General features: G+C 45.3%; 7 protein-coding genes, 1 long non-coding RNA gene and 1 pseudogene across 10 annotated transcripts; 4 read left to right on the top strand and 5 right to left on the bottom strand.

Moving 5' to 3' along the window:
- Positions 1-5473: 5473 nt before the first annotated feature.
- On the bottom strand, positions 5474-6103 carry LOC127769370 (agamous-like MADS-box protein AGL80). Its single transcript, XM_052294920.1, has one exon. It carries the CDS (start codon positions 6101-6103, stop codon positions 5474-5476), a length of 630 nt encoding a protein of 209 aa, XP_052150880.1.
- Positions 6104-9471: 3368 nt separating this feature from the next.
- LOC127769369 (agamous-like MADS-box protein AGL80) lies at positions 9472-10101 on the bottom strand. Its single transcript, XM_052294919.1, has one exon. The coding sequence runs from the start codon at positions 10099-10101 to the stop codon at positions 9472-9474; it is 630 nt and encodes a 209-aa protein (XP_052150879.1).
- A 25582-nt stretch (positions 10102-35683) lies between these two features.
- LOC127770059 (aspartic proteinase nepenthesin-1-like) lies at positions 35684-37422 on the bottom strand. Its single transcript, XM_052295724.1, has one exon. It carries the CDS (start codon positions 37409-37411, stop codon positions 35972-35974), a length of 1440 nt encoding a protein of 479 aa, XP_052151684.1. The 5' UTR covers positions 37412-37422; the 3' UTR covers positions 35684-35971.
- A 23191-nt stretch (positions 37423-60613) lies between these two features.
- Positions 60614-65879, top strand: LOC127769943 (uncharacterized). The gene is made up of 3 exons (XR_008016863.1): positions 60614-62955; positions 63046-63991; positions 64070-65879. It is a non-coding gene; the product is annotated as an uncharacterized LOC127769943 (long non-coding RNA).
- Positions 65880-67079: 1200 nt separating this feature from the next.
- LOC127770703 (protein WHAT'S THIS FACTOR 1, chloroplastic) lies at positions 67080-70160 on the top strand. 2 transcript variants are annotated; one of them, XR_008017043.1, is made up of 2 exons: positions 67080-69312; positions 70144-70160. XR_008017043.1 is itself a non-coding variant. In XM_052296515.1 (1 exon), the coding sequence occupies exon 1, from the start codon at positions 67489-67491 to the stop codon at positions 69133-69135; it is 1647 nt and encodes a 548-aa protein (XP_052152475.1). In that variant the 5' UTR covers positions 67080-67488; the 3' UTR covers positions 69136-69325. The 2 variants fall into 2 exon arrangements, 1 of the variants encoding a protein (XP_052152475.1); XM_052296515.1 differs by lacking the exon at positions 70144-70160 and having other exon boundaries at positions 67080-69325.
- Positions 70161-71074: 914 nt separating this feature from the next.
- LOC127770702 (putative disease resistance protein RGA3) lies at positions 71075-76978 on the bottom strand. The gene is made up of 2 exons (XM_052296514.1): positions 76695-76978; positions 71075-74810 (listed from the first exon to the last, which is right to left on the bottom strand). The coding sequence occupies exon 2, from the start codon at positions 74703-74705 to the stop codon at positions 71454-71456; it is 3252 nt and encodes a 1083-aa protein (XP_052152474.1). The 5' UTR covers positions 74706-74810; positions 76695-76978; the 3' UTR covers positions 71075-71453.
- A 22397-nt stretch (positions 76979-99375) lies between these two features.
- On the top strand, positions 99376-99916 carry LOC127770145 (uncharacterized; annotated as a pseudogene).
- Positions 99917-108807: 8891 nt separating this feature from the next.
- LOC127770678 (uncharacterized) lies at positions 108808-113048 on the top strand. Of its 2 annotated transcripts, none has more exons than XM_052296487.1 (3): positions 108808-110250; positions 110527-110798; positions 112686-113048. In XM_052296487.1, the coding sequence occupies exons 1-2, from the start codon at positions 109026-109028 to the stop codon at positions 110796-110798; spliced, it is 1497 nt and encodes a 498-aa protein (XP_052152447.1). In that variant the 5' UTR covers positions 108808-109025; the 3' UTR covers positions 112686-113048. The 2 variants fall into 2 exon arrangements, with proteins under 2 accessions (XP_052152447.1, XP_052152446.1); XM_052296486.1 differs by having other exon boundaries at positions 108812-110250; positions 112681-113048.
- Positions 113049-113076: 28 nt separating this feature from the next.
- On the bottom strand, positions 113077-115713 carry LOC127770679 (cysteine proteinase 1-like). Its single transcript, XM_052296488.1, has 4 exons — positions 115140-115713; positions 114916-115035; positions 113718-113961; positions 113077-113634 (listed from the first exon to the last, which is right to left on the bottom strand). Exons 1-4 carry the CDS (start codon positions 115629-115631, stop codon positions 113345-113347), a joined length of 1146 nt encoding a protein of 381 aa, XP_052152448.1. The 5' UTR covers positions 115632-115713; the 3' UTR covers positions 113077-113344.
- Positions 115714-116121: the final 408 nt, after the last annotated feature.

Here is a 116121-nt window from a genome sequence, read left to right as displayed (position 1 = left end):
GTGCAGGTTTCTTTTCTGAACATTTACATTTAGGCCGTACAAATTTGGGGTGAGTACAATATGGACAGCGTGGCAATTCGTTGTAAATTTATACATCAAGAAACTGTAGAAATTTGTCATAACTGCAAGTCGATTAGGCCCGGAGATCGAGGTAGTACAACAATTGTGGTATGTTTGATGTGATATGGCCATCATAGTTTGAATAAGACAATTTCTTCACCTGTAACTAATTTGATATTTCATAACAAAAAGCACATCGTTCAAATGTATGGCTATCATTATCATAATGTTGAACCAAGAAGCGATTGATATTACTATTTTAAATCAATAAGATTAAGCATGTAGACAAGTTTGTTCTTCAAAACTAGCGTTTTAAATTCGTGCACTATACTACACCCAAGTAGACTTTATTGGATTAATTGTGTGTCACCAACGCAATTTACACTTTAATCAACTTTATTTTTATTGGATTGTTTACCCAAGTAGACTTTATTGGATTAATTGTGTACCTATGGATATATGATGATGGTGGGTGCTGTGGGGCTTCCCCTACTAAGTTCTGGTAAAGAAATTGATATGAAGAGGACATTCCTCATACATGTTGAATTGAACATCTTCTCTAGGGCCAAATACACTAGGGATTTTCAAGATAACTCTAGGGAACAGGTTCCCCTAGATTAACCCCTAGGGAAGACACCCTAGGGGTCAATTCTACCGGAAAGGCAAACTTCCTTGGAGTTTTTCATGAATACCTTGGGGAAGATATTTGTTCCCTAGAGTTCCAAATTCTACGGATAGTTGTACATGTGGCATGTTCATCCTACGTGTAAAGTACATTCCCCTAGGTTTTCAGCTACAAAATGAAATCTTTCATTATTTTAATTTTTTATACATGTTGTATTATCCTCATTTACCTCAATGTTCAAGGAAAAAATTGATGAATTAACAACAATGTTACTTTTATTATGAACAGAAAAAACTTAACTTGAACTGAATCTTCAATTTGCATGCTTTTGTAGTACAGCAACAAAGCTGGAAATTAAACTGGGCTAACATTTCTTCTTACAAACACGCTCACACTTTCAAAATATGCTACCTAATTGAGGCTATCATTCCACAGAACGAAACAAAATTGAAAAAACAAATAGCCCAATTTCTTGAGGACTAAAACCACTGAATAGTACTAGCTTGCTGCAAAAATGGAGGAAGCGCAGCGAGTTGTTCTCGGATGCTTCCTGCCGATTTCCCTTCAAAATCAGACCCAAATAGCAATTATGAGTCAAGATAAATTCGTGAATGAGCACAAATGAAAGAATTTGAAATTAGCATGAAATTGTTTGGCTAAAAGAACAGTACGAGCTAAGTTCAAATATGTACAACCATGTGTTGTTCGGCATCAAAATTACCAGGCAACCTGCTGGCTGTGGCGCGTACATTGGAGGTGTAGGGGATGCGACCATTTGCTGTTCGCTAGCTGCCGGAGCTTGGCCTTGGGACACAAGCTTAGAAAAGAAAGAGAGTGGATCGGATGAACTAAAGAACAAAGTAACATGGATCTGGACAAATGATTGAGTGGAGAAAGGGGTGTTGCGGCACCGACGGCAGCTATAGCTGGATTTGCAGCACTTGGACGTGTTAATACTCAAATTTGGCTCTAGAATATAAAATTGAAAACTTTTGCTAAATTTAAAAAGAACATAGACTTGTCATACGAGGCCGGTCAGACCGATGGCAGGGGCCGATCTGTCCGGCAGCATGTGATTGGTTAGACTGGTAGAGTCCGGCTACAAGTTTGATTTATCAGTTCTTGGGTTTTCTTGCTAAGGCTTGATATTTTAGAGTTCTAATTGGTTTCTACAGCTAATTGAACGTGAGAAAGATCCTGGGAAGCAATGTCAACCCTCCTATAGATATAAGTGAGCTAAGGCCGATTGAAACAAAACCAATCAATCGTTAAAATCAATTTAATAACCAAACCATCTATATTTTCTATCTCCCTTCTTCTTGCTACCTATCCCAAGTATATTCTCCTTAAACCGGACATCCTAGCTGGCCCTGTTGAGTCTAGGACAAACCGGCGTGTATTCACCCCGACGGGGTCTCTCCGAGTGCTCGTTCGGCGACATCTATCCGCGCCCTATAGCGGCGCGTCTCTGGGTGCCGTGCCATGGGTTGCACATAACGTGTGTGGCGGCAGCACGATTCTACGTCAACAGAACGCTCACTTGTAGCTGGTGTACAGAGCTCGAGCCTGGTTGATGCTTGGTAGTTAGGAGAGGGCAAGCACTGGCCAACCATGGAAGAAGAAGGGGAAGATGTAGATTAGATGGGCCCAAAAACTACTGAGCAGTGAATTTGATTTTCAAGGCGCGTTGTTCTTGGCGGGGAGAGAAAAAAAGGGAATGCTAATCTGGGCATCCTAGTGCTGATGTGGCACAACTTAGTGTCCTTCTCGTCAGAAGTTCCCTAGGAACATGGACAAACTCTTGTACCAAAATAAAAACTTTTATTGGATTAATTATGTAGCCATGGATATATGATGATGCTAAGGGCTGTGGGGCCTCTCTTACCAACTCCTGGTAAAAAATGATATCACGAGGACATTACTCATAGAGAAAATTTCCTATGTACTCATGAAAGTTCACCTAATCCCTTATTTGCTCTTGAATTTTGCTTATTCTCTTACATACCCCTGAATTTTAGTTTGGATTGCTTCCACGCCCTTTTCCCTAGTTGACTTCTAAATTATTATGAAAAAGTCCATTTTTCCCTTTGCTATGAAGAAACATAATAAATTAATGGAGTACATTGTTGGAGGTAGAAATTTGTTGGATGAGACTATTATATTTATGAGTTTGTTATGCACCATATTAACTGCGACAAATTTAGTTTTAGATTTGATAGAAAATTTTAATATTTATTTATTAGTTATTAAAAGTTTTTTTTATGTAGCATATTGTTGACGAAAAATCCGCGCTCGGCCTGTGGTGCCGGGTCTGTGCTGGCGCGAACTAAGTCGACGAACATAACGGTCTGGGAGATCTGCTTAGCTCCAGTGCAGGTCCAAAGGATGGTGAAATGCAGGCGTGTCAGTCAGGTTTATCCTGAAACTAACAAGATATACAAATAGCAGGTCAATGAGCCTATCGGCTGACGAGCTGATGGAGTAGTTCCAGTCGATGCCGATACCAGCCAATAATGATAGGGTTTGGAGCTATCGGTTATATATCCAATTTAGATTCTGATACTTGAGACAATCGGCTGATAATAATAAATAACAATAATATAATCCAGTAGAAACCAATCGGCTAACAATGATATGATAGAATAAGCACTGATCCGAAGGTTGAAGAATACATCGGTTGGAGATCCGATGTCATAAAATCTAGAAGATTAGATTAAACAGTGAAATCTTTGTTATCATCGTCTAAATCCAACTTATATGCAATCCTTGTAAATCGATGCAACATCCAGATACCTCATCGGCTGAAACCCCGATGAAACCCTTATTGGCAGTCCAAAAGCAGGCTAGAGATTATGGTTCTAAACATGACTTAGTAGATCAAACTTAACTGATGCAGCACTAAGTTTGAAAAGAAACACAATTTCTAGACAATCAAGCCGTTGACTGATTTTTCGGGTGGTAGAAGCCTTAGCTAATCTAATCTAGTAAAATAATTTAGTCGATACCGGCAGAACTAAAGCGAGAGACAACCGATAGAGCTAAATTGAGAAACTAAGACTAGATTAACTAAGACATATGATAAATAGCCAGGCAAATATATCAACATCCCATAGCAATCCAAGAAGTCGAATGTACTGATGCAGCCTTGAACGACGCCAATGTAGCCAATACAATTGACTAGGCTAGTAGAACATTGGACTTACCCCTTCGCTGGAGATCGAAAAGCGATGTAGCCCCGCGTCAGGTGTCAAGTTCCACCGTGATAAATAAAATAAAGTAGAAAAGGTAAAAGGTGGCGATCCAACGAATTGTATTGATCGTGGAGATATTACAATGACCCCGGGTGTACATATTTATACCCATGGGTAGATACTAGTCCTTGTAGGATAAGAAAGAGACTTTCCTAAAGATGAAAGGAAAACATAAAGTCCTTATAGGACACTAAACATACTTTCCTAAAGATAAAAGGAAACTGACAAACTATTCCAAATTAATAGATAACTTGCCATGGCGTATCCTCCTTAAACACGGTCACTAGTGGATAAGCTTCCTTTAATCGATTAATTTCCTTAACCGAATATAGCTGGAATCCAACTATATGTGTTTTGATAGTAATACAATAGATTGTTGTATAAGACAAATATATTTATATGCAACATAAACAACTTTCAATAAGTAATAATTAAGTATTATTTTTTATGTCATCTCTAAATGTATATTTATCGCAAATAATATGGTGCATAACTAACTCATAAATATAATAGTCCCATCTAACAAATTTTTACGCTCCGATAATACACTCTATTAATTTATATGCTTCTTCATAGCAAAGGGCAAAATGGGCTTTTCTCATAAGAATTTAACGGTCAACTAATGGAAAATTCATAGCCTAAACTCCCAAGTAGGCAAAAGGTGGTGCGGACCCATTCTCATCCTCTTCCTTCCTCAAGCTCCCGCCTCCTCCCTACAGGTGTTCAAGGTTGAGCTCTCTCCTTATCTCCCATGGAGGGAGCAGTTGCCATGTTCGCTGAGATAATATTTTGTCCCAACAAACTGTATGTTCTTTCATTAAAAACACAAAAATGTATCGGCAATATGAAGCACTTGCACCACATAAATGCTTTAATCAGGTCTGTTATGGGTGGTTGCATTCCAAATATAGCTTACATGTGGTTGGTCACCTAAAACCAGCACGATGAAAAAAAGATAGGAAAAACGTGTCTGCCTCGTTAGGACAACAAATATCACGGGAAAAGATTCATCTTCTGGCATAAGATCCTGTGGGAAAATTAAAGTTTTACTAAGTTTCATATTTCAACTATTTCATATGGTATTGTAGGCTGAATCGACAAAAAAATCATTTTCCTCGCACTTAAGATTTTTCCTGTGTTGAACATAGATCTTTTTTTAGTTTATCCACTCAGATCTTGTTTTTCTAGTAGCTCATTTTCTAGATAGGAATTTCATCGTTTATAAGCATTAAGCTAGTAATCAGATGCAACAAATACATGAACTAAGACTAGCTTGTAGGGATCTAAAAAAGGGAAAAGCGAAATTATTATTAAAAAGGGAAATGGGATGATGGGATACAAAATAGAAAGGAATGATATATTGGGATGTAAATAAAGGAGTGATTGACACCCTCCAAAATCGATAGTTGACCATGCTTTCTCTAGCAAAATATTATCTCAGAAAAAGTCCACCTTTGCCATGTTGTCCAGGCATTACTTGGGTGGCAAATGAAAATTCCTGATTGGCCAATGAGAATCCTGTAACACTGTTGAAAGGCTAAGCCATGTCACCATTGGATCCAGCAGTGCCGCTTCTGCTGCTACCTCCGAACCGATTGTACCCCATTGAGCCAATGCCCCTTGCAACATCCACCAGCCATCCCTCCCTCTGGATTGGTACCTCCGTGCTCGACAATGACACGGATGCAGGTATGAGGCCTTCCTCACGGAGCTTCTTGAGGCGGTCGTTGACAATCTTGAGGTGTGCATTTGCCATCCATCCGAGGCTGGTAATTTGCTCGATGGTGAGACCCTCGAGGCTCGGGCGGTGGCCATTGATGGCTTCAATTAGGAGTAGCTTGGTCTCGCTTTCATCAGCATCACGTCCCACCTTGTGCAACTGCTCTTTGAGCTTGTCGACCTGCTCGTTGAGGATGCCCTCTAGGTCTGTCATCTTCTTGTATCTGACCAGATGCGGCATGGCCTTGAAGTGCTCGAGAACTTTGGTCGCCTCCCACACCGACGGCCAAACCTTCGTTGCTTGCACCTCAACCTCACCGTACACCATGAGGAATAGTGTTGCGAACTCACTAACCTTCTTCGTCAAGCCCTTGAGACTCTTCATGAATGTCACCCGTTGCTTCACATCAATGACGATCCGCTGAAGCTTCACCTTCTTGCGAGCCATGGCCTGCGCAGTTCACTACTTTCTAGCAAGAATGCACCTGTAGATTGATGAGAGATGGTTAGATTGATGTGAAATCAAGGAAAGGGGAATATGGTGGATTTATAGTGGGAGATCAGATTGCATCAATCGCCATGTTGTGGAAAGAAATTATTTTGCAAATCCAAGAATATCAAATGAATCAATGCAAGTTAATGCTTTCCTGACAAAAATGCTCGGTTAATGTGTAGCTGGCAAGCATATCTGTCAACCTTTAATCGTGCCTGTCAATAGCCAATAGATATTACTCGCTAGATGATAATGAGTTCACACCAAATATACATTCATGCCCAGTTCATCATATATGTTTGAGTTAATCCTCTTTGATATGCGCAATTGGAATTCAATTTACAACTACAGAAACGATTTTTGCTACATTCAAAGAGTTCCAAGGATTAATCCTGTCACGATAGCTGCCATCGGATGGGCCATATCCACAGAATGGATGATTTCCCCCATCACTCATAACCTTGTGAACAAGGGAGCCGCCTTCATGCTCCGCTCGCCATCACAGCTTGCATCTGTTAAAAAGCACACATGGCTATCTTGTTAAGAAAGAGAACACTAGATTACTCGGAAACCATATTTTTATCAACTCTACATTTATTGGATTGTTTATCCATCTATGCAGTTGAGTGGAGAGAACAGTGAAGCTAGCAATGTAATTTTAGGCTCCTATTAAAGCCCCTTTGGTCCAAAATTATCTCCAGATATTTATTGCAGGTCATCAATTATATTATTAAAATTTAGTAAAGCCACAATGCTCAGCCAAAAGAACTAGAGAAACAGTACAATATTCCGAGGGAAAAAAGAATTTACATCTTTGATCGTGCAGAATTTAAATTGTGTCAATTTAGACTATTCTACCACCTCCACAACATCAATTGGAGAAAAACAAGAAAGATTAACACCGCTATGTTCGATGGGTACAGATTTTCTCACTATATTGATTGGTCTGCCCCAACCATAAAAGAAGTATACTAGTATAACTCTATTTTACAGCGAAGATTGCATGAAAACCTCGGCTAGTTCGTAAAATTTTATCTTGTATCTGTTCATGGATTTCAGGAAGCACATAAGCACATATAAAGTTGGCTTGCAAATTGCACAAGAATTACTTTTGGGAGTTTCCGTGCCGCGATCATTTCCTTCAGTTCTTGGACAGAAGGTGACTTTTATACCTAACCAGATCAACTTTGCATGCATTTGTAGGATGTTGTTCCAAGTATAATTAAGTCCAAAAATAGCTTGAAGAAACAGTTGGAGAAAATAGAAACTCCCAACGCTGAAGCACGGAAGATTGTTGACCTGCCAAACTTGATAAGCAATAAAAAAATGACAACCATAGACCCAATGCTTTTGCCCTATATACATCGATTCCATTGCAGATCCACCACGCTAGGTAATCCGATAAAGTATGAAACGTCGGCAGAGAAAAAATGTGATCAATGATGATGACAACCCAAGTCCCGCTGTTCATAAATGTTATTATGAATTGGCATGCATGGTATCCGTGGATCTGGAAAGATAACTCTCGCACAACATGTTTGTGTCGGATGCAGAAAAAGTCCGCTATTTCGAACTTGTTACGTGGGTTAATGTTTCCAAGAATTTTCATATAGATACCATTTTCACTTAGATGATTGAGCAAGCTACAGGGCAATCATGTGGTCGGTTGCCCTCAGTATACGAGACTGACTGCCCTAAAAAGGATATTGAAGAAAGCCCTGGATCATAACTTGCTAAATTCTACTTTCCAAATTAAATTAATACAACACTAAATTAAAAATTGACAATAATTACGGCATCATAGTATTAACTTTGAATTCTACAAATATTAATTTTTGGTAAATGACAATTAAAGGGTCCATGCTATTTTTATTTTGCATGTTTTATTTAACACAAACTTGCAATACAATTTACGATCATCATAATACGATTTTAGCAGCCATACTTTTTTTAGTTATTATAAGAACATCAAGATAATGTCCAGTTAATATTGGTATCGGTACTTAGCTGACACAAAATAAGTTGTGAATCAACATAATGTAAGCATCTCCAACCATTAATGTGTAGGATAGAACACAAGTAACAAAGGTATATTGACTATCCATGGTACATCCGGAAAATAAAAAACTTTGCCTGGTATATGAGATCTATTTTTTTAAAAATAAAAACAGAGAAGACAAAGGAGAATGCTAATTGGAAGTAATCAATATAATATGGCCCAAGCAGCATGGAATTCAAGGATTAAGTGTGTTGGGGATTATTTCATTCCTAGGTAATATTTTTAGAATTATATAAATTGTGTAACATGACACCAAATGTACATGTGCAATGACTAAAATTCCCCAAAACTATATGGCTGCAAAGCACCTTGAAAAAAGCCTAAACCCCCAAATGGGCAAAAGGTGGGGCAAACCCATTCTCAACCTCTCCACACTACCACATTTTCCTTCCTCAAGCTCCCGCCTCGTCCCTACAGGTCTTCGATCAAGGTTGAGCTCTCTCCTTGTCTCCCATGGAGGGAGCACTTGCCATGTTCGTTGAGATAATATTTTGTCCCAACAAATTGTATGTTCTTTCATTAAAAACACAAAAATGTATCGGCAATATGAAGCACTTGCACCACATAAATACTTTAATCAGGTCTGTTATGGGTGGTTGCATTCCAAATATAGCTTACATGTGGTTGGTCACCTAAAACCAGCACAATGCAAAAAAAGATAGGAAAAACGTGTCTGCCTCGTTAGGACAACAAATATCACGGGAAAAGATTCATCTTCTGGCATAAGATCCTGTGGGAAAATTAAAGTTTTACTAAGTTTCATGTTTCAACTATTTCATATGGTATTGTAGGCTGAATCGACAAAAAAATCATTTTCCTTGCACTTAAGATTTTTCTTGTGTTGAACATAAATCTTTTTTTAATTTATCCACTCAGATCTTTTGTTTTCTAGTAGCTCATTTTCTAGATAGGAATTTCATCGTTTATAAGCATTAAGCTGGTAATCAGATGCAACAAATACATGAACCAAGACAAGCTTGTAGGGATCTAAAAAAGGGAAAAGCGAATTTATTATTAAAAAGGGAAATGGGATGATGGGGTACAAAATAGAAAGGAATGATATATTGGGATGTAAATAAAGGAGTGATTGACACCCTCCAAAATCGATAGTTGACCATGTTTTCTCTGGCAAAATATTATCTCAGAAAAAGTCCACCTTTGCCATGTTGTCCAGGCAGGCAAGTGATAATGAGTCTCGCATTACTTGGGTGGCAAATGAAAATTCCTAATTGGCCTGTGAGAATCCTGCAACACTGTTGAAAGGCTAAGCCATGTCACCATTGGATCCAGCAGTGCCGCTTCCGCTGCTACCTCCGAACCGATTGTACCCCATTGAGCCAATGCCCCTTGCAACATCCACCAGCCATCCCTCCCTCTGGATTGGTACTTCCGTGCTCGACAATGACACGGATGCAGGTATGAGGCCTTCCTCACGGAGCTTCTTGAGGCGGTCGTTGACAATCTTGAGGTGTGCATTTGCCATCCATCCGAGGCTGGTAATTTGCTCGATGGTGAGACCCTCGAGGCTCGGGCGGTGGCCATTGATGGCTTCAATGAGGAGTAGCTTGGTCTCGCTTTCATCAGCATCACGTCCCACCTTGTGCAACTGCTCTTTGAGCTTGTCGACCTGCTCGTTGAGGATGCCCTCTAGGTCTGTCATCTTCTTGTATCTGACCAGATGCGGCATGGCCTTGAAGTGCTCGAGAACTCTGGTCGCCTCCCATACCGACGGCCAAACCTTCGTTGCTTGCACCTCAACCTCACCGTACACCATGAGGAATAGTGTTGCGAACTCACTAACCTTCTTCGTCAAGCCCTTGAGACTCTTCATGATTGTCACCCGCTGCTTCACATCAATGACGATCCGCTGAAGCTTCACCTTCTTGCGAGCCATGGCCTTCGCAGTTCACTACTTTCTAGCAAGAATGCACCTGTAGATTGATGAGAGATGGTTAGATTGATGTGAAATCAAGGAAAGGGGAATATGGTGGATTTATAGTGGGAGATCATATTGCAACAATCGCCATGATGTGGAAAGGAATTATTTTGCAAATCCAAAAATATCAAATGAATCAATGTAAGTTAATGCTTTCCTAAAAAAAATGCCTGGTTAATGTGTAGCTGGCGAGCATATCTTTAACCTTTAATCGTGTCCGTCTTTAGAAACTTCCTTGCAGGCATGAGCTAGCAATAGCTAATAGATATTACTCGCTAGATGATAATGAGTTCACACCAAAGATATGTTCATCCGCTGTTCATCATATATGTTTGAGTTAATCCTCTTTCATATGCGCAAAAGGAATTCAATTTACAGCTACAGAAATGATTTTCGCTACATTCAAAGAGTTCCAAGGATTGATTCTGTCACGATAGCTGCCATCGGATGGTCCATATCCGCCACAGAATGGATGATTTCCCCCATCACTAATAAACTTGTGAACAAGGGAGCCGCCTTCATTCCCACTCACCATCCCAGCTTGCATCTGTTAAAAAGCATACATAGTTATCTTGTTAAGAAAGAAAACACTAGATAACTCGCAAACCGTATTTTTATCAACTCTACTTTTATTGGAATGTTTATCCATTTATTGCAGTTGAGTGGAGAGAATAGTGAAGCTAGCTACGTAATTTGAGGCTCCTATTAAAGCCCCTTTGGTCCAAAATCTCCACATATTTATTGCAGGTCATCAATTATATTATTAAAATTTAGTAAAGCCACAATGCTCAGCTAAAAGAACTAGAGAAACAGTACAATATTCCGATGGAAAAAAGAATTTACATCATTGATCGTGCATAATTTAGATTGTGTCAATTTAGACTATTCTACCACCTCCACAACATCAATTGGAGAAAAACAAGAAAGATTAACACCGCTATGTTCAATGGGTTCATATTTTCTCACTATATTGCAGTAAATTGGTTTGCCTCAACCGTATAAGAAGAATACTAGTATAACTCTATTTTACAGCGAAGATTGCATGAAAACATCGACTAGTTCGTAAAATTTTATCTCAAATCTGTTAGTGGATTTCAGGAAGCACAGAAGCACATATAAAGTTGGCTTGCAATTTACACAAGAATTACATTTGGGAATTTCCGTGCCGCGATCATTTCCTTCAGTTCTTGGACAGAAGATGACTTTTATACCTAACCAGATCAACTTTGCTTGCATTTGTAGGATGTTGTTCCAAGTGTAATTAAGTCCAAAATAGCTTGAAGAAACCGTTGGAGAAAATAGAAACTCCCAACGATGAAGCAAAGAAGATTGTTGACCTGACAAACTTCATAAGCAATAAAAAAATGAAAACCATAAACCCAATGCTTTTGCCTAATATACATCGATTCCATTGCAGATCCACCATGCTAGGTAATCCGATGAAGTTTGATACGTCGGCAGAGAAAAAATGTGCTCAATGACGATGAAAACCCAAGTCCCGCTGTTCATAAATGATATAATGAATTGGCATGCATGGTATCCGTGGATCTGGAAAGATAACTCTCACACAACATGTTTGTGTCAGATGCTGGAAAAGTCTGCTATTTCGAACTTGTTACATGGGTTCATGTTTCCAAGAATTTTCATATAGATACCATTTTCACTTAGATGATTGAGCAAGCTACAGGGCAATCATGTCGTCAGTTGCCCTCAGTATACGAGACTAACTGCCCTAAAAAGGAGATTGAAGGAAGCCCTGGATCATAACTTGCTAAATTCTTCTTTCCAAATTAAATTAATACAACACTAAATTAAAAATTGACGATATTTACAGCATCATAGTATTAACTTTGAATTCAACAAATATTAATTTTTGGAAAATGACAAATAAAGTGTCCATGCTATTTTCATTTTGCATGTTTTATTTAACACAAACTTGCAATACAATTTACAATCATCATAATACGATTTTAGCAGCCATACTTTTTTTAGTTATTATAAGAACATCCAGATAATGTCCGGTTAATATTGGTATCGATGCTTAGCTGACACGAAATAAGTTGTGTATGAACATAATGTAAGCATCTCTAACCATTAATGTGTAGGAGAGAACACAAGTAACCAAGGCTACAAGAGGGGGATGAACGATTAAGTCAGTGGAAGTCAAATAATCGAATCTTGATAGATCTGGCGGTCTATCTGACCTGTTAGGGTCAGTCCAACCGAGGCATGGCCGGTCTCTTAATGTCAAATGTCAATTTCTCTTATGCCAACCGTTGGATCAAGTTGAAAAGTTGATAGAATAAACTAGACAAACCAAGAAACAACTCCACTGGAGGGATATGTAAACTAAAAAACGGTTTAAGAGAAAACACCCTCGAAAGTCAGCTGTCTCAGAATTTCAGCAAATCTGAACTAAACATAAAACTTAAGCAAATTCGAATCTAGCACGAACCAACGAATGAAACTTTCCAGATCTGATCTATGAAGTATTAGAAAGGTTTTCGATGGACTAAATTGAACAAAATCGTAGCAAAACGAACAATCACAAGTTAATGCCAAAATCAAACATAAACGCAAAACTTACGAGACTAGAATAGATCGTCGATGCCTTGATGATTAAATATGATCTTTATTGCTCAAGTATTGTTTATAAGGTGCAGCCACAGCACCCCTCGCAAGTTTTCACGAAACCCTATCTAATCTCTCAAACTTGGCTTACCCTCAAGGCATAGCCTTCCTCTCTATTTATACCGAAAACCTCCTACTCAAAGTAGAAATACAACTCATATTCCCAATAGGACTCTATTGCTGAATTTCCAAATCAATCTACAATTTCCAAATTGTAAATATCTCTTCCATGTACTGCAGCTGCAGATAATCCTCTATGCATATGCTGCATGATACAGTACCATCGCTACAGTACATCAAGCACTGTAGAAACCATATAATCCTCAACAGTTTTCCTTCCGTTTTCCTTCGCGAACACCAACGCTTAATGTAGAAACACCTCGTGAAGCCCGTTGCAAAGATCTCTTCCACACGGCGTCCATCCACAATGTGCCATCTCATATCCAACTTCGTCACCCATTATCACTGACCGTTTGCACCTCAACTGCTCCTTGGTCTAGTCCCGATCCCACCGTTGACCGAAGTTGACCTCCAAAAATCCTAACTCTAGTCGCTTTCTCACATGGTATCCCGACCGCACTAGACATCTGCTCCTCCCTGAGCATAGTCTCGATCCTCACCATTGACCAAGACTGACCATAAGTCACCTACACACTATCAGACAACACGAATTGACTCGCATTAGCCAACTTGCGCTTCTTGCTTTCCATCTTCCGGTGCTTGTCCTCCAAGCGGATCGCCTTGTCGACTAGTTTTTGGAAGTCTATGTAGTCACCACAGATGAGCTGGACTGACAATTCATCATTCAACCCTTCAAGAAATTTCTCTTGCTTCTCTTCATCGGTGCGAACGTCCTTGGGAGCATAGTGGGCCAACCTATTGAACTCGTGCAAAAATTCAGTGACGGTCCTGCCATCTTGCTTGAGTTCACGGAATTCTTTCTTCCTCAGGGCTAAAACTCCAGCAGGTACGTGAGCACTGCGAAAAGCAATAGAGAAACGAGCCCAAGTAATAACTTGTCCAGCTGGTTGGGTGGCCTGGAAGTGGTCCCACCACTCGGAAGCAGGGCCATGCAGTTGGTGAGCGGCAAAAGCGACTTTCTCCTCATCAGTACACTGGATGAGGTCCAACTTCTTGTTAACTGCGTGCAGCCAGTCATTTGCTTTGACGGGGTTGGTTGTGTTTGAAATAGTGGGAGGTCGGACTCGGAGAAATTCTGACAGCTTTGATTGTGGTGGAGCGTGTATGGGAGCTTGAGCAGCAGGTGCTTGCGGGTTTTGCATTTGGTGGAGCAAAGCTGCGATGAGATGGTTTTGATTGGCGAGCACTTGTGCTAAGTTGGGGTGATCATGGATTGGTGGAGGTGGCGGTGTTGGTGCGTGGCCTTGGTCCTGATTCTGGTTCTGGTTCTTGTTCTGATTCTGATTCTGAGCTGAGTTCCCAGCACGAGCATTGTTAGTAGCAATCCTCCTTGTGTTTACCATCTGTAGTAACCAAGATGAGAGGAAAAGAAAGAAGGGAGAGATTAGGACAAGAACACGAGCTATTAAACCAACTTATTTAAATTTTATTGATGTGATGTTGGTTACATAGAGTTCAAGTTGCTTAAGCACCACAAAGGTACAACTATATCACAACGGGCCGATATAGTCCATACCAAAAAGCACACAAGGCAACAAACTCAAGCAAAAGATAAACGATAAAAACAGACGCGCACTAAGACTACGCGTCTACTCGTCCTTTGTTGCGTTGTCGTCCACTGTCGGCTCTGACTCATCATCACCATCATAGGAGTTGTCGTTGGAGTCATCTTCATTGGCAAGAGCCACAGTTGATCCCCTTCGCTCCAAGTAGTTCTGGACAATCACCCTGGCTGACGCTTGAGCATCGTGCACCATCGGAGGAAGGCCATCTCGCTTGCGTGTCGTGATCTTCAAGGACGGTCCAACACGGCAGCGCTTAGACCCCACAACAGAGCTTCCTTCTCCAACCTGACCATGTCCAAGCTCGAGGTTACGCAATTCCCGCTTCAGGCTAGCCATCTCCATCTTCACACACAGGTTCTTCCTGCTTAGCCGTAGAATCCTACTAGAAGCTTGAATAAAACCTCTCTTCACCATCTTGTAGTAGTCGACACGAGCATCATCATACGCCTGCACCATCCTGGCCAGGTGATCGATCGTGGTGTCGTTCTCGTGCCCGGCATCCCTGAAGGTGGCATAGTCCTCCGCCAAACTGCGAGTAGGATGATAGCGGAATGGAGTGTGTTGCAGACGTGTCCAGTGTCGTTGAAGCAGCCTGCCAATGCAAAAGGCTGGTCATCTATTTTTCAAAAAAAGAGAACAAAGAATTAGTAAACAATTTTGCAAAGCAAGAGTGGGTGAAGATAGAATAAAAAATGTTTTCACAATTAAAGAACTATTTTCTAAAAAAAAAGTATCATCCTAAGGCTTAGACCACTTGCTCGTCCTACGGTCAAGGTGGCTCTGATACCAACTTGTCACGCCCAGAAATATACACCATTTCCAAATGCTCAGTACATTAATCCTCGTCCCAGGAGGCGAGGTACACATAGACATTGTTGATTATTACAAGCCACACTTGCGGAAATGTAAAGCAAGTACTTTATTACATGGGCGACTTAGGCCCTCACACTCAAAGATAAACAAATAAAACAGCGGAAGACTACAGAACATGCACTTGATGGCGGAGCGAACTAGAGATCCAAGCCTTCATCTTCCTCAGGTCCATCCTCTGGATTATTTTTGTGAGCAAGACTGAGTACCACCACCGTACTCAGCAAGTCACACCGGAAATGCAACAATAATGCATAGGGGAAACAAGGAAATGGCCTAATAGGGTTTATTTTGCATAAAGCCATAGTTTAAACATTTTAATCAGGTTAAAGCTCATTCTAAAACATGATCCTGTTCTAAGCCAATATTTTCATATCATCAAGGTCGCATGAGCCTGCGAACCTGTCTTAACCCAGGCTAATCTCCACATGACTACACCATCATGATTTCACCCTCCCAAGGTTTTATAAAACAAAACTAACTTTGGGTACATTGCTCAGCTTGCCCACAACCGAGGGCGCGGCTATTCGAATAATTTTTCACTCTGATCAGAGGTGTACAACTTTACCCACAAGACACAACCTCAACACACGTTACCACGCACCGGGTACTATCACAATACTCGAATAGAGGTCGTGACAAGACTATCCATCTAGGTCTACCCAAAACAGGAGAACCCGCTGAGGTTTCGCCGCCCGCCGGTCCCCGACAAGGTAAAGGATGCCGGATCCCCCGGGACGAGACAGGTCCCCCGTTGCGCCGGGTGAAAATTGGCCTTAATCCAGGCCCCACATGCTTCCAACCAGTGGTCTCTGTTTTGAGAAGATCTAAATTTCTAATCAGGCCTTACCCACTAGACTTGTGGTTGCACGAAGATGCCTTGCAACAGAGGCCCGAAGACCGGTCCTTATATTAGCCGGGGTGCGACTACCAAAATAACCAGCTTGCACCCCAAGCCTATCCCAAAAATATGTTTTAGTTGTACAAAGCATTTTATCACCCATCTATTGACAAACCAGTCAATAGTCCATAACTAATCCAGTTTTACTTGTTAACCACCATAGTCTAGTTTATCCAAAAGTTCTACTTCCTCCGTTTCACAATGTAAGACTTTCTAGCATTGCCCACAGTCATTTAGATGTTAATGAATCTAGACATATGTATGTGTGTAGATTCATTAACATCTATATGTATGTGGGCAATGCTAGAAAGACATACATTGTGAAACAGAGGGAGTAGGTTGGAACTAAGCATGACTAAGCATTTACCTAAAACAACTAGTTAGTCCATCATGTAGGATACTAGATTAGTCAAGTTATAAATTTACTAGGGTTCACAATGATCATGGATATCAAATCAACATCATGGCCATAACAAAGAGCATAGGAATAAATAATAAAACAATATTAATAATGAACGGTATAATCTATAAAGCAATGCAATATAAGTAAAACCACATAATTTTCACAATATGGGATTCAACATGTTCAAGGTAGATATGACTTGCCTTCGCTCACAAAGTCTTCGGCGTCAATGGCGATGAAGAGCTGATCTTCCGGAACAACGGGATCTATACGACCAACACGAAGAAATATAAAAAGGCTAACAAAAACCACATGAACAGAAGCGACAAAGCACATAAATGGGTTCTACTCATTTTTAAGGAGAAACTAGAGATTTGAACGGGTCGATTCTGAGTTCAAACGGTCAAGATATGGCCATTTGAAGTTTAGTTGTTGTTTAAATGGAAATTTACAATTTTGTGAATTATTTTTCTAAAGGAAAACTTGAATTATTGAGAGAGAGCGCACGCGGACCGGGTCCACAAGCGGGTCCCACTTGCTAGCCGCTCGATCCACCGTGAGCCGAGCACACCGAGGGCGGCTCACAGCACACCGACGCACAGGCACGACAGCAACCGAGCCAGGCGGCTCGCCGGCGACTGCCAACGGCGCGGCGGCGGTGCGACGGACTACGGAAAAGGGAAAAACAAAAAGAGGAGGAGGTGACGGTTCTCACCGAGCAGACACGGCGGCGAGAGGTCGACGGTGTTGCCGGCGGCGAGGGAGAAACGACGAGGAACTTCGGGTTGTTGGCGTCCTCGTTGTTCCCGCAGTCCTCATGCTCGACGGAGGGGTGGACGGGGAAGAGGAGGAAGTGAAGAAGCAGATGGTGGCGACGCCGGGCTCCGACGAGGTTCATACCACCGGCGAGGGGCGACCGGAGCTGCGACGGCGGCGGCACAAGAAGAAAGTGGCGCGGCGGCCGCGAAAAGAGGAGGGAGAGAGCGGCGGTGTGTGGGGAGGGAGGAGGGAGTCGAGGGTCCCTTTTATAGGCCAGAGGGGAGGGATAAGGGTGCCGGGGAGGGAGATCGACGCCGGCCATGGTGGAGCTCACCATTGATGAACACCATCAAAATCCACCGCAAATAATGCGGGATCGAGTGTGAAATTATGGGGGAATTAGACAGGATGAGGTGGAAATTAATTCCCCTCAATTAATTTGATGAAACGGCGAGTGGAGGAGGCGAATCGGAGGTTGCCGTCGGTAGGAATTCGGCCGGAGAGAGAGAGGATGGCTGGAGGTTAGGGATGACGGGTGGGACCCACCTGTCATCGAGAGGGAGCACACGTGTCTCTGACTCGGCGCGCGAAGGAGGAATGATGGACTTAGTCCAAGGGAGAAGGAATGAGCTGGGCTGGCCCAAGGAGAGGGAGGGGGAGGGGGGAATAAGTTCACCTTGGGTCCCTCTATTTGACGCCCAGTCCGATTTTCGTCCCTTCATCGCAAAACCAGGTACAACGGGTCCCCCAACTTACGAAACCATTTAAATAAGGTCCCTCGGCAGTATTGTGTCCGGTTTTGGCTGAGGTGGCGCCTATATGGCTCATTTTGACTAGGTCTTTGTCCAACGTGTCATTGACGTGGTGCTTACGTGGCAATTAGATCTGAAAAAAATAATAAAACCCGTGGGACCCACATGTCAGTTGCACACACAAATAATAAAAAATGGTGAGCCCATGTGGACCCATATGTCATCCTCACCACCTCTTCTCTCTATCCTCCTCTCTCTCTCTATCCTCTCTCTCTCCCTATTCTCTCTCTCCAGCCGGCTGAGCGGCGGCAAAGCAGAAGTGTGGAGGCAGAGCGGGACGGAGCCGAAGGGCGACGGCGGGGCGGAGCGGCATTGGACGGAGGGGTGGAGCGGAGCGGTCATACTGATGGGGACATCGTCGTCGTCGCTCGTGGCGGACAGCTCGGACGTGGCGAACAGGGCATCCTCGGCGACAATGTCGATGGCGAGTGGAAACACAGACGACGACGACAACTCCCACTGCTCGAGACATCGGCGGCGCTGCGGAGGGTGGCCGGGGATGGCACGGCGAGCAGCCAGGCGGAGTCGGCGAAGTTGAGGCACGCGGCGCGGCCACAGAGCGTGAGCATGGCGGCGTCGTGCCCACGCGCGGCAGTGTCGGCACCGTCGAATGTGCCGAGCCAGAGCCTGCAGCCACCGCTCGGCTCCGCCCCGCCATCGAAAATTGAATTCAACCCCAAATCAAATCAGCGTATCATCCTCATTGTTGAGCACAATCGCAGCTTCCCTTAGGTCTTGGCATTGCATCTCTTTGAGCTTATTCCACAATTAAATTAGTAATCACGTCAGTGACAGCCTGTCACGACCGGAAATAACCCAACGGGCGTTCCTTACGTGCGTGTATTATTCCTTGTCCCAGGAGGCAAGGTACACCAGAAGTTGATATAATTCAGAGTTTAATAAGCGGAAGCGTAAATAGTTAATTATTACATGGGCAGCGACGGCCCAGCACACTCAAAGACAACGAAAAACAGCGGAAGACTAAGGCGACGACCACAGGCGCTTGACGGCAGGCACGAGTTAGACACCAAAGCCTTCATCATCCAGGGGCTCCTCTTCTGGGTTTGCGAAAAATTGAGCAAGACTGAGTATAACCACCGTACTCAACAAGACACACCCACAAGTGCAGCATAAATGCAAAGGAGTACAATGGAGTTATAGTATAGGGGTTAGGTTTTGCAATAAACAGCATTTAAAAGACCCTTAGTTGCTCAAAGCTAAATTTAAAACACGGTCCTAGAACTATTTAATATTATTAAACAAGGCCGTGAACCCACACGAACCTGCCTTAACCCAAGGCCTACGATGATTCAGACTGAACTGGCAACCCGACCCTGGGTCCCAGCTCGTCCCAAGCCAACCCAGGCCAACCATTCCAAATTTTAGTTATTAAGCATGTTTTAAGAATTAAAAACACTAACTTGGGTACATTGCTAGGCTTGCCCATAACCGAGGGCGCGGCTATTCGAATAGGTTTTTACTCTGATCAGAGGTGTACATCTTTACCCACAAGACACGTCTTCCTCACGTGCAACCACGTGCCACATACCACCACGGCATATGGACGGAAGACATGACATAGTTTCCAACCCATCCTAGCCATAGACAAGAGTACCGACCCAACCCACCTACGGCCGGAACCCTCGGACAGGCAGGCAGAATTGAGCCCCTAGCAGCAGGACACCAGCCCTGTGCTATGACATCTCAACTACCGGGCCGCAGCCCGTGTAGCCTTCATTTGTCCTAGAGATGTCCATCGACCCCCGACTTCGTCCATCTCCATCCGTGTACTTTTGCTTATAACCAGACTGAGCCACAAACTAAGCCTTACCCACTAGACATGTGGAAGTACGGTAGTGCTTTGCAACAGAGGCCCGAAGACCGGTCCTTATGTGGCCGAGGTGCTACTATCAACACCATGCACCCCGAGCCCAGCCTAAAACCATTTTGGGGGTTTTGAATAGAGGGGGAGGTGTGCATCCAATTCCACAATAATCCAACCATTCCAATATGTCCAGGTGATATGAATATTCCCAAAGTCTAGAGTTATAAAACCACCTAATGTTGCCTAATTAATCAGCGAAGCATCTACCTAAATTCTTACTAGTGGAACCATGAATAGAGTGCCCACTAGTTGGGGTTTTGTTTATTCTAGGGTGAACAAGGTAATAATAACAATAACAACAATAATAAGGTCATAACAAAGGTAAATAGGCATGGCTAAATAAAACAGTGATAACGCGGGAATTTAAATAAAGCGATAATGCAATAATTTAAATCAAAGTAATTTCACAAAGTGGGATCCAATATGTTCAAAGAATGATGTGACTTGCCTTGCTCGCTTTCCCAAACGTCGGCTTCAACCTCCACGAAGAGCGGATCTTCCGAAGCTACAGCGTCTACACGACCAACGGAAAAGAAAAGGGCTTTTACTCTAATAAACTCCATATAACAAGCAGAAACAAAGCACAAAAATGGGTTCTTGACTTCTTAAGGAAAAATTAGAGACTTGAACGGTCCAATTCCGAGTTCAAATGGCCAAGTTATGGCCATTTGAAGTTTATATGCTCTTTAAATGAATATTTACGAATTTCTTCATTTAAATTTTAATTTAAAAATATATTTATTGCGTCAGCCGGGAGAGAGGGCGCGCGGACAGGGTCCATGGGAGTGGGACCCACGCTGCAGCCTCACGGTCCACGGTGGACCGGGTGCACCCGGCTCACACCGGCAGGCGCCGTGGGCCCCACGCGTCAGCCACACCCGAGGGCGCGGGCGGCTGACGGCCGGGCCCCACGCGGCAGCCGCTAGGCGCGCCCGGAGGCAGCCACGTCGGCGCGGCCGGCGGGAGGCGGCGCGCCCGCGCCCCTATGGTCGCCGGCGGCGGCCATAGGCACGGCGGGGCGGCGGCCGAGAGAGGGGAGGGAAAGGGGGAAACGAAGCGGCGGTCCATGGCTCACCTCGGGTCGACGGCGACGACGGAAACGGCGACCGGAGCGGAGGAAGGCGGCGGCGCGGCTCAGGTGGACGGGGTCGACGGCGCTCCGGCGGTCGGCGAGCGAAACGGAGGGGTGGACGAGGTCGGCGAGGATGCGGCGAAGCCGAAGGAGGCGGCGCCAAGGTGGGAGGTGGTCCGGGGCGACGACGGCGGCGGACCGGAGCTCGGCGGCGACGGCGGAGAGAGAGAGCGACGGCGCGAGCTCGATTCCGGCGAGGAGAGAGGGCGGTGAGTGGCGGAAACGGTGGTGGGGAGCTCAGGGAGGGTTTATATAGGGTTGGGAGTGAGAGAGGGCGGCCGGAGGAGGGGGAAATGGGCGCGGGAGACCCGGCCGCCATTAATGGCGCCGGCGAGGTTAGGGGAGAGGTTTCCAAACGAATCCGAGGGAGAGAGGGAGGGAAAAATGGGGGAAAAGGGGGAGGGGATCCCGGGGAATAATCCCCCCACTTTAATGCACGCGGGGACGGCGGGATACGGCGGAATCGGCGGCGGCGGCGGCGCTTGGCGCGGGCGGGGCGGCGGGAGCGGCGGGAGGAAGGGGATGACGGGTGGGCCCCACCCGTCGGCGAGGGTGGCGGGCGGGCCCGCCTGTCAGCGGCGCGCGCGCGGGGAGGGCCGAGTGGGCCGCGGGGGAGAGGAGAGAGGGGGAGGGAGATGGGCCGAATTCGGCCCATTAGAGGGGAAAGGGTGATTTTTAGGGTTTTCTTTTTATAAAACCTTTTTAACTTTGTTTATTTCTTAATAATTATTATTTGTGCTCTGAAAATTCCACTAAAATTTATTTACACATTTTAGGCTTTTAGGAAATATACAAAAATCCTCCAATCCCTATTTGACTTTTAACTTTGCACATTTTAATTTTTGAAGGCTTTCACAAGCATTTTAATTATTCTAGGCATAATTTAGAGGATGTATTTTAGGGTCGATTTGGGACGCGACACAGCCTTCTTTCAGGTTCCCACCTAAAATGAGCAGCAGCAACATCAAGTATTCCAATGGCAATGGCAATGAATCAGGACTTTTGCAGCAGCGCGGTGAGGTACACGTCATCATGCTTGGCTCCGGCCTCCGGGTGGCGCCGTCGCTGTCGCCGTCCACCACGAGCGACGAAAATGCTGTCACCAGCTGCACGACCGCGCTCCGCTCCGCCCCTCCGTCCGACGCCGCACCTCCCCTTTGCTCTGTCCGCCGCTGCTCCGCCCCGCCTGTCACCCGCTCTGGCCGGCGCCCGCCCCGCCGTCACCCTTTGGCTCCGCCCCGCTCTGCCTCCGCACTTCTACTCTCCTGCCGCTCCTCCCCCGCCGCTCGGCCGGCTGGAGAGAGAGAAGAGGGAGACCTCAAGCTATCGCCGCCGGATCTCGCTAGCTACCCCACCCCGCTCCGTCCCGCCCGTTGCCGACTTCTGCCTGGCCGCCGCTCGCCCCGCTCCATCGGTTGGAGAGAGAGATGGGAGAGAGAGAAGAGGGGAGAGAGTAGAGGGAGGAATGAGGATGACATGTGGGGCCCACGTGGGTCCCACCATTTTTAAATTATTTTATATGTGAAACTGACATGTGGGTCCCACAGATTTTATTATTTTCCATATCGAATTGCCACGTAAGCGCCACGTCAATGCCACGTCAAATGAAGACCGAGTCAAATTAACCACGTATGCGCCATGTTAGCCAAAACCGCTATCAAAACTGCCGAGGGACCTCGTTTGCCCGGTTTTCGTAAGTTGGGGGACGGGTTGTACTCGGTTTTGCGGTTTAGGGATAAAAATCAGACTGGGCGACAAATAGAGGGACCTAAAGTGAACTTATTCCCAAGAGGGGAGAGAGGGAAGGAGAGGGGGCCAGGCTGGGCCAAGAGAGGGAGAGATGGGCTGGAAGCAGCCCAAGAGGAGGAAGGGGTTTTCTTTTAGCTTTTCCTTTTTATAAAATTCCTTTAATTGTTTTTGTTGCCTTAAAATTATTTAGGATGCTCTGAAAATTCAAGTAAAAATTGGTTACACATTTTGAAGCATGGGGAACTTATTAAAAATACCCACTAGCCAACTTGACATAAATCTTGGTGAATTTTAATTGTTGGAGGCTCTTTTAGGCTTTTTAAATTTCTAGAAATGCATTAAAGCACAATTTAAACTTAGGGCGATTTTCAAGGCGTTACACAGGCCCAGGAAGCCAAGCCCGGCGCCCACGAGTCACCCTCGGCCTGGCCTCTCCTTTCATCTGCGTCGCTAGCCCACGCTGCCGTCGATGGGGACCGACTCAGCCCACGCCCTGCGCTGAGGCATAGCCGCCGCTGAACTTCCACAAGCCGCGCAATGAGAACCGGTGTCGTCCTTCCTTAAATTGGTGTTGTGCATCGCCCTAACACTAACCTCTCCCTCTATAGATACCGCCGGTCGTCTCCCCTTTTCCTCCCCTTTTTTCCTGCTATTTCCACTGTCGTCGTGCCACCGACTTCGCCTTTGCCTCCTCCTACCGACACCGCAGCTAGCCGGTGCCTCGGTGCACCGTCGCCATAGAACGATGCTGTCAATGCCGTTGTGCCCCATGGAGCCATGGCTGCTCTTCCTCCTCCGCTGTGTAGCTGATCTGTGGGTCCCGCGACAAAAAATCCCCAAATAATCACAGCCATCCAAACCCTTGATTCAATCTCAACCATTGGATCTATTTAACCCTAGATCCATCCCTGTCAGCGCCACATCATTGCCCTGTATCACCACATGTCCATACGCATTAGCTGAGTCCACATACACCGAGTCCACCATACTCCATAACACTGTCAGTGGGCCCCACACATATTTTCTTGTCAGAAAAAATTCAATCCCCAAAATTAAGTATCCAAAGAATATTCCCGGAATATTACTTTTTTCTTTTACCCTCAGATTTTCTCTGAATTCAAACTTCTGAAGGCTATAAATTTTCCATTCGAACTCTGATTCAATCCATTCTTCCACCTTAAGTCCTCTAAAATCGAGCTCTACGTCCTGGTTTAATTTGTTGTTTCATTTTATGTTCTTTAGTTAGATTTTTCTTTTGTTTATTTGTTTTTCGTTTGCGATCATGTAGCCATTGGAGCAGAAGAGCAGTTTGTTTTAGAAGATGTCGTGCAAGACTGGGATCAACGCAAGTGCACTCTTTGAACATATTGATCCCATTTTTATCAATTGTTTTGTTTTGAATACATGCATTATTTTATTTACGAACTAATGATGGGTAGCGTAACCTAATTTTCATTATATCCTACCTTGATAACTTTTGATTACCCATGATACCTTGTCACCCTAGTCTTTGTGAGTTGAACATTGGGCTCAACAGGATGCAATGTCGTACACCCCGTAAAATAGTGAATGCTGTACAATTGGAAACTTTTTTTTTTCTTGTTGTGCATTAGCTTAAATTGATTAACGTAAATTATTATTACTCCGTTATGCTCTATAGATAGTAGCAATATGAAATAACTGCATACATATATTTGTATTAACTACTCAATTATAGTTGTCTCATTTATTTCTTTCAGAGGATACCATGAAATGCAACCCTACAAAAGCATAGTGCTACCAATGATATATATGTTTGGGCTTCAAGGATAGAAACTATATCAAGGCGACAATATATTACTATTTATTCGCTCTTACAGTTTTATAACATCGGATTGGGAAAACCATTTCATGAAAAAAAGTTTCCTGCACATGGAGACCAAGGTGTTGCCCTCAAGTATATTAGGAACCCAACCGCCGCTTTATTGGATTTAGGAGTGCAACATGTGTGCTAGTAGGGGTGAAAACGGTATGGAAACCATCTTTATCGTTTTCGTTTCAATTTTTTTTCGGAATCGGAAACGCTGGATACAAAAACGGAATCGAATATTATCGAAACCAAAAACAGAGCGAAAACGAACCGGCGCAAATATGGTAACGAAAATTTATTGGAATACAAAAACCCATCAAACTGATAAATTCAATTCTCAAGTCTCAACGGTCAACAATTTATTATAAAACACAATCATATAAGTCCAATTGTTAAGACTCAATAGTACATCATAAAACACAAATCTATGGAATAAATTATCTATATTTAAGAGAGTAATGTTGTTGATAAATCCCAATGCAGAAAAAATATATTCTTATGTAACTTCAAATTTGCATAACAAATATTTTTAAAAAAAATAAAAGCCAAACACCGTGGTAGATTGGCATAACAAATATTGTTTTTTAAATAAAAAAGCCAAACACCATGGTATTCACTATTCAGTGCTAAAAAAAATCCAGGGTATTCCGAGAAAATTTCCGGAAAGTTTCCGACTGATTCCACGTTCCGACGAAACTGCCCTTATCATTTTCGATTCCGTTTCTGAGAAAATATTTCCGAATTCGTTTCTATTTCCGAAAAAATTCCAACCAACAGATTCCGTTTTGGAAATAAGTCCGGAATCCGGAAAGTTTCCGTGCTGTTTTCACCCCTATGTGCTAGTGGCGTCTTGTGCTTGCTTAGATTGATTTCTGACCTGGTCATATCTTATTTCATATTCTGTAAATTGCTAGCATGCAAATATATTTCGAGCATGGGGAGCAGCTCTCCAACCCCTGGGAAAACCGGTTGATGCAATTAAGTGAAGTTATATGCTTTTAGACTCAAGTCTCAAACAGTATGGTGATGTTATGAGGTTGTGTCTTTTTAATAAGAAATGTTATGTCAGTTTACAATATAATCGCATAAATTGATATGGATCTGCACTCCAAGACGCTGTTTGTGCTAAAATACTTAATTAATATAATAAAATCATAGTACTTTGTACATACAGAAACAGCAGAATAGAAGAAAATTTCTCATAAATATTAGCCATATAAATTTCAGCTCTTTCCAGTGGGAATATACAAGAGTGCAGTATATATATAACAAGAGAGTGTGAAGTTTTTATTGGATTAATCGCTTAACTTCCTATATGTATTGAAAGTTCGATAAATTCATGTTGATTCTGGTTTGAGTTTAGGCATGGAAAGTATGGGGAATTCTAGTGTCACATGCATTGATTAATTAGCTCCAGCTTTCCAAACATCATGATCAATGTATTGGGATCTCTTTTCTTTTGACGAAATGGACACATCGACATATACATAGACCAACGTATAGTCCTAAACACCTAACGAAGCATATGAATGCATTCATGCATAATTAGGCAGGGTCCCATGTAGCTAATTCAGAAGAGGTGAGAATGAGATGTTGATTTAGGAAGCTTACGGTGCTTCAGGACAAAACTGCCGATCGAGCTTTTTCTGGAGCAGTGATAGCCAGCAAAAGAAATATAGGTTAACAAAATGGGATTATATATGCCGGCCAAAAGATCAAGGTGGACTGGGTGTCCTAAATCTTGATATCATGAATACATGTTTGTTGAGCAAATGGCTATTCAAGCTTCTTAATGGTGATGGCCTATGGCAAAACCTTTTGCTCAACAAGTACTTAAAAGGTAAACCCCTCTCCCACATGTCACACAAACTAGGAACATCCCAATTTTGGGTTGGCCTAATGAAAGTAAAAGATCAATTTTTTCAGTATGGATATTTTAAACCTGGTAATGGGATGGAAATAAGATTTTGGGAAGACACATGGTTGGGCTTGCAACCACTCAAATATCAATATCCTTCTATGTACAATGTGGTTCGAAACAGACATTCTACTTTAGCAGAGGTTATGAGCACAACACCGTTGAATGTTTCATTCCGACGATCAATTGTAGGACCAAAGTTAGTTGAGTGGAATGATTTGATTTCTCGACTAGCTAACATAACCCTGTCAAATGAAAATGATTGCTTTATTTGGTCGCTACATAAAAATGGCAATTTTTTGGTCAAATCCATGTATAATGCGATCATCAATTCCAATGTAAGAATCCACAAGAGGATCTTATGGGAGATAAAGGTACCACTAAAAATCAAAGTATTTATGTGGTTTCTTCACAAAAAAGTAATCTTGACGAAAGATAACCTCATAAAGAGAAAATGGAGGGGAAACAAGCAATGTTGTTTTTTAATACACAAGAGACCATCCAACATCTTTTCTTTGACTGTCATGTTGCACGTTTTGCTTGGTGATGTGTCTTCTTTGCCTTCAATATTCCCCCTCCCCACAATACAAAAGATATTTTTGGTAACTAGCTAAGGGTAGTTCCTAGACCCACAAAAAAAATGATTTTATTTGGAGCTAGTGCTCTATGTTGGTCAATTTGGCGTTGCCCTAATGATATGTTTTTAACCATAAAAAAATGTCTAACATCATGCAGGTTATTTTCATGTGTTTCAATTGGCTCCACTCTTGATGTATGATGCTTTCACAGGAACAACAGGATATTATGCGCAATGGTGCTACACGCTTGGAATTGGTAGCCAAGGAACTTTTCCTCCAGTTTGGATGGCGTAGTACTTACAGAATTTCATGATAGAATCTACGTGATTTTAAAAAACATGATTTTAGTAGATCATATTATCGGCAGAAGTTGGGGGTTTGTCCCATCTCGCCTTTTTTAACCTCTTTTCTATTCACTTCTGGACTTTCTGGATGTGTGCCTATGGGCAGAGGCCGGAGATGTAGCCCATTTCCATTATCTAAAAAAATTAACTTCATGCAATTCTTCGACTTTGATAATCCAAGTATATGAGAAAGTCACTGATCATTGGAAAAACCCAAATGAGAAGCAATGTCCTTAGATTACAGAATGCTCTGTTCTGTAATAATTTCTCTTCGATTTGCTGAGAAATAGCCTCATTTCAAATGTAAATTTTCTCATGCACGGACACGATGGGTAGGTTCTGATCAACTTCCAGAGTTCCATGTAGGAAGAGGGGCTAACTTTTCTTTTTAATGCTGTTTCTCTCTCAATTTAAAATAATGGTAGCGTTGTTCCCTCTAGCAAATTATCAAGTTTTTAGAATATCCACGAGCCGTATCATATTTTTTAGATGTCTAGTAGTAAAGACAACAAACATTAAGTATCCTATGATAAAATTTGCCTATCTATTAACCCTCAAATCCCCCAAACTCCCTCGTCTCTCGTCTCTATGATATTTTAGGACGTCCCATATCGATCCTAGGATAAACCGGTTTCACACTAATGGGGTTCCTCCCGAGTGATCGCTCAACGGCGTCTGCCCCTATATGGCGATGAATCTCCGGGTGCCACCACAGGTTGAAAGAATGAAAGGTGCTCCAATGTGTATTGGCATGGAACCAATTTTTGGTGTCAATAGTATGTATATAGAATTTTGCACATGCACAATTTAACGTGCTCCATTGAAATTTACTTAGAAATTGCTTCTAGGTAGGTGCATGCATGCATATTTGTTTAATCCCTATCAAGAGGAGATGTTGCACGACATTTCATTGCTCCAACATTTGGTTTGGCTGGTCTTGAAATGCAACAAAATTGAGCTAGATCGATCAAGGAGAGCTGTAGCATCATTTGCACTACGACGAATTGAGCTCTACATTTTGGGATGGTTCTCGATGGCTCATTAAACTCATTTCTTTCCATGCTCTGCCTTCCCAAGATGCCAAAGTGACTTGGTGATCCTCCTAACACTATTGCATGCGTGGTCTGCTACTGTGGTTCCACGCAAAATGGATAGAATTTGACCTCACGTTGCTGTTCAGTTCCTAGAGCCTCCAATTCCCAAGACTCATCATCATGCATGGAGGCTTTTAGGATATGAATTTTCAGTGAGGTTGTGATAGTTGAGGTCCTTCACAGTTTCACTCTTTCTCTTCATATATGCTGCTTCAGAGTTCGGCCAAAAAAAATTAATAATAGGTACCAGTATTTATAGAGTTTTTTGCATCTTTGAAGTTGTACAATGTGACCATGTGCAGTAATTTGTGACAAGCGTATATCATCAGCGCATTGATTTGTCAGTCAACAAATGTGACCTAGGTGGCCCACTCGGCCACTCATGATGGTCATGTTGTATACTCTTAAAAAAAAGGAAAGTTATGTTTTACAACCCTACGGTACGTCATACCTTCTAGGGGACTGCACAACCAGAGCTATGACCATCATCGGCTCACTGCACTGCACTCTCGCATTCCTGAAATTCCAAACGCATCCATCGCATGTCTATGCTCACATTCTGCCTGCAGTCAAGTCATATTATGCATCATTACAGATACTGCATTTGTGTATAATTGGTAATACTGAGCAACGCTAAATACGTGTGTTTATGTTAACGGTTTTATCCGAAGTGAAAGACTGAATTTGTGGTAGCACTGATAAAATCTCTATTGCGGTAGCGCTGATAATATATTATTCTAGCTTCATTTTTCTTTGTTTTCCGGTTTTTATATCATGCATAACTGGACTAACTTCATCAAATTTGGTGACACACGGTTTTTGTTAGTTTTGTGATGAAAAAATTAAAGTAATTATGCCAAATACGGAAGTACAAAATAAAGGATCTTCGGTTCTTACATACATATCCTGTTAGGCTATAGATGGCCAAAAGGCCCGAGGCCCGATGGCCCGGTCCATGGCACGGCGTTTTGGTCCGGCCCAAGCACGGCACGGCCCGTTAGGGGACGGGCCCGTGCCGGCCCGGCCCGACCATCGGGCCATGCCTGGGCCTCTCCACCGGTACGTTGGGCCGACCCGGCCCGGCACGGCCGGGCTGGCACGGCACGATGGGCCACAGGCTAGGCCCAACACATAAACAATAGGGAGTAAAAATAGACATATTATATGCCATGGTCGAAAGAATAGGGACGTAAAATAGACTTATTTTAGCTATATATATATATATATGTCAACCTAAAGAGGAGGGACAGAAAATAGACTTATTTTTACTATATATATGCCACAGCCCAAAGAAAAGCGACGGAAAATAGACTTATTTTCGCTATATATATGTCAGCCCATAGAAGAGGGATGGAAAATATACTTATATAAAAAAGGCACGATGGGCCACCCGCGCCTTCGGGCCGGCCCGGCACGGCCCGACGGCTGGTGGGCCGTGTCTGGGCGGGAGGCGCAGCCCATGGGCCGGCACGGCCCGGCACGAAGCGCCGATCGGGCCATGCCGGCCCGATGGCTGGTGGGCCGTGCCTAGCCGTGCCTGGGCCGGGCCATGTCGGGCGGGCCAAAAGGCCATCTATACGTTGGGCCTTCAGGTTACATGTGTAAGTGAAACCATTTCGATGTGATGAATTATTGCAGGATCAAATTAATAATGTAAGAGGAAGCTAGCTAGTGTGATGGTTGAGCTATATGGGTACATGACTCAACCCCTACCAATTGTTAAAATCTGAATGCCAACACAAATCATGGTACTCGACTGCAGCATTTTCCATGCAATAAAAAATAATTTAGTCATTTTTCTAAAAAGAATAATAATAATTTAGTCCTTTACTGTAATTAATATCGCATATACGCTATAAGATTTTCTTACATGGGACAATGAGATATGGCATATATATTATATATATGGTCTTCCTTGAGCTATCAGTGGTCTAGAGCCCAAACCGGAATACATATAGCGCCTCTACCGCCAGCATTTTATTTTGTCCGGTCTCGGATTCATGCTTATGGTTAGCATCCCATATGTCTCGAGCAAGAGATATCTTGGGCCTGGCAAGCATCTGGAAATAGGCACGTCCCTAGAGACGCACAAGCTGTGCGATCGACCACGCAGCGTTCTTGAAAATTAGAGACCCCAATAGTAGTACAAATCCTCTCTCATCTGTGACGGCCCCTTACATGCTTGAGTTTTACGGGCCATCACAACGAAGTATCTCAAACGGGTCTAAAAAGAAGCCGACAAAGATATATGCATAAATATATACATTAGTGTTACAAAAAAAATATCCTACTGATTCACAAAAAATTCTAACCGGCGGAGGAGGAGGTCGAGGAAGCGGGCGTGCTCGGGGAAGGTGGTCGGCGGTGGGTGTGCTCGAGGCGTGCTCCGGGACGGCGGGGGATGGCGTGGAGGAGGTCGGTGGAGGACGGTGTCCTGCTCGGGGACTGCGGGGAGGAGGTCGGTGGAGGACGGCGGGCTCAGGGACGGCAGGTGACGTCAATGCGGCGGTGCAAGGACGGCGGGGCATGATGCGGAGGAGGTCAACGGCGGCTAATGCGGGCTCGAGGATGCAGCCGGGCTCGGTGGACGACGGCGTCGCACTCCCAAATGGAGGCGTAGTGGCGGCGGGCTCCCATAGGGCGGCAGTGCTAGGGTTCAGAGAGTGGCGGGACTTAGAAAAATTTTCGATCTAGATCCGAGCGAGAGTGAACCCTAATCTAAATATGGTCAAGCATTATCTCAATCGGGCTTAGTCTAGAGCCCGTCACGGTGACTCATCGGTGACGAGTCTAATAGTTATCTCAATTGGGCCTCAAGATGGAGCCTGTCACGGATGATGGACATCGGTGACAGACCTAATAGTTATCTCAATCGCGCCTCAAGTTGGAGCTCGTCACGAATGATGGACATCGGTGATGGGCATCTGTTAGGGCCCACAAAGATATCATTGGTTCTCTATGTCAGGCCTCAAGTTGGGTCCCGTCACTGATAGGTATCATCCGTGACGGGCTCTATGCACATGTAACATGTTTGTACGAGTAGGCATCTTTTTGCCTTGTTTGAGATGACTTCGTTGTGACGTCCCACAAAACCCAAGCATGTATGGGGTTTGTACTAGTGTAGGGGTCTGTACAAGTAAGAGGATCTGTACTAGTGTTGGGGTCTCTAATTTTCAAGAGAATCTATTCTATACCACTGAGTTTATTCGAGTTCAACAATTTACCATAAACATTATCTCTTTCTATAATATACTGGCGACTTTATCAATTGTTCTACAATATGCCATTGGGTCAGACCTTCTTTTCAAAAATACCCAAAATACCCTTAGAGACATATAAGATTAACAATTGATTTATCCCGTTAGAAGTTTCAAAAAAATAAGAAAATTTTATGGTGGCCTCCTTACACACCATGGAAGTTTTATGGAATTTGTTTTTGGTATATTTAGATTTGTAAATATACCAAAAAAATGTACAAAATTTTCAAGGTTAACAATTGGTTTATCCCAAATCAAAAGGTCTAAAAAGGTCTATTTAGTTTTATGAAAATTTAGTTTTGTAAAGATATTAAATATACTAAATTTTCATGTTGTGTAAAGAAGGCCACATAAAAGTTTTCATATTATTTGAAAGTTCTAATATGATAAATCAATTGTTAACCTTGTATGTCCATGAGGGTATTTTGGGTATTTTTGAAAAGAATGCCCAACCCAATGACGTATTTTCGATAAAGTCGCCGGTAAATTATAGAAAGAGACAATGTCGATGTAAAATCGTTGAACTTGTACAAAATAGAATAGATTATCTCAAAAGATATTCATGTGATCATTTCCAAAGTCTGGTAAATAAGAGCGGCCAGTTCACATGGAAATCGATCGTGTCGGTTTGCCGATGAGCTTGGGGTCGCCGTAGAGGACGACTTGCTCGGAGGAAAAAGATGGAGAAGAAGAAGGAAGATTTTTTTTCCATTGCTGCCTTCTACCTTCTTCTCCATTATCCTCTGCTTCATACGCTGGTCCTAGGCATGACAAAATTATTGACTCTAGAGATATGGTAATATGGAGCAAACAAAATTGTTAGAAGCTTGCACGGAACCGGAAGCGCCCCTTGTTTCAAAGAGAGAGAAGGACAGGTTATTCACATTTAATTTGATGCTCATAGCCGAATTAAAAGCTAAGTAGTGGTAATTAAGACTCCGAGGGAAAATAGAATGTCTCCTACACTACCCATAATATGTGGAATTATCGACGTAATTTCATATAGTCATTCGATCTGAATGATACATGAAGAACATAAGCCAGATGATGGAACGCCGTCATATATCAGTACGTAACAGTGTCCCTAGCTAGCATCACAGTTTAAATTGAAGCGTATGGGGGTTTTTGTTTAAGCTCGACCAAACAGGACCAGCGTCCAGGAAAATCTTTTGTGTACTAGTGTACTTATATGGACAATGATTGTTTTTTCGTCCCATTTTCTTCGTTTTCTAGAATGAATATATTATAGCTTTTACACTATAACTATTGTTTAGTCCCACAATGATAATTGAGAGTGGAAAAAATAAACTTAAAAGATGAAAACAGTTCACACCAATAGGACTAGTTTTTTGAATTGTGTTAGCTTAGTATCCAAGTTGTGGATCTGGTTAGGAATATGGTGAAGTAGACTCAATATGATTTTACTGGCTTACGGTTGATAGCACTAGTACAAAAACTCTTATAGGTGCCGGTTGGAAACCGGTAATAGGTGCCGGTTTCCTGGCCGACACCTTTTGGTCGGCACCAATGACCCTATGTCATTGGTGCCGGTTTGGTGCCGGTTGTAGAACCGGCACCTTTGTGCTCTCCCAGATAAAAAAAATGAAGAAGCCGGCTCCAAGCCGAGCCGAGCCGATGCTTTTGAGCCACACCATTCAAGCAGATGCATTCCATCACAAATCACAGATGCAATTCCCCGGTTAACAACAACAATCACATATACAATTCAATCCGGTCAACAACAACAACAACAAAATCCTTCACAGATCAACAACAACAATCACAAGTCCCGAGTGAACAACAATCCAATCGATCACAAATCACAGATCAACAAAACAAGCAAATACACGAACTCACTTCGTCATCGTCAATGCACCACTGCCAATCGCAGCCGGGGTCCCTTGGCCACCGCCGCTGCCACCTCCATTTCCGCTGCCACCTACGTATTCAAACAAGTGATGTCAGAGCTAATGTTCAATAATATAGAATAATTTTCATGGATCACACCCGATAACAAGTCTCTAGGATCGTTGCGTAAGACTCTGGGAGTTATATGGGTTGATGTGGCGGAGAATAATATTGAGCCCGATGTGTGACGGGTTGACCTGGATAGGTCATGATAGCCTAAGCCACGTCACTGACAGTAATGACTGCCACATGTGTATTCATATGATGGACTGCACACTGCTCGTGGCCAAAATGTGTGCTGTACATAGTTGGCAAGGTGTACACTAGCAGATCGGCCACCAGCAAAAATCGATTTTCGGTCGCTGGCGATTGTGTTATACCGGCCGCCAGCGAAAAACGATTTTCGTTGGCAGTTGCGTTATACCAGCCGCGAGCGAAAATAGTGACCAGATTAAAAAAAATGACGGAGCAACACCGCTCCGTTAGCCTCCGTCAACACCGATTCAAATTATTCCCAAATCCACTCCTCGATTCAAAAATTCACAAAAAATTACATCAACAATTTACAATAAAGGCAATCAAAATTTTTCATTCACATTCCACACAAATCCACACAAATCAATAGATATTTTCCATTCACAATCCACATAAATCCACACAAATACACACAAATCCACAGAAATCCGAGCACCACTGCCTGCGGCCCGGCGGCGTCGGTCGTGACGAGGTCGAGGCCGACGGTCGCGCCCCACCGCCCGAGGCCCCGTGGCCGTGCTCCCCACGCCGCTGCCGGGGTGGATCCGTGCTCCCCGCGCGCGCCGCCAGGGCGGATCCTTCCTCCCTGCGCCCGTCCTCCCCGGCGTCGGCCTCCTCCCCTCGGACGGATATGGGGGAGGGGAGAGGAGAGGATGGGAGGGCGCGGTGCCGCCGCTTCCTTCGTGGTCGCCGTCGTTGCTGCTTCCGTCGTGGTCACCGTCGTCGCCGTCGCCAGTCGCCGTGCACATCCGTGCCGCGTCCCTCCCGCCCGTCGTGGTCGCCGTCGTCAGTGCCGCGCCCCTCCCAGGAGGAGGAGGCTGGGGGCACAGGAAAGGAGGAGGGGAGAGAGGTGGGGAGGAGGAGGAGAGGGAGGTGGGTGGGTGGGTGGGTGGAGAGGAGGAGAGGAGAGAGAGGCAGTGGGTGGGTGGGTGAGGGAAAATATCTCAGCACGCGCGTGATTTTAAATGACGTCAATTTTTTTAGCGGGCTCTGTTTTTTCACTGGTGGAACTGTTTAGTAACCGCCAGTGAAAATGTTGGTTTTTGTTGGCGGACACTTAAGAGGTCCGCATCGAAAAATAGAGTATTTTTTATGGTGGACGTCTTAACGTGGCCGCCAGAGAAAATCAGTTTTCACTGGTGGTCCTATACCCCCAACCTCTCCTTATGTTTTTGCTAGTAGTTTTAGCATATAACCGCCAGTGAAAATTATAGTGTGATGTCATGAAAAATTGTTTTTCTAGTAGTGAAAAAGTTTAAGTTTTTTTTAAAGGACTAGTTTATGCATTGATTATTATCGACAGTGAATATTTAGCCTCCTTTGCTACGGTTAGGTCTTACGACTTATCCCCTAACACTCTCTCAACCTCAAATCCTGGCTTCACCACTGGGCATAGCTGATTCCCAGAATATTCTTCGCAAAGGAAAATTTGCAGCCTCCGCGGCAATGAATTTGATACAGATAGCAGCACGATACGTGCATATATAGATTGAACTGCTAATTGCCTCGTGTTATATGACCTTGGGTCCTGACCGTCCTCAAGGTAAAAGAGAAGGATTTTACACGGTGTAAGCTAAGTATGGCACCAAATTATTCAGCTATATATAACAAGTTAACACGTAGATTAGTAAGTGAAACAAAACATAGATGGCAAACACATCGTGCAGGCCACACTAGGGGGTGATGACTGACGCGACTATAAAGTTTATCGCATTGAGCACGGACGACGACGTACGGATGTCGTGGGCTCGATCGTGGCTAGGGCGATGATGCGAGTCTAAAGTTGGTCGCACTGAGCAGGGACGAAGGACAGCTTGCTGTTCTGCAGATCGTAGAGTACGTGCATGTTCTGCTGCTGGAAGTTGCCTAATATGATCTCGCCGCCTTCAATAACAGCAAGGCAGATGATGCGGCTACTATTACCCGCGTCGTCGTCGTCGACGACCTCGAACACGTAGTTCTCCTGGGGCAGGCGCATCGTCGCGCCCTCAAAGTGCAGCGCCATCGTCGGCACGTCCGGCTTCGGCCCCCGCAGCGGCGCGGAGAAGCAGGTGAAGGGATCCGTGGCGTTGCCGGGCACCACGGGAAGCTTCACCTGCGCAGCGAACTCGTCGCGGACCACCCGGTAGGTCCGCGGCGGCAGCGATGTGATGGACGTGCCGGAGTCGATGAGCGCCGCGGACTCCGGCACCGGTAGCTGCCTCTTCGACCCAACGGTGATACCCTTGAGCGACAGGTAGTATAAGGTTGGATTGCGAGAGTTGTGGGTTAGAGGGGTGGTCTGGACGACGGCGCCGCCACGGCCGTTGCTGTAGAGATTGGCAGGCAAGCCGAGCAGGACAGCGCTCGTTTTCGATCCGGTTATGGTGGTGAAGCAGTGGGAGAAGTTCCCCACCTTGAGCTGCGACGGCAGGGACAAGCTCCCGCGGCCGAAGCCAGCGATGCCGGTCTCGTTTGAGGTGAAGACCCCTCTGTTCGCGTGCCCACAGCCGAATACCAGGCCAGGCACTGCAGCTGATGATCCCTCGCCGGTGCCGGACGCGAACGTGAAGACCTCGCGGCCGAGCTCACCTCGTGTCACCGAGCCGTCGCTGTAGGATATGCTGTAGTTGCAGGCCCGGCTAGTAGCGTTGTTGCCGCCGCCGCAGGGAGGAGTAGTCTGGCACGCCGGTGAGCTGCAAGGGAGCGAGGCGAAGGACGATGAAGCGGAGGGGTCGAAGAGAGGAAGGGTCTGGTTGAAGCAAGTGGAGGCCGGGCAGCGCTTGCACTGGGTCCAGGTGATGTCGCTGCCCGTGTCGAGCTCCAGCTGCACCTCCTGCGGCGGCGTGCCGGCAGCCAAGTGCACCAGGTATTCCGTGATGGGAAAGCCATCGTCGTAGGCTCCCGGGTTCACGGGGGCGCTCGCCGAGCGGCCACGGCCGGATTGAGCTTGAGCAGAGAGTAGATGAGTGGCCCGGGCCTTGCTGCGCTGCGCCATGCGGCGCAGAAGCTCCCAGTCGGTGAGTCCACGACCGGCGTCCACATGCGAGAGCTGCAGCCTCAGATTTGCCGAGTCACAGCTGTAGATAGTCACTGCAAGTAGCATCAGGACACTCGCAGCAGCATGTTGCATCGTGGGTGTGGGAGTCATCTTAATTTCTTCGGGGGTCTTGTGTTTGTCAATGCAAATATTTCCTTCTTGTTTGGACATAAAACTCATGTTTTTGAGCATATACATATATAGATGTCCCGTGGCCCTGCCCTGTGCTGCGAGTAACTAACAGTCACTACTACAAAAACACCTTTAGGGACCGGCCTTACATGTGCCGGTTCATTTAAAACCGGCACCTATGGTCATTTTCCCACCTTCGTACCATGAAAAAATATAGAACCGGCACCTTTAAATACTATAGGTGTCAGTTCTGTTAAAAAACCAGAAATTATTTTATAGGTCTCAGTTTTTTAATAGAACCGACACCTATATTTATATTATAGGTATCGGTTCTACAGAAAAAACCGACACCTATACTAGTTCTATTAAGAAACCGACACCTATTTAAAAAAACTAGGCTGGTTTTTTGCTTTTTTTTTATCACCCACAGTGCCGAGCCGCTGACCTTATCTATCCATCCACCCCACACAGCGCTCCCCATCCATCTCTCTCCCTCTCTCTCGCCCCTCCTTTTCCTTTGCACGGCAGCGGCGGCGGCGACAGATGGCGTGGCGGTCCTCTCCCGGCCCGGGGGTCCTCCCCCTTCTCTCCTCCTCCAGGGTGGCGCGGCGGTGGAGAAGGCTGGCCGGCGCGGGCGTGGTCGTGGCAGCTGATAGCGGGCGCGGCGCGGCGGCCGGCGTGGGTGCGGCGGCTAACAGCGGGCGCAGCAGTACCCCCACCCCCACCCCTACCTTCCCTTCTCCTCCTCTAGCATGCGTGTGGTGACTGTGGTGGTGGAGGAGGGCTGGATCTCGCCATCCCCCTCTCTCCCGGGGTACCTCCCCCCTCCAGCGCGGAGTTGGGTGGCGGCCGCCAGCGCAGAGGCTGGCGTGGCAAGGCGACGGCGCGGAGGCGGGCACAGCTAGGCAGCGGCATGGAGGCCGGGCGAGGCGGTGGTGGCGGCGGTGGAGAAGACCGGCTGTAGTGGAGATGCCATTTTTTTTATTTTTTTAATAGTAACCGACACCAATAATATTAAGATAAAGGTGCCGACCAATAGGTTCCGGCTGTGAAACCGGCACCTATAGCCAGTTCCCAACCGGCATCTATAGTGGTTTCTGTACTAGTAAGTATTGCCATATTGCCGCTAGCTAGCTAGCGCTGATCTGCAACCAGTGATCGATCGCTAACTAACTCTACGTCAACGTTGAGTTAGCATACATAAACGTTGCCTCAGGTGTCCGCAAACGAGATTAGGATAGAAATTAATTAAGGGAATGATGAGAGAGAGGATGTACTTAATTATATGATGATTTACACTATCATTTATGTGGCACTGCTTGTGCTATCTACGAAGCCTGTCATCGAGGTTAGGCAATGTAGTGTGTGGTGCGAAATAGAGAACCAGATAGGCCGGGGCATGCTGAATGGACCTTTAGTCCTCTAGTACATCTTTAATAATACAAGACGAGGTATGCAGGACAATTGACATCTATTTATCATATTATTAAAAATTGCTTTGAAAGGAACCACATCACGTTTACTACGAAGGCTAGAAATTCTCATATTTACCATAAAAAATTTTTTACCATCAGATTATGATGGGTCCGGATTATAACGGTATAAATTGATTGATATAGTTGTATATAACATACAATTGTATCTACAAAAATAGTACTTAACACTTAAATATGAAATCCAGACCATACATAAATATAAATTTTATTCTCCTGGGTGCACATCCACCCGTTTCTTACATGTGAAGTAAATAGTTAACATTTCAAAAAATTGACAAGATAAATTAATATGTAATATATTACTCCACAAATATGAAAGTTCAAAATCGATTTCTACAAATTGTAACAAAAATAAAAAAAATAAATTTGTTATTTTTGTTAAAACTTGTAGAAGTTGAATTTGAACTTGCATGTTTGTGGGGTGATGAATTACATATTAATATATTTTCTCAATTTTTTGAAATTTTTTATAACCATTTCATTGACATGTAATAAATGGATGGATGTTCACCCGAGTGCTTAAAAGAGTTTTCCGTATATAAAACCCAAATATACTTTTATAAATAATTGTGCCTATAGAAATAAAGATTTAGAGTTGTATATTCAATCTAACTCTACGTGAATTATATAGCTCCACGCAAAATTGCGCGAGGCAATCCCCTAGTTCCTAGAATAGGAAGAAAATTCTAATTATTTGTGTGATTCCATATTTCCATTGTGAAGAGTCTAACTTTAATGTCCTTGTCTCTACTATTATAAAAATTGAAGATATTTTTGCAGGTACTTTGGTACGTCATCCGTGTATGAGTCGGTTTTTAATTTTATTCTTTTTGGAAATACAGATCTGTATTTGAGTCGGGTTTTAAATTTCTTTGTTTCTGGAAACACAGAAGGAGTCGTATAAGAAATCCTTTTAAGAACACTCGCATGCTAACTTGAGATGATCAGACTCCTCATTGTAGCTCATGATTTTCTAGAAAAATATATATCCAAGTTAATTCTCACAGTGAATTTCACATTAACTAAACCGCATAACAATAATAAGATTAAAATAACTTTCACCCGTTGCAACGCATGGGTATTTTTTCTAGTCTAAGAAAAAATCTGATTTGTTTTGTTAATATGTACTACTACCTAAAGTGACCATTAATTGGATATAAAATGAACCTCGTCACTCTATTAGTCCATATAAAACTCTCCTCCCGTTCCCAAACCTTAGACACCGACCACACCCCATCACTAGTACCGCAACGTTATGCAATTGCATATTGCCTTTGGTAAGCCGCCAACAATTCCTCTCCCAAGCCTTTCTCATCCACTCCCATGATGCATCATTTTTCCAAATTGTTTTTCATTCTTATCTAGGACGAGATTCTCTCACGATGTCACCATTTCCTCCCTACGATGGTTACATAGGCCGAATACTACCATATTCTCCTTTTTTTAAAAAAAATAAATAAAATATAGCCCGCACACATGTGTAACATCTTATTTAATGTTTCTTGAAATTTTATTATCAATATTTATTTGTGGGTGATTTTTTAAAATATATATATTTAGGGGTGGACGTTCGGTCAGACAAAAAATTCGGTCTCGGTCTTTCGGTTTTCGGTCATTTCGGTGTTTGAGTTGTCTTTAAAAACTCAAGACCGAATTTCATCCAAGAGCAATTGAGACACAAGCTAGTGAATTAACAGGAACTTGGCAAAGCTTTACACTTCACATAAACCAGAGAGACAGAGTTCATATAATCGCAGGGACATAGCATTGTCACAGAGAAAATCTCGTTGGATAAGAAGGTTCAGAAAATATTAATTCTTTCAAACGAGATTTTTCAGAATAAAATCAAGCAACTGTTTATCCCCTTCTTTCATAGCAACACATCCCTGGTGTAATCCATCGAGCCGGCGCACTGCTTACATGGAGATGATGGGTACAAGAGGATGAAGCAGCAGAGGCTAACCACTGGAGGGCAAGACATGGCACGGCACAAGGGCGTGATGGAGGCGGCGCAGTCGTTGCCTGTTCTTTTCAATAATTTTTTTTTGGGATTTTTAAACGTCGATTATGACTCTCTTCTAATTACGGTTGCAACGTATAAGTTATAAATCTTTAAGTAATACTTTTTGCTTAGGTTAGGCCCGGCGGGACCCACTATATATTAAGTTTTATTAGGAATCATGTCTAACATACGGAAGGTGTTCCGGATAAGGAAGGAGAAGTAGAGTTTTAGTTAGATATTAGGGGTCTACTAGTATCGTATTCATATATATTTGTTTCTTAAGTTCTACTTGAACAAGAGGACATCTGAGGGTATAAATACAAGACTCTCTATCCATATTTGTTTCCCAAGTTCTACTTGGACAAGAGCACATCCGAGGGTATAAATACAAGATCCTCTAAGAGGAGAGGGGAGAGGAAAACATACAAGAACATAAGCCTAACATACTTAATCTGGCGCCACAAAGGTCGACATGAGAGATATAGCGCTATCTCCAATCTCGCTGAGTTCATATTCGAGAATGAAGACTACACCAGCTATCAATGTCGATGTTTGGCAGCATATATTGGTGTGTATGTTCTTGGCTTGGTCTGTGTATGCCCTCTCCTCCTAGGGGGTCTTGTATTTATATCCATAGATGTTCTCTTATCCAAGTAGAACTAGAGAGACAAGTATAGATATGATCCAGGTAGTTCTTATAGTTTCCATGTAGAACTCCTTATATATACAAGGTATGGTTTCGTATAATACTTGGTATATGGTGGTTGTCGACGGGCGATACCCGTAGACCGGATATAGAGGGTGTTGGGGTACGTTGGTATGAGGATCTACGTAGTACGACATCAAGCAAACAGAAGATAGGGATTATACTGGTTCAGGCCCCTTGATAGGTAATAGCCCTAATCCAGTTGATATGGGATTATATGATGGAAACCACAGATTACAAACGGAATAACAGAACTCGATGATACCGACGAGACCGTAGTCGAGTTGGTCCGACTAGATCTCCCGGCGACTTGGCTCCTGTAGGCTCCGGCTTCGTAGGCTGTGGTGGATGTGTTGGCGGTGAGATTCGATGCCTTAGGTCCTGCCCAGGGGGTCCCTTTTATACCGCGGGTCAATGGATCTCCAAGTAGGACTCGAAGACATCATACCTCGCACGGTATGGTAAAGACCGAGTCTTGTCCGAGTAGGACTCCTTCCATCTGTGGATTCTGTTCCTGTCACGTGATAGATTACCTTATCGTATACAGGAACCACCCGTAGACGCGCGGATATACTATATCAGTACTCATCGCACGTCCAAGGATAGAGGGTATACCTTATCCGTAACCCTGACAGTAGCCCCCGACTTCTGCTTAAATGAACTCATGTAATCGATCGCGACTTCTGATGTCGGAATCATTGTCGTTCTCATCTGGTCGATCTCGGCATGAGAACCGTAGAGACAAAGAGTTATCGACAACGTCACATGAAGTTCAACGGTCATGAGTGAATTTAAATTAAAGTCTTGTAAACTACTGCGTGCAACGGACCCAGAATTTTCCGGCAGCAATCTCTTTCCTTTCCTTGGAATAAGCACCGTCGGTAGTGCGCCTATTTAAAGGGATTTTGGGAACCCATTTGAAGTCCGTCTGCCAGAAAACTTCTGCTACCTTCTAGCGCTCTTCGTCTCCTCCACTTCATCTCCTCCGCTCTCCGCGCAGAAAACCCTAGCCCACTTCTCTCGCTTTGTTCTCTGGCGATCTTCCGGCGGCGATGGATCTCGCACTACTACGAAAACCATTTTTCGTGGCGGCCATTTTAAATTTTTGCTGGCGGAATTTGCAGTCGCCACAAAGCAAAGGCCAGTGAAGATCAAAATCTTCGCTAGCGGTTATTGACCACCAGCAAAAATCCATTTTCGCTGGCGTTGGCTTAAGACGGCCGCTAGCGAAAATGGATTTTCGCTGGCGGCTGAGTTATATCGGCCGCCAGCGAAAAAGGATTTGTGGAACAAAAAAAAAATGGTACGCAGCAGCCTAGCCGCCAGCGAAAATACCCATGCAGCCACCCATTGATTCATTAATTTCAAATCCACCTCTAGATTCGCTGCTCATTTCCAAATTCAAACATGAAATACAAAATCATCATCACCATAGATCAAACATCATTTACACATATCAAACATGATTTACACATCATCTGGAACAACATGCAAAAAGAAAAAGAAAAAAAAAATCAAATCTAGCACTAGCCGTGGGAGCACGGTCGGCGGCGGCGGATCCGGCCACCCCGCGGCCCGGCGGCGACGGACCCGGCCACCCCGCGGCCCGGTGTCGGTGGATCCGGCCTCCCCGCGAGCCGCCGCCCGCTCCTGAGCACCGCCGCGCCCGCACACGAGAGCCGCCGCCGCCGCCGCGCCCGAGCTCACCGCGCCGCCTCTTGCTGCCGTCGCCCACCCGCCTACCGTCGCCGCCGCGCGCCTGCCTCACGTCGTCTTCGTCGCCACGCCGAAAACGCCACCGCCAACTGTGGGGTGGGAGGAGGAGAGAGTAGAGGAGAGCAGCCGGCGGCGGTGGAGAAGAGAGGGAGGAGAGACGCGAGGGAGAGAATGGAGGGAGGGGAGCTGGAGAGAGGGGGCGGGTAGGTGGTGGACTGGTGGTGGGGCGCGTGGTCATATTAATAGATCGATGGTGGTTCATCTACCGCCAGCAAAAATCTATTTTCGTTGGCGGTTGCTTAAGTGGGCCGCCAGAAAAAATAATTGTATTTTCCCTATCGGTCTGTATAACACAACCGCCAGCGAAGATGGATAATTTTCGCTGGCGGCGCACCTAAGTGACCGCCAGCGAAAATAGACATATCTTCGCTGGCGGCTGGTATAACGCGGCCGCCAGCGAAGATCTATTTTCGCTGGCGGTCGTTGCCCCTTACCCCCTCGTTACAATTTTGCTGGCGGTTTTGACATTTTTCCGTCAGCGAAAATCATAGACCAACGCCATGAAAAATCATTTTTCTAGTAGTGTCGACGAGTCCACCTCAACCACCGCGTCCTTGAAGAAATTACAGGACGACGGTGCCCTCCCTGGTCGCGGGACCATGCAGAGGGAGACAGGAGGTATTGAACCCGAACCCATCTTGGGCCGTATGGTTGCGGTCGAAGATTATATTTCTTGCGGTTTTCTTCCTCCGTCTTCAGAATTTCTTCTTCTCGTCTTGAATTTCTATGGCCTTTCTTTGCTCCATCTAAACCCCAATTCCATTGCATTCCTTAGCATTTTTTTCTTATCTTTGCGAGGCCTACATTGGGGTAGAGCCGTCCTTGATCTCTTCCGCTTTTACTATGAGTTGCGCTGGATGGAACCCAACAGGGTATCTGGATGTGTTGGATTCCGACTTCGGGATGGCCTGAAGTCACGTTACATCCCCTTCCAGTGTCCCTCTTCTCGCAGCAAATGGCGGGCGAGATGGTTCTACCTTCAGATAGAAAACTCGGATCCCGTCCTTGTTGTCCCTGAAGAACAGCTAGACAAAATCCCAGAGTGGACCGCCAAACCCATCCTGACTCCCTCCCTTCAGTCTTTCATCGACGTCATCGATGACATCCGAATACGGGGCTTGTCGGGGTACGAAGTCGCTGCCGACTTCGTAGGTAGGCGGATCCAACCGCTCCAGGCCCGCGCCAATCCGGCCTTTGACTACTCTAGGCCAGAGGACGCGACCCGGGTTTCTCCTCGGGGTATTTTTTCTTGCATTTCGAATCTTACTTCGAGCGTGTCTATTTCTCCTGACTTATCGAGTTCTGGTTCTCAATTTACAGGTCTGGATAGCAACACGGTGGGACGCCGTGTCGGCCAAGTGATGATCAGTGCCCCCTCAGCGGCGAGCAACATCCCAGTCCCCCTTTGCGATAAGGGTCCGGCCGAACGTGCCACCGCAATTAATGTAAGAGTACTCGATAACTCCTTCGCATCCTTCTCCTCGAGATCGCACCGTGACTTCATGTTATGCAGTCTCTCCCTCTGACGGATGTCATCGAAGCACTCGCGGATCATCAGGCGGCGGCGTCATTGAAGGAGGGCGTCACCAAGGAGGCGTCCGATGTTGCTGCTGCCGCTACTACGAGTGGCAGCAACGTTCCGAAGAAGGGGATGAAAATCTCCTCTGTACTTGGGACCCATCGGAAGGCGCCAAATCCGGCGGTAAGCCTCCCTCTTTTTCATTAACGTGTAGTCGGAGTGACTGGACCTCACACCGTCGTATCTTACTTAGGACTCGGACGCGTCTCCCCCACCTCAGCGAAGGCAAAGGCTGGTGACGATCGGCGAGAAGTAAGTAGACATTCTTGAAGCTTTTCCATTCACGAAATCTTGATCACCTGGCTTTACGAGAAAGAGGAAACTCTTTGTAGGGTGGCGTGGGCGAAGGTGGCACAAGGTGGGACCGGTGCGGCTTCCAGCGTGTCCCCTGCAGCGACCTCGACAGACGTCGCTGTTGCTACTAAGGACAAGGAGGCGACGCCAAGTAGCCCCGCCGTCGGCCTCGTGCCTACTCGGGGCCCGTCCACCGATGCCCTCACCTAGGGGGAGCTCCAAGCGGAGATTGAGCGCATCCTCCAGGCCGGTGCTCGTGGCATAGGCCGCAAGGTCGAGGAGGCCAGGGCGGCAGCGTTGTTAGCAAACTGGCGTGCCGACCAGCTGGCACCTGACCTGGTGGAGGCCCGCGAGGACCTCCTGAAGATGAGGGAGCTGGTGGCCGGCAACGAGAGGCAGCGGCAAGGGCTCGAGCACCGGATGTCGAAGCTCGAGAACAACCTGTCAGAAATCCGAGGCTCGTTGTGGATATCGTACACCGACCTACACCAGCTCGCTGGGGAGTGTGGTGTCACGACTACCATCCCGGCGAACCCTGACGAGTTCTCGCTGATGTCCTCGCTCGTTGAGCTGGCCACGGCGATGGGGGAGATTCCTTCGCGCGAGTGCCGGAAAAATCGCCGGCATGTCAGGCTGCCCACGCTGCTGGACATCCTCGACATCGACATCTCTATAACGACAACAAAGTACTCGGAATTACATGCTGAGCAGACAAGGGAAACAACTGTATAAATAAAAGCAGTTCGAGCCGACAGAGAATTTTATAGCATGCTAATTAGAGGGTACAAGGGAAATAAAGCCCTACTCTTCAAAAAGGGGGAGGACGGACTCCCCCATGTCACTGACTTCCTCCATCACGCCCTTGCGCGCGTCATCGGCGGCCCCATGATCCAAAACCGTCTTAAGGTCTAGGTCAGGGTGCGCCAGCCTTCGAGCCGTTCGCGCTGCGGGAGGAGTTCAGTCAAAGCCCATTCACGAAAGCGAATATGGCGATGACGTCGCTAGGTTTGCGTCTTAGTCTTTTTCACCCCTTGTATTTGGATTGACTTAATTAGCCGTGTTCTCAGAAGAGAGAAGAGTAGCTTGACTTAGTCTTTTCCGTCCTGGGCAGATTTCGAGAACATGCTGGCTGACCGAGATCGTCGATTCCAATATTGGAGGACGAAGCTCAAGATGGCCGAACTCGAAAAAACCATGATCGAGGTGAAGAAAGACCAGGCTGTGGAAGCTCTCCGAGGTCACGAGGTGTGGTTCAACTCGTACCTCAAGAGCTGCTGCACAGCGATGGCGGAAGTCTGCAAGGAGCTCTGAGTTTCACGCGGAGATCCCAAGGAGTTGGTGGCCGAATATATCTCGTGGCTAAACGGGGCCTACGCACAGCTTGAAGGGATCGACAAGCGCATCGACGAGGCCCTGAAGCAGGAGTGTCATCGAGCAAGCCGCTATGCCAGAGGATATGTTGCGCAGTCGATGGCGCCTCTTGCAGAAAAGGTTTTTCGGTCCATGGATTAGCGTTGGCCGTCCTGGTAGTTTTTGCATCCTATAAAAGATATCTCAAGGAAACATGTAATATATTTTGGAGTATCTATGACTCATAAGAAATACTTGTGAAATAGAAAAGAAATCTATCTAACTAAGTTTTCTTACTATGGATATGTTGTGTATGAGCGTTTTCTCACTTTGCGACTTCGATCAGTCACTTGAGCCATACACTCTCCCTAGGCCCCAGCCTTGTCGTCGGAGAATTGACCTGCCTTGGTTGAAAAAGCACTGACCCTAGCCCCCAGCCGTGAAGTTGGAAAACTCAATTTCCGATTACACGGCTTGGTTAATATGCACGGCGAGAACTCTTACATGACCACATATCTTACATGGTCGTTTATCTCTACATGATCCAACAAGGCCTTATCCGCTCTGGGCGTCTCCAGCCGAAGTTCCCTTAGATTCCTCAGAGGCCTTGTCAAGATGGCGTAAAGAGACATGAGGATAGGTTTCAACTCTAGGTGTCGTCGTGGTAAAGATCATCGGGAAGGAACACTTTGATGGTAATCTTTACCTGAAATCAACTTTATTGAAATCGTAAAATGTCTTACAAATATGGATACTATTGATTTATACATAAAATTTACTTAATTGATCAATGTTCCAGGAATTTGCTAATCGCGACCATCGCTGTCTGCAATCTTGAATGCACCTGGTCGCAAGACTTGTGTGATCGTATATGGTCCTTCGCACTTGGGTGAGATCTTGTTGCGCCCTGCTTGACTTTGAACCTGTCGGAGGATGTAATCGCCGATCGGAAGTGTGCGTGCTTTGATGCGCTTCTCGTGGTATCGGCGAAGGGCCTGCTGGTAGCCGGCTGCTCTAACGGCAACTCTTTCTCGATGTTCCTCGAGTAGATTTACATCGTCGCTTCGCCGCTCCTCCTGTTCCTCGTCGGAGTACTTCTGTACTCGCGTGCTCTGATGTCGTAGTTCCGTGGGGAGCATAGCCTCGGAGCCATACACGAGGAAGAAGGGTGTCTCCTTGTTAGACGTTTTCGGTGTGGTACGCACAGCCCATAGAACAGAGGGGAGTTCTTCGACCCACTTCTTGTCGTGTGACATGAGTCTGTCGTAGACACGAGTCTTGATCCCTTGTAGTATTATGCCGTTTGCCCTTTCGACCTGTCCATTGCTCTGACGGTGAGAAATCGAGGCAAAGCAAATTTTGACTCCTAATCCAATGCAGTAATCCTGGAAGTCGGCACTGATGAACTGGGTGCCATTGTCTGTTATGATGCGGTGAGGCAATCTGTATCTGCAGAATATCCCTTTGATAAACTTGATGGCATTGTCGGCCTTGATTTCCCCCGTGGGCGTCGCTTTAATCCACTTGGTGAACTTGTCGATCGCCACGAAAAGGAACTTGTAGCCGCCCTGTCCTCGTGGGAATGGTCCGAGTATGTCGAGCCCCTAGCACGAGAACGGCCAAGTAAGAGGGATAGTCTAGAGTGCTTGCGCTGGTAGTCTTGTGTGTTTGCTCTGAAATTGATAGGCTTCACACCGCTGAACCATGTCACAAGCGTCTTTGAGCGCGTTTGGCCAGAAAAACCCTTGTCGGAAGGCTTTTCCTACCAACGTCCGACCGCCGACATGTGAACCGCAGATCCCTTCATGTATGTCGAGGAGATGTTTGCCGTCGTCGAACGAGATGCATTTGAGAAGTACCCCGTTTGGCGTCTTTTTGTACAGATCGTTGCCGATCATATAATAAATCTTGCCTTGTCGGGTTATTTTCTCAGCTTCTGCGTCGTCCTTGGAAAACTCGTCGCTACTCAGGAACTTGATGAGCGCGGTCCGCCAGTCGTCTGTTGTCTCGATGTCGGCAACCACGTGTTCTACCCCTGTAGCCCCGAGCTGATGTCAGGGACAACTATGCTACCTTCGTTGTTTGCTTCTTTCACTGATGGCTTTGTCAGGACGTCCAGGAAAGTACCAGGTTCGAGTGGCTCTCGTCTGGACGCACGTCCTGCTAGGTCATCTGGTTCGATGTTGTCCTTGCGGTATACGTGTCGGACCTCGATCCCATCAAACATTTTCTCTAGCTTCCTGACTTCCGCGAGGTAGTTGGATAACTCGGGGCTAGAGCACTTGTAGTCTTTGTGCACCTGGTTCGCAACTAGTTCTGAATCGCCTTTCACGATTAGTCGCTTGACTCCTAGTGCGGCTGCTGCTCTTATCCCGGCGAGTAGTCCTTCATACTCGGCTGTGTTGTTGGTCGCCCTGAAGTTGAGGTGAATTGCATGCTTGAACTGATCTCCCGAAGATGATGTCAAGATGAACCTTGCCCCTGCTCCTTGGCTGTTGAGTGTGCCGTCGAACGCTATTGTCCATGTCTCGTTGTCGATCTGACTATCTGGCCTGTTGTCAGGTACAGTCCAGTCAGCTACGAAATCGGCGAGGACCTGGGACTTGATGGCTGTTCGTGGCACGAAGTGAACATCAAATTGGCTTAGCTCGACTACCCATTTCGCAATGTGGCCAACGACGTCTTTGTTCCTCACAACTTCTCCAAGGGGGAAAGAGGAAACAACTGTGACTCTGTGGGCTTGGAAATAGTGGCGTAGCTTTCTTGATGTCTTGATTACTGCATAAAGCAACTTTTGAATCTGTGGGTATCTTGTCTTTGTGTCGTGGAGAGCTTTGCTGACGTAGTAAACCGGTCTTTGCACCTTCTCTCTCTCGACAACAATGACGGTACTCACAGAATATGGTGTGGCAGCAATATAGAGGAATAATTCTTCATTAGATTGGGGAGCAACAAGTACGGGCGGATTTGACAGGTAGCGCTTGAGCGCGATGAATGCATCTTCGGCTTCCTGTGTCCACACAAATTTGTCTTGTTTCTTCAGCAGAGCGAAGAAAGGTTGTCCTCGCTCCCATCCTAGCGACAAACCTGCTCAGTGCCGCCATGCATCCAGTTAGCTTCTAGACTTCCTTAAGTCTTGTGGGTGACTTCATGTTCTCGATCGCCTTGATCTTCTCGGGATTTGCTTCAATCCCTCTTCCAGAGACAAGGAATCCGAGGAGCTTGCCCGATGGTACTCCGAAAGTACACTCCTCTAGGTTGAGCATGAGGCGATATCGTTGGAGGTTGTCGAACATTTCCCGGAGGTCATCGATCAATGAGTCGCTTTTCTTTGTTTTCACAACAATGTCGTCGACGTAGGCCTAGACATTGTGTCCGAGTTGGTCATTAAGTGCCCCTTGAATCGTACGATGGAAGGTGTTTCCGGCGGTTATTAGTCCAAATGGCATCTTAACGTAGCAGAATACACCGAACGGCGTGATGAATGATGTCTTCTCCTCGTCATCTTTTGCCATGCTGATCTGGTGGTAGCCGGTGTAAGCATCAAGAAAGCTTAACAACTCACAACCGGCTGTTGAGTCCACCAATTGGTCTATTCGAGGAAGAGGGAAGTGATCCTTAGGACACGCCTTGTTGAGGTCGGTGAAATCGACACACATCTTCCACTTCCCGTTGGCCTTACGCACCATAACTGGGTTGGCTAGCCACTCTGGATGAATAACTTCTCTGATGACGCCAGCTTTGAGAAGCTTGTCGAACTCTTCTCATATGGCTTGTTTCCGGTCTGGTGCAAATCTCCGCAGTTTTTGTTTTACTGGCTTGGCATCGGGTCGCACCATGAGTTTGTGCTCAATCACCTCCCTAGGGACCCCCGGCATGTCGGACGGCTACCAAGCGAACACGTCTGCATTGTCGCGGAGGAAGGTGTTGAGCGCGAGTTCCTATTTCTCATCCAGTGATGCCCCGACCTTGACAGTCTTGTTCGGGTTGGCACTGGAGAGCGAAACGATCCTGATTGCGCCGTCTGGCTTCGGCGTCTTGTTGGTTTTGCTCACTTTCTTGGGCGGCTCAGCTGTGGCGGGTGGGTTGGGAGTATGCTCGACCATGTCGAGGCTCCGTTTGTCACACTGCATCGCCAGCTTCGCGTTTCCCTGAATAGTGATTGTTCCCTTCGGCCCAGGCATCTTGAGCACTTGATACGCATAGTGAGATGCGGCCATGAACTTCGCGAGTGTAGTCCTCCCAATGATGGCATTATATGTTGTGTCAAACTCAGCGACATCAAAGGTGATCTGCTCTGTTCGGAAGTTGTTTGCTTGGCCGAAAGTCATAGGAAGCGTAATCTTGCCCAATGGCTTGGACGATGACTGAGGAGTAATTCCATGGAAGGGTTGATCAGTAGGCGTCAACTTGCTTCGTGGGATCCCCATCGCGCCCAAGGTGCTGGCGAATAGTAGATTAATGGAGCTGTCCCCGTCGATGAGAACCCGTGCAACCTTGATATTCTGAATAGTGGGCTCGACCACGATCGGATATTGCCCTGGAGTGACAGCAGTCTTGGGGTGGTCTGCCTCTGAGAATTCGATCTTCTACTTTGACCACTTCATCTTGGACGCAACCCCCTGCCATGTTGAACACACTTCGCGTTCCACTTTCTTGTACTCTCGCTTTGAGGAGTACGCCGTGGATCCTCCGAAGATGTGCGAAACATGGAGGTCGGAGTCTGGGTAAGCCGAGTCTGAGTCCTGAGTAGCCGCTTCTGTGGCCTTCTGGACTACACGTACTCGCTTGCCTTTCTCCAACGCTAGTTGCTTCGTGAGTGCCTTTTTGAAGACGAGACAAGCCTCCAGAGAGTGCTTGTCTGACTTGTGTATAGGACACCATATTTTCTTCGTATCGTCGCCTTGTGGGTCTGGGTGCTTGGGTGGGCCAGCATATTCTGCTGCGAGGACCTCTGTTTGAGCTTTCCTTTTCCCACTCCTGCGACTCTTCTTCTTGCTTGACTCAGGTGCATCCTTGGCTGGTTTCTTCTCTCCCCCTTTCTTCGGCTTGTCGTTCTTGCGTCTCAGGGCATCGTCCGCGTGAGCGCATTGATCGACAATCTCTAATAACTTACGAGCAGTTGTGATCCGTCTTGTCGCCAACTCCTGGGTGGTGTAGCGATCTCAGACGCCAGACTTGAAAGCGCGGATCACAGAAGCATTGGTGATCTCGGGGATCGTATTTCTACACTCATTAAAGCGCCGAATATAGTCCCTCAATGATTTGCCCGGATTCTGCATCAACGCGTGTAGGTCGTCCTCGATCGTGTGGCGCTTGTATGTTCCTTGGAAGTTAGCAACGAATTACTGCCACAGATCTGCCCATGAAGAAATCGAGTAGGACGGGAGGTGAACCAACCATGAACGTGCAGATCCCTTCAACGCCGCTGGCAAATAATTTGCCAATGCGCTGTCGTCTGCTCCGGCAGCATAGAGTACTAAGCAATAGACCTGAAGAAACTCCTCAGGGTCAGTGCTTCCGTCGTATTTCTCTATTGCTCCCGGTAGAAATTTCTCAGGCCATCGAACCTCTCGTAGGGAACGATTGAAAGCTCTGCACCCGCCGCCAGGGGCGGTGGGTTATCGGCGATCATGTGCTCGTCATGGATGTCTATCCGATGATGAAGATGACGAAGATGATGACGATGATGATGAGTCACTTGGTTCCGGGGTGCGATTATGAGGATAACGCTCGGGTTCTTGAGAACCTTGTCGTCGCCCACCGTTGTTGTCCCGGTGCCGATCTCCGTCGTCGTCATCATTATGCCGTCGTCCTCGACCGGTATCGACAGGCATCCACTGCTCGCGATTAGTGCGTTTGTGGCGGTTGTGGCGATCATCACGGTCTTGGTTCTCGCTCGGATGTCCTCCTTGCTCTTCGTTCTCGCGATGTCGCGAAGAGACGTAATGTCGGGAACGATTTTCGTTGTCTTGAGCACGTCGCGCTTCTCGGCGGCCATTCAGATGGTCGCGGAGATCACTGGTGCCGCAAGGCGGAGGCGTAGCCTGACGAGGTGACGTCCGCTGCTCAGGGTGTTCCCCATTAGCGCCGCCGGTCGGCGGTTGTTCTGGTGGTGCCCTGGCAGCAGCCTCCTCGAACGCGTTACTGAGATTGGCCACAGATTCCCGTAGGCGTTCCGTCCACTGATCGAGATCAGCGTTCAGGATGGGTTCATATGGGGTTTCTCTCAGTATTGCGTTGAGGGTTCTGATATGTTGGGCTGGCGTAGCCAATTGATCCTCCGCTTCCGTGTTGCCGCCTCTAGATGTGCTGGTCCCATCAATAGTGTACACATCGCGTGGTGTACTCGTCGATGATGAGGCCTAGTCTTCGAGCAGATGTAGGACAGACGGCTCGTGGGGATCGATATCGATTACCCCGACGAATCGATCTGAAATAGTCGCCACTCCTCGTTCCTTGTCCGCATCTCTAGGAGAGATTTGCGACTGCTGGACCTTAGGAGGTAACGTCCTCATGGCATTGAGAAGGACCTTGCAGCTCGATAGGTCGTGAGTCTTTGTCTTATGGATGGGACAATGGACGTCACGAGTGGGAGAAGTACGTTGAATTCCACGCTCTTTGCAGGCACGGATTTCAGCTTGTACGTCGAGGAAAACCAAGCAAGTTTGCAAGGTATTCCTTTTGGTCTTGTGGATAGGACACCAGGTCCTTGTCACCTCAAAAGTAGTCCTTGTCGGCTCGTGCTTCTCGTCGGAAGGACAAGAACCAGCCGCGTTAGAATCCTTCTCGGGCGCAAGTGTTGTCGACGTTCCGTTCTCCGCTCCTGCGGGAGGATCTTTTGACATGGAGTCGACCGGGGTCGTAACCATGCCGTTCTCGCTTCCGGTGAGTACTGGGCTAGTCGAGATCAGCATCGTGGTGTAGACCGGGAAGACGATTTCACTGACTTGAGTCCACACCAGCATCGTTGAAGTTGAAGTTCCTTGGTTGATGCCGGGGTTGACGCCGGGGTTGACGCTGTCGTCGAGGAGGCTCGAAGTCATAGTAGTAGAACCTTGAGCACCAAGTCCCCATACCTAGCGGATACCCGTAGACCGGATATAGAGGGTATTGGGGTACGCTGGTACAAGAATCTACGTAGTACGACATCAAGCAGACAGAAGAAGACAGGGATTATACTGGTTCAGGCCCATTGATAGGTAATAGCCCTAATCCAGTTGATATGGGATTATATGATGGAAGCCACAGATTACAAAGCGAATAACAGAACTCGATGATACCGACGAGATTGTAGTCGAGTTGGTCCGACTAGATCTCCCGGACTTGGCTCTTGTAGGCTCCGGCTTCATAGGCTATGGTGGATGTGTTGGTGGTGAGATTCGATGCCTTAGGTCCTGCCCAGGGGGTCCCTTTTATACCGCGGGTCAATGGATCTCCAAGTAGGACTCGAAGACATCGGACCTCGCACGGTATGGTAAAGACCTAGTCTTGTCCGAGTAGGACTCCTTCCATCCGTTGATTCTGTTCCTATCACGTGATAGATTTCCTTGTCGTATGCAGGAACCACCCGTACACGCGCGGATATACCATATCAGTACTCATCGTACGTCCAAAGATAGAGGGTATACCTTATCCGTAACCCTGACAGTGGTCTCGTCGAGCTTAGTCGACTACTATTAGCTATTTATTATCCATAACCTTGACAATAAGTGGCAGTTGTAGAGTGCTACTTGTCTCATTCAACCACCCCCTATTTTATTTGTATCACATCTTACCCCCAACAATCTTTCTACTATTTACGTACCCAGGGTATATTTTTTCCTTCCTCCGTCATTCCTATATAAAAATTATATGATACATTATATTATATTATGAGACGGAGACATAGTAATTGTTAAAATCTTTATCTATAGACAGATTTGTTTGATTTGCTCGTACATGTGTAGGTTAATTTCGATTTGCACATTTGTTAAGTGGTATTCATTTTTGGTGGAACCCACGATCTAGTATATATTATATATACTAGCCGTCAACCCGTGCAACAGACTATAATTATTAATGCTAAAAATTAAAGAATCTACTTTAGTTACTTTGTAAATAGAGCAATTTATATTGAAGAGTTTATGCCAATTACAACTTACTAATAATTCAAAATTAAATAAATAAAATATTACATCACATATTTCTTAATTCTGGATTTAATATTAAAATCTGGAAAGGCCAAAATAAAGAACCCATAGCATTTTGTTTTACTGGAACCCATAGGATTTTCAATGCTTTACTTAATTGGGAGCTGAGGGAAAACCTCAATAAAACAAATATAAGAATCCAATTTGATGATATGTTCTTTAAGTATGTTATATTCAACATGAAATCTTAACATAAGGTACGTCCATAATAATACAACTTACAATTAGATACTTCCTATCAGTGTGCAACTCTCTTAATGTGCACAATTATCGATTTACCATGGCTTAATAACCCCAAATTTAGAATCATGTGTACATAGTCGTACAGTTGACTTGTAGTCTCGTTTACCTTTTTATTAATTTATAATTCTAAAATTTGAAATTAGTGATTACCGAGTTGTACTGAAAAATAAAGAAATGTTAATCTAGAATTTGGAATAATTTGATTTAAAAAAATTAAAATTTAAAGAGCCCTTGGTAATTTCAATTACATGTCTTGTTTAATATATATTCTTGATAGGTATCCACCCTCATTATATTCTCATGGGTTACACATATAGATGGCAAAGATTTTATAACTTTGCAGCAAAATTTTATGATGTTAATTAAAAGAAGAATTTTTCAATCCTGCACGGTTAGTTAAAAATGTCATGGATGTTGTTGTCGAATGATATCTGCGTCACGTCGAAGGACGTGGGACTTGGATGGATGTTCTGAACAATAAAATAGTATTGACTTAATAAAATTTTTGAGATTCCCCATTACATATCCCTAAGGGGCTATTTATAGCCTTAGTGCACGCTTACACCTTCTAGGGTTTAGCTTGTACAAGGGAACTTATATAATTACCCTTATGATAGGGACATTATTATGGGCACACAATGTCTTTTACATTCATGGGCTCTAATGGGCCACCTAGGCTGGTCTGGCCCATGGCGAACGGGGTCCCCATGGGCCTGTCAGTCCACTACTAGTCCTCGCTTGCATATATAGACTTCCAGCTTGGGCAAAGCCTTTACGCTTCCCCTCATGGCCTTCACCCTGCGTACCTCGCCCATGTGGTCCTCGGGATTTGCGAAGCTTGGACCTAGTCCTTTGGTCTTCGCCCACATGCTTCGCCACACGGCCTTCGCCATGTGTCTTCGCCTCGGTCGAAGTCGACGTCCCTGGCTTGATTCCTCGTCAGATTGACGGTTTCGACAGTGTCGATCGAAGGCCCTCGTGTCATGCCTCCAACAAGCCCCTCACGGGCAAGGGTGAGTAGGGAGCTTCGGCCGAGACCGTGCAAATTATATGATATGGCATGAGGCACCCCCTTTCGGCCGATGTTCCTACCGAAACCTATTCTCACCCCAGCAAAGAATTAACACTTGTTATTTTCCCCAACGCTCTCTAGGGAATTGCCTTGGGCTTTCGCCTTCTTTGTGGCGAAACCTTTGTCTCGATTTTACCACTTATGAATAGTGTTGGGCTTTTTGGGCTGGCTTTCTATTGCTTTCGGCCTTATATTGTTCGGACCAGTCCAACGGGAAATTACCGTTCCGTATACACCCTGGCGACAAGTGGCAAACCGCGATTGGGTGGTTGTCGAACCATCGCATGGGTGGGCTATATAATCCCCCCTGGTTGCTTTTACTTTTACCTCAAATCATTTTCATTGTCCCCTCTCTCGCGTGTATTGTCTTGTCTGCCTTTTGCGTTCATAGGCCCTCGTTGTCCACTTTGACTAGCGCGATCTCAACTCCTCCGCCGACCTTTCATACCTTTCGGTCATGGCTCCTCGCAAACCCGCTCCTACTTCGACCACTGGTCCAGATCCGGGAAAGATCGGCGAAGAGCACACCGGATATCTTGGTGCTTCGCTCATTGATCAGACCGAGCTGGCGAAGCTGGTCTCGGCCGGGGTCGTGACCGAAGGACAGGCCTTTACTTCTGGCAAAGCGGTGGTGCCGAAGCCTGGTGAGAACCAGACCGTTTTTCGACGCGGGGCTCCGGTGTAACATACCTAGAATTTTGTAGTAAAAAAAAACAACAAAAGAAAAAAAAGGCTAAGAATTTTTTTCTTGTCCTTGTCTTTTGAAGTTAATTTTGGTGTTCTTGGATTTTCCGTGCATCTCAAACTCATTTGCATGCAATAAATATAAACAAAAAGAAACTAATTAAAATAAGTGGTAGACACTTGAAATAACATTTCACAAATCTCACAAGTTTTGCATCTCAATTAAAAAGATGAAAGCATCCAAATTTTGATTCAAATTAAAATAAAAACAGTGAACTTGTATGAATTTTCAAAAAAATAAACTGCACTTGAGAAAAATCCCAAAAAATTCACCAAGTGGAGGTCTTGATCACCAGACTAACCTCCAGAAATTTTTGCACAAGCTTTTGAGCACAGTAGCATATCCAAAAATTAATCAAACTCTCATCCTTCTTGGAAATTCCCAGAAAAAAAAATCCCCTCACCTCATCCCTTCTCCCGTTATCTCTCTGATCAGTGGGCCTAAGGACCATTGGCCCCACCTGCCAGCCACCATCCCCATATCCCTGCTCTTTGTCTTTCTCCCTTCTCTCCTTCGGGATAAGTCCATTTTATCCCCCTCAACTCTTCGCTTTGTCTAAAATACACCTTCAAACTTCAAAACCGGGTATTTAACACCCTTAAACTTCCAATACCGTTCATTCTTCATCCCTGAATGGTTTGCAGGGCAGTATTTGTACAGTAGGATGCCACATAGGATGATATGTGTAAAAAACAATGGGTCCCATATATCAGGCTTCTTCCAGCTCTGTCCTGTCTTTCTCCCCTCCATATCTTTCTTCGGCATATCCCTGGGAAGAACAAGGATGTCGTCGACGGCACGTGACTTGATGCCAGAGTGGCCGGCGAGGACGTCGTTGGGGTGGTCGGCGACGACGAACTCAGCGAAGGAGCCAAAGCTGCAGGCAAGCTCCTCGTGTCCCCAGTCGGCCAGTTCTTGGCTCCTTTTTTGTCATCGCACCGCCCCTCTCCTCTTCCTCTGCTTTCCTGCCTCTGACGAGGACGGTAGAGCCAGCCCCCTTGGTCGAGCTCGGAGAAGACGGGGTTGGCGGCGAGCTCTACGCGGTCTAGATCTAGGGGCTTGAGGCATTGATGGAGTGGGAGAGGTGGAAAGAACGGGAGTTGGGCTGCAGTGGAAGACGAGCGGACAGGAGTGGAGGTCCGCATGTCCGTCGAGGTGGAGTTCGAGCTCACCTGCCCCAAGTTGAGCATGCGATGGAACTCGACGAGACAACGGGCGATGGTCGAATTCTTTTCCTTGCTGCTACCATGGATCAATTTTTCCTCCATTGGACAAAGTTGTTTTTTTTCTTTCCGCTAGCTAGAATGGATCGATTGGTTCAGGATCGATTTTTCCCTTTATGCAGGCATTGATGGACTGGTAAGCGATTCACTTCCGTTGTTTTGGTGAGCAATCGAGTCGAAGAAGCAGATCATATGTCCCATGCCGTCCTACCCGAATGCGGCAACGGAAGAGGACACGCAGCTGTAGCTCAGAGCTCGAGCTCAAGGCAAGGACAGCCACCGACAGAGGTGGAGCTCCACATGCGCGGCGGAGGCCGATGAGGAACACTCGGGTCTCAGCGAGACGCGGATCTCAAGCTCGAGCTCGCCTGTGCCGAGATGCCAAAGGAAGGGCTCGGGAATGTGCCGCTCAACCTCGAGCTTGCCTGCGCCAAGCTGCCAGAGAGTGAGGTGTAGTGTGTTGTGCTCCAAGAGAGAAGGATGAAAGGGTCCTATGTTGACTGGATTGCCACCTAAGCAAAAACCAAAGCGGTTTGGTTGAGGGGTATATATTGCATGGTTTCAAGAGTTGAGGGGTGTTAAATGTCCGGTTTTAAAGTTAAGGGTGTATTTTAGACAAATATAATAGTTGAGGGGTGTTAAATGGACTTATCCCTCTCTCCTTCTATTCCTTTCAGGCAATTCATCAAGCACCTAGCGTGCGAGATCGAGGTCATCGTTTCCAAGCCGACCAAGCAACCTCTTCCCGCGATTCCCACTGGAAAAGCTAAGGCAAGGCTGGTGCGCCCTGCCCGAGGCCCTGCCGCCATTGCCGCTGCCTTCGCTGCGCCCCTCGCTGGCTCGCCCAACCCGGAACTGCCGCTCTCTTGCTCTCCCTCTCTCTCTCTCTCTCTCTCTCTCTCTGCCCGAGCAACGACACGACGCGACACTGCGCCACCCGACCACGCCTGCAAAGCTCGCCTCTGCCCGATGGCCTGCTGCGCCTAGGCACTGCCATCGCAGCCGCCGCGCCCAACCCGGAGCCTCCGTCCTCTGCAAAGCCGACGCTCGACGTGACGAGGCGAGGCCGACCACCCCCCGACACCTCTGCGGACCCTCTGCAAAGCCGACGCAGTGTCAGCCCTCCCTCTGCCCCGCTGACACCGTGTCTCCCGCAACCGCATGCGCAACGGACGGACGGACCGCGACAAACTCCCGCATCCGCCTCTCGCTCCTCCCTCGCTTATAAATCGAGCCCTCGCGCCAGCTAACTCCCCACACCACCCTCAACCTCCACTCCGAAAGCCGAAGCCCGAAACCATCCGATTCGCTGGGAACGGCCGTGCCACCTTCGCGCCCCGCGCCGGCCGAACAGAACCCCGCCACCGAACCCACACCATCGAGCCGTCGCCTCGGTGAGTTCCCTCTCGATTCCTCGTGCCACCAGGCTCATAGGACATCCCTAAATGCATTTCCGCAATCTATTTTAGGACCCCTCGACCAGAGAGCCGCCGCCGACCGACTCGGGAGCTCGTCGCCACGCCACCTCGGACTGCCTCTGCCCAAATAGAGCACGGGGTAAGCTTCCTCATAGTCCCAAGGTGCTCCTCCATCATTTAATCGAGTCACCGTTCGCCGTAGCATGATAGCCGTCGCCGTCCCCAACCTACCGCCGACATCGGCCATGGCGCCCGCCGCCTCTAGCAACGACGCGATGCGCCCCCTGCCGCGCCACCTCTAGCCACCTAGCCATGCTCTAGACACCTATAGCCACCGCGCCGCCTCTAGCCACCCCCTGCCGCGCCACTGCCTCTAGGTGGAGCGCCAGGACCCCCTCTAGCAACCCCTGCCTCCGCCCTAGCCAGCCCCGCCGCCGCTCGCCGCTAGCAAGGCCATCCCGAGCCGCCCCCATGTCGCTCCCCTCGTTCCTTGCTGTTGGGGAAGAAGACCGGACCTATTCGTAAATAAGCAAAACTCTAGGGTTCCCAATACAAAGAGCCAAGACACTCACAAGTGGGACCTTGGACTTATATGTAAATAATGAAAAGAATAGGGTTGGTACGATAAATATACGAGACACTTACATCTGGACCCCCCACTTTTTAAGTGGATACGCACTACCGAAATACGTTTTCCATTTAGGAAAGCGTACTCTAAATGCTTTCGGTTAATTATTTATGCACTATAAAATGCTGAAACTTTGTAAAATCATAGAAAATTCATTTTAACTCCGTTTGAGGTGAACCAAAATTTTCCTAATAATGTTATCTTTCATATTAAACACTCAAAATTATCACCACTGTTGTGAAAAATTTCACTAATTTAAATTTGAATAGTAAACTTCGTATTTACCGTACTTTGAATATTAGAAACACGATAACTTGCACATACAACATCGGATTTAGGCGATTCTTTCTCCTAGATTTATATTAAGTCACCCTCTTTACACTTAACATGTTCATGCACCATGCATCATAATTTGTCTTGGAGTTTTATTAGATGTTCATTTGAATGTACGTTTAAATTTAAATGGAGGATGAATCGATTGTTGCCGTTGACGAGAGTGTGCAGGACCAAGAGTTATTTGAGGAACCAACTGAGCAAGGCAAGTCCTATTCAATTCCTCATTCGATCATGTTGAATCCTATGTCTTCGCAAATGCCTTATATACTATTTTATAAATTCCATAAGATGTTTTATAAAGAAAATGGGGTATTGGTAGAAATGACCTATTTACTGCATTACCTACCTTGATATGTTGATTATCCTTACTGTTGAAGCACTAGGATGGGTATTTATGTGGTGCTATCCAAGCACCACAGTGGGTATATTCAAGCTACTAATATAGCTATTGCTTAGCCATGCTTAGAAATTCCCGATGATTACTTATGACATGATATTCACTCTTTATAAATGGGATAATTGAAAAAAATATTGTATGGAGGGGTTGCCTCTGTTATTTTTGTGAAAATTGAAAACTGAAAAAGAAATAATGATTTTAGGCTTGGGCGGCAAGTTGTGTGCATATGGTGGTAGTTGCACACCGATAGGGGGAGTGTACGCCCGAGTCGATTAAGGACTGAACTATGTGTCACCAACTAAGATTACCGTGCAACCACATGTGTCGGTTATGGGGCGACCTTGGCTTATTAAGTTGTTTACTGTTTAGCCTTGCATTGGGAGGCCATTGTAGTAGGGACTAGTCTGAGCGATGGTTCATAGGAGCTACCCATGTGACCCTTTATAGGAATAGTTATGTTCGCCAAATGGCATGGGCATCTGAGCATATCCAATATAACGGATAGTGCCTCGTTGAGGGAACGGATGTGTTGGCCTCACGGTGTTAGGATTAGGATGGGGCCCACCTTTCCTAGCGGCATTGGTTCATGGCCAATGTGGAGAAACACTCTCCGTGCTCATGCAAGGCTAGACTTTAAGCATTGTAACGGCTACGTTGTAACCTCTAGACCGCATTCAATATGTAGAGTGTGGTGGTACCGACGGGTACCGGACAAACTAGAGTAAACCACATCATGTGGGTAAAACTGTATAAACTCTGCAGAGTCTAAACCTAATTGATTAGCCGTGCTTACAGTCATGAGCGACTTGGTGAAATGATACAAGTATAGTGTTGGTGATTTTTGTTAAATAAATTGTGAAATGGGAAGGGTGAATAATGGTGATGATTTTTGCCCGGCGTAGGTTAAGAATAAAATTGTTACTTGTTGCCATGGAGGGCACAAGGATGGTACTATGATAATATTAATGTTACTATTGCTGTTGTTTATCCTTTGATTTACAAAGTTTCGTTGCAATCTACTATTATTTACTATTGTGAAACAAAATTTGTTTTATGCTGAAAATAAGCCACAAATATAGCCATCCTTGATCTCAGCTTGCAATAGTCCTAGGTTTCCCAAAGTTTGGGTAGGACTTGCCAATACCTCGTGTATTGACCCACCTCAGCTGTTGTTTTTAGACTTGGATGCAGGATGTGAGGTGCCTAGTGACGATTACCTTGCATCAGGTACCGGAGTTTTTGAGGATGGTTCTTTCTAGGGTTATTCCTAGTCGGTTGACTGTGTGGTTTGGTAGATAGGCATACCGAAGAACTTAAGTATCTGTATCTTTTCCGCTGCGTTTAAACTCTTTTATTTGGCCGGTTGGCCTAATTATTATGTAAGACCTTTGCTCCGCTAAGTTATGAGAACCACTTTATCTATTTATATGTGAAGTATGTTGTATGTATGTGATAACAATGCTGTGGATGCGTGTGCTAGCCACTGATCATGGGACTAGCACAGTATACGCTCTAGGTATTCGGGAATTCCATCCCCGGGTGCCGACATCCAGTTTCCTTGCAACGTCCTGCTGCCAAAGATACTTCGGCTTTTCTAGGTCGAATTGCCCCAGCTCAGCCCTTCCGCTTTGGTTTGGGTCGCTATCTTTGACTTGGCACGCCGAACCGTAGGTCTCGAGTCGACCGCCGAGCTGTTTGGGGTGATCTTCTATGCCATCGTGAATTCGAAGACGGTGGTCACCCCAGCCAGGATTCGGAGGACGGTTTTCAGGAGTGTGAATTTCAACATCCGCCCAGAGCGCTCGATCTATGGCTTGTCAATGCGTCCATGCCTAAATGGGATCGTCATTGGATGTCGAATTGGTTTTACCACACCATCCCATTTGAGGCTGCATCGGACGCAGCCAAGACCATGAAGTGGCGGCATCAGGCAATCGCGCCCGTCAGGAAACCTAAGGTGGCGATCGACAGCATGATGAAGGCCCGCTTTGCTCTACTTCGGAAGATCGCCCTTCAGCTCAGCTGTCGTGATTTGGTGGAAGAGTTCTGTATGTTACAGATTATTCCCCTTTCGCAGACATGGAAAGTTGAAGTGAACAAGGAGGAGGAGGCGGATGGCCTACCGAAGCTTGTGCTCCCCGGATGAGCGAATTGTGAGTTTCTTTTCGCAAAGTTTTGTTGTGTCAATGTTTTTGGTATGCCCCCCTTTTACTATGCTCACACCTATGCTGTCACTTTTACAGCGCTTACGCTACCCTAGGCCGAAAGCGAGGCGCGAAAGATGATCGGGGAGCTCACCATCAACGAGTATAGCAAGTTGCTTACTCGTCAGACAGGCGGCCGGGTGAACCGTGTTTTCTTTGGCGATCTGCCAGTTCGGGCAAACCCGATCAAGGTTGTCATCATTGATGACGACGCCGAGTCATCGAAGAAACACAAGTGAGCCAAGGGAAAAAGCGCCCCTTACAAGCATAAACCTATGGCGTCCACCGACTCGGATGCCGACGATGAAGAAGAGGCCGAAGATGAGTAGGAGGGGGAGGAGGAGGCCGTCGATGAGACGGGCGACAAGCCAGACTCCCCCGGATACACTCCAAGCCCTGACCACGTCGAAATGGGTGTTGCTTCGAGTTCGTCCCATATCCATCAAAATGAGTGGGAGGGCGCGAAAACTTCAGCCGCAATCGCGGGGATCGCGCCGCTGAAAGTCAAGGCGTGTGCGAAGGCGATTGTGAAGGGGGTTGTGCAGATCGGCAATGCATTCAGTGACAGCGATTCTTTGCAGAGCACCCCCACTTCGCCAGCCGAGCGAAGCCCAAGTTCATCAGCTGTCGCCACCGCTACTGGCTCTGCCGGTGAGGTGTGTGGGAGCTTTGTGGCAGGCACGTCTGCCTCTGTCGAAGGTGTCATGAAGGCGGCCTCTACGGCGTTCGTCGCCCCCTTCCTGGCCCCCATCTTTCGCCGCTCAACCCGTCAATTGGAAAGCAGGCGATCACTGAGACTTCGGGTTCGGACAACTCACTGTCCGCCCCCCGCATTGTCTCCTCTGACTTCGAGACCCGAGTAGAGCTCATTCCTTTCGTGAAGGGAGTGGGACACCTTGTTTCGCCAGTGCCCGGCCTCGTTCCCTTCACAGAGTTGAACAAGTTCGACGAAGGATGCACTGCGGCGAAAAGCCTGCTCGTTCGGGTATGAGCTTCGACTGATCTGTTCCTGTTTGTTTCATGAGCCATCCCATTTAACTGACTGTTTAAGTTGTTTATGCAGGCTCTCTTGGCTCAATGCTCGATAGAAAAGATGGCGAGGATCCGCCTAGATGGCTACAAGTCTCGGCTTCGCTCCTTGGAAGGAGAGCTTAGCCGAAGGGACTTGGAAAAGGAGGCACTCACCGGCTTGCTAAAGGAGGCAAACACTGAGATCAAAAAACTTCGGCTTGAGCTCGAGATGGAGAAAAAGGAAACGCAGGGCCTTGTCGATTACTACAATGAGTCTGAGGGCAAGATGAAGGCTCATCGCCAGGAGCTGGAGTTGGAGAAGTCCGCCGCCAAGGTTGCGACGGACGAGGCGAAAACCGCCTGCCATACTCTTCGGCTAGCGTTAACTGACTTGGGGGCTAGAGATGCTTCCGCCCTGGCCTTCATGGAATGGACCTAGCAAGCGGGCAGTGTCGTGGCCGAGATTGCCATCACCTGTACTTATTTTTTTCAATAATTTACGTTTATATACCTGCATAGGAAGGAATTGCGAAAATTTACCCATCCCGCGATGGTCCTGCAGCTCCAAAACGCGGGACCGACGGTCCCGCGGGACAGTCGCGCGGCGCCAAAATACGGGACTGGGATAGCCAGCAATTTAACATTGTCTTTAGCATTGTTTGACACTGTTCACGCATCACTCCCGCTGTTCCATTGTGCGGAACAGTGCCAAAATAGTGACCCAAATAGTGGTGAACAGTACCAACTACGCAGTGCCACGGGACCATGACGCATGACGGTTCCGCATTTTAGAGCTGCGGGACTATCGCAGTGTCACGCGACTGTCTCGCGGGACCGTCAGTCCTGTGCTTTGGAGATACAGACTGTCGCGGTCCCGCGTTTCCACCCCACGGACCATTGTGTAAGTTTTTGGAGTTATATGGGTTGATGTGATGGAGAAAAATATTAAGCCCAATGTGTGATAAGCTGAGCCACGTCACTGACAGTAACGACTGCCACCTGCGTATTCATGTGATGAAGGACTGCACACTACTCGTGGCCAAAATATGATGTAGTTGGCAAGGTGTAAATAGCTTGACTATAAAATCCGATGGCTCTTCCGCTTCTCTAGCCTGAAGTGATGAATTATGCATAGTTGGGTCCCTTGCTCAATTTTACTTGCGTGGATGGTGTTTGGGGCATTTTGGTTTGGGAGGCAGAAGGATTAGAACTATCAGATATTGAGGGAAATGCCGTTGTCTTGGTCCTGAGCATGTGTACCAGGTGACATAGCTGAGACGCGTACTGAAGTAACTGTGGCGGTTTATGTGTACGTGGGTGTTAGTTCTATTGTTTTGAGATTACAGCGACGAAGCGCGACATGTATTGAAGTTGGTGGTGGAAAAACAGTGTAACTAGAGAAGTAGAGATCAGATGAATTGTTCAAAATGAACTGTTGCAGAGAGCAGACCCAAAAGCCCGATCCTCTGCATATTAGTGCAGAGGTTCACTATCCATGTGAGTATTACAGTAGATCAACGCAATGAACAATGTTAATTTACTGTAGATACAGAACCATTAACACTCTGTCGCACTATGTACAGCAGCAAAGTTGTAGCTCAATATCTGAGCCTTATTTTTTTGATCGGGTGGCTGCCAACTCACCTAATGTATGGTACTCCTAACATATATAATAATGGTATCTGACTAATATCTTAGCCTTTAATCATGAATGCCTAATATACTTCTTAGTACGATGAAAAGTCGTATGATTCAGTTATGTAATGAAGCAAAATTATTTTTTTTATCGACATTCTCCAAAATGTACGGTGTCCTTATGCCTTTAGCTTGGGGACAAATTCTTGGATACAACCCTATGATTATAGTACTTGCTTAATTAAAGACAAGCTAGTTTGATATATTTATTCTTATTATGATATTAATATCCTCAGATATATTTTCTCTACTAGCATAATGCACGTACTCCCTCCGTCCAAAAAAAAACTAAACCTAATAGGACAACGAATGTGGACAGGATAGTCTAGATTCGTTATCCCAGGAGGGGTCACATCCCCTCGTAGGCTGAGTTTTTTTTGGAACGGAGAGAATACATTATAACGCATTTTTTTAATTAAAAATAGCCCATTATATATATATATATATAAAGTCTTAAAAATATGTTATCTACTTATATTATCATGATGCTAATTTTGTTGTAAACAAAGTTTATCCTTTTTTTTTTGAATTCAACATGATAGTTGGGTGGTGATGGTCCACTAGAATATTTGTTTTTAAGATAGTATAGGTAAGACACGTTCAAATCTGATACTAATGTAATATGTAGTAACTGCTGGTACTGTCTTACAATATCTTAATTTTATTGATAGGGAGAGATTTAAGGATGTGTGTTCTTTTGATCACTTCTCTAGCTCCTATATCTCGTTTTCTATATGCATATTTTCTAAATTGTTAAACGATATATCTTTTTTAAAATATTTATAGAAAAATTGCTTTAAAAAATTAATGTTAGTCTTTTTAAAAAAATTTAGTTAATTAATTACATGAACGATATATCTTTTTAAAAAAGTTTATAGAAAAGTTGCTTTTAAAAATTCATGTTAGTCTTTTTAAAAATTTTTTAGTTAACTAGAAAAAAATGCCCGTGCGTTGCAACGGGTAAATGATATTTTAATTTATTGTTGTTATATTGTTTAGTTAGGGTAAAATTCACTGTGGAAATTCACTTGGATTTTTTTAGAAAATAATGAGCTGCAATTAGGAGTCTATATTTCAACTCAAGTTAGCATGCGAGTTTTTTTCAAAAGATTTTCTTATACGAATCCTTTTATACTTCCAAAAGAAAACAAGCTTAAAATCTAATTCAAACACGAATCTATATTTTCAAAAACGAACAAACTTAAAAACCGACTCAAACAGATCTCCGAGTTGCTGCCAAGATTAGATGGAAACGAAAGCATAGTAGGAAACGTAAATACATCATCTGCGTGTCTCGTCTGTTTGCCATGAAAATAGGAACGAAAATAATTAAGCCAATCAACAGAAAGTGCTGGTGTAATTAGCTAATTAACCAATCGAAACAGATCGCTGCCGTGTCAATTGGATGAACCAGTGTGATCGTTCCGCATGTTGTTTGCACGCGCGGGCGCGCGGCTTGCAAGTGCGTGACGATGTACCGAACAAAAGCGAGCGCGCGGGTGGCGAGACACGCGAGGCCTGGTGCAACATACCAAACGGCATCACCGGTCGGGCTGAAAATAAAGGAAAGTCACGCTAAACGTGGCATGTGCGAACAAACGGGACGGGAAGCGCGTGGAACCGGAAATCGGAATCGGACACGGCGACGTGCCAAAGGCCTGACAAAAACACCTCATATTTTTATAAAACCAAATTAAAAATTAACTCAAATAGGGATGACGTACCAAAATCCTGATAAAAACATCTTTAACTTTTATAATAATAGAGATTAATTACATGCTAATTTTTTTTTGCTTCGTTTTACGCAGCGTTATGAATTTCCATGAAACACTGAAAATAAAATTTCCCACGAAAAGCCCAAAACCCTTCTTCCTCCTCATATCCTGTCTCTCATCTCAAACCCCACACATTCCCCCCAATCCCCTCGCCATGGCGACGACCTCCTCCTCCTCCCCCCTCTCCTTCCTCTCGGCGCACCCCATCCACCCCCGCCGCGTCCGCTTCCCCAACCCCCCGACCTCCACCACCGCGCCGCCCACTCCGACGGCCGTACGCTGCACGCCCGCGGCGGCGTCGTCTGCGGCGTCCGCGAGGTCAATCCCGCCGCCGAAGCTGGTGCGGTGCCCGGCGCTGGACCGCCAGGCGGCGCGCGCCAACCGCCTCCGCTTCGCCCGCAAGCTCCTCGTCCTGCTCCTCTCCAAGCCCCGGCGCTTCCTCCCGCTCCGCGTGCTCCGCCGCTGCCACGGCTACCTCGGCCTCCCGCCGCACCGCCGCCGCCCGCTGGTCCCCTTCGTGCTCCGGTACCCGGCGCTGTTCCGCCTCTTCCAGGCGCCCACGTCGCACCCGCTCTCGCCCAACCTCTCCACCCTCGCCGTCGCGCTCACCCCGGCCGCGGAGGCGCTCGCCGCCGACCTCGCCGCGCTCCGTGGCTCCTCCGAGCTCGCGCCACGCCTCGCCGCCAAGATTCACCGCCTCCTCCTGCTGACACCCGGCAGGACCCTCCTCGTGTCCAAGATTGCTCACCTCGCACCCGATCTCGGCCTCGCCATGGACTTCCGCGCCACGCTCTGCCCGCGCCACCCCGATCTCTTCACCTTCGTGAACACCTCCCACGGCCACGCCCTCCAGCTAGTCGATCCCCCACCTCCACCACCTCTGCCGCTCCCGCCATTCCGACCCGCGGCGGTGGCGCCTTCCGACCGCCTCATTGACCGGCCACGGAGGTTCCCCCACCTCAAGCTCCGGCGAGGGCTCAACCTCCGCCGCGCACACCGGGATTACCTCTTGCGGTTCCATAGCCTGCCCGAGGTGTCGCCATTCGAGCCGCTCGATGAGGGCACAAGCTTGGAGATGATGGAGCGAAGGGCGTGCGTGGTTGTCCGGGAGGTTCTGGCCATGACTGTGGAGAAGAGAACACTGGTGGATCATCTCACACATTTCAGGCGTGATTTTGGGCTGCCGAACAGGCTGCGCGCAATGCTAGTGCGGCACCCAGAGCTGTTCTATGTTAGCGTCAAGGGGTTGCGTCACTCGGTGTTCCTTGTTGAGGCGTTTGACGATGATGGTAGGCTACTTGTGGAGGATGATATGCTTGTTGCGAGGGATCGGCTTGAGGAGCTTGTCCGCAAGGGGAAGCGGATGAGGCGGGCTAAGAAGAAGGGCCTTCTTGCTCTTGCGGATGACAGTGATGAAGATGATGAAGAGGAGGATGGGGAAGAACAGGATTCGATACAGGTCGATGGTGAATCTTGGGACTTGTTAGAGGATGGTGGCATTGGCGAGGACTGGGAGGAGGTGGGTGATCTTGGTGAGGGGAGCGATGACGATGCTGATGCTGAATTGGATGCGTTGGAGGAGTTTTGGGTGAAGAAAGCTGTGGCCGAGGGGTTGGTTGACACTGGGAGCGAGCTTGATGCTTGGTGAAGCGGACAATGGCAATCTGATGATCTGGTTTATGAGCATGCAGCCCTGCACGTTTCTGAAGATTTTGCTGACTAAGAATTGCTCAAGTGCATTCTTCCTAGCGATGTACAGAAGCTAGAAACCATTAGCACATAACCTTTTCTTATCTGCTGTAATTCTCTCTCTTACAAAATAAAGGTGTGTTCTTCCTAACCTTGGTTCCAGTGGAGTTATGCAATATGCATTTACAATTTCTATTTGTCTATTTGCATGAAAATGGATACACCTGTAAATTATAGGATGAATTGAAAGACTAATTCTGTGATCTGAAACATAATTACATAGCTCTGATGCTTGAACACGGAATAGTCGATGAATCGAACTGACCTTGCTAATTGCTGTACTGAAGTAGTTAATATTGTTACTAGCTGCCATATGTGGAGATTCTAGATGCTGAACTCAGATGATTACTACCTGCAATCTTACACTGGTCATGGTTGTAACTTGCGATTTTCAACCTTTATCTGTGCTATGTATAAAAGCCTTATCTAGTTGTTTTTACTGGTAACCTGGACACCTGGTAGGAAAGCTGTTTTTCTCAAGAAGAATAATGAGCGTGTGAACTAATTTGTTGAGTTCTTTCCATCCTAGTATAATCCTAGCTTTAACTGTCAATTGTTGTATGTCGAGATTTCTGCGACATACTTTACTAAAATTAATTTAATTATTATGGTGAACACGAGATATTTTGTTGAAAAGAACAGATCATCAAATTTGTCATCATGTTGGTTCTTTAGACCATTCCGTATCCAATAAACCAATGTGCTGCAATTATTTGCATATGTTCTATGTTGTGGTGCCATTTATTTCAAAAGTACGAGTGCTGTGTTTATTCGCATGTTTTAAACTGCTTGAACCGATTGGTCATGCTGGTTGCATCTGATAGAATATGTAAATGTAGATAGAGAGGGTTTTACACATACCCTTTTTTTGTATCATTCTTTTGCTGCACCTGTTGTGATTTTGCAGAATTTCTGTTCATCGAGATCGTGCTGGATCAGGCTCAAACCAGGGATTTCTACGTTTTCTATAATCACCAGGTTCATCCGCTCTTAAATTTCTGTAAGTTCGTAGTTTTAGGAGTGGTGCTATACACTTGCACAACACGGTAGGTCGTCCATTTTTCTGCTCGAAATGAAGGGTTGGTCTTCTGCAGTTCATCCAGTGGCATTCCTGTTTCGTGTCAGGTTGTTCACTCACTTGCCGGGGCTTAATGTTCTTAAACTAGTTGATACCCCGCACATTGCAGCGGGTATTGCTAAAATAACTTTGTATATATGCAAGGCAGAAAATTGTGTGCTTCAATAAAATAATTTGGTATCGGTTTCAGGTGAGCAAAGACAACAAAATATGAGCTACAGAAGGCCAGAGAATGTTTTGTAATACAACATATGTGATTACTGCAGCTATATTTCGTCCAACAGTATGCATTACTGCACACACTCAATTCTCATCAAATATGTAGCTATTGGAAGCACATGCTTCTGTTTTTCCAAATATTCACAGATGGATCATACGGTTACCATTAAATCAGCGAAAAAGAACCATATCCTTCTCATGGTGCTATCTGCAAGGGAGTAACTTTAGTACCTAGTTTTCTTTTCATGCGGAATTCATGCTGTAAGTTGTGAATAATAGCGGGAAAATAAAATTACCATGGTAAACTTGACACTTAAATCTGAACTGCTGTTGTAAACAATAGTTGTGGTCATTTTTTTTTATTTGCCTAGCAAATATGTAATGATATAAACAAAGCACGGTCAAATATAGTATTTTATCCAAAGACTCCAAGCCCACAGGTACCAACAAAGATATATCTATGCAACTCGATTCCGCAATGCATCGAATCATATTTGACAACTACAGATTGCAAATATTGCAAAACCCCATACATATATAAACTTGTAAAGCAAGTGGCAACTACAGATTGCAGCAACTCATGATGCTGCATTGTAGTATTGGCAACATTATTATTATAGTATTGGACATGGAACTAGTACACATAGCAGGCATGATCAGCTTACACGAAGAACGGCTCGATACATGAAGATAAAAGAGCATGAGAAATTGCAGAACAGGAAACAACCGTAATTGGCTCTACATAGGAAGAAGCACATCGGAAGACACCTCACTTGGTTGTTCCAGTAAAAGGGTAACCACAAAATAGATGAAATACTGGAAGGAGTGCTGTAGCCTGTGGATGCTGCCGCCGCATGATGAAGAAAATCCATCGGAAAGTTACTCGCCCAAAGAAGAGAATCCATCGAAGTATTTACGAGTTAATAATCAATCAGCCTCAGAAAATTATGAAGGAGTTCTTTCTCCTCCTTTGTCAGCAGGTCCCTTTCAAAGGGCTGTTGTACTTGGTGAAGAAGCTCTGGGCACTCCGATATGCTCACGTAACGAAGGGATGAAAGAGCGTGCGCTCCTCCGATGGATGATAGCTTCAAACATTTCTTGAGATGCAGGTATTGGACCTGAAAGTTTGTGCCGATCGGAATGGACTCCATGTTATTACATCCATCCAAATGCAGGACGGTGAGAGATGTTAGAGCCTGTAGGCAGGTTGGGAATGACCTATCAAGCTCACCGCAATTCAGAATAGAAAGTCGTTGGAGTGAGGATGGCAAAACCATCTCCTGTGGGCACACCTCGTAGCAATGCCAGATTTTCAGGTCTTGTAGGCGATCAAATCCCACGAAACTAGGTATTGGTACTAGACGGAGGCATTTCCAGATGTCAATGGACTTGATGGATGGTAGATAATCCGGAAACAAGAACTGATCAAGATTTCGCAGCCCGTTACACTCGCTAAGGCATACCCTAGTGAGGCCTCTAAAGCATACAATGCCATTACTGCTGCTTGGATGCTGCGTCCTGTCACAATCAGTTGAACCAGATGGCGTATCGTCAGCAAAAACTGTTAGTTCTTCAATCGGTAGCTCTGCCAGCATTAGATGTTCCAGAGAAGGTAATGACGGAATCGATAGACTTTTCAAGCAGTGACACCTGGTAAGTATCAGGGACCTTATAGTCGGTAGGCTTTCTGGTTTAAACCAACTAGGACAAAAGCTGTCACCCCTAAAGTTAATGACTACAAGGCGTTCAATTCTTCGCGGAGGACACAAGCCTTCGAGCACTCCATTCTCACTGCTCATCACATTGTATCCGTCACTCTCTCGCCACCGTAGTTCTAGTGCCTTGAGATATTGCTTGTCAACAAGTCTAGCCTCAGAAGCCTCTTCCTTGCTCTTAACATTACAAATAGATTTGATAGTTAGCGTTCCACTGAGCTTATCCATGTCCTTCAGCTCACCAATTTCCCGCCCATTCCTTGGTGCAACTGTAAAATATTTTAAATTTCGTAGACGAGAGAGATTTCCAAGCCTAGTCAATACTGATAATTTCAGAGCGCAATAATCTGGCAGTGCTAAACGACGCAAGTTGATTAGCTTTGTGACATCTGGACTAATTACTCTCAGACTCGAACGGCTTGCATCAACCACTTGTAAGCTGTAAAGGCGCCAGAATTTCTCCGGCAATTCCTTTACACGGCTATGAGATATATCGAGATAACGGAGGCTGTGCAACTCACCTATGCTCTCAGGTAGCTTGACAAGCTTGCAACCCTTTAGGCTCATAAATAGGATGTTGGAGAGCTGATTAAACCAGGTAATCTCGACCTTAAGGCTGATCCCAAACCAAAGTGAATGAAGTTTATTCAAATACTGAATGTCTCTTAGTTCATTGTTCAGGGATTCATCTGCAACCAGAACCGACATATGGCGAACTGCATGTAGCTTTCTGCCCTCGTTCCGAGAGCTCAAATCTTGCAGCAAGAGGCATTCGTTCACAGAAACAGACTGCGCCATATCATGGATCAAGTCATGCATTACATATCTACTTTTATCAGGGTACTTGGGATCACTTTGCAAAAGAAACCTGCTCCTCAAATCATCCAGATACCTAATCCCAATATCTTCAGGACGCGTCCTCTCTCCGGATACAAGTTCCACAAGGCTCTCTGCCACCCAAATGTCAACGATCTCATCTCGTTCAAAGCTATAATCTTTTGGAAACATGGAGCAGAATGCAAAGCATCTCTTAAGTTCTCGTGGGAGATATAAGTAGCTCAGTTGAAGGGCCGGCAATATCTCATTCTCTTGATGTGGCAGCTCCCACAATTCACTTTTCTCAATAGTCTCCCAATGTCGCACGGTCAGCTCCATATTCAACAAGCGTCCGAGAGTTTTGGCAGCCAAAGGAGATCCGCATAACCGAGAGGCAATGCTCTGACCAATTTCATGCAAATTATTACATTCCGAATCAGCTGGGCGCTTCTGCCCAAATGCACAGTTCTTGAAGAAATTCCAGAATTTATCTTCATCCAATCCTTTGAGTTCAAAAGGTTCAAAGTTGTTAGTGCAAACAAGATTAGCAACATTTTGTAATCTTGTAGTTACTAAGATCATACTGCCTTTAAGTCCGTCCTTCAAGAGTGCATTAAGTTCTTCCCATTCACGATTAGTAATGGACCAAATATCATCCAACACCAAAAGGAACTTTTGACTCTTCAGCTTCTTCTTCAATTCCTCCTGAAGATCATTTGAACTATGTTGTGATGAATCTTTCTTGGTGATGGACTTGAAGATCTCTTCTATTATCCTTTTCTTGTCAAAGAGGTCTGAAACACAGACCCATGTCCTCATGCGAAAGTGAGATCTCACCCTCTCATCATTATAGATGTACTGAGCCAGGGTAGTCTTGCCCACCCCACCAATGCCAAATATAGGCAAGATAGAAACATTGCCGATGCATTTGGATTGAGAAATTATGGGTCCAGCCCTGCTACTCTCTCCTTTCAGTCGCTTCGGTGTGGATGCTGATTTGGCGACAGTGCCCCCTGCTGCTCTCTTTCCTTTAGCTCCTGCTGCAACAAACCTGGTGAGTGGCACACCCATCTTCTCAATCACTAAATCTCGTTCATTGTCACGTCCAATCATCACACCCAGCTTCTCAATCACTAGATCTCGTTCTTCATCACGGCCAAACACTTGAGGCACGCCAATGACTGAACTTGTCGCTGGCATGTGTTGAACTATCCCAAAATTAAGACCCACTGAATTAAGCTCTCCCTCTAAATCAGCCACAGCCTTGTTGAGCTTATCTTGGACCTCCTTTATCCTTGTCTTGCTACCACCGATCAAAGTTTGTACAACATTTAGAGAGGAAGAGAAAAATTGACCTGCCAAGCTCCGGTCAGCATCCTCCATCTTCTGCCGCAGCACCTGATCATTGGACTCGCGGAGAAGATCCTCCGCGTCATAGGTGGCTTCCTTGAGATGCCAGAGAAGTGCCGCCAGATCCTTGTTCTTGAACCTGCCCCACTCGCCCCGATAGATGACAGCGCGAGCCTTGTCCAAAGAGACCTGGAGGCAGGATAGATCCTTCTCCAGCTTGCTCGCTTCCCCGAAGTTGATCACGGTTGAGACCGCTTCGCGGATGTTGATCAGGCTTTGCAGCATCTCCATAACTGCCGCGCGCAGCAGTCCTTGCTCCCTCTGGATCTTGCCCTAGACTTGTGATCTGATTGAGTGATCGATGGTACTGCAGGGAGACTATGCGGTGGGTGGAAACTGGAAAGTGAGCACGATAAAGAAGCTGAGATGTTAAGTCTTGACTATAGTCCCCTCTAGTTCAGGACTCAAGAGAGAGAGAGAGAGATGCTCCTTCCCAAATTCCAATAAGCCTTCACATGACTCATACGTCTTTTGATCAACGTTCTGTTTATCTAATACTTCAGCCCACTGTCTTTTTCAGTCTTCAAATAAGAAAAACTCTACTTTGCACTTGAAGATTCCATCTGTCCGATCTCCTAGTTCAGTGCTTTATTAGTTGTAATGTAAAAAGCTGCTACATCTGTTTTTATTAGTTGTACTAGTTCAGTGCTTTGGCTCTTACTCTGTACACCCTTTGTAAAAAAAAAAAATCTTCTATTGATGAATATAGACAAATGCTTATTTATGTCCATCCTCAGAAGTTGATATTTTATGAGACGGAGGGAGTAAAACACTTAGGAGTATCTTTCTCCATCCCCCTTTGTTAATTGATTTGCTAGAACTCTCGTCTTCCTATAGAAAAGAAGAAAGATTTCATTTGCCCGTGTAAATATAAGTGCACAACCCACAAGAGAAGAATATCTTCCTGTAATCCTAACTGGAACCATTTGTTCAAGTATTTTTTAAAAACAATTTAAGTCTTAACGCATTCTTAATTCTAAATCCCAAGTTTTACAGTTTACAAAAAACAACAAACAAAAATAATCATATAACCAATATATATCTCTACGCCATCCAATTCTCAATGCATTACACATATATACAAAATAGTATGTGGTATTTTTACGGCGCTGCTATACATACGATTCTTTTTTACGATTGTTGTACGGTAAAACGCTTCTTTCCAGCGGTTGTTAACGATGAAATGGATTCCTCTTCCACTATTGAGCCCATATCCAAAGCTCAAGTCCATGATGATGTCTTGGCCTGCTATATCATAACCCTTTTTTTTTTTGATAAATTTGTCCTTTTCAAAAACTTATTTCGAAAGTAGTCCCAACAAAAAACTTCAACCAAAAATAGGCCATCGGCTCAGCGCCAGAGAAGTTGGCACCGAGTTCCTACAAGACCGTGCCACACGTGTTGGCGCTGAACCCCTGCTAACGTGGCGGCCGAGCCGATCCCCTTCGACGTGGCAGGGTTCTCAGCGCCAAGGCGGTTGGCACTGAGACGGCTAACCTCGCCAAACGCATTTGCGCTGAGCCTGCAGCCTATAGATCGCGGCCAAGCCGCCCAGGCCCGGCACTCCCTTCTTTTTATCCTCGCGGCTAGGGTTCATCCACGTCGCCCTCTCTGCTCCCCTCCGAATATCTCCTCAAATCTCCCTCAAATCGAAGGCTATTTTGTACGCATTGCGTTGGAGATTGATTTGTAAGGTAAATTCCCTCCAAAAACCCTAATTTCCCCAATGTTTTCATCATTTTTGTAGAGTATTTTGGTTGAAACCGTACGTTGTTGAATGTGGCTCGGGTTGTGGTGTGAATTAGGGAATATGGGTAAGAATGCAATGTTGTAGTTGTATGTTGATGTTCGTATAGAGGATACATATTGTTTTTGCAAGTTATACACTATTTTGCTAAGGGTGAACTTGGGAGGGATGTATAGTGCCGTTGTATTGTGAATATTTTGGGGATTCATACTGATTTATGATGATGTTGATAGGTATAGATCCTAGGAACATTGTCACCGGGGGGAACGGCTCAGCCGCCACGCTGGCACGGTGTTAGCGCCAAGGTGGTTGGCGCTGAGTCGGCTAACCTCAGCGCCTTCGGCACTGGTGCTGAGCCTGCGGCGTTGCAGCGCCCAGCCGCTGTCTCCACCGCGGCCCGTGCGCCAGATCTGAGAGAGGGAGAGGGGGTGGTGGCGGCGGGGGAAGGGGAGGGAGGAGCGGGGGAGAAAGACCTGGATCCGCCGCCTCGCGCCTTCTCGTCGCCCGAGTGGTCGCGCCACTGGATCCGCCGCCTGTCACCCGAGCCGCCGCGCCACCAGATTCGGCTGCCGCCCGTCGCCCGAGCCACCGCGCCACCTGATCCGACCACCGCCCGTCGCCCGAGCCGCCGCAGCTCCCGATTGAGGCCTAGGCGGCAGATGAGCGAGAGAGGAGGCGGTGGGAGAGGAGTCGGAGAGAGGAGGCTGTGAGAGAGAGTCAGAGAGAGAGAGAGAGAGAGGAGGGAGGCGGTGGGAGAGAGACGCGTGAACTTTAATGGCGAGAGGTGGGCCGTGGGCGGTGGACTTTAAAAGCAGCGGTACTCTGTACCATCCGATTTTCGTTGGCAGTGTATTAAGTGGGCCGCCAGTGAAAATGGCTACATCTTTACTGGCGGCCCGCTTAGCTCGGCCGCTAGCGAAGATTTGTTTTCGCTGGCGGTCCATAGCCCTTCACCCCTCGTTACATTTTTGCTGACAGTTTTCATATTTTTTTTCTAGTAAAAGTTATAGGGCAACACCATGAAAAATCTTTTTTCTATTAGTGTGCGCTCCTGTTAGGTACCTAGTGCCGTCTTCGTCATTTACGTTTGATCATATCAAGATCGTAAGCGAAAGTCGTACGTGTAGCATTTTCCATAGTACAATATTAACGTGTGTTTTGCATAATTAAGTCTTGGTTTCGTGAAACATGTCGTCTCAAAATCAAGGGCTCCTTGAACCAAATTAGAGATGCTTGAATCATATTCTAGCTGACACTACTAGAAAACTCATTTTCGGCGTCGTAGGGGATCGATTTTCGCAGGCGGGTATGTAATTCGGAGCCAAAACCCCGCCGGCAAAAAAAGTACCTGGGGTGGAGGGGGTGGTCCGCCTGCGAAGATTGATCTTTGCAGGCGGACGTCGTGCGCCTGCGAAGATCGATCTTCGCAGGCGACGTTTATATGGTCCACCTGGAAGATCAATCTTCGCAGGTGCCGCTTATATGGCCCGCCTGAAAAGATGCCCCTATATAGTCTTCTTCCTCCCCGAGCCCTGTTCATTCTCCCCAAAGTTTCTCTCTCCTAAAGTGACCTAAATATAGGGGGGAGGTTTTGAACTTCAAATCTTCGGGGGATTTTTCTACGGTACTTAGATCTACTCATTTCCACACTAGGTATGCAATTTTTTAAGCTTTTATACCTTAATTTGTGATGGATTTATGGATGCAAAATTGTGAAGGAAGAGCTCCATGTTTTTTAATTTTATTTCTTTTGATATGTTGATGTCAGATGTATGTGTAATACCTGATGCCTCTTATTGTAGTGGTTTAATGTGGTAACATAAATTCTCAAATTTTTTTATTTTTGCTATCACATCCACATCCTAGTTCTAGATCTAGATCTAGATCTTGTCATATATAGAGAGAGAATAAAATTTTAAATGTCTATTTATTCGGTGCAATCAAAAAATAGTTATAGTATTTTGTAATATGGCGATGATATGATTTTGTTAGATTTTCCTAATGTACTAATTTGGCATGTCTGTGTAAAAAAAATTGAAATAAACTTTGATTTTTTTATTAATTTACACTTAACCTTTAGTTAATTAGTTTTGAATAGCGATAAGTTTTTTCAATAAACCCTACAAATTTGGTATTAATTGTGCAAATATTTTACGTGTATTTTTTAGAGATACAGAAAGTCGGGAATGGATGTATCATTGGCCGAGGTTTTTGTCTCCATATAGAAACGAAGTGTCTAAATTTATTGGTATTGCCAAGGCACACGCTGAGAAGAACAATATGAGGAAGATAATTTGTGCATGTGCTGACTGTAAGAATGAAATAGCCTGGGACTTTGACGATGCTTTTAAAGTGAAGGAGCACTTAATAACTCGTGGATTTATGGACAAGTACGAAATATGGACACGTCATGGCGAAGAACAAGTGGACGGGCCTGAAAATGTAGTTCCGACACAAGTTGAAGACATGGTGCATGACGATGGTTCTGTTGAGGACAAAATTGACCTAGAGGAAATGTTACGTCATACAGAACCCGAGGTGCTGATGGGGTCGGCTAGAGGGTTAAATAACTTTAAAGCTTTACAGAAGGCAGCAAAGGAAGTTTTGTACGATGAGTCGAAGGGCTGTGACAGTGAGTTCACAACACTCCGGTCAGTTCTTGAACTTATGAGGTTAAAGGCGAGACATGGATGGTCTGATACCAGTTTCGACAGTCTGTTAGAACTTCTGCAGAAAATGCTCCCGAGGCCTAACTCACTACCATCCAGCACATATCAAGCAAAGAAACTCATATGCCCCCTTTCACTTGGTGTGGAAAAGATTCATGCGTGCATAAATCACTGCATACTGTACAAGAAAAAGTACGCTTCTTTAGATGAATGTCCAACATGCGGTGCAAGCCGGTACAAGTCGAATAACAATACTGGCCTAGAACCCTTTGAAGCAACTGAGGGACGACAGAGAAAAATCCCGCAGCTTGTGATGTGGTACCTTCCTGTCAAAGACCGCATTAAACGGATATACTCAAACCCGCGAGATGCGGAACTAATGCGCTGGCATGAAGAAGGGCGCAAGAAGGATGGGATGATTCGACACCCGGCAGATGCTCGTCAGTGCAGATGCTCGGCAGATGCTCGTCAGTGGATAAACTTTGATGCTCAGTATAGAGAGTTTACTAAAGACCCACGGAACATTAGATTTGCCCTGAGTACTGATGGAGTTAATCCTTTTGGAGACATGAGCAGCTCACATAGTACTTGGCCAGTGCTTCTCACCACGTATAATCTTCCTACCTGGCTTTGTCAAAAGCGAAAATACGTACTACTCTGTATCCTCATACAGGGACCCCGTTAGCCTGGTATTGATATTGACGTATTTCTTGAACCATTGTTGGAAGATATGGCTGATTTATGGAAAGAGGGATTGAAAGTGTGGGACGAGTACTTAAGGGAATACTTCACAGTGAAGGCCATCATCTTCGTGACCATTAACGATTATCCAGCAATGTTTTCAGTTTCAGGTCAAATTAAAGGTAAAACAGGATGTGTGATCTGCTTGAATGGAACGTACTATAGGTATCTCCCAGGTTCCAACAAGCTTGTATACATGCGGCACCGGCGGTTCCTACGCACAAATCACAAGTACCGCAAGATGAAGGCGGAGTTCGATGGTACTGAAGAGACTGATCCTGCACCAAAACCTACATCGGGAGAAAAGGTGTGTGCAATGACAGAGAAAATTGTTTATGAGTTTGGAAAAATGACTAAGAAACCATCAAAGGGGACAAAGCGCAGGAAACCCGAGAAGAATATGAAGGGAGGGGATAGTAAGAAGCAAGATGATAGTTCGAAGCCAGATGATAAACTCCCTTCCCTATTCAAGAAGCATTCCATATTTTTTAAGTACCTCCCGTACTGGAAAGATCTGGAGGTTCGGCATGCCATAGACGTCATGCATCTAGAGAAGAATGTGTTTGACAACATAGTTGGAACATTGTTGGACATGCCGAAGAAGACTAAATATGGTCTGCAATCAAGGATGGACCTAGTCGAGATGGGAATCAGGGAAGAGTTACACCCTCAAGAAGGAGAAAAGAATGGCAAAGTATATCTTCCACCAGCATGTTTCACACTGACACCTGAGGAGAAGAAGTCATTTTGCAACTCACTCCGTGATGTCAGATTGCCCATAGGTTTCTCATCAAACATCAGTCGATTAGTTTCAATGAAAGATTTGTCAGTATCGGGTTATAATTCACACGACTGCCATGTCTTGCTCACCATGTTTCTTGCAATTGCAATAAGGGCCATAAAACCGGAGCATTTAAAGGTTGCTATCACAAGGTTGTGCTACTTTTTCAAAGCAGTGTCACAGAAGGTCATTAGTCTCGAAGAGTTAGGAAATCTCCGTACATTCGCACATGAGACACGGTGCCAACTTGAGATGTGTTTCCCTCCATCATTTTTTGATATGATGGAGCACCTCATTGTTCAAATAGTGCCGCAGATGGTTGCGCTTGGCCCATTGTACCTCTATCAAATGTGGTCATATGAGCGTTACATGGCAGTTCTGAAGGGTTACGTCCGAAATCGTGCACATCCAGAGGGATCAATGGTTGAGGGTTATAGTACTGAAGAGGTTGTCGAGTGCTGTATCGATTACCTCAAAGATGGATATGCAATTGGAGTACCTGTGCCCCGACACAAGGGCAGGTTGAGTGGCAGGAGAACGATAGGAAAGAAGAGATTCGTCACCCATGATCACAAATCATTCCAAGAAGCTCACTTCAGCGTGCTTCATCAGTTTGCTATCGTTGAGCCGTACATCGATCAACATATCGAACTAATACAAGCTAACAATAAGGGTCGCACCACCGAGTGGATAATGAAAGAACACAAGCGTCTCTTCATAGATTGGTTGCGAGACCTAGACTTACCTGAGGGACAAACTACCGATGAAATAACAATGAAGCAGTTGGCTTGTGGTCCATCAACTACAGTAAATTCTTAGCAGGGATATGACATTAATGGATACTAGTTTAGCACAAGAGCCCGAGATAATAAGACCTGTACGCAAAACAGTGGTGTCCGTGTGGAGGCAATTGATGAAGCCGGGGAAAAACAATCATACTTCGGGTTTATTGAAGAAATATGGGAAATCGACTATGGGCACACAATGCAATTCCCCATATTTAAGTGCCAGTGGGTAAAATACCCGAACGGGGTCAATGTTGATAAGTTCGGTCTTACTGTTGTTGACCTGACGAGTGTGGGTCACAAGGATGACCCTTGGGTACTCGCCAATCGCGTGGCACAAGTGTTTTATGTGAAAGACCCTTCAAATTTGAAGATATAGTGCTACCAGGGAAACAAAAGATATTGGGAGTGGATGGGGTTGAAGATGTCGAAGATTACAACCAATACGATAGTATGCCACTTTATATGTCAGTTTGTACAGAAGATTAAGAATGTCGAGACATCTACTCAAAAGACCGTGAAGCCTTACATGCGCACGAACGGTGTGGGGAAAAATGTTAAAGGGTAATGATTGTTGAGTGGCATGTAAGCATCTAAGAAGTTAGTAGTTATGTAATGGTGGTATGTAAGGTGATGTGTGATCATATCGCAAATTGACGAACAATTGTACTCAACATTTTGCATATTAATTAGTTTGTACTAATTTTTATGTGTAATTACCATTTGTAGTGTAAAAAATTTGTTAAAAAATTTAAATTAGTAATATTTGAAAAGTGTAATTATTTTTATGTGCAATTACCATTTTTACCATTTGTAGTGTAAAAAAATTGTTACAAAATTTAAATTAGTAATATTTTTATGTGCAATTACCATTTATACATTTGAAAAGTAATAATACTAAGGTTTGTATATTTTTGTAATAATATTAAGGTTTGTATATTTTCGAATAAATATATTCAACTCTGTACCAATTTTCGCAGGCGGGCGGTCCGCCTGCGAAAATTGTTATATAGAGTAGGGTTTACATCTTCGCAATCAGACGGCCCGCGTGCGAAGATGATCTTCGCAGGCGGACCGCCCGCCTGCGAAGATCGTTGCCCTATATAAGGGCAAGCCCGCGGCGCCAAAATTTCTAAGTCCAGGCGGGAACCCTAGAAATTTTGGCGCCGTCAGGCTACCGAATTTTTTCGCCGCCGCACGCCTTCGCCGTCCTCCGTCGCCGCCCGCCTGCGATGTTCACTCTCCGACAGTCGTCCTCCGCCGCCACCGACCGTCGTCGTCCACGCGCTGTTACCGAGACCGCCGCCCCTAGCCGCCGCTCCACCGCGCGCGAGCTCCACTACTCTGCCGCCGCCGCCGCCGACCCCTCCACCGCGCGCCCGCTCCACCGCCGCCGGCTCCTCCACCGCCACCGGCCCTTCCACCGTCGCGCGGCTGCCGCTGGCCCCTCCACCGCTACCGGCCCCTTCACCGTGCCATCGGCCGCCCCTCCACCGCCGTCGGCCGCCACCTCTCTCCCTATCTCGCTCGCGGCCGAACGGCTTCATCGGCCGATCGTCGTCCACGAGCGAAGATGTCCTCGGCCAAACGACGTCTTCGGCCGGTCGTCGTCCACGGCCGAACCTCGTCGTCAGCCGTTCGTCGTCCAACCGAAGCCGGTCGTCGTCCACGGCCAAACCTCGTCGCCGGCCCTTCCTTCGTCATCCACGACCGAAGCTCATCGTCGGCCGTTCGTCGAACGGACGTGTGTGCATGTGGGTGTTTCTTTTTATATGTGTGTGCATGTGGGTGTGAGGGGGTATATATGTGTGTGCATGTGGGTGTGAATGGGCATGAGGGGGTGGGTGATATGTGAATGAGGGGTTATATGTTGATTGTGAATGTGAATTTGGGAATGTGGGTGCTATGTGAATGAAATTGGGAGGGTATGTTCAATTTTGCAGGATATGTGAATTTGTCAAAATTTTTAAATAACATGTTGGAGGGTATGTTAACATTTTTTTTTAAAAAAATGTGGAGGATATGTTTGCCTTTTCAATTTTTTTTAATCAACATGTCGATGAAATATAACTGTCAATTAGTGCACTAGTTGATAATAACATATCAAATTTTGTACAAATTTGTTTGTACTAATTAATTGTCACGTCCCAAAACGACCCTAAAATATATCCTTTAAATTATGCCTAGAATAATTAAAATCCGTGTGAAAGCCTCCAAAAATTAAAATGTGGAAAGTAAAAGTCAAATAAGGCTTGGAGGATTTTTGTATATTTCCTAAAAGCCTAAAATGTGTAAATAAATTTTATTGGAATTTTCAGAGCACAAATAATAATTAAGAAGAAATAAACAAAGTTAAAATGATTTTATAAAAAGAAAAACCTTAAAATTCCCCCTCCCCCTCTTGGGCCGGCTTGGCCCATCTCCCTCCCCCTCTCTCTCCTCTCCCCGCGGCCCACTCGGCCCCTCCCCGCGCGCACGCCGCTGACGGGCGGGGCCGCCCGCCACCCTCGCTGACGGGTGGGGCCCACCCGTCATCCCCGACCTCCCGCCGCTCCCGCCGCTACGCCCGCGCCAAGCGCCGCCGCCGCCGCCGAATCCGCCGCATCCCGTCGTCCCCGCGTGCAATCAATAGGGGGGAATTATTCCCCGTGATTCCCTCTCCCTTTCCCCCCAATTTTCCCTCCCTCTCTCCCTTGGATTCGTTTGGAAACCCTCCCCTAATCCCGGCGGCGCCATTGATGGAGCCCGAGAACGCCGCGCCGGTTTCCTTCCCCTCCGGCCGCCCTCTCCCCCTTCCAACCCTATTTAAACCCTCACCGCACCTCCTCCGTCCGCTTCCGCCTCTCCCGCCCTTCCTCCTCGCCGGATTCGAGCTCGCGACGTCGCTCTCTCTCTCCGCCGTCGCCGCCGAGCTCCAGTCCGCCGCCGTCGTCGCCCTGGACCGCCTCCCACCTCGGCGCCGCCTCCTTCGGCTTCACCGCATCCTCGCCGACCTCGTCCACCTCTCCGTTTCGGTCGCCGACCGCCGGAGCGCCGCCGTCCCCGTCGACCCGAGCCGCGCCACCGCCTCCCTCCGCTCCGGCCGCCTCCTCCGTCGCCCCGGGGTGAGCCGTGGACCGTCGCCTCCTTTCCTTTCCCCCTGCTGCTAGGGGCTCAGTCCTGCCTACCTGTCCCGGAGGTTCCGGCCGTAGGTGGGGGTGGGTCAGTACTCTTGTCTATGGCTAGGATGGGTTGGAAACTATGTCACGTCTTCCGTCCGTATACCGTGGTGGTATGTGGCACGTGGTTACACGTGAGAAAGATGTGTCTTGTGGGTAAAGATGTACACCTCTGATCAGAGTATAACCTATTCGAATAGCCGCGCCCTCGGTTATGGGCAAGCCAAGCAATGTACCCAAGTTAGTGTTTTAATTCTTAAAACCTGCTTAACAACTAAAATGTGGAATGGTTGGCCAGGGTTGGCTTGGGACGAGCTGGGACCCAGGGTCGGGTTGCCAGTTCGGTCTGAATCATCGTAGGCCTTGGGTTAAGGCAGGTTCGTGTGGGTTCACGGCCTTGATTAATAATATTGTATAGCTCTAGAATCGTATTTACAAAATAGCTTTGAGCAACTAAGTGTCTTTTAATGCCGTTTACTGCAAACCCTAACCCTTACATTATAATCCTCTTGTACTCCCTTGCATTTATTCTGCACTTGTGGGTGTGTCTTGTTGAGTACGGTGGTTGTACTCAGTCTTGCTCAATTTTTCTCAAACCCAGAAGAGGAGTTCCTGGAAGATGAAGGCTTTGGTGTCTAGCTCGTGCCTGCCGTCAAGCGCTTGTGGTCGTCGCCCTAGTCTTCCGCTGTTTCCCGTTTGTCTTTGTGTGTGCTGGGCCTTCGCCGCCCTTGTAACAAATTTACGCTTCCGCTTGATAAACTCTGAAATGTATTAACTTTTGGTGTACCTTGCCTCCTGGGACAAGGAATAATACACGCACGTAAGGAACGCCCGTTGGGTTATTTCCGGTCGTGACATTAATTTAGCATAATAGTAAGTAGTCATTAGTTTCGCAATTTAAATTTGTTTGTATTAATTAATTTAGCATAATAGTAAGTACTAATTAATAATATTTCGCAATTTAAATTTGTTTGTACTAATCAATTTTGTATAATAGTTAAATTTGGGAATCTCAGAGAATTTAAATTTGTTCATACGACATATTGTTAATATATAGTTTATTTTTGTACAAAGTTGTTTGTACTAATTTGAGTAATTTAAAATGTGGACGATAACTCTTTTTTTTATATTAGAGGTTTGAAACGATGACCGATAGTACTAAAGGGACTGAAGAGAAGGGTTTAGGGGAGCAAGAGCAGTCCCTTGCTGTTGTGGTTGCTCCGGAACCAACGGTCCCACCGGAAGGTAGTTCTGACAGCGACGTAGCTGACAAAGACGAGGATTTCTCGTCGCCAAGCGATCCTTGTCCAAGCCCAAGCCCGAAGAGAAGGAAAAAGGGCGACGGTGAAGAAGGCGACAAGGACTACATTCCCCCTAAAGAAGGGGTAAGTAAACTTAATATGTAAAATGTTCACCATGATAACTATTAGCCCGAGCTAATTCGAAACTTCCATGTATACCTTCTCATAGGAAACGGTGCCACGGCGATCAAAACGGCAGCCAAAGAAAAAAGTCCATCGAAAGACGACGACGTACCAGCTAACACAAATGGCACAAAGAAAAGCGAACGGTCAGCAAAGGCGAAGAAAAGGAAGGGCGAGAGAAGCGTGAATAGAAAGGAGAAGGGTTCCATGTTGTTACCCATGTTTCGCCTAAAGGAGAGCCGCTCACCCCTAAGACGGCACGTGCGAAATTCAGTTCACAGTGTGACATAATAGTAAGGGAAAATATCCCCATCACAGTCAAGGACTGGGATCATGTATCGAATGGGGATAAGTAAGTCCTATGGAAAAAGTTGAAGAAAATCTTCCAGTTCTCGGATGGATCAGAGGCAGCAGTGAGGAATTGTGCACTGCAAACAATGGCCAAGTCTTGGCATGGTTGGAAAACCACCTTGAACAAGAAATTTGTGAAGACAGGATGCACACCATTTTCGACGTATACCAACATAACCCCCAATCAGTGGGACGACTTTCTGACCTTGAAGAACTCCCCAGAAGAAATTCAAAGGAGCCAAAAGTTTGCAGAGTTGGCCAAGAAAAACAAATTTCCTCATCGCTTAGGCTCCGCGGGATACGCACCAAAGGTGGAGCAGTGGACAAAAGAGGAGGAAATGAGGAAGAAGGGGCAACCGGTACCAATGGAGGAGTGGACACAGAGATCAAAGAACTAGGTAAGAGCTAGAACTCTGAAGATCACGGATGAAGGAAAAGTATCGTTTGAAAATCCAGAGCTGCAGAGCGTTGCCGATAAAATAGAAAATTTATCTAGTTCACAAAAGAAAGGATCTTTCAAGCCTAAAAGGGAGAAAGATGTGCTAAGTACGGCGCTGGGTACTCCTGAGCATGCGGGAAGGGTTCGAGGTGTGTCGAGCAAGATAAGTTGGAAGGAAGGGTTCAAAAATGACCCCCACAAGAAGCGTGAAGCGTACAAGGATAAACTTAGAGACGAAGGGGCTGCGGAGTTTGAAAGGCAAATGATGGATTTCTGCATCAAGCACATGCTTTTGCCTCGCCCCGAAACCAAAGAACCTGAGCCAGATTACCCCTTCGATGACCTCAAGGAGAATACACCCTGCAGATTGCACGTTCCCATTGGACGCTCCGGGAAAACTCTTTAGGCCGCTACAGCCATTGCTATCCCTGGGAGAACATACAATGAAGAGTTCATACCCGATGCGTATGCCAAGGTGCAGCCGCAAGTGGTCCACAAAGGGTTTGAGTCCTACGACATTGACTTCCTGACTGCAGATGGTGTATCCGTACTTGGGGATGCGGTCGATCTTGTAATTCTCTGGCACAAGAATGACATTTCCTTTGGATTTGGCACCGACGCCACGCAAAAACCTGTGGTGCCTAAACCGGGGTTGGGAAAACCTCCGAGACCTCCTAAGAGGAAGGTGATTGATAAGGCGGAGGAACCCGAGATGCAAAAGGAAAATCCAGTGCCGGAAGTGCCACCGGAGATTGCATTGCCGGAGGTAGCCATGGAGATTGCACCGCCGGAGGCAGCCATAGAGATTCCAGTGCCGGATGTGCCCATAGAGATTACAGTGGCAGAACCAGAGGTGAAATTTGTGGCCTCAGTCGGGTCAGAAATAGAAGAAGTACCAGAATTGGAATGGGACGGTACAGAGCCAGAAATATTTGAAGACCCTTCTCCTGCGAAAGACCCCGAGGTGCAAGAGACCACGGTCCCTGAGAAGGCCACTACCAGTTCTGAGGTGCCATGAGTGCTTAGGAGCCATGACTCCAAGTCCAAAGATGAGAACAAGGAGAAGTTCATGGTAACCGTCTTCAGAGGGGGTAAGGAACGTGCTAAGCTTAGAGATGACGACCCCCTGAAGGCTGCTGAACTAGCCGGGTGTTGACAGAAAACACGTGGCCTGGGAGATCTGCTTAACTCCAGTGCATGTCCAAAACTCGCCTTCGGATGTATTAGCGTGCCAGTTGATTTGATCCTACAATCAACAAGAAATAGAAGCAAAGAAACTGTGGTTAAATCTATAAATGATAGCCGATCGGCTAAATGCCGATGACATATCATTTATCTTTGGGCCGATGTCATCCATGTATCGATCGGCAGTCATGAATAAGTAAGGAAGAACTAAATCTACTCGATCGGCTGTAGATATTAACGATATATACTCCTTATATCGATATATACTTAAATCAAGTGACTGGGATAGATCAGTCATCATGCCGAGACAGTATAAATCACTTAGATCGAAATATATGTCAATAACAGGACTATATATGTTTATAGCGTAGCCGATCAAATAGATCTAGCGTGTATCGGCTAATACTCCGATACCACTATATATCAGGATATTAAAGCAGATATAACATATCAAACAAAACCCTAACATATTTAGATGCAGCAATATCTTGATATAAAGGGCAGATTTAGTATATCAATGAGACATGTAGAATAAATATGGCTCAATCAGATACGATCGGCTGAAACTCCGATGCTATTCTAATCGGCAACTGGAAGGCAGGCTAGAGATTGATATTCTAAACACGACTTAATAGATCAAACTCAACTGATGCAGCATTAAGTATGAAAAGAAGAGCAACATCTAGACAATCAAGCCGCTAGAAGTTTCATAGAATGGTAGATATCTTATATAATCCAGATCAACGTCAAGATCTAACCTAATCGGCTGCCTTCTGCGTACAGATATTGGCCGATAGTAGTTCAGATGGCGATGTTGCTAGAGATTATGTAAGATATATGATAACTTGACGAATTACATAAACAAGATTAGAGTATCATGAAGATGGAAGCACTAATCCTAAGAACGCAATCCGTCATAACGAATGTTACCTCTTGTTGAAGATCGAAATCGATGCAGCTCAACCCGAAAGCAAGAACTCGTCGAAACAAAACTAAAGCAAAAGGATGGCAATGCGCCGAGATTGTATTGAACGTGTGTTAAAAATTACATAGAGCTCGGGGTCTATTTATACCCGAGGATTACAAGATATGCCCATGCCGGACACGACCATTATCTCTAACAAACTCTAAGATCCAATAAGTCTTTGTGGTAGACTTTTGCCCACACTTATCTATAAGGAATTTACATAAAATATCCTAATTAATAGATACAATTGCCTTCCCAGGACTCTATCCATGCGTGGCAATCATCTTGAAGTACATTAACTTGAACCCGATGTCGCGTACAAGTCATATTGTCGGAATCGGCTATATCGGCTTATTTAGCTTGACTCAGACTCAGCCGATCCTAACCGTAGCCGATACGGACCCTAGCCAATTCCTGCTCTGTTTCCGAACTCGATCTTCACTTCCGACTTTGCTTCGATCTAATCTTCTCTCTGACGCTGATGTTACCAAATTTGGTTGTTAACACCGGGCCAACATACTTCGCAACTGATGATTGCCTGGAAAAGTACGAACATGGGAAACCACTTTTGCCGGAATGGGCACTGAAAGAAGGACCATGGGAGATGAGAAGGTTACATAACTTCTACATGGAGGCCAGCAAGAAAGGCTTGGGCAATATAACAGCTCGATCACCGGCAGATTGTTTCGGCGAAGAAGGTTACGTATGGCTAGATTTCTCAGATCTCCACGCCATATATCGTCGGGATAAGATGGACGTCAACTACGTCGGTGTTTGGTGCATGTGAGTATGAGTTTTAAAAAATTAGATGAAAAATATGTACAATACAAATCCATGTGATTGTTACTAACAAACTTCTTCTGTACGATGCAATACATGGATGCTAAGAAGAAAAAAGAACCTATCGGCTTCTTGGATCCAACTCGGATCTGCCAAACACAACATACCGTGAGGCTAGCACCAAGGTCTGACCAGCTGAAGGGCAAGAATCCAAAAGAGATAGCAGAATACAAGAAGGGCCTGCACAAGGAGAAATTGATTGCTGTCGCACAATACATTGGATGAGCCTTCTTGCACTTTCAAAAAAAGAAAGTCGTCATGGCCGCTTATAATTTTAAATAAGTCCGGTACATTTATCTTGTACACATATGTCTTATTTTAGCTGGTACTAACTAACTATACTGTTGTTAATATGTAGCGATCATTATATCTGTTTACTCATCCACCCTAAAGACGGAACCTTGGTAGTCTTGGACCCTCTCGATTACAGTCACAAGCAATACAAAGAATTTCTAACAATCTTACAGTAGTAAGTTATTATGACTCTTGCATTTGTATATGAATGTATTATAAATAAATATCCTCCTTACTGTGAAATAGTACGACATCCATACAGTGCATACCAATACTACAAGTTCAAGGGTGGAGAACAGACCCGAACACGGGAGAAGCTGCTAGTACGTACCTATTGGCTGGTAATACTCCACTCACTTAATGTATTCCAATTGTTTCACTAATTGCAAATTTTAACTACTTTTTTCTATGATATGTCCTGAAGTGTCACAAGTAACCGCGAGGAACGGTCCTTTGCGGGTATTATGCGTGCGAATTCCTTAGGGTTAATGGACGGTACAGGACTAACGCGGAGGATGTAAGTCTCTATACTATGTACTAGACAGCTCCACATATTTATGATACTAATATATTGATTAATTTCAATGCATGCAATTGCCAAGATTAGAATGTCGAACAAGCTTTGACGATACAGGTATCACAAATGTCCAGCGTGATCTGTGCCACTTCATCCACCATGAGTGCTGTCATGTGAAAGGAGATTTCTTCGACCCAGAGGGTGCCCTAGCGGCAAGTGACGAATTCAAGGATCTTCGGGAGTGGAACACTACTATGCCATAATGTAACTAGATGACGTTATTTGAAGTGACAATGTAAAAAAGTATTGTAATATATATATTTTGGCAACACTTTTGAGTTATGTAATATATGTAGATTTCTCAGTACCAAATACTTGATAATCTTCCAATATATGTACATAATAATCTACCTGCAAGAATTTCTACTAAATAATTTAAAAGTAATTTACGGGCAAATTATTATTAAATTTCAATATTTTCTACCTATCTTCGCAGGCGGAAGTTTTTTTTTTTTGCAACCGGCCGATTCCTATTTTCGCAGGCGGACCGGACTAGCCAACGTCCGCCTGCGAAAATTATCTTCACAGGCGGACGGCCGCCCCGCATGCGAAGATCGGCGATCTTCACAGTCGTTGGCTTACAGGCGGATGGTCGCGCCTGCGAAGACTCTTTTTGGCCGCTTGCGATAATGCTTTTCCTAGTAGTATAAGAAGACATAATGTCGCATGCATATGCTATGCTACTTTTTTTTGTCTGCCAGAAGCAAGCGGGTGAGCACATGGATTCTCATTGGATACTCAAGAAAGGGGGTGGAACTGCAAAGGTGAATGCACGTGCCCCATGAAGCCATGAGCATGAGAGCGTCTTTACACTAGTACTTACAAAAAAAACATTTTTCCATACGGCCAAAACCAGGGCCGTCCCATCAAATTCAAGGGCCTGTACAAAGTCGTAACGAAGGATAAAAACATAATTAATAATAATATAATATTACAATAATTTATACTCTGTAATACGTTTCATAGCAATGTAAAATGGTCTAAAATGATATACAATAATATTCACTCGAAAAGCGACACGAGGGGTTACCGGATTAAAAATTACCAGGAAGTAAGGCAATCATCTGCAAGCAACCAAGCACCAAGCAGTGAAGCGGCCATGCAGTCCGGCGGCCGCGGTGGGCACGTGCTGCGCGGCACCACGGCTGGCCGGTCAGGGACTCAGGAGATTCTCTCTCGGCCGGGCAGCGACGACGTCAGGCGCAGGCGGCGCGATTGCTCGAGAGCCGAAGCGGCACAATTCGCGATTGGAATTGCTAAAAAACTGTCACAATTTTTTTTTTGGTAAAAAACTTTCAAATGTAAGTATAGTTGAAGTGTAACTCTAATGTAATTACACCACTATTGTTACATTCTAACTGCTCCCTCCGTTCCGTTTCACGTTTTAACTTTGATCAAAGTTTATATTATAGTAATATTTATAATACCAAATTAGCTTCATTGAATTAATAATTGAATATATTTTTATAGTAAATTTGTCTTGGGTTGAAAATGTTATTATTTTTTTCTAAAAACTTAGTTAAACTTGAAACAGTTGATTTTAACCAAAGTCAAAACGTCTTATAACCTGAAAGAAAGGGAGTACATTGTAAATAAAGTGTAACTGCACTGTAACTATTGTAATCTCTATATAATATAGATATAAAGTTGCATATATTATTTTAATACTTATATATAAGTTATATTATAGTTATAATAAAGTTATAGTGGAATTTTATTACATTTATACTATAGTTAGATTTGAAAGTTTTTTCCTTAAAGAACTTGTGGCAGTATTTTAGATAGTCCCTTGGCAAGGATGCATGACCGAAATTGAAACAACGTGAAAAAGAAAATAATAGATTTTCAGGACTAGTTGGGCTGTATATATATATATATATATAGTGTTAGAGTTTTGAGCCTAGGGGCCCTTGAAGACTGGGGTCCTGTGAGGGTGCTCCGGCCGCGCGCCCTCATAGACGGCCATGGCCAAAACCTATTTTTTCATATGGTTGGGGTGCTCGTCGGTACGGAAAGGTCTGCGTACGGGTGGCACACCCGCATACGAAAATTAGTACTTATGTCGACCACATTTAAAAAATAAAAAGCCAAAATATAATAAAAAACTCAGAAAAAAGAGAAAGCGAAACCCTAGCTCTCGATGGCGCCTACAACGCAGGTCCGGCCGTCGCTGGGCCAGCGATGGCAGATCAGGCTATTGTGGCGCCGGCGGTGGCTGATCCGGCCATCGCGACTGGCCGCCTCTTCCTCATCGGCGACGACAGCGAGTCAGGCAGGGACCAGGATTTAGTCGCCTGCTCCTAGTCGCTTCCTTGTCATCGGCGGCGGTGCCGCTCCTGGCCGCCTCCTCCTCGTCATCGGCTGTGGCGGCACCGGGTGGGGACGAGAATGACACCACTCCTAGCTGCCTCCTCGTCGTTGGCGGCGGCGCCACCCTTTCCCGGCTGCCTCCTTGTCGAGCGGCAGCACAGGCGCCCACTGCCACCAGCTCCCGCTCATATGAGAGGAGAGGAGAGGAAGAGAGAGAGGAGAGAAAAAATAATACCAGGAGAGAAAAAGGGCGAGAGAGGATAGGAGGAGAAAAATTTTTGAAGTGGTGAGGAGGGAAAGAGAGAGAAAGGAAGAAATAAAATTGTGGAGAAGAGGAGGTATTTTTGTATGCGGACCATTTAAGAGGCTCGCATGTGAAATTAGGCTCATTTTTGTAGGTGATCCTTAAGAGCCTCGTCTGCGAAAATAGATCTTTATATAAGGGCCTTATAATGAGTCGTATGTGAAAATATAGGTTGATTTTTGCCGACGTGATCAGCTACGGTCCACTTGCAACCTATATGAGTCCGCGTAAAAAAATAGTTTTTTAGTTGTGTTACACGAATAACCATGCATGGGATCGCCACCTAAACTCTACATTATTGTATCTAAAATGTTGATAAAAAAAACTAGACTGCTAGAGCAAGAGTGAGGCTTGAATGCAATGCAAGAGTCTTCCGTCACATTGCAACAACCCTAACCAATATTGCAGCAAAGATTTAAGAATAGGCAATTACTTGGGGGTGAAAGCAGGCACCGGCTTCCCTGCCACGGGAGCGTATCTATATATGACCTCGCGTGTACACACCATATACACCAACTAAAAAATATCACAAACAATTTTATAAAAATTCATACATATACTTCTAATAGTATTATATATACGCACAAAGTCGAATTTTCAAATTCATTCTACGTAGAGAGTAAAAAAAGATAAAATTCTAACAGAATTACAACCTTAAAACTGTCGGATTTTTTTTTACGACTAAAATATAATGTATTTGATGTTAAGATTTTACCCTAGCTAGATATAATACTTTCAATAATTTTTTTAGATATTTTAGTAGTATTTGTTAGTTGATGTACTCCCTCCGTTTTAAAATATTTGACACCGTTGAATTTTTAGTACGTGTTTGACCGTTCGTCTTATTCAAAAAATTTAAGTAATTATTAATTCTTTTCATATCATTTGATTTATTATTAAATATACTTTCATGTACACATATAGTTTTACATATTTCACAAATTTTTTTAATAAAACGAACAGTCAAACATGTGCTAAAAAGTCAACGGTGTCGAATATTTTATATAGACGTGAGTCTATAGGATACTTTCCCTCCTGCCACATGGACATAGCCACTCTCTTCCCTCCCACGTGCTGAGCTGCATCGGCCCAATCAGCGGTCTAGTAATCCGGTTTTAAACCGGTTTCTATGAAAAAACCGGCCGTTCAATGGTTTCCGCCAGTCTGATTATTTCACACCCATCTTTTTTAGGCTGGACCGGACCGGCCAATGTTCCAGTTTTCTTCGGTCGGAACCCGGTCCGATCTGGTTCTAATAATTAGAAAATCCCTTATATGCCATTTCAAATTAATCGGTTCCCTTACGCCACTTCAAATTGGCTTCTCTCTGCTATGCCACCGGTTCAAGTATGTTATCCCTTTTATGCCATTGCCGTCACTCCACCGTCAGTTGACCGTTAACTTCAGAGTAAAAAGACGCATTTGCCCTTGAGAGTTGGTATACAACCAATGATAGGTATTTTAATACTAATATAGCTACTAGATACAACATATGAAAATTGATTCTTTTTTGCATTATATGCAATTTTAGCCATCACCATCACAAATAAATTTTCAATATAAGTATGAAACATACAGTTTTCCAACAATATTTTTAATACAAAGAGCATTTTTCATTGGTTCTAACAAAATTTTGTTCACTCAAAATGGATTTAAATTAAAATATTTATGATTTTTTAAAGTTTACACATTTTTAGTTGAGAAGGCATATTGGTCATTTAAAAAAAAAATAACATGTGACTAACAATCAACTAATGCTACAGTGCTGAGGGTGGCATAAAATGTGGAAAAATTTAACCAGTGATATATAAAAAAGAAGCCAATTTTAATTGGCATGTGTAAGAGAACTGGCCAATTTCCAGTGGCATATAGGGATTCTCTTATGTCTTTTCCTATCTTCAAACAAGAAAACGGTACTTTACATTTCAAGATTCCCTCTGTCCAAGCTCCTACAGCTAGCTTTGTAGTGTAAAGAGCTGCTAGATTTGTTTTTATCAGTTGTACTTATTCAGTGCTTCGGCATTTCCTATGTAAAACACTTATTCCTCTGTAAAAATTTTAAATAATCATAATTTTACGAAGAAAGAATATACCATCATAGAGGTAACTAAATTAGCTCTATAATGTTTGAAAATAAATTTGAACCATTATATATTTACCCGTTAAATTAATAATGTAAGATAATTTCCACTTAAATCGGTATACTTATTACTTTGTACTATTATTTTCAAATAATGCACTATTTTAAAATAAAGTTTACACCATTATTATATTGTGTACCTATCAAATTATAATTTAAGATCTATATTAACTAATTTATATTTGCACTTAAACCGGCGGACTCGTTATTTAAATGATCATATCTATCTTTTATTACTTACTTTGGACTATTATTTTTAAACAATGAAACTGTTTTAAAATAAAGTTTACATCATTATACTGTGTACTCATTAAATTAACAATTTAAAATCTATATTAACTAATTTAATTACATCTATTATTTGAATCATCGGATCTATCTATTGTTAATAAATAAAGCATCCGAAGTTCTCTTTTTGGCCCGCTGTAGAAGCACAATGCACGTCTGCAGCTTTGCCTTCTGCACGCATGATGAAACATCATATCTGAGGCAGCTAAGGTGATCACGACGGCTGCAGCACTATCCCTTTGCCACATATCAAATCATATATGGTTGACAATTAATTTTGTTAATAACATTAAAACAAATTAAAGGTATGAGGCAGGGAGAGAAGAATTAAGCATCGTGGGTTGAGTTTTTCCAACAACTAGCTCTGTGTAAGCTGAAATAGAGAGTTGAAAACAAAATAATTATAATGTACTAGCCGTCAACCCGTGCTTTGCACAGGCTAATTATTGTTTTTATAAATAAGTATTACAATTTTAATCATATGCTGAATTATCAGTTATTCATTTTTCAAAATATCTCTTAAAGGCAATTAGTGGATTCCCCCCTACAACTTTGTGTGGATCTGGATTTTAGAAGAATCTTGATTTTCCGACATAATTGTTACATTTTATTTCCATAGATATAAAATTTATAAATCGAATGAAATGTAGAATTATATTTTTTTAATAGATAAATAGATTAGTAAAAACCAAGTAATTTACTTTTCCTATTGAAAATAATTGTGGATTTTGACAATAACAATATATACAAAATCTTACTCCATACTGACGCTCGCCTTTGTCATCCAATGTTGCACAGCAAGATACACTGGACTCATGCATCGTGGCCTAGGCATCGTCCCCTCAAACTCAAAAATGTCAACAATACGAAATCGCTTTAGAAAACAAGCACTACTAGGAATCATTTCGCAGACGGCCAAAAGTAGTTTTCCTAGGCGGGGGAAAGGGCCGCCAGTAAACAAAGGCCTACAAAAATTATTTTCACAGGCGGCATCTCCACCCTCATACAAAAATAATTTCAGTGAACAAAAACAAATTTGCTGCCACCACCCTTACCCCCGCTGCCACCTCCTCTCCTCGTCGCCAAGCTGCTGCTGGCCCACCTCGTTGCCGGGCTGGTAGAGGGAGGAGCCGAGCCACCGCCTCACCTCCTCGTCACGGCCAATGCCTCCCCTCCACGTCGTTCAGCCACCGTCGTTGCCGAGAGAGGGAGGAGCCGAGCCGCCGTATCCCATTCCCTCCCCCTCACTTCCTCATCGCCACCACCTCCCCTCCCCTCCCCGAGACCAGCCAGCAGCGGATCCGCGCGCCCGCGGCCAACCGGCGGTGGATCCGCACTCCCGGGGCGAGCCAGCAGCGGATCCAAGAGGCGTCGTGTCGTCGTTGCGACCTCCTCATCGCTGAGCCGCTGCCGTCGCCGGGAGAGGGAGGAGCCGAGCCGCCGCATCCCCTCCCCTTCCCTGACCTCCTCGTCGCCACCACCTCCACTCCCCTCAATGAGACCAGCCGACGGCGGATCCACGTGCCGGTGGCCGGCCAGTGGTGGATCCGCACACCCGGTGCAAGCCAGCGGCACATCTAGAAGTCATCGTCGCCACCTCCTCGTCACTAAGCCGCTGCCATCGCCGGGAGAGGGAGGACCGAGCCGCTGCATCCCCTCCCCTCACCTCCTCGTCGCTACCACCTCCCCTCCCCTCCCTGAGACTGGTCGGTGGCGGATTTGCTCGCCCACGGCCGGCCAGGGGTGGATCCTCATGCTCAGGCTGAGATGGCGGCATATCCAAGAGGCATCATCATCGTCGTCGTGACCTCCTTGTTACTGAGCCGCTGCCGTCGCCGGGAGAGGGAGGAGCCGAGTCGCTGCATCCCCTCCCCTCCCCTCACCTCCTCATCGCCACCACCTCCCCTCCCCAAGACCTGCCAGCGATGGATCGGCGTACTCATGGCCGGCTGGCGGTGGATCTGCGCACCCAGGGCGAGCCGGTGGCAGATCCAGGAGGAATCGTTGTTGTCGTCACGACCTCCTCATCGCTGAGCCGCCGCTGTTGCCGGGAGAGGGAGGAGTTGAACCGCCAACCTCCCCTCTCCTCCTCGTTGCGGCCAACGCCTCCCCTCCTCGTCACTGAGCCACCACCATCACCAGGAGAGGGAGGCCATCACGTGACCTGCCGTCTAATGGGAAGGAAATGAGAGAGAAAGAGAGGAGGGGAAGGGAAATGAGTGGCCGACAGGGTAAGGAGGGTGAAGGAGAAGATAATGATGGGACTTAGATATTTTTTCTGCAGGCATGATTTTTGCAAACGGACCACATAAGGTTCTGCCTGCAAAAATCATTTTTTTTCCAAGCGGACGCCTTAAGAGGCCCGTCTATGAAAATAAAGGTATTTTCGTAGCCGGACCTCTTAAGTGATCCGCCTAAAAGAATTGATCTTCGCAGGCGAACGACGAGCTCCACCCCAGTTTAAATTTTCGTAGGTGGCCATATTTGGCTCCGAGGGCCATATCCTCTTAGGAAAAAAAACTCACGTCGTTTTTTCTAGTATTTACTTTACATTACATTATCTATTATTTTATTCATATTTCTAAAGATTAAAATTAATAGTAAATTTTTTTCTTAATTCATAGTTTTACTGATAAAAAAATATGAATTAATAATACAAATTTATTAATTCTATTTTGTTTGTTCATAGTTTTTTCACGTCATAAAGTTTTACTGTTGTCTTAATTTTAATTTTTTTAAAATAGTTTTAAATTGTAGAATAGCTCAATGCAAAGTACTCGAGTATCAAATGCGTTCTTTGTGCTTGTCTATAGTTTCGATTTAGTTTTTTTTTTTGCTAATTTAATAGTTCTCAAAATAAAAAAAATATTAGCGAGCCATATCTAATGTGGACTCATAGTTAATAAATACGAAATTTTTTTAGTTTGATAATACCGAAAATTTAAATTGAAAATACTAGATTGTCCTCCTCTTAGGGCTCTGATTTTTAGTATTTCAATTCTTTATTAATCTAAATTTAAGAATTAGGAACCTGCGATGATGTGTCTTGACTCTTCTTTTTTTTCACTCCTAATTTGATGATACCACATAGATAGGTGATTATGATTTATTCACTACAATAAAGTGAGCAATAAGCATAGGTATGAAACTAGCTTGCGTGCAAACACCCACAATCATGATGTAGAAATATTATGTGATTATGTATGCTGGCCAAGGAGAATAAGTATTAATTTGGTCAACAATTAATGAACTGTATTTGTGCAGATGATATTCGACCCTAATCCAGGCATGAATATTGTTGGCCATTGTATTACAAAACTAATACTAGATCTGCAACGGGAAAAAGGATTGGATATGTTAGGACAACGTATAGATCAGTTGATGCATATCTGATGCCTTTTCTTCTGCCGTTTAAAGATCCAAATGAACTTGCTGTGCTCTACTCACAATGAGACTGATTCCCCCGCCGCCGCCGATTCATCAAAATATAATTGAACTTATCTACTTCGATCTTCTTTCCATTTGCAGGTTGGTGCACATGCATGCGGGATATGCAATCTCAACAGCAGGTCGATCCGTCCATGCATGCTGTTCGAATTGGCGGCTGGAGTGTCTCCTTTGCTGAAGTTTTCAATCGTGTTAATGGACACCCCGGCAAGGCGAAGTCTCTCGTATTATGCTCACGGTTCTGCTCGTGGCCTCACGCTTCCATCTGCTAGACTGTTACCTGCCTCTCTCCATCAGATATAGTTGTGCAGAAAAGCTAATTGGGTGTGTTTGGATGGAGGGTTTTGGGTGGATAGGACATAGCGGCCTATTTTTTGTGGGTGTTTGGTTGGTGGGCGGGAGTGGGATAGGCCAGGCGGCCCGGAGGGGAATATTCCCCTCAGATGCCGGATGGATGAATCCGGCCGATTTGCGCGGATTTGGCCGCGCGAGCGAGCAGGTGAGTCGGGCGAGCGGTTGCGTCACCGCGTGGAGAGAGAGAGAGAGAGTTGGCCAGTGCCCGGCGACGACGACGACGACGTGCTGCGGCCAGGAGGAGGGAGCAGCGGCGAGCGCTGGCGCGGACGACGAGCGCGGCGGCGACGGCGAGGCCGATGCATTCCCGGCGACGACGACAACGACGATGACAACGACGTGCTGCATCAGCGGGAGGAGGGAGTGGCGGCGAGCCGGCGAGAGGAGGCGGCGGCGGAGGAGGCAAGAGGCGGCGGCCGGGGGAGGAGGCGCGAGGTCCCCGCCGGCAGGAGGAGGCGGCGGCGACGGGAGGAGGCGGCGGCGGCGGCGGCGGCCAGGAGAGGAGGCGCGAGCTCCCCACCGGCGGGAGGAGGCGGCGGCGACGATGAGCCCCTAGAGGCCCAGATCCAGCCCAGCTGGCCTTTTTCCTTTTTTTTCCTTTTTTCTTTTTCTTTTTTTCTTTTTTCTATGTATATTTATAATGGAGATAGTAGTGTAAATTGTTGGAAATTTTATGATTTGTATTGTGCATTAATTTGATGGGGGTTATACTCACCATCTCAAGTGTGAGGTGACCACACCTACAAATTCATCATACTCCCTCCAACCAAACAAAAAATTGGATCACCAAATCCATCTTCATCCCTACAACCAAACAAAAGACTGGATCGCCATATTCGCTCAACCAAACAAAAAACCTGAATCGCCATATCCAACAAAATATGGACCGCATATCCCATCCAGCCTTGACCGTGAACCAAACACACCCTAACGCGCGCCGGCAATTCCAGAGGAATCAACGTAACTAACCAAGTTAGTTTAGGATAATGACGGTAATTAAGGAAATATTTTCCTTTTTTGGAAGATTTTTTTACTAACATATTGAAAAGAAATCTATATGTATTGAAAAGAAATCTATATGTTTAAGAAACTTTCACGTAAAATTTAAAACTTTCAACTCAAAATTTGACACTCAAAACTCAATTTTTTAATTTTTTTCAACTCAAAATTTGAACTTTCAAGTTAGATTTCAAAACTTTCGACTTAAATTTAAACTTTGAAGTCAAATTTTGAAAACTTTCAACTCAAACATTGAAAATTTTCAACTCGAAATTCAAATTTGTAAGACAAATTTTAAAAACTTTCAACTCAGCTTTGAAAACTTTCAACTTAGATTAGAAACTTCCAACTGAAGATTTAAGAACTTTCAACTCAAGATTTGAATATTTTTAAGTCCATATTTGAAAATTTTTACGTTAAGATTTAAAAACTTTCAAGTTAAAATTTAAAAACCTTTAACTCAAACATTTGAAAACATGTGCTGAAGATTAAAAAAATTAGAAAAAGCTCAAAATGAAAAATGAAAAAAAAACCGCGAAAAAAGGAAAACGAAAAAAAATCGCGCTTGGGAGAGAGTGCCAGGCTGCCAGCTGGCGCTTGCGCCAATTAGTCGCCCCCTGCCTCTCCCGGATACAATTGACTAGAGATAAGAACATATGGGCTATGGAAAGAGCCCATAAAGTTGATGGTAGACAGGCCTATGGCGTTAAAGAACTAATGCATCTATGATTCTGATTAAATTAATTAATTATATTCAACGGTTAGATTTTTCTTATTAACGTGAGAGCTCATAGAAAATGTCTAATTAATATAGGTATAGATAGATAGATTGTGTTATATCGTATTTAGATTTTTTATTATTTGTTCATGAGGTGAAAGAAATCATTACGTTATAAATGTGAGCATAATATGAACCAATATCAATAGAACTCTTAGTAGGACGTAGGTGTTATAAGCGAGTTTAAGGGCCTGTTTTTTTTTTCCTGATTCTATATTTTCAATTTTTATTTTCATGCATTCAAAGTTTTTAAATGGTGTTTTTTAAAAAAAAAATCTTGGAATACTTTTCTAAAATAAAATTTTAACTTTTTAAAGTTAATTCATTCGTTTGTACCCTCAGATAGCAATCGTATAAATTAGATAATTTATCAATTTCAGTTCTCAGTACATTTTTTCATACGAGTCATTGTTCTGTAAGAGCTACTCTAAAAAATTATAAATTGATGTCAACATTAATTCTTATTAATTATCTAATGACTTGCTAGCAATATAATTAATTTCTTTCTACATGTATATAAACATGGACCAAGTGTCACGCCCTGAAGTGGAATATTCAGAACAAAGGAAGTAATTTTAATAATTGAAAAAAAATTATCGGAATTATTAACTTCAAAACCATTTTCTTTTCTTTTTCAGCCGATAGGCTGTTTCGGGCCCAATTTCCCGCCGCCGGCCTGCTCTAGCCCGAGCGCGCGCACAACTGCCCTCGCTGCCGCTAGGCTGGCCGAAGGCTCAGCAAGCTGGGCCCCGCGAGCGCCCACTCCTCCACGGGTCGCCGATGGGTGGGGCGCACCTGTCAGGCCCGTCCCTTCCTCTCGCCGGTGAAATCGGAGGGGGAGAACAACATCCGCCCGTGCCCGGCGCCCCAGTAACCCCCCTGTCCGCGCCTCGCCCACGTGTGTGCGCCCCACTCCACGCATCCCGCGCCCGCAACGGCCGCACGCGGCCCCACTTCCTCCCGGCTTCACGCCCCGACATCGCCCCTCACCGCCGCCGTTGCCGCCTACCACGGGAGAGAGGTCCATCCGGCCCGCGGCTCTATAAAACCCCCTCGCGAGCTCTCCTCCATTTCTTTCCGCAACCACCGCTGCTTCCCCGCTCGCTCGTTCCCTCTCGTGCCGTGCGAAGCTAGCGCCGCCACCTTCCACCATCTCCGGCCACCGCTAGGGCTGCTGCCTAGCCGCGCCGTCGCCACCGCCGCGCTCACCGAGCCCGCCTGCTCCTCGGCCATTGCTCCTCGCCACCGGAACACGTCTCGCCTCAGTCGCCGGTGAGCACCTCCTTTTCCGCTGCCTCCCGGCCGACAGTGCCGCTCGCCGTGAACCCTCTTTTCCCCTCAAACCCCTCTCGTTCTCTCTCTTAGGTCCCGCAGCTGCCCGTCCGCGCCCTCTGCCGCCAGGTTGTCACCTTCCTCACCGCCGCCGTCGTCCCCTTCCGCGCCGGCCGGTGAGGAACCCCCTCCCTTGCCCTCTCCTTCCCGTGCGCGCCGCTGCTCCTTTGGGTGCGCCGCCGTTCCCTGTGCGAACCGCCGTCTCCCGCGCCGCGCGCCGCCACTCCCCGCGTCGCCGCCGGTGACCGCGCGACGCCGCTCGGCTTAGCCCGTGCCAGCTCACCGCCGCATCTCAGCTGCCTGATCTGCCACGCGGCAGATCAGGGCCGTTCGTTCGACCGCCCACGTGACTTGGTGCCCCCGTCTCCGTCTTCATGGACTTGTCCACAGGGGATCGGACACTTGGCCACTGACCGATGGGGCCCACCTGTCGGCCCCGGCCCCCTCCCTCAGTGACGTCAGCCGTTGGCTTTAATGCGTAATATTTTATTTAAGGGCTTTTCTAAAAGCACGGTAAATCTTCTAAAATTCATAGAAAATTCATCCGAGCTCCATTCGAGCCCACTCAAATTACAGTAAATTCATAAATAAACTTAAAATCCATTAAAAATAGTTTTGTTTATGTCTCAATAGACTTATAGCCTGTTTTGTATGTGTGCTTCGCTTAGATTCCGGTGAATCCGAAGCTCTACTTTACTTTAAAGTGGTCCCAGAAGTTCCTGCAGCACCGGGGGCAAGGCAAGTGATACATGTTAATTAATCATATTGTACCTATTTCGCAAACGTCTCATTTTCTATTAAATATTGCATTAGGATACTCAAAAGGTGTGTAATTAGCTGTGTGACATCAAAAAACGTGAATTTGTCCGAGAACACTCCAAAAGTATGGTAATTTGCTGCAGGACACCGAACGCATTAAAATATAATATCCACCCAATTGATGAGAGAGAAACCATACAAAATGACATATTTGCCCTTCTTCTCCCTTCTTTCGGTCTTTTTCCGACGCTCACTTGCAACGAGCTCCAATGGCTTGCCACTGTCATCGGCCTCATCCCCACCCCCCAAGTCCCCAGCTGATCGAGCGCGCCACAAGCTCTGCTGGTCTCCTTGACACGCTGCACGAGCTTAGGAACGTGGCCGCTGAGAGCAAACGTAATAGGAAGCTCCTCGCGGCCATCCCCGGCATGGTGGGGTACTGGAGTGATGGATTGACAAATAGCAAAGATTCACATTTAGGAATTATCCATTTTCTGCTGGTGGAGTGATGGCTACTTTTGCTTGGCTTGCTGCTTGCTGAGTTGCTGCTGCACCTGCACTGCTATTGCGCCATGCGCCTCCTGCCCAGCTTGCCAGTGCCTGCTCGCCACCTACCGTGCCACTGCCCACGAACCCGGCGACCGCACCCCTCCTAGCCTCCGCCTGCCCTCTCGTGTGTGGCGCCGGCTCTAGGCTCCACATCAGCCGTCGTCCATCGATGGGGTGATGGGGATTTGGGTCGGCCGGTCTGCGATGGATTGGGGAATCGATGGAGGATTGGGAGAAGAAGAAGGGCAAAACGGTCATTTTGTATGGGTTCCCTCTCATCAATTGGGTGGATATTATATTTTAATGCGTTCGGTATCTTGCAGCAAATTACCACACTGAGTGTTCTCAGGCAAATTCATATTTCTGTTATGTCTCGCAACTAATTACATATTTTTTGAGTTGTAGCAAATTTTACCATTTTACAATGTCATGTGGGATGGTTACCTATACTTGTCCATAGATTGTTTACCTTAACCCATTGATAAAATGGGTATTAATATGACTAGATCAACTAGGAAACATACTTAGCCATGCTTAGATCAACTAGCTTACTATATGGGGGATCTCACATGTAACTTAAATCTTGGTTTAATGATGATGATATTGGACGCGTACCACTAGGGTAGTCAAACAACTAAAATATGCTTAATGGTGGGCTATTGGCGCATGGTTTTGATAGACACGCCTATGTCATTTAATGCACATGCAGCTCGGAATTTTGTTTCGTAAATTTCTAGGCATGACAAGTTGGTATTAGAGCCGACCTTGACCATAGGACAAGCCAACTGGAAACCTTAAGAGCTCGCTGAAACTCTTTCATACGCATATGTTCTTTTGCATTTGGATTTGTTTCATGGAAAATTTGAGAATTTTCTTCCTTGGTTTACAGGGAAAAATCTTGATCGCTTATTCGAATGAGATATTTAAAATTTAGGTCAGTCTAGGGTATTAGTAACTTTGGGTAAATAGATTTGGGGTCAATTGGAATTCCATTTGATAGTTAGTCGAGAATTTATTTAATGGGAGGTATGCATTAAGTCATGTCTTTGTTCGATGGGATGCAATCTTTATGCTTATTACTATTATCTATTTATTTTACGCATTATTTTATTGTTTAATCAGTGTCATTAGTATGTTTATTTGGTTCATGTAAAATGTTCTGTGCATAAAAAGTTGCTCTTACTTGCTTATTTACTTGAGTCATTTATTGCTTTATTTAATTTGGATTTGAGCATGCATTGATTCCTACCCTTTGTCTTCTATAGATGTCAAACCTTCCCCCTACACACAGTCAGGGCATGGATGGCTTCGTGGCAGAGCTAGGTCGTATGGCGATCGCAGTGGGCTACCCTCATTACCCGGAGTACACACAGCTTCGCCTCCTCAATGGCGAGTTCCCGCACCAAGTCCGCTTGGAGGTGCACGACATTTCCACTGTCTTGCCCAACATGGTAGTTACTGCTACAGGAGGCACCTTTGAGCATGCTTGCCAGGAGGCTGCTTTAAGGATGATGGCCAGGATGAGGGAGCTGCACGACCACGACCTCCGCAACACTGCTTACCGCTACCACCCTCGCTGTAGCAGTGACGCCAACGTTAGTACCTTCAGGTCAGCGTCAGGGGAGAATGACACCACCTTTGGACACATGTGCGCTGTGATGAAGGGCTTGGATAAGATGCACTCCGATCTTCACAAGGCATCCAAGGCTCTCAACGACAATAAGCTTGCGAAGATAGCTAGCTTGCAGGATGAGGTGGCTCGCCTCAAGAAGAAGAACGCCATTCTGCGGAAGCGTCTAGCACCAGGTGGGCTCAGGATCCGCAGCATGCCTAGGAAGTCTACCACAACACCCGTGTGCATCCAGTTGGTGCACAGGAACCCGTCTCCACCACCTCCAGCTCTAGAGCCGCTTCCCCGCTTTGTGCCACCCTCACCTCCAACTCCACCTCTACCTTCACCAACGCCAGCTCCAGCTCCCTCTCCAACTCCAGCACTAACCTTCGCTCCAGTGTCAGCTTCAGTGTCTAATGGTAGCGGTGGTTGGCTGTTCGCCACGTCCAGCAGTAGCAGTGGTAGCTCCAGCTTCGAGCCTGACAGTTATGACACCTACTTGAGTGACTCCAAGAGCTGTTCTGAGCATTAGGGCCGCCACCTTTACTTTTTACCGCTTTGCTTAGTTTGTTTCCTTGTTAGTTTCCGTGTTTAGGCTTGTCGCTTGTGGGCTAGTTGGCATTCTATATCATGTGTTGGTATGGCTGCCTTAATAAGGATGTTGCTTGTTTTTTCAATTGTTTTAATTTAGATCAGAACAATTGCACTTTAATTATAATAAAATAAAGCTTAGTTTCTGAGCAGTTTGTTTTCCTTGTTTTCCATCATTTTTTGCCTATCCCCTACAGATGGTGAACACAAAGACAGAAACTTCATCCGCCTCGCGCTCTACGCCCTGCAGAACGTGCACAGCAATGCCGAGAGGCAGGAGAAGTTTCTATCTGGACTTGATGATGAACCGACCAACCAGCTGATCTTTGGAGATTAGGCTAATTTTGAGAAGCTAGTTGACAAGGTGATCCATCAGGAAGATCAACGCAATAAGATGGACCGCAAAAGGAAAGTAGCTTAGTTCAGGGCACACTAGGGGAACAGCAGCAGCAGGGTGGACCTTCCACCATGATTGTCTGTCAGCACCGTCCTTACTACTCAGGCAATTTCCACGCCAGTAGTAGTGGCAGCCACAACAACAGTGCTAGGCAACACAACCGCAGCTTAGCTCCATGCCCGCTAATGGCTCCAGCTTAGCCAGCACAGCCAGCTCAGCCCAAGAAAGAGTTTGGAAGAAAGACAGGGGTCTGTTTCAACTAGCGAGCCCGATCACTTCGCTCAATATAAAACCGGGTTTTTAATTAACCGACACCTATAATATAGTAAATATGTTGTTTTTTTTTCAAAAAGGTACCTATAGTATAGGTATCTATTTTCCTCAAGAAACAACACATACAATCATTTAAAGGTGTTGATTTTTTTTCAATATGTGAAGGTGGGAAAAATAATATAGGTGCCGGTTTTAACTGTTCCGACACCTATAACACCAATCTATATGTGCCTTTTTTATAGTGATCCCATCGACGATGGCGAGTTGCGGTGGGAGGTGGGGGAGGAGCGGGATGCGTGTGTGTGGTGCTGCAGCAGGAGCTGAAGGAGTGCGTAACTGCTTTGTGGAATCTAAAGCTTCCCAAACAAAGCTCTTTACTCTTTGGGAAAATATTGAGTGCAGATTCTAAGTACATCCTTTATGTTTAAGAAATGTTTTTTGTAATCGAGCACACAGTTATGGACCTTTCCGGCATAGTTTTAGTTGTCACTAACCATTAAAAAAGGGTCATTCTTTTTAAAAGAGTTGGTGCATGCGTTTATACTAAGAAAACACATAAGGTAGGGCCATGAGAGCCTGGAGGAAATAAAGTTACACACGGTAAGGAATTTGCAAAGTATGATGGTTTTTGAACGGGACGGCAGAATTTGAAGAAACACAAGAGGGATAAGGAAACAACGCAACAGATACAGCCATGAAGAACAAAACACAGCAATTTGGAGTGGAGTTGCTCCAGGGCAGACAAGCTTGCAAGGAAGAATTCACGTTCACACATCTTTGTTTATCCTTGGAAATTTCGGTGTATCTGAAAAACATAGCATTTCTATCTTTTTAGATTTATCTTTTGTGATGGGAACATGTATGGAGTATAGTACTGAAATAGAAAGGGCTGTTTAATTTGGTTTTCTACCCTACCAATTCTTTTGCTAGAGTTATGTTGTCCATGTTTCCTTTGTTACTAATGGGAAGCCAAGCTTTATATTACAATGAAGAGATTGTAATTAATGAAGAATGAGGGATTACCAACTATTTTGATTCAAACCAAACCATCGAATTTACTATTTAAGCTAGCAGAGAATTAGTAGGACATTGGCACGAATTCAAAACATTGTGTGTGATACTGTCTTGTATACCTCTTCGATAGCATAACCATGAAGAACTTAAGTACGTAATTGGATTTAGAAGTAGCGAAATTGTTCAGAGGAAGAGAATTGAACGGTTCATTGAGAAAGTACTAAGGTACTATATTTTCAACGTAAAACAAAAAATGATGATCCATCCGTTTAACTTTTTTATATAAGTAATTTAATTAAGTTTGGTTAAATTTATAGAAAATATTAGTAACATCTACAACACAAAATCAGTTTATTTAAATTTAATATTGAATATATTTTGATAGTATGGTTATTTTGTGTTGAAAATATTGTTATATTCCTTTAAGAACTTGATAAATTTGATAAGAAGAAAAATCAAACCGTTTTACAATATGAAATGAAAATATTATGCTATATGTAGTACTCCCTCCATTCACAAATGGTCATCATATAACTTTTTCAATGTTATTAAAAAATGATTAGCATATTTGATACTCCTATATGTGACTTTTCGTTTTTAGGTGCGTTATTAAATGGTCATTTGCATTCATTGTTCAATGTACTATTCAACTACTTGTAATTTGTGGTGCGTGCATGCATGTAAACAAGATCATTGGTGCCAATTGCCCTTGATGCTTACTCCATCTGTCCCAAAAGAATAATGTGACCCCTCCTAGATTGATGTATGTGGACACCCCTATGTCCACATACATTATCCTAGGAGGAGTCACATCTCCTTCTAGGTTGATTTATTTTAGGACAGAGGAAGTATGCAAGAAATAAGAAACGGTGTTGTATGTTAATCAATGTAAATTTAAGTGGCATGTGAGAGTATATTGATATCAACCATAAAGCCATAAACCATATATGCCGATCATTTATGAATGGAGGGAGTACTACTTTAGATATAGCGAGGTGTCCGTGTTGCTTTGTAAATCTCAAAATATATTAGCTAGTCTTTTGAAGATGCTCGTGTGTTTACATGAGTGAGTGTGTGTTAACTGTGATCGTGTGTTGTACCATGTTTAAATTTTTTTTAAAAAAAAGGAAAAGAAAAGAAAAGAAAAGCTTTGAGAAAGATAAAATAACTACGGTCGGAGCAGAAAATAGCCGTGCCCCCTAGCGTGTACAACCTGCCAAACTGCCAATCCCCGTCGTCTCGTCTTCCCTCCCGCACAAGACAATCCCCCAACCGAACACCCACGCCAGCCGCCGCGCGCTGCCGCCCCCGCAATCCACCACCCGCGAACACCACCAAATTTCCACCGATCCCCCCATCCCAACCCCATTCCCCCACGCCGCCGCCGCCCGCAACGAAAACGAGACCAAATTCCCCTCACGCCTCCTCCTCCTCGGTTATGCGGTGATGGCGCGGTGCCCCGGCGCGGCGGGCGTGGCGGAGCGGTGGACGGCGCGGGCGCTGGCGGGCGCCGTCCTCGACGTCGCGCTCGTCTGGGCCTGCCTCTGGGTCGCGGCGGCCGCCTCCGCCGCGGCCAGCGCCCTCGCCCTCCTCGGCGTACCCCTCCCCTGCACCTGCGCCCGCCCCCACCTCCCCTGCCTCCTCGCCTTCCTCTCCCGCTACCCCTCCCGCGCCCTCGCCTCCCTCGCCTCCGCCCTCCTCTCCCGCTTCCCCTTCGCCTCCTCCTGTTCCCCCTCCCCCTCCTCCGACAACGACCACGGCGTCGAACACGAGGAATCGGGCCGCGTCGATGGGGTGGAGGAGGTGGACGAGCACCCGGCCGACGACGGCGAGGTGAGGCGGGAGGCGGTGGTGGTGGAGGAGGAGCGGGACGCGCGCGCCGCGCTGCAGCGGGAGCTGGAGAAGGAGCGGAGCGCCGCGGCGTCGGCGGCCGAGGAGGCGATGGCCATGATCCTGCGCCTGCAGAAGGAGAAGTCGGCGCTCGAGATCGAGGCGCGCCAGCAGCGCCGCACCGCCGACGAGCGCTGCGCCTTCTACGAGGACGAGGTGGAGGAGCTCCGGGACATCGTGCTCGTGCGGGAGCGCGAGTCCCGCGCGCTGCAGAAGGAGGTGGACGCCTACCGCCGCCTCCTCGGCCTCGCCGCCGAGGACGGCGACGACGACGACGATGAGGATGATATGATGACGCCTCCTAGCACCATGGTGGAGGGCGAGCCAAGCACGTCCAGATCTGTGTATAAGGATAGTAGAAATGGCGCGATGCCGCAATTGGGGAATGACTATGGGTTCAGCTTGAAGACGCCGTTTTCGCCCCAAGAACTACTGTCACCTATTAAAGTGGGTCATATCAAAGGGATCAATGAGGATAAGCTGTCTGCTGGGCCATCTGAGAAAATTCCCATGGTTGGATTGAAACCAGAGGTTGATAGCTCCAAGGATGATCGCGTGGAGACGATTGAAATCCTTCCACTATCTGCTCGAAGCTTAGATCAGGTTGGTTATGGTGAAGTTGTTGCTGCAGTTGATACAAAAGCTCCAGAGCAACTGCCTCATGAGTTTCAGGAGGAGTGTGGAGGTGTAGACAAGATTGGTGGTGATTCTACGGGAAGTGAGAATGATGCGAATATCTATGATGTGCATGTGGTTGATGATATATGCTTCCCAACTGAAGGTATGAGATTGTGGATAAATAAATCTCAATTGGTTGATTCTTATATCAAGTATATGGCTTGTGGAATCGTAAAACTGTTAAATTCATTTTTGGGATGTCTTCACTCTTCATAGATGGCATGCAGTATTTACGAATTACTATTGGTACATGATAGGTTTATTTAAACCTTTCTTTGCTTAGTTTGGATAAATGTTTCCTGTTATTTGATGAGAAATTCGGTACTTTATTTACCATGCCACCTGGTCACTAGCACTGAAACCAGTCCTTTGTATACAGTTAAAGGCCTGATTTGCCGAAGTTTCTCAGATGCAACAATGCAAGCAGAGAAGTTACAAAACAGAGTTGCTGCAGATGATCTCCTTGGGAAAAGTCTGAATGCCATTAAAGGTGCACAAGACAAGATAAAGCATGCAGCAAGTGAAAGAAAGCAATCATTACAGCTGCAACTCTTAGAGGACATAGCTAACCAACTTCAGGAAATCAAGGTTGCTGCAGAAGCAGGGCGACAGCTGCATTGTGCTTCCCCTAGAAATTTGAAGAAAAGCTAGGTCAGTGCTAATTATAGTTTTCCTGTTACGTACTTTGATTTTTTTTCCTCTTTTGTAACAGATGTATCTTACTTCAGATTTAAAATGACATATTGCCAAAGAAGCACAGGATCATGGGGCCTACATTATAAGTCCCCCCAGCTTAACTCTTAGGAGGTTTAAAAACTATAAATTTGCACATTAATCAGAAAATAAAATATATGGAAATTCCCATGTTAATCAATGAAAAGGAAAACATCGTGAGCATCCAATCTACCTAAAAGATGTAACAAATAGCTTGGATTGTTTAAAAGGAAAATCTTCATGCTTTGATTTTGTGGAACATGCATTCTATCAAAGGCTAATCCGAGCAAGGAATTAATGTGAGTGGAATGTGTAATCACATTTCATATCTTGGTGAGCCCAACACAAACATAACTCACTCATGCATGGACGTATGCATTCATGTCTGGGATAAGAGAGTAATTAGTATAGTCCCTTGCATGTAGTGTTTGGTAAGATAATATTGGTGTGTTGCAAATAGTAGTAACCCATCACTCATGCATGCTTGCTCATTTCCACATTAGATCTTAATTTGGTGGACAATGAATCAAGAGACATGCATGCCTTCCATCTTCCAATAAATAAATGATGTCTGAAAATTAATGATAAAATTGGAGAATGAAATTTAACCACATAAACAACTGCTGGAACAAATTGCCTTGTGAAATCGTTCCTTTTTGGTACCCATTTTTCCACACAATGTGTTAACTATTAGATAGTTGTGTACCGTGAAAGAAAGAAAATAAGAATTAGCACTTGCACACATCTGTGTGTATATATAGTCCCTTGCGTGTAGTGCATCGGATATGGGCATATGTTTATGTTTTAAGAAATATTATATTTAATTGAATGAGAATGTGCTGTCTAAACATAAAACAATGAGAATAGAGTTTTATAGATATTTCTCTAACTGTATGTGATGGAAAAAGGTCGCAAAAAATAACTATAAGAATAAAATAGACTTAAAATGTATGCGGATGCAAAACTGTAGTACCAAAAGCAATAGATTTGTAAAATGAAATATAAACTCTTTGAATAAGGTTAGACAATCCCCAGGAGCTATTTGAATAAATCTACATTCGCTCAGCCGACAATAAGGATTCTCATAGCTCAGATTTATTTTGACGATTAGTATTCACTCACACTGGACCAAAGAGGCCAGTTTACACTGGGTTCAATTTACACAAAAAGCACAAACTATTTAGTGATGTCTCCCTTGGTACTATACACAACAGTTTCTTGTACAATTCCATATAATACATGCCTAATTAGGCCAAGCTGCATGGGTTTTCAACAGCCTCCTACTGCCCTAATTCATCTGTACTTCCTTGTCATTTCTTTTTTGTGTTCTTTGTACATACTCATGTATTGAAGCACCTGAAACAAATCAATTTTGTTGAATTAAAGCATTAATTATCAGAAAAACGCTTGAGCCCCATCAGTAAGCTCCATTTGTCTAAACCAAAAACAGCAATTGTGGCCTGGGAATGTCTGGATGCAAATCTGCTCTTGAATTACTTAAGCTTTGTCCTCGAGTTTATTCTGGGCAGACGTGTCTATGGAGTCCAAATACAATAAGACAAAATTCTTACTGAACAAACTAAAAAAAAATAACCTATGGACAAAAGGTCATGGGTAGCTTTAGATAGGATAAAACATGTTCAGTTTGGGTGGTACAGATCTTAAGCATGATATAGTTTGGTTAAAGAAATGTTTGTAAGCAATATAACAAGTTCATTGCCCCCACACAGTGTGAAGCCACCGTTTGGTCTTTCGAAGTTCACGCATGAAATTCCAAATTTGCAAGATTCTGTACTTGACTTGTGCTATAATTTTGCAGGACAGGCATATTTTGGCATCAACGGTGACACGGTTGATGGTGTACATGTTTGTTTTGATTTTTGGTCTGTTGATTTCGTGGCATGGTTAAGGTTTGTTTGTTCTTTTGGTTACATAATTTTGGTTTGTTATTGATGTACATGTACATAAAAGGTAGATTTGTTTGTTGTTTGCAATCCTATCTGCTTTAAACGAATTACACGTTTTTAAACGACATCTGGGGATGTAGGGTTAACTTCGTAATTCTGCATCCACTAGAATTGAGTTCCTCCTTTGTAACAGGAAAACTAGATCCTATTTTTGCTTTCAGTAGCAGTAGAAACTATTCTGAAGACTTGGCAGAAGAAAATAGGGTACTTGGCAGAAGAACACATAGTTGATCAATACCATACTTCTCAGCAAATGTTGAATGCTTCACCAGATTATATATACTAATATGCATTGTCACAGTTACAGCCATTTCCATGTGTCCAAACACTATGTAATGATCCGAACAAATATATACTATTACATCAAGTAAAGGAAGTTTTCACAGTTTTTGCTGATCATAAATAGCAATCGAGCAACACCACAGAATGGTCCTAACCACTAACAGTTTCAACCACAAAGAGCAAATTACAAAGTGTGTGGTATGCAAAGACAAAGAGGAGACTAATCCTATCCTACTACTCCTTTTTGGAGGTATGGATGGCAGTCACCGAGGAGACCATGGAATCAACACCGCACTTGTTCTTGTCATGAGGTCCCCTGCAGATCTTGTAGTACCCCTTCTCCCCCCAGTTCTCGCCCCACGAGTTCTTGATGATCCAGTACGGCTTCTCCTTGAAGCGGATCGGCGCGTATCCCGCCGATCCGTAGCCAACAAGGAGAACACCATGGTCAAGGTGCCTCCCACAGATGAAGGGGCACGACACGCCGCCGATGTATGTCTGCATGTAGGCCGCATTGATGCCAACTGCAAGAAAGAAAAACCATCAGCAATAGACAAACGGATGACAGCAATTTGTTCAAATTTTTGCAAACGTTTGAATCCTTTACTTGCAAGAGGGCCATGTTTGACGAGGTTGGCAGCAATTTGATCCTCGTTGACGGAGATCACACTGAAGTTCTTTACTTGGGCAACGATTTTGGACTTGTCGAACTTGCAGGTGTTTTCGCGTCCAGCGTAAGGATAATCTTTCTCGCTCTGTAGGCCACCGGATTTCATGAGATAGCTGAAGGCTGTGGTCATCAAGCCACCGTTGCATCCTGAGTCGCATGCGCGCGATTCTGATGCATCACACTGCAAATTTTACAAGAGCAGCATAGCATATATATTAGCTGCACCTTTCGATGAAATTACAAATAGTAAGATAAACATGTGGATAAGGCTGTGTTCGGGAGGAGATGATGGGACTCTCCTTTGGGCAAGGAAAACAGGATTGCTTATTAGTACATAATTAATTAAGTATTAGCTAAAAAACTTGAAAATGAATTAATATGGTTTTTTTACAATAATTTTCCTATAGGAATTTTTGCAAAAAATGTTTAATAATTCAGGAAGCATGCGTGCGGTAAACGAGGGAGTAGAGGTTAGGAACCTAAGAGGTAAAAACACAACCTTAAAATGTGAAGTCTACTACAAAATGTGTAAGACGCAATCGAATTTATTTGGGATAAATTTGGTTAAACAAAATAATTACTTCTCATCCAAAGCACCAAAAAACTTGCTTCAAGTGAGAAAGAACTGAATCTCCAACTTGCTTTCACTCTACAGTTTCTATCGCTCACCAACCAGGACAGAATAAACCAAGATAAGGACAACACACCAGCTAGTAAGTCACAACCAGGGTTGGAAATTTTGGAACGTTAGAAATTTGGGTCATTTCGGACCTCTCCGATATGATATTATTTCGGCCGAAATTTTCAAATTTTTTTCATGAATTTTGATAATATTTGTTCAAATTCAACTAAATTTTGTTTAAAATTTCGAAAATTTCGGACCGAAAAATTTCAGCATTTCGGTGGGCACCGATCAAATCGGCTAAACCGATAGGTTTAACCCTGGTCACAACAAAGCAACCCACACGAATATCCCTCTGCGTCACTCCTATTCTATCTACTCGAATCAAATTTAAAATCAAACCGAGTTCCATTAACTGATAGTCAACGAGAGCTAGCAATTCGAGAAGGAGAAGAAAAAAACTTAAGAGCTTGATGATGATGGTGATGTGCGAGGAGGAAGACGAGGACATACCTCGTGGTCGCAGTCGACCATCTGCTGCTCGCTGAGCACCTCCAGCTTCCCCGTGGCGAGGAAGTGCGCCCCCTCCAGCGCCCCCGACGTGCTGAACGACCAGCACGATCCGCACGAACCCTACACCCCCACACCAAATCCACCAACCAATCATCAAACAACTCCAACGATTTCAAATTTTCAATCCATCCCAAATTAATCCGATGGTGTGATCCGATCCTAACCTGGTCCTTGACGGGGCCGACGGCGCCGTGCTCGCGCCAGTCGAAGTCGTCGGGGAGGCCGTCGGTGGGGAGGATGGGGGCCTCGTGCGGCTCCCTGCCGACGAGGCCCTCCAGGGATGGGCGGCGGAGGCCGAGGAAGCGGTCGCGGAACTCGCCCGGGGTGAGGTCGGAGAACTTGGTGACGCCGTGCGTCGCGGTGGGGTCGAGCCGCTGGTGCCGCCGCGCGCGGCGGAGGTTGGCGGCGAACACGGACATCCGGTACGCGCGCTCGCCGGCGTCCCGGTACGCCCTCCCGAACCGCCGCTCGAAGCTCGCGAAGTGCGCCTCCGCGTCCAGCTCGTCGCCCTCGCCGTCGCCGCCGCCGACCACCTGCTCGATGAGCGGGTCCTCCTCCCCCTCCGCCGCCGATGACGATAGCGCGGCGGCGGAGGAGACGAGCAGGAGGAGGAGCGCCGCGGCGGCGGCGAGGAGGCGGTGGCGGTGGCGCGCCATGGTTTGATTTTTGATTGGTTGGGTTGTTTTTTTTTTCTATTTTTTTTTGGGTGAGATTTCTTGTGTGGGTTTGGCTCCGTTGAATTGAGCGATTATTTATAGTGAGATGAGATCATGAGATGAGATGATTGGTTTGGTTGCTTTGTGATTAGGTTGGAATTGCTTGGGGGTAATGGCGATTAAGTGTGATGAGTGCAGTGACAAACTGACAGGGATGTTCACGGCGATGACGACAGTGACCGGTAGCAGTGTGAATTCAGTCATCTCATTGTGTTTTCTCTAATAATGTTTTCAAAACTTTTAGTTCTAGTTTTAAAATAGCCATGTAAAAATCGTTTTAAAAGTAGTAAATCATTTTTACAGAGCGTCACGTCAGTGGCAATAGTGTACAAGGTTTACAAAATCGTTAAAGTGGAAGTTACCTTGCTGCTCCCGAGCGGTTAGAACCAATTAAATTTGGACAGTTTTTCTATAAAAAAAAGGAGTAAAT

Source organism: Oryza glaberrima, chromosome 4 (genome assembly GCF_000147395.1).
Source record: "Oryza glaberrima chromosome 4, OglaRS2, whole genome shotgun sequence".
Lineage (NCBI taxonomy): Eukaryota > Viridiplantae > Streptophyta > Magnoliopsida > Poales > Poaceae > Oryza > Oryza glaberrima.
Note: the sequence above shows the minus strand (reverse complement) of the source record. Positions and strands in the feature narration are given on the sequence as shown.

Coding starts and splice junctions, on each gene's coding strand:
- LOC127769369 (XM_052294919.1), bottom strand. CDS start 10,101: ATGGCTCGCAAGAAGGTGAAGCTTCAGCGGATCGTCATTGATGTGAAG.
- LOC127770059 (XM_052295724.1), bottom strand. CDS start 37,411: ATGTATATGCTCAAAAACATGAGTTTTATGTCCAAACAAGAAGGAAAT.
- LOC127770703 (XM_052296515.1), top strand. CDS start 67,489: ATGCTAATTTTTTTTTGCTTCGTTTTACGCAGCGTTATGAATTTCCAT.
- LOC127770702 (XM_052296514.1), bottom strand. CDS start 74,705: ATGGAGATGCTGCAAAGCCTGATCAACATCCGCGAAGCGGTCTCAACC.
- LOC127769370 (XM_052294920.1), bottom strand. CDS start 6,103: ATGGCTCGCAAGAAGGTGAAGCTTCAGCGGATCGTCATTGATGTGAAG.
- LOC127770679 (XM_052296488.1), bottom strand. CDS start 115,631: ATGGCGCGCCACCGCCACCGCCTCCTCGCCGCCGCCGCGGCGCTCCTC. Junction 115,036..115,139: donor TCGGCCCCGTCAAGGACCAG/GTTAGGATCGGA, acceptor GTGGGGGTGTAG/GGTTCGTGCGGATCGTGCTG. Junction 113,962..114,915: donor TGGTCGACTGCGACCACGAG/GTATGTCCTCGT, acceptor TAAAATTTGCAG/TGTGATGCATCAGAATCGCG.
- LOC127770678 (XM_052296487.1), top strand. CDS start 109,026: ATGGCGCGGTGCCCCGGCGCGGCGGGCGTGGCGGAGCGGTGGACGGCG. Junction 110,251..110,526: donor TATATGCTTCCCAACTGAAG/GTATGAGATTGT, acceptor CTTTGTATACAG/TTAAAGGCCTGATTTGCCGA.